This window comes from Protopterus annectens, chromosome 3.part1, assembly GCF_019279795.1.
Source record: "Protopterus annectens isolate FY-2018-M chromosome 3.part1, PAN1.0, whole genome shotgun sequence".
Lineage (NCBI taxonomy): Eukaryota > Metazoa > Chordata > Ceratodontiformes > Protopteridae > Protopterus > Protopterus annectens.
The window spans coordinates 1,545,628,189-1,545,772,367 of record NC_056732.1 but is presented as its reverse complement, the minus strand read 5'-3'; positions in this window follow the sequence as shown (position 1 = coordinate 1,545,772,367).

The window sequence follows — 144,179 nt, the reverse complement described above, 5'->3', positions numbered from 1 at the left end:
TATTTGTGTGCGTTTGTGTGTGTGTGTAGAGAAATGTTTTATATATATATATATATATATATATATATATATATATATATATATATGTGTGTGTGTGTGTGTGTGTGTGTGTGTGTGTGTGTGTGTGTCTTCAGTCATATATTTATATGTGTATCTGTATTTTAGGTATGTAGGTTTCTATATATATATATATATATATATATATATATATATATATATATATATATATATATCTGTATGCAACACATGATTGATTCTACAGAGCTTTCACATAGTGGTGGTATACCTGTATTGCATGATAACTTTGGAAGAGCAACAATGACTTGTATAGCTCAAATGGTGTATTGGTATGGGGCTCTGACTGTGGTATACAAGGTCCTGGTTTAAATACTTGGGAGTGACAGTTTTATTTCCATTAATGTTAAATGACCAGGCTGTATGATATGGAAGGTAAAACATCATGATGGTCTATGTCTCAAATGGCTAAGTGATTGAGTACTTTGACTATGGTGTATGGGGTCCTGAATTTAAGATTGGCATTTTTTTCCATTAATTTAAATAACCAGACTGCATGATATGTTAGATAAACATCATGAAATTTAATGTCTCAAATGGCTTAGTGGTTAGGTGCTTTGACTATGGTGTATGGGGTCCCGGACTTGAGACTAACATTTTTTTTCCATTAATTTAAATGACCAGACTGCATGATATGGTAGGTAAAATATCATGCTATTCTATGTCTCACATGGTTTAGTGGTTAAGTGTTTGAGTATTGTTTTTGGGATCCTGGGTTCAAGACCTGCAAGAGCTGTTTATTTTTTTTTTTGCTACACTTTAAACTTTATTGCAGAGGGGGGTTAAACTATATGTTTTAATTATTGTATTAGTGGTATGGACATTGATTGCTGCTCCTTTATCTGTGGGGGGGGGCTGTGTGTATGTTGTGACATGACAGGGGTTTTGCATTAGCTTACACTTGCACACAATCTGGGTGGGTAGTTAATGATGGGGGAACAAATAGGGACGGACTTTAAATATTTCTGCATGGGGAATGTGTGCTATGTGCTTACTTTGCTTACATTTTGTGTTTTTTCTGTCCACGGACACTAACAGTTGTGTCCGCAGACACACACTGTTCGTTGATGAACATTTCCATGCAGGGGGCGTGTGTATTGTGAGAGCTTTGCTCTCAGACACACCCCCTGCACTTGTACACATACCCATGTACATAGTATAGCACGGCAGTGCACCATCATACATATGCATGGCATGCTGCCATGTTGAATGTACACAGTCATTTCTGTGCAGGGATAGCTATTCCTGCATGGAAACATTACTGAATCCGGGGGAGAAAGTTGCTAGAATAACAGGATTCATGTTAAAATGCATTTTCTAATGGATATGAAGTCTGAAACTCAAATCTATGTCATTATTTAGGGATTTCATTCCTCAGATCATGCCAGTGATTTGCAAGAAAACAACAAAATTTTATGAGGAACAGACCAACATTTTGAGGTAAAAATCTGGACAGTTGAGAGGTATGATTGGTAGTGGGATCTGGTTGTATAATTTAACTACACTATTTGAACATAGAGAGTGACCCACACAAATGAAATTATAATTATTATTCCAAACTAATCTTAGCTGAAACTCTGGGCAGTTCTGCATAATTGTATGTGTTTGTAATGACTGATTTTCTAGTCTAGACATTTTATTCCTGATGATGTCACCAGCAGATGGGCTTACTACTACTGGTAGTGGTGATGGTCCTTCCAGAAAGGGGTGGAATAAAGTGTCTGATGGACAGCTGTCATCCTTGAGAAAAGGAGTGCAATTTTTTCTCTTTGGTAGGGGTTGGGAGGCTATGCAGAATGCTGTTTAATTCCTGTCACTCAAGCAACCATCCTTCTGATCTTATTTTAGGGTGAGTACAACGAGAAGTAAGCATGTGCATGTGCTGTTTGGGAGAGTTAAATACAGAAGATAGTCCACTATTAAAGGTAAAATATAAAAAGCCACTAGAATATGCAAAGTCAATGTGGTGTCCATGTCCCATGCAACATACCAATACATATGTCAATCTGGCAGTCAGGGATTGGAAATAGTGTCTACACTACAGATGTATTCATTACTGACTAGGGTACTGGTAAGAAAAATATAAGAATGAAATGCTGCATGCAGCTATGTAAATTTAACTTTCAGGTTATTTTACCATATTTTACCTAAAATTTTAATGTTGGAACTGATACAGATACTCAGTTACCAAATGAAAGCTAACAATGAAAAATATTCCACTTGAGCAACCCGTACATGCAACCTCAACCTGTTTTGTGATTTAAATAGGACTTGTTGGCAGGATAGATTTGTGTCCCTGAGACTCCCCCATCTGTGGAATAGACTCCCTCTCCACATCAAGCAGCATACCTCATTATCCCTTTTTAATTGCAACCTGGATAACTGGATGGGAAACAGAAAATATACCCCTGGGATTCCACCCGTGTCCCTGCTGAACAAGAGTTTTGGGTGCTGTCTTGTCTAAACATGGACTAAAGTCTTGGCTAGGCTTATAAGGGCCTCGGGAAATAGCCTAGTAACCCCCTATGATCCTATGTATTAAATCCATAAATAAATAAATGAGAGCCTACAACTACTTCTGCCTCATTATTGCTGTTTGGACAGCATAAGGAAAATCAAGAAAGGCTGCTAGCATGGTGCATACATTAGTGAATACTCAAAGGAGCAGCAAGGCATAGTCACAAAAACCCATATTAAAACCTTTTATAGAACCAGGATATGATGCTATATTTAGGAGCTGTGATAACTTGAAACAGTACTCTAATATGTACATATAATGATGTAAATGCATAGACAGACATTTCTTCTCACTATTATAGGTAAAAAGGGTATCGATTTGCTTAGATATTTATTTATATTTTTCATATTAAGCAAACAAATGGAGTAAAGTACATACATTTTTTTTGTGTTATGACAAAGATACAAGCATAAAACTGCATAAACTACAGACTTATTAAATCTCGACTTCATATCACTGTCATTGTGGAGTCTGCATTTTCACAAATGGCACAATTGTTTCTCTAGGTATTCCAGTGTCTTCAACCTCCCAAGTATATGCTGGTTGACAGACTGCTCCAAGCTGCACATATACTACGGGATTCACAACGCTGTTATTTCTGTGCAGGAACAGTGTAACTGCTCCTGCATGGAAAAGGGCCGCTTTGCAATCCACGTACGTGCCGTTTTCATGTGCATGAGCGGTCCTACACTGTTCCTGCATGGAAAGCCATGTGGGATGCTAATGAGCTCATTTGGTGGTGAAAACCATGCAAATGAGCCCAATTAGTGCTCCAGCCAAGTGGCATGTTCTGTGCAGGAACAGTGTAGCTTGCAGAAATCTATTCGGTTACTAACCGAATATAATTCCACAATCTACACAACGGAGTCATGTCAGCACTCCAGAATGCATGTATTAAATAGGTTTTGCATGCCAAGAGCCAAATATATGGCCATTGGCATGCAAAACTACTCGAAAATGATAAAGTAAGAAATTTATTTTATGTTGGCCAAACTCGGCCATTGAGGGCAGGGGATATGGTATGCTAGTGAGGGGGGGGGGTCAAAGTAGAAATGGGGGGGGGACTGCAGTAGAACTACTTTCTGCTTTTTGCCATTAGCCAATGGCATGCAGAAAGTAAACATAGGCAGAGAATAGTGGTTGCTAAGGGGGAAGGCTTGGGAATAGTGCAGTAACTAGGGCTTAAGGCAGTGGGGTATACCAATGAGGGGACTTATACTGAAACACAATTTGAACAGGAAAATTTCTAAGTGTCAGACTGCGCCTAACTGTGTAGGTGCTCTAACACCATCGTGTAGGCAGGAGGAGGAAGGAACATGAAAAGGGGGCGTATCATACTTGCTGGAAATACATTGCAGCCCTGTTGGCTGGTGTCTGCTTAGCTAAGCACAGCTAGGAGAGGGGTTGTATCTGAGGCTGTGTATTCATATTCCATGAACTGAAGAGAATGTGCACATGCAGAGGAGGGACATATCTTGCTGTTTACACTACCAACAGGCTGGAAGAGGAAGGGTAGAAGGAAAAGGCAAAGGAAGTATCAGAACGAGGGATATGCTGTACAAAAGAACAATATGGGAGTGTGCAATCACAATTGGCCAGTAAAAGTACTCAAATAATACAGCTGACAGGTGGCTGCAGAGCTGAAGATGGGAGGACATGTAAAATAGAATTAAAGGGCAACAGCACAAAATAAAGGTGAACTGATATAGAAATCACTACTATGAAAGTCTTGCAACTCAGAATGGGTCCTGCAAATATAATACAGCTGGCAGTTAGTGTTAAAGTGTGCTCAACAACATACTAAGGTTAAAAGTAACTTTGCTACAAATATGCAACATAAGGTATAAGATAAAGTTTGCTTAAATGTAGAAATAGAGTTTCACAATATGTGATTAGCATCCATACTAAATGACTGTGACTTGGAAAATAAGAAATCTGCTGAATGGACATATTTCCTTACAGACTTAAAAACAGGATGTATGCATTTCATTGTCAGTTAGAGCAAAAATGTAAAATCTGCTTTTTTAAAGACACTGTTACAATGTGTTTCAATAAAAAAACATGCTTTTCTGCACTTATCAGCATTTGTCAAAGAACAGATGTTCCTATACAAAGATCAAAATAGAATACTAAAGACAAAAACAGGATGTTCACACTATCAGAAAAGCTGGCCTCTTATAAATTCAGCAAAAATGTGACAGGACATTGTTAAACAAGGAAGCTTAAAAATAATATCATTAAGTCAGCATTTGTGTCAGCATCTGCAACAATCAGTATTGTTTCTACAGGATGAGCAATTCCCTAAAATAGAATACCAAGAGGAAATGTATATGTGTGTGCATGACTAAAATTGCATATAAAGATCTGTATTAATCCGGTTATGTTAGGCGTATTGGTAGGGACACATTTATCCTGAGGAAAGTGTATAACATCCATGCTGATTGAGCAGTAAAGTAGAATAATAACTAAAAGCTGTAACATTAGTGCGTGTGGTTTGCTATAAAAAGCTATTTGTTTCTGCTCTGAGTTGGGTGCTGCAAAGTATATTATTTTATCTGTGTACATTCTGCAAGCTTCTGTGTGCAACATGAATGTAAATGCAACTATAACCAGACTTTGATTTCAGCAGAATCCAGCCAACAAGACTGAGTGTCTTAAGAAGACTTCAAATCCATCACAGTAAGCAGCACCATATAATTTTTTAGTGACGAGCCAGGACAGAGAACCACTACAGATTTATATACACAGTCTAGATTATTACAAAGTTTACCACAGTGGAATGATAAAAAAGGCATATTTTATAACATGCTTGCATTTGAAGAATGGGTGGCATATACAGCAGGATCTGATATATGGACAGATGCATTACTTAGATGTTTCTGGATTTTCATTCCCAAATGTTTTAAAACTTTCATTCAATTAAAACAAGATGATTAAACACTAAAGTAGGACATATGACAGATGTTTTAATGGCATTTACACATGGGCAGCCTCTCACAGCCAAATTATTAGATAATTTTAAAATTACTATCACAGATAAATTAATGGAACAAAGTGAACATTTTAGGCTTGCGTTTCAAATCATATATCAAAAAACAGACAGAGATATGGGAAAAAGAGAAATACAAAAACAGCTAATACATTGCTTCTTAGAACAAGTCAAAGGGGTTCCAGGGGATAGTAAATGTATCTATGACGAAAATTCTGATACCCTCACTGATTTTGTACAAAAACTAATGAGGAGACGGACTATGGCTGATGATGGGACATTATACTCACACTATATCTTTGCATTTGAAGATAATAGTGAGCAATTTGAAGTAATTGGTGAGGTAAAAAACAGGGAAAGGCAAAGGTGGTGTGACCAACCACCAGCAGAAAGAGCTGTGTCAGCACCACCAGCTCCTGCCACTATGTCTGCTGTACCAGGATCAAGCACAGGTAATGAGCAAAAGGCACCAACATGCTTCTTTTGTAAAAAAATAGGACATGTTAAGCAAAACTGTTATCATTACAAAGCCTGGCACAAAAAGAAGGAAGAACAGGGGTTGTTGCCAAAATGAGAGCAAAACAATTTACAAGAAAAGTTAGAAAAGCAGGACTATGTACAAAAACCTTACAATATTGGTAAAGACAGTTATAAGAGCCATCAATATACAGGAAAAGGGGAAGTATGCCCTGTAGATTTTCAAACAGTTTTGCCTGTAAATCCGAAACATTTGATAGAACAGGCAGAAGGAATAGCTAGGCAACAGTTAAAAAAAGAGATTGAAAAACCTAAATATGCAGATCATTCAGACACAGAGGAAGATGACAAGCAAAAACATGAGGTGTGTCATATTGCATTTGATAACAAAGGAGAAGATGAGTGGATTTCCTTACAATAGGGATTTGCCCCCCACTAATCTGGTATCTTTCCTGACTACCTTTAAAAAGGGTTGAGATGGACGACCACTGATTGATATTTGGGTAGAGGGGTAACTGTGGAAAAATGTCTTCATAGATACATGAGCAGCAGTATCTGTCACAAACAGATAGTTAACAGCAAATCCTATAAAAAATGTTTGCATTTCAGCATTTAATGGCACAGGATGCTATGCAGTGAGTAGCCAAAATGTGGACATAAAGTTTAGTCAAGAGGGACAGACATGAAAGGGTGCATTTTTAATGCATCCATCTTGTTCAAATACCATTATTGGTATGGACATTCTAGGACCTTTGGGTATAGTAATTGATTTACCTAATGAGATTCTGTGGCTGGGAGACAAACAACAAAGAGAGGAAGAGCAAAGTACAGGTTGCTATGCAATCTCTCTACCTGACAAACCTTTAAAACCTACAAGCTATGTAAATACAGACAGTGAGGATGTATGGAAGCATTTACAACAGCAATTCCCAAATCTGTGGTCCAAGGGTCCCAGTGATTGTGGGAAACTAGAAAGCCCAGTAGGGTTAGGAAGTGATCAGGACTGTATACCACCTTTTCAAAAAACAATATCCTATTCCTAGGGAAGCAGAAGAACATATGTAAAAATGTATTGCATAATGGGAAAAAGAAGGGATTATACAAAAGGGCAACAGTCCTACAAATTCACCAATCAGGCCACTTAAGAAAAAATATGGTAGTTATCGTCTTGTTATTGATTTACAGAAGGTTAATCAATATACTACTCCTAGAGCACATTTGATTCCAGGAGCCCCAGAGTTGACTGCACATATTAAGCGACAAAGTAAATGGTTTACAGTAATAGATTTAACAAATGGCTTTTTTGCAGTACCACTCAGGAAAAAAGATTGGCCAAGATTTGCCTTTACATTTAAAAACCAGCAATATGTCATGACAAGGTTACAACAAGGGTTTCAAAACAGTCCAGTTATTTTTCATCAGACAGTAGGAACCATTCTACAACATTTGGAAAAGGATTATTCAGTAATACATTACACTGATGATATTTTAATTCAGTCAGAAACAGTAGAGGAGCATGTATGACTTCTTAAGAGAGTTTTTCAAACTCTACAGCAAGCAGGGTTTAAGGTTAAAAGTGAAAAAAATCAGTTTATGTCACAAGAAGTTAAGTTTCTAGGTACTATTATAAAACCAACAGGAAGGTCTCCTTGCCCTATACATGCACAAGGCATTTTACAAATGGAAAACCACTGACTATAGCAGACTTACATAAATTCATGGGAATCATGAATACAAAAGGGAATTTATAGAGGATTATGCAGCCGTGGCTGCTCCCCTATACAAAATGTTACAAGAACAAAAGAACTCCACCTTTTTAGAGTGGGGATCTCATGAAGAAGAGGTATTTCACAAATAAAAGTAAAACTATCACAAGCTACAGAATTAATAGCACCCACACCAAGGTTACCATTTGTGCTACAAGCAGCAGCAGGGAAAAAACACTGTCTGTGGTACTACTACAGGAATGGCCACATGGTAGCTACAACAGAATGGAAAAAACATTACGCCCAGTCACTTTCTTTAGCAAGAAGATGACTCCAGTGGAACTGGGCTACCATCCATGTATACAGCAATTATTAGTCATTTACTGGAGTATTAAACAAACTGAATATTTGACGGTATTTTCCAGCATTATAGTACAAACACCATATCAAGCAGTAAAAGCTCTGATAGACAATTTTGAAATGAATAAAACTACAGATGGTATTAGTCAGGCAGTCTTTGCAAAATGGATGGCACTTTTTGGAATGAAAACTGTTACTATACAGACAGGGGACAAATACTATTTGTCAAACCACATGGGATATGAAGGAAAACAGCATAACTGTTTAGAAAAGATAATGTCACCTGATGTGCAATTTTTAGCATCTGATTTTGATCACTTTAAGCCATCCATCTTTGTGGATGGAGCACGATATTGGGACCAAGGCAGATACTGGACAGGATTTGCCATAGTTCCAGAGAATCCACAGCTGGGTTCTCCTGAACTACTCAAGTTAGCAGGGCATATGTCAGCTCAAAGAGCTGAACTGGAGGCAGTACTGTATGTGCTAAAGTATTACAATCCTGTTAACATTTTTTCAGATAGTGCTTACGTAGTAAATTCTTTAAGACTGCATATGGAAACCTAGGTAAGGCGAGGACTTATGGATAGTGTAGGTAAACCATTATGGCATGCTAAAGTATTAAAAGACATATATAAAGTTATAACAATGTTGAAACAACAAGGACAGTATAGCATCTTAAAAGTAAAAGCACATCAAAAGCCAACCAGTGAAACTTACAGGTTAAATGTGTTAGCTGATACTTTGGCAAAACAAGCAGCACAAAATGGAAAAGAACTTCCAGAATATGAGTATGCCAGTGTAGACGTTAGTGTCTTAAAAAATTAGATGAAGAGTCAATAGAAAAAGACCTTGTAAATATGCAAAAACAACAGGGCTTAAAAGAAGAAAATGATTAATGCAGATTAGCAGGTATACCACCAAAGGAGTACTATGCATACACCACTTCCAAAGGGTTACAGTTGCCATATGTACCATTTCAGTTGGCATGCCAGTTGGTCAAGTTAAATCACCAAATACTAGGCCATATAGGAACGGGTAAGTTATGGGCAGTTGTAAAAGAAAGGTATTAGAACCCAAATTTAAAAAAGGTCTGCAAACTGATTGTAGAAGAATGTTTAATCTGTCTGCAGGTGAATGCTAAAAGCAAAAGGCCTCAGTTACATCAAGTACAGCCAGTGGATGGGCCATGGTATGCAGTTCAAACAGATTATGCAGGTCCATTACCAACAACAAAGGGAGGTTGCAGGTATCTACTAGTAGTAGTGGACATCTTTTCAAAATGGGTAGAAGCAATTCCTACCAAAACCATGACAGCAAAGGCAACAGCAGAAGCTTTATGGAAAAATATTTTCTGTCATTGGGGATGGCCACGGGACATAGAGTCAGACAATGGCCCACAGTTTATTAATGATCTCATTAAATGAATGTGTAATTTGTTAGGCATACAGCAAAGGTTTCATATACCGTACCATCCACAATCTAATGGCATTGTAGAATGTATGAATTGGATGTTAAAAGAATGACTAAAAAAGGCATGCGCGGAAAAGGGCAATACATGGGTACATCATCTGCCTGGTATTTTAATGGGTATTCGGGCAACACCAAACAGCAAAACAGGTATTTCCCCATATGAAATAATGACAGGCCACAAAATGCCCATACAATTACCATTTGACCCAGATTTACCTAATGGTAGGCCCATGCTAGAAATCAGCAAACATCAGGAATGGCTAAAACAACTTACTAGTATATGTGACTATAATGCAAGGGAGCAACCATTCCATCTATGGAAAAAGGTGCCAATATTACCAGCTGAAGAAAACCTTCCCTGTGGAACCAAAGTATTGGTAAAAACATTCCAAATGGAAGAACCATGGGCTAGCAATTGGCAAGGCCCTTTAGAAGTAGTGGAACAAATTGGACCATTAGTGTACAAAATCAAAGGAAAAAAGAAAAAACAGAACAATGCTGGTACATAAAGATTAACTAAGAATGATCAAAAATAGTGAGTAATGTAAATCTGATTAAATGTATTATTTTGTAGGTTTCCATCAGAGAAAACCATAATGAAATTGACATGGTTTAAAGTGCATCCTTTTGAAAATTCAGTTTAGGATGACCAAAGTCAAAATGATTCAACAATGGAATTTCCATTTAAAGGATTTTTTTTTAAATTGATAATAGCTATCATACTAACTATTATTGTATTGCTTAGTATTAAATTATACTTACAACCTGTTAATCAAACTGTAAAGTTACATAAGAGAGAGAGTAAAGAAATGTGGAAAAATTAACAAGATTGGTCACCATCTTTTAACACTTTTTTGGCAAGGCAATGTTGGTACGAAAAAGCATGAATGTTTCTAATTGTTGGGTATGTAGTTTAATACCAAAAATAACAGGGGTAATGCCTCTAATACCTATTCCACTAAATTCTCTTAGTAGTTGGAGGGTATTAATAAATGAAACAGGAGATCAAGTCATAAATGGACAATTATGTAAAGAAAGAGTACAGTTATCTGCAATAGTGCAGGGGATCACATGTTTTCAACAAAATGGAACTGTTCCAGTGGGTAATAGCAATTGTATTCAAACAATTGAAATGATAAATTTTCACAAGCACATACCAGTACATGGAGTATTTTCTCATGGTTTTCCTATTTTAATACCAATTAAGGGTCAGTTAATATTAAGTGACACAGCAGTATTTCATTTTTCACAAAATGATAAAAATGAGTGTAAAACCAATATTACATGTTAGCGAAGTAAAACAGATAAAAACATTACAGTTGTACATGATAAAACTCCTACTATGGGGCAAGTAAATGGCAGTCTGGTAAATAGCAGTGTTGCTCTATCAGATGGGTTAGATTATATCTGTGGTAAATGTGCTTATAAATGGTTACAAAAGGGATGGGACGGCACCTGTTATATAGGATTAGTGATACCAGCAATGCATCATGTAAAAGAGTTACCAAAAGGAAGCATTAGAAATGCTAAAAAGAAAAGGGATATATTACCTGTTATTGAAAGTCCAGAAAATCCAGTAGACACCTTAGATACATCAAGTATATATCATCAAAATCTTGATTATATTAAATTAAAATATATGGATTTAGGAGATGATGTAATCTCTGGAGCAGGTATTTTCCCTTGGTACGGGGCTGCAAAAGCCATCTGGGAGCTGAGAAAACTATCTAAACTAGTTGAGGTATTAGCAAATGCCACTTTCAATGCAGTCCTTGACATTACTGTCGAAATGACAGCTATACGAACTATGGTTTTGCAAAATCAAATGGCATTAGATTACATATTAGCATCCTAAGGGGGTACATGTGCTTTAATAGGAGAACAATGTTGTACATTTATTCCAGACAAAACAGAATCTGTAAACGCACATTTAGAAGTGATTGCGTAAGTATCTCAACATACTAGAAAAAACTGGAATTATGAATGGAGTGAATGGTTTAGTAATCTATTTACAGGATGGACAGGAAAAATCACTGTATTTTTAATTTCTTTTACTGTTATTGCAATGCTTGGTTGCATATTATTTACATGTATTAAAGTCTACTTAGCAAAAGCTAGTCAAGTTACTGTTGTTAATTGTCATAATGAAAAAGTATTATCAAATAATGCTGAATTTATTTCCATGGTTTAAAATAAAAAAGAGGGAATTGTTACAGTGTGCTCAATAATATACTAAGGTTGAAAGTAACTTTGCTACAAATATGCAGCATAAATAAGGTATAAGATAAAGCTTGTTTAAATGTAGAAATATAGTTTAGCAATATGTGATTAGCATCCATACTAAATGACTGTGACTTGGAAAATAAGAAATCTGCTGAATGGACATATTTCCTTACAGACTTAAAACAGGATGTTTGCATTTCATTGTCAGTTAGAGCAAAAATGTAAAATCTGCTTTTTTAAAGACACTGTTACAATGTGTTTCAATAAAAAAAACATGCTTTTCTGCACTTATCAGCATTTGCCAAAGAACAGATGTTCCTATACAAAGATCAAAATAGAATACTAAAGACAAAAACAGGATGTCCACACTGTCAGAAAAGCTGGCCTTTTATAAATTCAGCAAAAATGTGACAGGACATTGTTAAACAAGGAAGCTTAAAAATAATTTCATTAAGTCAGCATTTGCGTCAGCATCTGCAAAAATCAGTATTGTTTCTACAGGATGAGCAAGTCTCTAAAATAGAATACCAAGAGGAAATTTATATGTGTGTGCATGACTAAAATTGTATATAAAGATCTGTATTAATCCAGTTATGTTAGGGGTATTGGTAGGGATACATTTGTCCTGAGGTATATGTTATAACATCCATGCTGATTGAGCAGTAAAGTAGAATAAAAACTAAAGGCTGTAACATTAGTACGTGTGGTTTATTATAAAAAGCTATTTGTTACTGCTCTGAGTTGGGTGCTGCAAAGTATATTCTTTTATCTGTGTACATTCTGCAAGCTTCTGTGTGCAACAAGACTGTAAATGCAACTATAACCAGACTTTGATTTCAGCAGAATCCAGCAAACAAGACTGAGTGTCTTAAGAAGACTTCAAATCCATCACAGTAAGCAGCACCATATAATTTTTCAGTTAGCTGCAGAGCTGTAAATGGGAGAAGATGCAAGTAAAAATTAATTACAAAAAGGGCAACAGCAGAATAAAGGCAATCAGCCAATCTGACAGGCAGCAGTAGCATCACACCACTATATAGTATGGAAATACCCCTCAGTCTGTGTTTCCCCACAAACTCTGCACCTTTGGAGTAAACCTGGGAATTTAAACCGGCAAAATGCTAGGGGCTGCCATTGCTCGGATACATCACTATGTGGCTGACGGTGATGATGAGGATAATGCTGCCAACCACCTCAGACCCAGGAGGAGGAGGAGAGCATTCAGACCCAGGGTGGCCTATCAGGGGTTACATGACCTGGAGATTGTAAAGAGTTACAGGATGGACAGGGACATACTTAAGCAAATTATGGAGCTGTGCCGACCTCACCTCACATTCAGAACAAACAGAGGGGAACCCATCCCAGTGGATACTAAGGTATGTGTAGCCTTAAGAATACTAGCTACAGGTACTGTCCAAACACCTACTGGGGATATCATGGGGGTGTCACAGGCAACTGCATCCAGAGTACTCCATCACTTCCTGAATGCCATGCTACCACATGTCTGTGAACACATTTACTTCCCTAAAACCTGTGAGGAATTGACCAGCAATATTCCACTGTGTAGCTGAATACCCATATATACACGGTGCCATAGCCTGCATGCACATCCACATCAAAGCACCACCTGGTGAGCGGGGTAGGGTCTACATCAACCACAAGAGCTTCCCCTTCATTAACTGCCAGGTTGTGTGTGATGCCCAGGGCATTATCATGCATGTGTGTGCTGGCAGCCCTGGAAGCTATCATGACTCCCACATCTGGCATTGCTCACAGGTGTGTCAAGGGTTTGCTAGGGGGGACATCCCAATTGGCCATCTAGTGGGGGATGCTGGCTGCACACTGGAGCTGTGGCTGATGACACCCATCAGAAACACACACACCTCTGAACAAGAATGCCATAATGAGGCACATGCACAAACCAGGATCATTTTGTGTGTGTTTGGGATGCTCAAGTCATGGTTCTGCTGCCTTGACATATCAGGTGGAGCCTTGCAGTACTCCCCAGCTACATGTGGACAAATGTTCATAGTATGTGACATGCTACACAGTATGATCTTGCAGAAACAGCTGCAGCAGGAACAACACTGGGAGGGGCCACATAGCCCCCACCATTGCCAAGATCACCACAGGCACAGAGGGACTTGGAGGAGGAACGTCCTGAGCCTGCCCATAGAGGCAGACAGAGGTGTGCCCAGTATGCCTATGCCTTTGAAAGAGGCAACGCATAGCACACACATTGACACTGTAGGGACCCAGGGATTGATACCTCTCTGCAACTCACAGATACAGTAAAAGTGATGCCAAACATGACACTACCTGTACTTTACCATGTATAGGGAGTGTACTGTGTGAATCCCACATAATCAGCCCTCCAGCACCATCCTCAATACCGCCCCAGGCACAAGGTAAGTCACCCTTACTATCAATTACTGAATGGAGTAGTACATTCTGATAGTTATAGCTATGCTATTGATGCAAGCATGCAAGGGAATTGGTTAGCCAAATGGGATAGCAGCAGATAGCTGACAGCTATATGGGACAGCATGAAATCCATAACAAATCCTGTTGTCCCCATACTAGGTAGTAGTACTGAAGGTGACAACTCCTGCTGGAGTACATGTGGTGGCTCAACTAACTGTGGGTGTTCACAGGTCACACACATGGATGTCAATGAGCGTTCCCATACCCAACCCCCAGCCTCATCCAGCAGGACAGGTGTAGATGACCAGAAATAAAGGTCGGGCAAAGCTCCACAAATGCTGGCAATGGTAAACAGACCCCTACAGACCTACACAGACTTACTACAACAGGTCTTGCAGTAGCTTTATAGTTCTGAAGAGTAAGAAGTCTGAAACTGAAATGTATGCAATTACAATATAACTTGTGTAACCCAGCCACTGGGGATGCACAAGCCAGTGCAATTCTTTGTGCCAGTCCCAAGCCCGAATAAATGGGGAGGGTTGCATCAGGAAGGGCATCCGGCGTAAGGTTTTGCCAAATCATACATGCGGACAAGAGTACAGATATACATACCGGATTGGTCAAGGCCCAGGTTAACAATGACCACCACCAGTACTGTTGGCCAACAGGGTGCTGGCAGAAATTGGGCTACTGTTGGCCAAAGGAGAAAAAGAGGGGGAAGGCATGCCTGAAGGCAGGTAAAGGCTAAGACTGTGATAGTGAGGGTTGGAACTTTAAATGTTGGCAGTATGACTGGTATAGGGAGAGAGCTAGCTGATATGATGGACCGAAGGAAGGTTGATATATTGTGTGTGCAAGAGTCCAGATGGAAGGGGAGCAAGGCTAGGTGTATCGGAGGCAGGTTCAAATTGTTTTATCATGGTGTGGATGGGAGGAGAAATGGCGTAGGGGTTATCCTGAAGGAACAGTATGCTAAGAGTGTTTTGGAGGTGAAAAGAGTGTCGGATAGAGTGATGTTTATGAAACTGGAAATTGATGGTGTAATGATGAATGTTGTTAGTGCATTTGCTCCACAAATTGGGTGTGCAATGGATGAGAAAGAAAAATTTTGGAGTAAGTTGGATGATGTGGTGATGACTGTACCCAAGGGTATGATACTGGTGATTGGAACAGATTTCAATGGGCATGTTGGTGAAGGGAACAGAGGGGATGAGGAAGTGATGGGTAGGTATGATGTTAAGCAAAGGAATGCAGAAGGTCAGATGGTAGTGGATTTTGCAAAAAGGGTGGACATGGCTGTGACAAATACGTATTTTAACAAGAGGGAGGAGCATAGGGTGACATACAAGAGTGGAGGAAGATGCACACAGGTGGATTATATCTTATGTAGAAGGGTCAGTCTGAAGGAGATTGGAGACTGTAAAGTGGTGGCAGGGGAAAGTGTAGTTAGGCAGCATAGGATGGTGGTTTGTAGGATGACATTGGTGATCAAGAAGAAGAGGATGAGTGTGAGGGCAGCACCAAAAATCAAATGGTGGAAATTGAAAAAGGGTAATTGTGAGGTGGAGTTCAGGGAAGAGTTAAGACAAGCACTGGGTGGCAGTGAAGAGTTACCGAATAGCTGGGTAACTACAGTAGAGCTAGTAAGAGAGATGGCTAGAAAGGTGCTTGGTGTGACATCTGGAAAGAGGAAGGAGAACAAGGAGACCTGGTGGTGGAATGAAGAAGTACAGGAGAGTATACAGAGAAAGAGATTGGCGAAGAAGAAGTGGGATTGTCAGAGAGATGAAGAAAGTAGACAAGAGTATAAGGAGATGAGGTGCATGGCAAAGAGAGAGGTGGCGAAGGCTAAGGATAAGGCGTATGAAGAGTTGTATCAAAGGTTGGACACTAAGGAGGGAGAAAAGGAACTGTACCAACTGGCTAGACAGAGGGACTGAGCTAGTAAAGATGTACAGCAGGTAAGGGTGATAGAGGATAATGAGGGAAACGTACTCACAAGCGAGGAGAGTGTGTTGAGCTGATGGAAAGAGTACTTTGAGGGGCTGATGAATGAAGAGAATGAGAGAGAGAGAAGGTTGAATGATGTGCAGATAGTGAATCATGAAGTGCAGTGGATTAGCAAGGAGGAAGTAAGGATAGCTATGAAGAGGATGAAGAATGGAAAGGCTGTTGGTCCAGATGACATACCTGTGGAAATGGTGTTTAAGTGAAATGGCAGTGGAGTTTTTAACTAGCTTGTTTAATGAAATATTGGAAAGTGAGAGAATGCCTGAGGAATGGAGAAAAAAAATGTTTTGGTACTGATTTTTAAGAATAAGGGTGATGTGCAGAGCTGTAGTAACTACAGAGGGATTAAATTGATCAGTCACAGCATGAAGTTATGGGAAAGAGTAGTGGAAGCTAGGTTAAGAAGGGAGGTGATGATTAGTGATCAGCAGTATGGTTTCATGCCAAGAAAGAGCATTAAAGATGCAGTGTTTGCTCTGAGAGTGTTGATGGAGAAGTACAGAGAAGGTCAGAAGGAGTTGCATTGTGTCTTTGTGGACTTTGAGAAAGCATATGACAAGGTGCCTAGAGAGGAGTCATGGTATTAAATGAGGAGGTCGGGAGTGTCAGAGAAGTATGTTAGATTGGTACAGGATATGTACAAGGGTAGTGTGACAGCGGTGAGGTCTGCGGTGGGAGTGATGGATGCATTTAAGGTGGAGGTGGGATTACATCAAGGATCAGCTCTGAGCCCTTTCTTATTTGCAATGGTGATGGACAGGTTGACAGACGAGATCAGACAGGAGTCCCCGTGGACTATGATGTTTGCAGATGACATTGTGATCTGCAGTGAGAGTATGGAACAAGTGGAGGAGACCCTGGAGAGGTGGAGATATTCTCTAGAGAGAAGAGGAATGAAGGTCAGCAGGACTAAGACAGACTATATGTGTGTAAATGAGAGGGAGGCTAGAGGAATGGTGAGGATGCAGGGAGTACAGGTGGCAAAGGTGGATGAGTTTAAATACTTGGGATCAACAGTTCAGAGTAATGGTGAGTGTGGAAGATAGGTGAAGAAGAGAGTACAGGCAGGATGGAGTGGGTGGAGAAGACTGTCAGGAGTGATTTGTGACAGACAAGTACCAGTAAGAGTGAAAGGGAAGGTCTACAAGAGGGTAGTGAGACCAGCTATGTCATATGGGTTGGAGACAGTGGCATTGACAAAAAGGCAGGAGTCAGAGCTTGACATGGCAGAGTTGAAGATGTTAAGATTTGCACTGGGTGTGATGAGGATGGACAGGATTAGGAATAAGTATATTAGAGGGTCAGCCCAGGTTGGAAGGTTTGGAGACAAAGCCAGAGAGGCAAGATTACATTGGTTTGGACATGGGCTGAGGAGGGATGCAGAGTATATTGGGAAAAAGATGCTAAGTATGAAGCTGCCAGTAAAAGGAAAAGAGGAAGGCTTAAGATAAGGTTTATGGATGTGGTAAGAGAGGACATACAGGTGGTTGGTGTGACAGAGCAAGATGCAGAGGACAGGAAGAAATGGAAACAGCTGATCTGCTGTGGTGACCCCTAATGGGAGCAGCCAAAAGAAGAAGAAGACAATCTAACTTGTGTACTTTACTGATATGCCTCCATTCTGCAAGATAGAGTACAATACAATACTAAATGGAAGCAAACAGAGTTATAACTGAAATACTAGTGCAGTCAATGCAAATATGTAAAGTTGTCAGGTGTGCACCCCAATGCCATGTATAAATGGCAGTAACATGTAAGTTTGTAGAGTAATATCAGTGGAGCACAGATTGCCTGAGCTGTCCCAATCAATATGATAATTGGTGTATGTCCACTATATGCAGGGGTCAGTGTGCCAATCTTTTGTGAGTGTTTAATATTGTCTGGAAGCGGACAGCATGTAGGCCTGGATGTTGTGTCTCGGTGGCCTAGGTACAGTGCTGTGGTTGACAGGGCCATGTTCCAACAACTACAGTGCCAACTAATCTGCTTCTCAGCTACACCTATGTTACTAGTTGTACACACTCACTGTCCAGATGTCAATATGTATCACTGTCAGAATGCTGGACAGGCTATGAACAGGGGTCCATACATAGAAACAGTACACAGGTGGAAGTACTCTACACAGTGCCTAGAAAGTAACTATGAACTGCACACACCTTTGGAATTAAATGTAGAGGTTGGCATCACATTAGTTGTCTGTCTAATATGGAATGCTGGTTGTGTGCCCAATCACTGGCAGCCCACATAAACCACAGTTATAAAATAATGACACACTGCTGATGTCCACATACAAGGCAGGAGAAGGAAAAGGTCCCAGTCATACCTGTGAGTCCGGTGCCATAAGCTTCCATATCACAATGCACTCAGTCCACCCCCACTCCACAACAGCCACAGGTATTTCATCAGTCATATCCTTGCTGTTGGGAATGATTACAGAATCATCACACTTCTTTTATGGAATGCACACAGGTTGCAGCATGCTGACATGGTCTCCCATGCAGGTATGTCCCTAGCCGTAAGCAGCATCCTGCACATATCCAGACTGATACATCACTATGAACTAGAAGTATTGCCAGGAACACCTCACCCACTTGCCCATGTCACCCCAGGGGAATCCACTGGCTTGCAGCCTGGTAATGTATGAGTGACAAAATGCAGTGACCTGCATCACTTTCATGTGGCCTACAGTCCTCTGGCAAATGCCCATGGCTCACCCATAGTGCCATCATATGCTTCACCCATACTGCCATCATATGGAATGGCATGGGGTACTAACAACATAACACATTAAGCAGAAAACAAATGCAAGGCCATGCTGACAAATGCCAGTAGCATGCCTCTCCATGTCGTAGTGCAAGAATTGTGGACCAAGACATAAATACTGCTGTGATAAAGGTAAAACTATATAAATACTTCTGAGATATTGCTACCATACTGTTGGGAAGAGGATAAAATTACAGAGGGGGGGGGCATACAAGCATGGATATCATGGAGTGTGTGAAGTCAGAAACTCAAATGTCTGCTAATACTTCCCCCCGACTGCAAACTCATCAATGCATAACCACAAACCTGGTGTAAACCACAATGTGAAGGGAATTTGACCAGATATATGAGTCCTGCCTTTGGATAACCTGGCCAAATCTGTACAGCTGAGAGGTATGCCCACAGCAGGATATGGCCAATTAGTTAAATTGAGAAATGCACAAGAAGGGGATCCCCTGCCAGCATAGCACCAAGGTGCTGGACCATTTACACAGATCCACCGCGCAATTCTCTGTAGCCACCCCTCCACAATGGCAGGATTGTGCCACAACATCTAGTTTTGCCTCACAATATTAGTCTCTGTTGCATTGCTCTTGTATTTCCCTAGTAAACAAATGTGAGCAAACACTGATATCTGTCAGTAGTTGAATACACAATACATTACACTGTAAAACAGTAGTTATGTCCAAAAATATATGCTAAAACAGAACATGTTACACAAGCAGCACAGGCAGTAATTGGAAACTTAGTTACACACAGTATCCCACCATATTTGGACCAATTGTGTCTTTATATTGGTAGCCTATCTACAGATATCCTGCAAAAATAGTATGCTAGGTTTAGCTGTAGCACACAAAACCCTGGACTGGAGTACAACTATCCCTGGAATGGATTCCCACAAGCAAGCACAAAGATTCCCACAATCTTAATTAACAGAACCATAACAGAAAGTTCCATCCCATCACTCTGGAAAATCTCATAAATCATCCCACTGTATAAGGGGGGTAATTCTTATAAACTCTCTAACTATCGCCCCATTGCCTTACTCTCCCCATTAGCTACAATTATGGAAAGATGTATTCACTGTCAGCTATTAGATCGCCTCCTCCAAAATCACCTTCTAGTGGACTGCGAGCATGGATTTTGACCTTTCCACAGTACTACAACTGCTCTTCTATCCTTTTCTGGCTGTATTAATAAAAATCAGAACAACAGCTTACGGTCCTCAACCCCTCTTTATTGAACTCTCCAAAGCATTTGACATGGTTAATCATCAACTACTGGTAGACACTCTCAAATCCCTTTTTCTAGATACCCACACAGTTAACTGGTTTAAGTCCTATCTAGGCAATAGAAAACAAGCTGTCCTCTGGGATAACAAACTATCTACACTGCTCCCTATCACTCTTGGAGTCCCACAAGGCTCTATTTTGGGACCTCTCCTTTTCACCATTTTCATTAATGATCTGAGTTCCTCTCTTCCAACAACCACCTGCATACAATATGCCAATGATTTGACATTTGTTTGTTCAGCCTCCACTCCGGCCAAACTTCAATCTAGTACCCAAAAAGTACTTACCTTAGTTGAAAACTGGTTCCATCAATGTCATATCCTCCTCAACCCCAAAAAACTAAATTGCTACTGTTCTCTCCCACTCAGAAGTCTCCTGTTATCTCCATCACAGTTACATCCAATAATGGCACTGGAATAACTCCTGACACAACCACCAAACTCTTAGGGGGTAACAATTGATCATTATCTAAACTTTGACACACATATTAACCTAACCATTAAATCAGTTAATAAAAAAACTAGGCTTCCTTTATAGACTTAAACCCTTTCTCACACCTTCCGCTATGACTACCATTACCCGAACTCACTTAATCTCCACCCTCCTATATGCATCCCCAATTTATACAAACCTATCAAAAACAATCTTAAACAGCAACATCCTATAATAACATAGCCAGATTTGCCACTGGTGCCCCTTTCCAAACCCATCACTGTCAAAATCTTAGCTCACTAGGCTGGCTGGAATTGCAAAACCAAATTCATTTCCAGCAACATACTATTATTCACAAGATCTTGTATCATCCCATGGACACTCCTATTCTCTCCTACATCATCAGCCCTTATAAAAATCTAACATCCCTTTGATCAGCTAATAAGATACTAGTAGCTGCCTTTAAGTCCAACAATAAATCTGGGGATAGCTTGTTCTCAAACTCTGCTGGTAACTCCTGGAATGCACTTCCTACTGAACAAACAGCCCTTGCCTCAACCCCACTCTTCAAGAAGCAACTAAGAATCTTCCTCAAAGCACATTGGCTATGCCCATGTGCAAAGCCAGACTGACTCTTTCTCCCCTCACTATTCCTTTGTGACTTTCTAGCTACAACATTGAACTTCAGATGCTCAGATATTCACTAAGATTAGCTGCTGAACTTGCACACACACCAAGTTTCCATAAACCTTTAGCCTTTAGCTTAGAAATTGTATACGTTTAATTACTTTCTCCAATTATTTATACTATATTACTGTAATAGTACTCTATATATGTACTGATTATAAAAATGTCTTGTCATATGTCTAAATGAACTGTACTTGTCTTGTTTGTACTCTTTGTAATTTGTTTCATTGTTGGAGCTTTTCTCCCCGGGCCTCCGCTGAAAATGGACATATATCCAGTCAGACTATCCCGGTCAACAAATGTAAAATAAATAAATAAAATAAATATAGAAAGTCATGCTGGGCATGCTTCTACACTTAGGGAAATAAAGCCCATGTCTGACACCACAGTGGACCATAGATATCTGTTATCTGCAGATGTCTGTGCACACACACCAAAATGTAAACTGTTTGGTCTTCACACACACACACACACACACACACACACACACACACACACACACACACACACACACACACATTGAACAAGAAAACCCACAAACAGCTGTAGGTCGCAGATATATGGTAAATCTCCATCTGTTTTGTGTGATACGCACACATATCTAAGGCCAACATACTACAATAATTCAAACATACACACTCACATACACATGGGGAATAGAGACACAGACAGTGAGAGAGACAGTACCATTATGAAGCCTTTCCCACACAGTACACATCCCATAGTTCCACTCTACACTATCTCCTGATGTTGTCACCTTAGTTGTACCTTTGGACAAGCCTCAAATCTGTAAGCTCAATAGTGTGTGTGTGATAAATGCATAACGTACTAAAGCAAATAAGTAGATAGGTAGGGTTTTGAATCTTGGTCATGGCAACTGTGTGTGTGAGGGAATTCCTGTTTTACTTCATCCCCAGCCAGTACACATCCCATTACCCAATTTCAGAACATGTGCTGCAGTCAGTCACTGTACAAATTCATGTTGTTATCCCTCAACCCTATAGGCTCTATTGTGCTTCTAATAACTGTGTAACAGTAGAGTACCAATAACTATTTATGTAGCAATCCTAATCACAGTCCTGTCAAATGGAAAGGTGTGTCTGTGTGTATGTTTGTAGGCAAATGATTTTGAGGCCATTCTCACTCACTCCATTTCACATTGCCCTCCTTTATCACTGCTGCTGATGTTACTCACCTTTAAAGATACCTTTGGACAGCTCTTAAATATGTAAGCTTCGTGGTGCATCTGATAAATGTGTAAAACTATAGTGCCATAAACTAGTTAGGTAGGAGTTCTAATTGCGGTCCTGGCAATTGTAAAACTGTGTTCATTTGAGAGTGTCTGTAGTTGTAGAGACATGATTTTGAGGCCATTGGCACTTACTACACTTCCTTTTCCCCTCCTTTATCGCTGCTGCTGATGTCACTCACCATTAAAGATACCTTTGGGCAGCTCTTAAATATGTAAGCTTCGTGGTGCATCTGATAAGTGTGTAATACTATAGTTCTGTAAACTAGTTAGGTAGGAGTTCTAATTGCAGACCTGGCAAATGTAAAATTGTTTGTTTGTGCGAGAGTGTCTGTAGTTGTAGAGACAGGATTTTGAAGCCATTGGCACTTGCTACACTTCCTTTTCCCCTCCTTTATCGCTGCTGCTGATGTCACTCACCTTTAAAGATACCTTTGGACAGCTCTCAAATATGTAAACTTTGTGGCATGTCTGATGAATATGTAATACTATAATGCAGTAAACGAATTAAGTAGGCATTCTAATCTCGGTCATGGCAAATGTAAAAGTGTGTTTGTTTGTGTGAGAGTGTCTGTACTTGTAAAAATTGATTTTGAGGCCATTGGCACTTACTACACTTCCCTTTCCCCTCCTTTGTCACTGCTGCTGATGTCACTCACCTTTAAAGATACCTTTGGACAGCTCTTAAATATGTAAATGTCGTGGTGTGTCTGATAGTGCAGTAAACTAGTTAGGTAGGGCTTTGAATCTCATTCCTGTCAAGTGTGTGTGTCTATGTGGTTGTGTCTTTAACAATGTGAGCCATATCCATTGTGGTGGATCTTGCTACATTTTTGTGTGGTCCACCCAGCAAACAAATGTCCACTGTACAGGGCTAACTTTTGTGGTATCTGTGGACACTCTTCAGTCCTATAATCTGTTTGTCATGTGATATTACTATAGAACAATATGGATTCCAAAACAAGATATGTGGCCCTTGTAGTCCTGTGATACAATTCCACACTCAGGAATCATAGGCAAACACACTCATCTATTCATTAATCCCTATGTCACTAAGTGGTCTGCAAACTGGCTCACAGATGAATCTCACAATGTGAAAGGAGTGGCCTCCATGTTGGACTTCAAAACAGTCCTGAGTGGTGTCAGACTGCCAAACAGTCATGTGTAGAGTACCACAGTTTCTTGTCCTGTGTACAGTCTTATGTGTTGTGTGTGGCTCTGATATCTAGCCCAACAGGAATGAACTGCGGTTAACAATGTTTTCAGACAGTTGCTAATTGGGGGGGGTCTGTTTACACCCCCAGATTATGTTGACATCCTACATAAAGTTGCCACTGACACCTCCAACTGTTGTCAGAACACTGGCCTTAGTCTCATTGTCAAGAAATGCATCACAATCCCCTGTTGAATCAATGTGTTGTCCACAAATGACCACAACTGTGGTGGTCCAATGGAGACAGATGTCCTTATAGGAGGTCTGTGAACACAGCTTGACAGCAACCTCTCTTCTGACCACCACACTGCCACTGTGGACAGAAAGTCCTTCCATGTGGCACATTGCATAACTAAGGTTGTGTCATCCAGGAATGAAGAGGTCAATGTCTCCCTCTACTCCCCACTCATTAGGCCAATCAGCAGGTCCAATGGCCTATTTGCCATGTAACTCAGTAGACACCTTCAACAACTGGGTGGGCTGCAAGTGTACCTAACATGTATGACCCTAGGCATGAAACAACTGTCTGATATGGATAGAGCCCAAAACCTCCAAGTGTTCCCAGTCACATCTTGGCTACTTACAAGCAATCCCTGCTTGACTGACAATGCCATGTCTGCTCAGCTGTGTTACAAATGCCACAGCTAGGAAATCATAATATGTATGCAGTGCATGCCATGGATACCTCAACTTCATTACCACATTCAACAGGATATGCTTGGGGACAGGTCCATAACCCAGACACTGGCCACGTTATGTGATATATATTGCATACATGTCAATCAAAGCACTTCACTGGCTCTCTTCAAGAGACATTCAGGTAAGTGGATGGTGGCTATAACTGTCACCCTGGGGATCACTCAAGTGGCAGTAGTCAATAGATGGCATGCTGACAAATGGCAGGTGCCATGATACCAGCGTACTGACATGTCCTACTCTTCTCATATCTCCATGGACATTAGCCTGGTACACACCCAGGGACACCTGCACCAATGGACCTCATTACTGACAAATGTGTATGTGTGCATTACTGAGTATAACAGTGTTTGTAAGTTTGTGAACTTGTAGTTGAAAATACTTTGAGGACCTTCTCACCCACTATACCCCCCATTGCTATACTTAGAAAGGGCTTCTGCTGTACTGCACTGTAAAGGCACCTTGTAACACCCTTCACCCTATGGGCTACCTTGAGCTTGCAGTATCAGCATAACACTGTTCTACCAATGAGTAGACAGGTGTGGTTTACCCTCTGAGTCCAGGCACATGTGAGTGTGTGTGTGTGTGTGTGTGTGTGTGTGTGTGTGTGTGTGTGTGTGTGTGTGTGTGTGTGTGTGTGTGTGTGTGTGTGTGCGTGTGTGTGTGTGTGTGTGTGTGTGTGTGTGTGTGTGTGTGTGTGTGTTTCCAAGTATGTGAGAGTGTGCATATTTGTAGGAGACAGCATTCTGAGGCCCCTTTCTTTAAATACACTGCGCTTTGCCATAAATTACAAGGGATGGTGATGTTGCTCACCTTAGGAGAGCCATGAAACAATATTCACCCTACTAGCTCTGTGGCATGTGTGATAAATGCATATAAGTGTAATAGCAATAATTAAATAGGCAGGCAAAGGTTTGAATCTCATTCCTGGTAAATGTGTGATGGTGGGTTTGTCATAGCATTACCATGGGTGTGAGGGAGTACTATATCTTATGTGGTTGAGGTGCTCAGTGTAATATTCTTACACCATGGTATCCATAGTACATGTCCCAAGGTCCACTGCATGAAGACCGCTATCACCATCGACCATACAGGTAACTGATGACACTCTTCAGCCCAATAAGACATGTGCTGTGTGCCAAAATTCTGTGACAGTATGGATTGAATGATGAAATAAGCAGGGCTGCTAACCGCAGGTGTGGCAAATGTGTGTATGGCTGTATCTGTGTTGGGCATTGTGTATATTTCTGTAGCTGATAGTATGTCCTGGCCATTCTTACCCAGGACATCTCCCATTACCATACTGTGCAAGGCCAGTGGATGTTGTTCACCTTAGAGGAACTGTGGAGCACACTTCACCCTATTTTCTCTGTGGCATGTGCAATAAATGCAGAGTACTTGAATAGCAAGACCTAGGTAGGTAGTGGTTCTAATCTCAGTCATGCCAAGTGTGTATATTTGTGTGTGTGAGATCAGTATTCTGACTGTGTGTGTTTGAGTGACAAATGTGGCCATGGTTTACAGTTTTTCACCATTGTACTCACAGCACATGTGCTGTTCTACATCCATGTGGCTGATGCCTAACTCCCGCCACATGCTGTGGCACAGACATTCCACCATCAATGATTACCACAATCTTACCCAACCATCTCTCTATGACCTCAGCATAATAACGGTGGGCATCTCCAAGATCAAGGTTGTTGTCACACATAGCATAAAGACTTGCATTTGTGACCCTGAGAATATGTCCATTGTTAGATTTGACATGTGCCTGTGCCTTCATGACAGTACAAAACATGCATCTGGTAGCACCTGCTGTGGCACTTGTGGCAGGGCCATGATGAGCAGCAGTCCACCTATGAGCACCCCTGTTCATCCACATGTGTGGAATCTGCCTGTTCTCTGGCTATGGAAGGTGTATACACACTATATAGTTTTCTTAGAATTATACAACAAACATGTATCATTCACAGGTAGCATATGGATATGTACAATATCCCTGTAGCTGGCCTAGCAGTGGCCCAGTCAGTAGTGTTTGACACACAGTCCAGTGTTTGTCATATGTGAGCTGTCCTTTCCTGGGGTGAGTTAGGGTTCTGAGCTGTGTTCTGCATCACAGCAGAGAGAGGCAGATGCTATGGCCATAGGTGCTGTTTAGAAGGACATCACTACAGCAAGTCTTGCTCAGACATAAATCTTTCAAAATCCTATTTCCCATTATTAGAAAACACATACTATATTCACTTATATGCTGACTTGTTTCACATACCTTTTTATTATTTCACACTGTACTGGGTTGTATCACAAGGTCATGTCTTTTTGTTTCTCAACATGGAGTACTGGTAGACAGATGTTTGGAATAGGTGTCTGCATGCCCTTTGTAGGTAATGCTCTTGACCAGGTGATAGCCTGTGCACCAATTGGTGTTCCCCACTTGTTAATTGCATGCAGAGCAGCTGAGTAGTTCTTCCAATAGCCAATGTCATGGCAACACACTCCTATAATTGAGTACTTAATGTGGGTGTTGTCCCTTTGCTTTGGCTGTGAGGAACACATCCTGGAGGTGTATGGCTAATAAGTGTTACACACAGCAGGTGAGAATAACTCTTAGAACAAGAATTGTGGAGACAGGCCAACTAAATGGTGGAGAAGGTTAGAGACTTAGGGACCAAATGTGAGTATTGTTGTTATATGGTGTGAATACTGCTAGTTTTATGGGCTTTGTGTGTACATGCTCCTTCTGCATGTATGTCAGTCTGACAAAGTTATGTGTCTGCATAGCTCTGAACAGTAGGCCTATCCCACATAATGGCCAGAGGTTTGCCTGTTATGTTTGGTGTGTTACCCAGACAGGTGTTGTCCTTGGCAAATCAGTGGCATACTCCGGTCATTGCTGCCAGTAAATGACAACATCCATTTCTGTTTATGACTTCATATCCCTCAAAAATAGAGATGTTGCAACCAACCCTGTAACGCCAACAACTTTCTCAGTGTATAACAGCAATATTTCAAATATGGCTCTGTGTTTGGACCTCTGTCCTTCACTTATTTGACAGGCTTTGTCCAGTTGTCATGCAGTAGAAGGTTGATAGGTATGATCTATCAGTATTTAGTGCTGACATTCCTGCTATAATCCCAGTGATGTTGTGGAATAAGACACATTAAATGAGGTAGGTGCTAGGTGCCATGCATATGAGTGCAAAGGCTGGACAGCATGTAGAACCCTGTACAGTCAAGGGGTGGGTCTGTGGAATCAGTCTGTTAGAACATGTAAGACATATTAGTTATTACATGGACAAATGTTCTATAGCTGCTACTTTTCACACATTTCACCATGGGGACTGTAATGGGTTACAATGTACTTTTCTAGAAAAGGTCTGTTTCCCAGTTTGATTGAACACTTATAACAGAAGCATTGTTATGTGAAGAATAAATTTACATTATATCATTTGATACTGTATCCCCTAGGGGGTTAACTGAGGAGTGAAATTGGAGGCTGTTTAAGAACGTGTGTAATTAAGTGCCAATTGCTTCCTGTATTTAAGGCAAATATGTTTTATAATGTTGTAATACTTGATATTAAAACACATTAAAACATTTGTGTGTATTGATGGCTGGTTGTCTGTTGTTTGACTGTCTTTAGTCATTTTAGTTATATTGCTAAGTGGTCAGTGTATGTCTGGCCATTGTGTATGGCTGATCCTGAATTTGTAGCACTGTCCTATGTACTTATTAGTTGTACTGTGTAGGGGGGCAGCATATGACAGTGGCATTGGTCCCTTTGTATCATTACCAATGTGTTTGTATGTCCATAGACTGGTCTCCCAACTTCATCTGGCATGTTCCAGAATTGTACGAAGGTGCTTTTGGCTCTGACAGTGCTGCAAGTTATTGACAACTAAATCATTACTGATTCCACAGTCTTCCTTCCCTATGATAAACCGACTGCACTGCATGCTATGGTTGAAAACATTATAAAATAGTACAGCTCAGATGGCTTAGTAGTTATATGCTTTGACTATTGTGTACAGATTCCTGAGTTCAAGGGCTGTATATTTTGTTGCAGGCCAGGTGTATATTATTTCCTTTACGTAACATGCCTATGTGTGCTGTCATTACAGTAGCAAAGGGTGTGAGTCTACTGTATGGGACACGTGTATGCATGGGTCATTGCACATGTGATATACACTCACACATCCATTGTACACGAGTTACACTACCATGGAGACAAATATAATATATCAGACATTTGACTATTAAACTAGTACTAATTTGTTACCTTTCCTGTAACTAGTGTAGTCCAGATACAGATTTGCTGTATCCAGGACTGTTTGTTAGCTTCTGTGTCTTTCCCAGGTCTGCTCCTCAATTTGTCACTTAGATATGCTAGTTCTCTCCTCTCCTGCACTTTCAACAGCTTATTACATTAGCACTTTACCACACATCTTGTTGCAAGTATTTTAGCACACAATAGTGCTAACAGCACTAAGTGTTCTATGAGGAAACAACTACAGCAATTATTATTAATGGCTACCCCTCCAGGCATGTCTACAGGTCAGTTCCCTGTGCTTTCACCTCTTAACCTGCTAAAACTGGCTATCTTGAGGCAATGTAGTAACTACCTCATGTACACTGACAATCCTCTCCTCTTACTTCTCTGCATTTAGACTTGCAAGAGATGCAGTTATATATCAAAACTGGAAGCCACACACTCTCCAGCCAAGACTAGAATAGTTGATCAAGAGGAGATGGTCAGCACTTGCACCACACTACATGGAACACATAGCCCTCTAGAACACACACAAGCACTGCTTTCATATAGAAACACAAACCACACACCCACCCTTGCAGAGGCTCCCCAAACAAACTGCACAAACAGCAGAGACCTCCAAGGCAGACATGCACTCCATCACCACCACACAACACTAATCACAAGACACATATGTCTCCTAAACAGTGTGTCAGTCAACCCAAGTGCTTAAGGCAAAACAGCATGGCCAAAACACTAGGCATAGTTGACTTGATAGTGAGGAATAGTGATGTCCCACTCACTAGTTTGAAAAAGGAGAAAGTCTCAGTCAGCTGCCTGTCAGGCAGCAGGATCTGCCACATAACGCACACACACTGAGGTCCCCCAACAACAGGTACACATATGACTCTGTCATTGTACATGTGGGTGTGAATGACCTGAGACGTTCCTCCCTGGACTATATGGAAATAGACATGGAGGAGCTCTCTGACTATGTAGCCCAGATGGGTATCACCCTAGCCCTGAGCAGCATCATACCATCACCCATCATGATACCACAGTACAAGCTGAAAACAATTGATTTCAACAATTAGCTACAGTTCTGATATCATTTTAAGGGGATCCACTATCTGTGTGTCTGGGATGTCATGACTGTGATCCTTTGCCAGAGATGGCCTGCATCTGTCACCCCTGGGCTTCCAGATACTGGCCAAGGCTCTTGCTACCCCTATAGTGGCTATTTTAGGCAGTGTTCCAAAGACTACATTACCACTGTAACAGCTACAAACAAATGTAATCTGAGGATTATGCCGCTTAACACTAGAGGTCTTCATTTCAAAATGCACTCGCTCAAAGAACTCCTTAAACTGGAGAACATCAACATTTGTGCTGTAACAAGGAACTGGGTCAAGGTGGCAGGAAGCACACCTGCACTACCAGACTATCAGTCATTCCACTCCTGCTTGGCCCAGAACTTGGACCGAAGCTGCAAAGGTGGGGGTGTTTCAATATTCATAATGGATGCACACACCTAGAGACTGTTAGCATAACATAATGCATCTGAGATACTTCAGGTGCAGCTAACATTGAGTAAGACAGCAATACAGGTCATAGCCTGCTGTAGGTCCACAACATGGCCCAAGACTCACAGTCCCCATTCCTAAGTACCCTGGGGAATATTAGGATCCAATCCAACACTCTCATACTGTCCGACATCAACTATCCCACCATTAACTGGAAAAACTACTCATGTACCAATACACTTGGCCAATGCTTTCTGGAATTCATTAATTCCAATGCCCTGGAAATGCTAATTCTTACTCCCACTAGAGGTAGCAACATCCTCGACCTGGTCATTACTAACATGGATGAAAATTTCTCTAACCAATAGTCAACTCCTCCCTGGTCAGATTATAACAGAAACTAATCATCTTGGAAGTCCACATCCCTCCCATCACCCCACAAAGGTAATTATCATGAAATCTTCTCCAAAGCTAACTATGGACACCTACAAACAGAGGTAGCTAACTGCATGGCACCCATGTAGATGGGAACTAGTTGCATGACCACAGAATCTTGCACCAATGCACTGTACAAAAACATAAACAAATGCATAGATTTCGCCATACGCAATACAACCAAGATGCTCTCCTTAGAAAAAAGGAAGCCAGTCTGGTGTTCCCCTTCCATAAATAAACTCTACAACAGAAGGAGGAAATTGATGCAGAATAAGGTGAAGTCTCAAGACTGGAAATACTCCCTTATCAGCCTCAACCAAAGGTTGAGATCTCTACTCAAATCCTGTAAAGGTAGCTATGAAAACATGATTGCAGCAGATAGTGAAGACAACCACAAGGCCTTCAATAGTCATGTAAAGAATCTCCACAGCACAAGTAGCACAACCCTCAGATTATGTATGCTTTTATCTGTTAAGGTGGGTCTTTCTTTTGGCTTCTGGACATTAACTATAAAATGCACTAATGTGATATTTCTGTCAATACATGTTACCAGGAACAGTGTACTACAACAACCTTTTCAGCTGATCGACTCACATCATTTGGATATGTCTCTATTGTCATGCATTTGTCCCCCCACTTTGTCTGACTTGTTCCAGATTCATTGTACTAAAGGATTGTGAGCATACCTCTCCACTGCCAGGCTGTTTGAAGACTGTCCAGGTGTTGGGTCCATACTGTTCCACAGTTTATTTGCATTTCTCTGGGTAACACTGCTACGATACAAGGATTTATGTCAGTGAAGACTGACATACATATCAATTCCCATCCTCATATCATTCAGACAGTTCTGCTGATACAGTCCCTGTTGCTGTACAACTGTTCAGTTATGACAGCAATATTCTGATTATGTCCATATATGTGGCCCATTTCCCACCCTTTGTACAGCCTTTGTTCATTAGTCTTGCACTAAGAGGTTGATATGTATGATTCTGAGGTATGTCTGCACTGCATGTTATATGACTACATATATATATAAATATATATATATATATATATATATATATATATATATATATATATATATATATGTGTGTGTCTATATATATTTATATATATATATATATATATATATATATATATATATATATATATATATATATATGTGTGTGTGTGTGTGTGTGTGTGTGTGTTTATATACAGTTACAGCACAATGGCACTAAATATACAGACCCAACTGATATTGCCAACATCCTGGCAGATAGGTTCAGTGCTAACTTTACCCCCCTCTCACCCCCTAAAGAGCCCATCTCTATACCGGAAGAATGCAAAGTTCCTGTAATCATGGCTGCACAGGTAAAAACCACACTGTCCAAAGCCAAGAACACAGCATCCATGGGACCAGACAACATCTCAGGCTGCGTCCTACGTGAACTACAGAATGAACTGGCACCTCACCTAAGTACCATGTTCAATCATAGCCTCACCTCAGGCTTTGTTCCTGCTGAATGGCACACAGTGATGGTTATCCCACTCCACAAGGGGGGAGACACCACGGACCCCAGGAACTACTGCCCCATTAGCCTGATGAGCCTGGTCTGCAAGGCCATGGAATGTATCATCATGGAACTTATAAACAAAGACACTGGTAATCTCCAAACTCTAGACCCCACCTAGGTAGGGTTTGTAAAAGGCAGATCATGTCTCCTAAACCTGATAGACTTCTTTGAAGCAGTCACCAAAGCCGTAGACAAGGGTAAGGTGGCTCACACAGCCTATCTAGATCTTGCCAAGGCTTTCGGCACCATGCCCACTCTGGAATAATAGATAAACTCACTAAACTAGGTATAAATCCCTATGTCATAAGATGGGTTGCCAACTGGCTCACTGACAGAACCCACACTGTGAAAGTAGCAGACTCCAAATCCAACTTCAGACCAGTGACAAGTGGAGTACCACAGGGTTCAGTCCTGCATCCTCTCCTGTTTGGTATCTACTTCTTTGAAGTACAGGTTAACACAGAAGGTCTTTGGCTAATGAAGTTTGCAGATGACTGCAAACTAGGAGCCATAATCGAAACTCCTAACGATGTGGACATACTACAAAAGGGCCTCACTGAGACAGATGCCTGGTGTCAAAGCCATGGCATCAAGCTCAATGCCAAAAAGTGCATTGTCATCCCCTTTGGTAAAAACTCTGTACCCATGAACTACAACATAGGCGGTAGTATACTTAACACCGAAAGTGTGATAAGAGACTTTGGGACACAGGTGGACAGTAGTCTCTCCTTTGATAATCACATCGCCACAGTAGTCAGGAAATCCTTTTATGTGGCGCACCTCATCCCAAAAGGTTTCTCATCCAGAAAAAAAGAGGTCATTGTTCCCCTCTACTCATCACTCATTAGACCCATTATAGAGTACAATGCCCTTTTTGGTATGTACCTCACAAGACATCTACAACAACTGGAAAGACTGCAGAAATACCTCACAAAGAGGATTGCTGGCCTCAAACAGATGCTCTACGCAGACCGTCTCAAAAAACTCCAGCTTTACTCCGTCGCATATCGCCTACTCAAAGGTGATCTCTGCCTAACATACAAAGCTATGTCAAACCCAGAGCTGTTGGACATGCTCCACTTAAAGAAATCCCAATCCCTCCGAGCTACATGCTTTAGGGACCTAAACCTCATCACCACAATAAATAGAACATGCCGGAGGGATAGATTCCTGTCCCAGAGACTTCCCATACTCTGGAATAAACTACCTATCTATATCAAACAAAGCTCTTCATTAGCACTCTTCAAGAAAAATCTTGATGATTAGATGAGAAATAGGAAATTCACCCCAGGGATCACCTCTGCAGCTCTGCTCGACAGTGGCACAGGAAAATAATTTTCTTGGGTGGCAAAAGCCAGGGTACCTTTTTGGCTGGCTTGTATAGGCCCCAGGGCCGATAGGCTAGTACCTACCTATGAACCTATATATATATATATATATATATATATATATATGGTTTCACTTCATAATCTCGAAATGCTGAAATACCGAATTTCAGCATTCCGAGACCATGAAGCCGAACCATTCACAATACTGAAACCCAAAATCATGAATTACACAATCACGAACATACACACACCATACACCACATAATACACACACACCATTCTACCCACAGCACACAAACCACACAACCCTACACTACATATAAGCAAGGGGGCAAGCCCCCCTGCACCCCCCATGTGTGGGGCTATGCCCCCCCCACAACCCCCTACTTATATATACCAACTCCGAGATTACATATAACATAAAAAAAAAAAACACACTACAGCATTCTCCACTCGCTCACACACAAATACACATCACACATACACAAACACCAACAAATCCAACACTCACACTTATATTTACACCTCCCTACCTTTACCCACGCATACAACATACAAAAGCACACACAAACACTCACTCACCTGCACTTTCAGGCACCATAACACTACACGCAACGTACTGGAAATTCATAAGCACAGATTTGAGATATTCAAATTCGCTCTTATGCACTTTCAGCATTCTAAATTTTCAGCTTCATGGTCTCAGAATGCTGAAATTAGGTATTTCAGCATTTTGAGATTATGAAGTGAAACTATATATATATATATATATATATATATATATATATATATACACATACATATACATGTATATATATATATATATATATATATATATATATATATATATATGTATATGGGTTACATACACTAGATCGAATTTTCACTAATTCGAAATAGTGCATGGAATGCTCACTGCAGCGAAAGTGCACTTAATCGAAAGTGCACTTACACGAAGTTCAGTACAACGAACGGGTGTTGTACTGAACTTCCGTGCAGTACTCACGAACCTTAGGGTTAGGGCATGGGTTAGGGTAAGGGAATAGCTTTACTAACTATCCCCTTACCCTAACCCGTGCCCTAACCCTAAGGTCCGTGTCTATCGCACCATAGTGGAGGACATAGCTTGTTTTTTATGTCCTCCACTGTGCTGCAATGTTTTTGGTGAAATGCACTTACGCAAAAGTTCACTTTCATTAAAGTGAACTTTCACAGAAGTGAGGCTTCCTATTACAAGTTCGAAGTAGTGAACTTTCGTTCTTGTAATAGGAATCCATATACATACATATATATATATATATATATATATATATATATATATATATATATATATATATATATATATATATATATATATATATATATATATATATATATATATATAGGTATATATAGGTGCATAGGTTCATAGGTAGATACTAGGCTATTGGCCCTAGGGCCTATGTAAGTCTAGCCAACAAGATTCCCAGGCTTTTGCCACACAAGACAAATAATTTCCTGTGCCCCTCTCGAGCAGACACACACAAATGAATTACAGGATGGATTTCCTGTTTACCATCCAAATGTCAATATTTATCTTAAAGAGGGCTAATGAGGAGCTCTGTTTCACATACATGGGTAGTTTGTTCCAGAGTTCGGGAAGTGTTATGGACAGTAATCAATCCCTCTAAAATGTTCTGTCTATTGTGGTGACAAGGTTTAGCTCCCTGGAACATGTGTTTTGGAGGGACTGCGATTTCTTTACATGTAGCATGTCCAGCAGCTCTGGGTTTGACATGGCTGTGTATGTTAGGCAGAGATCATCTCTGAGTAGGCAATATGCAATGTATTAAAGCTGGTGTATTTTGAGACAGTTTGCATAGGGCATCTGTTTGAGGCCAGTGATCCTCTTTCTGAGGTAATTCATTGGACTTTCCAGTTGTTGTAGATGTCTTGTGAAGTACATACCAAACAGGCCATTGTACTGTATAATAGCTCTAATGAGGGATGAGTAGAGAGGAACAATGATCTCTTTTTTTCTGGATGAGACACCTGTTGTGATATGATGTGCCGCATAGGATTTCCTGAGTACTGTGGCAATGTGGTTATGAAAAGAGAGACTACTATCCACCTGTGTACCTAGGTCTCTTATCACACTTTCAGTGTTAAGTGTACTAGCAGCTATGTGATAGTCCATGAGTTTTACCCAAAGGGGATGAAAATGCAATATTTGGCATTGAGTATGAGGCCATGGCTTTGACACCAGGCGTATGTCTCAGTGAGGCCCTTTTGTAGACTGTCCTTATCTTTATGGGATTCAATAATGGCTCTCAGTTTGCAGTTGTCTGAAAACTTTATTAGCCATAGACCTTCTGTGTTAGCCTGAACTTCAGAGAAGTAGACGCTAAACAGGAGAGGACCAAGGACTGAACCCTGTTGTACTACACTTGTCACTGGTCTGGGGTCAGAGTTGGAGTCTGCTACTTTCACAGTGTGGGTTCTGTCTGTAAGCCAGTTGGCAACTTGTCTCGTGACATAGGTATTTATGCCTACTTTAGTGATGTTATCTGTAATTCCAGAGAATGGAATGCTGTCAAAAGTCTAGGTAGACTGTGGGAACCACCTTGGCCTTGTCCTTGGCCCTGGTGACTGATTCAAAGAAGTCCGTCAGGTTTAGGTGACATGGTGTACCTTTCATAAACCCAAACTGGGTGGGGTCCACAGTTTGGAGGTTCCCTATGTCATTGTTTATAAGTTACATGATGATATGCTCCATGGCCTTGCAGATCATGCTTGTCAGACTGATGGGGTAGTGGTATTCAGCATCTGTGGTAGCTCCCCCTTCTGGAGTGGGATAACTGTCGCTGTGTGCCATTCAGTAGGCACAAAGCCTAAAGTGAGGCTATGACTGAACATGGTACTTAGATGGGGTGCCAGTTCATTCTGTAGTTTGTGCTGAACACAGCCTTGGATGTTGTCTGGTCCCATGGATGCTGTATTCTTGGCTTTGAGAGTGTGTTTTTTACCTGTGCAGCAGTGATTACAGGGGCTTTACATTCATCCAGCATTGATATGGGCCCTTTAGTGAGTGAGAGGGGATAAAGTTAGCACTGAACCTATCTGCCAGGATGTTGGCAATATCAGTTGGTTCTATATATTTACTGTCATTGTTCTGTAACTCAGAGCAGATCTGAGTGTTGCCATTGAGATTCTTGACATAGCTATAGAATGCTTTGTGATTGTCTTTAGAATCAGTTGCAATTTTGTTTTTGTAACTAGCTTTAGTGGATTTTATGAGGGATCTCAGCTTCTTACTGAGACTGATAAGGGACTTCTTACAATCATGGGAGTTTACTCCTTTTTTGCAACAGTTTTTTTCTTCTGTTGTACAGTTTCTTTATGGGAGGGTACCACCAGATCAACTTCCTTTATTAGGAGGAGAGCATCTTGGTTCTGTTTGGAATGGCACGATCCATGTACTTGTGTATGTGTTCATACAGTGCATCGGTGTAATATTCAGCAGTTGTACTTCTATTTTCTGTCTGCATGAGTATCGTGAAGTTAGCCACTTCTGTCTTAAGAAGCATGAAATTGGCTTTGGAGAAGTTCTTTATGATGGTTTACTTAATGGGGGTGTGTGGGCGGTGTGGGTATATATATATATATATATATATATATATATATATATATATATATATATATATATATATATATATATATATATAAATATATATATATGTATATATTTATATAACTCCCATCATTCATATATATATAGGATCATAGGCGTGTACTAGGCTAATGGCCCTGGAGCCTTTACAAGCCTAACTCATAGGATTACCCTGGCATTATGCCACCCTACTGTAGTTGCTAGTGCCTCTCTGGAGTGGAGCCACTGGAGTGGTCCCAGTGATGAATTTTCTGTTTCCCATCCACTCATCAAGATTTCCCTTGAAGAGGGCCAGTGAGGTGCTCTGCTTGACATGTATGGGAATTATATTCCATAGCATGGGCAGTCTCTGGGTTATGAACCTGTCCCTCCAGCATGTTCTGTTGATTGTGGCAATGAGGTTGAGGTCTCTGGAGCATGTGGTGTGGAGGGATTGGGATTTCTTTAGATGTAGCATTTCTAACAGAGCAGGGTCACACATGGCTTTGTAAGTCAAGCAGAGATCACCACTTAGTAGGCAATATGAGACAGAGAATTGTTGGAGTTTTTTTGAGTCTGTCCATATAGGACAAGTGTTCCAGGCCTAGGATACTCTTTGCAGGGTACTTTTGTGGCCTTTCCAGTTGGTGCAGGTGTCTACTAAGGTACATGTCAAATGGGGCATTGTACTCGATTATTGGCCTAATGATGGAAGAGTAGAGGGAGACAATTACCTCTTTCTTCCTGGATGCAAAACCCTTAGTAATGAGATGTGCCAGAAAGAAGGACTTTCTGACCACAGTGGCAATGTGGTGGTCAAAAGAGAAGTTGCTGTCAACCTGTGTTCCAAGATCTCTTATAACGCCTTCTGTGTTCAGTGGGCTACAATCAATGTGGTAATTCAAGGGAACTGGGTTTTTCCTGAGAGGGATGATGACACATTTTTTGGCACTGAGTTTAAGGCCATGGTTCTGACACCAATCGTTGTTCTCATTGAGGCCTTCCTGTACGATATAAACATCACTTGGGGAGTTAATGATAGCTCCAAACTGCCAATTGTCTGTAAAGTTGGTCAGCCACAGTCCCATCGTGTTGGCCTGGACTTCAGAGAAGTAGATACCAAACAGGAGAGGACCCAGGACCAAACCCTGTGGGACTCTACTTGTGAGTGGTCAGCAGTCTGATGTGGAGTCACTGTGGGTTCTATCTGTGAGCCAGTTTGCAACCAACCTAGTGATATAGGGATTGATGCCTAGCTTAGTGAGTTTTTCTATGATTCCTGAGTGGGGAATGGTATCAAAGACCTTGACCAAATCAAGGTAGGCTGTATGAACCACCTTGCCTTCATCCACAGCTCTGGTAACTGACTCAAAGAAGTCGACCAAGTTGAACAGACATGATCTACCCTACACAAAACCAAACTGTGTAGGATCCAGACTTTGGAGATTCTCTATATCCTTGTTTATGAGGTCCATGATGATGCGTTCCATAGCTTTGCATATCAGACTCTTCAGTCTAATGGGCCGATAGTTCCCGGGATCTGTAGTCACTCCTCCTTTATGGAGAGGGATGACTGTAACAGTGCATCATTCTGTTGGGACAAAGCCTGAGGTGAGGCTGTAATTGGACAGGGCACACAGGTGATGTGCCAGTTCATTCTGTAGTTCATGTAGAACACAGCCAGGGACGTTGTCAGGTCCCATAGATGCTGTATTCTTGGCCTTGGACAGTGCTGTTTTAACCTGTGCAGCAGTAATACTGGATGCCTGGCAATATACTGGCATTGTGATTGGTCCTTTGGTGGGGGAGAGGGGTAAAGTTGGCACTGAATCTGTAGGCCAGTATATTGGCAATATCTGTTGGCTCAGTATAGGATGTACCATTGTGCAGTAGCTCAGAGAAAATCCGGGTATTGCAGTGGAGATTCTTTACATAACTATAGAAGGCCGTGTGGTTGTCTTTACTATCTGCTGCAATTGTGTTTTTATTGCTGGCTTTAGAGGATTTGATGAGGTATTTCAACCTTTTGTTGAGGTTTATAAGGGTGTTTTTCCAGTCTTGGGACTTCACCGTTTTCTGCATCAGTTTATTTGTTCCGTTGTTGAATTTGTGTATGGCTAATGACCCTGAAGCCTTTAAAAGCCTAGCTAGAGGATTATAGGTTCATATGTTGGTACTAGGCTATTGGCCCTAGGGCCTATACAACCCTAGCTATAACAATTTCATGTCTATTTCTTCCCACAATATTTACTTCCCTGGACCCCTGTCTAGCTGGGTGACTGACGTGATCCCTGGGGTGAATTTCCTATCTCCCATCCAATCATCAAGGTTCCTTTTGAAGAGGGCCACAGAGGCGGTCTGCTTGACATGTATGGGCAGTCTATTCCAAAGTCTGGGGAGTTTCTGGGTCAGGAACCTATCCCTCCAGCATGTTTTGTTCATTGTGATGACAAGGTTTAGATCCTGGAGCATGTGGCTCTGAGGGATTGGGATTTCTTTAAGTGCAACATGTCCAACAGTACTGGGTTTGACATGGCCTTGTATGTTAAGCAGAGATCGCCTCTGAGTAGACGATATGCGACAGAGTACAGCTGGAGTTTTTTAGATGGTCAGTATAGGGTATCTGCTTTAGGCCTGTGATTTTTTAATGAGGTATTACTGTGGCCTTTCCAGTTTTTGCAGATGTCTTGAGAGGTACATAGCAAACATGGCATTGTATTCTATAATGGCTCTAATGAGGGATGAGTACAGTGGGACAATGATCACCTTTTTTTCTGGATGAAAAGCCCTTCGTGATGAGGTGTGCCACATAGAAGAATTTCCTGACTGTTGTGGCGATGTGGTTATTGAAGGTGAGACCAAAGTCCACCTGTGTCCCTAAACCTCTTTTCACACTTTCGGTGTTTAGTGTACTGCCACCTATGTGGTAATTCAAGGGTACATGTTTTTCCAAAGGGGATAGCTATACATTTCTTGGCATTGAACTTGAGCCCATGGCTCTGACACCAAGCATCTGTTTCTGTAAGGCCCTTTTGTAGAATATCCACATCATTTGGGGATTCAATAATGGTTCCCAGTTTGTAGTTATCTGTGAATTTTGTTAGCCAGAGTACCTTAGTGTTGGCCTGTACTTCAGAGAAGTGGATGCCAAACAAGAGTGGTCCCAGGACTAAACCCTGAGGTACTCCACTTGTCATTTGTCTGGAGATGGATTTGGAGTCAGTTACTTTTACAGTGTGGGTTCTGTCAAAAAGCCAATTGGCAACCCATCGAGTCACATAGGGATTAATGCCCAGCTTAGTAAGTTTATCTATGATTTCAGAGTGGGGGGTGGTGTTGAAGGCCATGGCGAGGTCCAGATAGTCTGTCTGGACCACCTTACCCTCGTCCACAGCTCTGGAGACTGATTCGAAGAAGTCAGTCAGGTTCACGAGACAAGATCGGCCCTTCACAAACCCAAACTGGGTGGGGTCCAGTGTTTGAAGGTTGCCAATGTCTTTGTTTATAAGTTCCATGATAATATGTTCCATGGCCTTGCAGATCAGATGATGGGGTGGTAGTTCCAATGAGCCAAGGTGGATCCCCCCTTGTGGAGTGGGATAACTGTAGCTGTGCGCCACTCAGTGGGCATGAAGCCTGAGGTGAGGCTATGATTAAACATGACACTTAGGTGAGGTGCCAGCTCATTTTGTAGTTCATGTAGTACACAGCCCAGGATGTCGTCTGGTCCCATGGATGCTGTATTCTTAGCTTTGGAGAGTGTTCTTTTTACCTGTGTGACCATTATTACCAGAATTTGGCAATCTTTCGGTATTGAGATGAGCCTTTTAGGGGGTGAGAGGGGAGTGAATTTGGCACTGAATTGATCTGCCAGGATATTGGCAATATCCTTGGAATCAGTATATTTAATCCCATTTTGTTGCAGCTCAGAGCAGATCTGAGCATCGCCATTTAGATTCTTGACATAGCTATAGAGTGCCTTGTGGTAGTCTCTGGAATATTTTTCAATTTTATTTTCATAACTAGCTTTGGAGGATTTTATGAGGGATCTCAGCTTCTTACCGAGGCTGGTAAGGGAGTTTTTTGCATCCTGGGATTTTCCTCTCTTCTGCAACTGTTTCTTCCTTTTGTTGTAAAGTTTGTTTATGGCAGGGGATCACCAGATTGGCTTCCTTTTTTTGGAGGAGAGCGTCTTGGTTCTAACTGGGATGGCATGATTCATGCACAAGTGGATGTGCTCGTACAGTGCCTTAATGTAGGATTCAGCAGTCGAACTTTCAGTTCCCGTCTCCATGGGTGTCATGAAGTCTATTACATCTGACTTGAGTAGCATGAAGTTGGCTTTGGAGATGTTTTTTACAGAGGTTTTCTTACCTGGGGGTGGGGGAGGGATATGGATGTCAAGGGTGATTAGCTTATGGTCAGACCTGACCAACGAGGGGGTGACCATAGGTGTGGAGCATCGATTTCCCATGTTGGTAATGACCAGGTCTAGGATATTGGAGCCCCTGGTGGGACTATGGATTAGTTTATCCAGGGCATTGAAATTTATGAATTCCAAGAACCGTTGGGCAAAGGTGTTGGTACATGAGCAGTTTTCCCAGTTAATGCCAGGGTAGTTGAAATCACCCAGTATTAGGGTGTTTGATTGTATCTTAATATTTTCCAGTATGTTTAGAAAGGTGTAGTGAGAATCTTGGGGCGTGGTCGGGGATCTGTAGCAAGCTACAATTTGGATTGCAGTCTTACCTAGTGTTAGTTGCACCTGGAGAATTTCAGATGCATTGTGTTGGGCAACTAGCCTGGTGGTGTGAATACCCTTGGTGAATATGGACACTCCTCCACATTTAGTGTTCTGGTCCTGGTTTGGTGGCCAGAAAATGTGGTAAGAGTTGTAGCCTGGTATTGCAGGGGTGCTCTCTGGAACCTTGAACCAGGTCTCAGTTACTGCACATATATCGATGTTCTCCATTTTTTGGAGTGCCTTGATAGAGTGCATTTTGAGGTTTAGACTTCTAGCATTGAGTAGAATTACCTTCATATTTTGCATGCTTGTACCTGTTATGGTGGTGGTGTTATCCTTTGAACGAGCCTTAGCCAGTAACCTGAATCCCAGGTCCAGGACCATTACCCTGTCATTGTGCCACCTAGCATTATTTCCCAGTGCCTCTGTGGAGTAGAGCCACTAAAGTGATCCCTGGGGTGAATTCTCTATTTACCATCCATTCATCAAGAATTCTCTTGAAGAGGGCCAGTCAGGTGTTCTGTTTGACATGTATGGGACATATGGTCCATAGCATGGGTATTCTCTGGGTTATGCACCCATCCCTCTGACATGTTCTGTTGATTGTGGTAATGAGATTGAGGTCTGTGAAGCATGTGGTGTGAAGGGATTGTGATATCCTTGGATGTAGCATTTCTAACAGCTCTGGGTCAGACATGGCTTTGTAGGGCAAGTAGAGATCACCTCTAAGTAGGTGATATGAGACAGAGAATAGTTGGAGTGTTTTGAGTCTGTCCATATAGGACAACTTTTTCAGGCCTAGGATCATCTTTGTGATGTTCGTTTGCGGCCTTTGCAGTTGTTGCATTTATCCATTGAGGTACATGCCAAATGAGGCATTGTACCGATGATTGGCCTAATGAGGGAAGGGTAGGGGGAGACAATGACCCCTAACTTCCTGGATGCAAAACCATTAGTAATCAGATGTTCCACATAGAAGGACTGTCTGCCCACAGTGGCAATGTGGTGGTCAAAAGAGAGGTTGCTGTCAACCTATGTTCACAGATCTCTTATAATGCCATCTGTGTTCAGTGGACTACCATCAATGTGGTGATTTATGGAAAATGAGTTGTGCACAAAGAGGATGCTGACACATATGTGGCCCCTGAGCTTCAGGTTGTGCTTCTGACATCGTACGTTGGTCTCAGTGTGGCCTTTCTGCTGGATGTTAACATCACTTGGGAAATTAATAATAGCTGCCAACATGCAACTGTCTCCAAACTTTGTCAACCAGAGTACCCTTGTGATGGCCTGCACTTCAGAGAAGTAGATACCAAACACGGGAGGACCTGAGACTGAACACTGTGGGACCTCACTCGTGACTGGTTGCCAGTCTGACTTAGAGTCAGCTACTTTCACACCGTAGGTCTATCTGTGAGTCAGTTTGCAACCCACCTACTGATATAGGGGTTGATGCATATCTTAGTGGGTTTTCTATGATTCCAGAGTGGGGAATGGTATCAAAGGCCTTGCCCAGATCAAGGTAGGCTGTATGACCACCTTGACATTATCCACAGCTCTGGTGACTGACTCAAAGAAGTTGACCAGGTTGAGCAGGCATGCTGTACCCTCCACAAAACCAAACTGTGTGGGTACCAGACTTTGGAGATCCCCTACATCCTTGTTTTATAGTTCCATGATGATGTGTTCCATAGCTTTGCATATCAGACTTGTTAGGCTAATGGAGTAATAGTTCCCAGGGTCTGGAGTCATTCATACTTTGTGGAGAGGGATGATTGTAGCAGTGCACCATTTGGTAGGGACAAAGCCTGAGGTGAGGCTATGATTGAACAGGGCACACAGGTGTGGTGCCGGGTCATGCTGTAGTTCATGTAGAACACAGCCAAGGATATTCTCAGGTCCCATAGAAGATGTATTCCTGGCCTTGGACAGTGTTATTTTAACCTGTGCAGCAGTAATACTGGGTGTCTGGCAATCTATTGGTATTGTGATTGGTCCTTTGGGGGTGGTGAGAGGGGTCAGGTTGGCACTGAATCTGTCACCCAGTATATTGGCAATATCTGTTGGCTCAGTATAGGAGGTACCATTGTGCAGTAGCTCAGAGCACATCTGGGTAATGGCATGGAGATTATTCACATAACTATTGAAGGCCTTATGTTTGTCTTTCCTATTTTCTGCAATTCTGTTTTCATAGTTAGCTTTAGAGGATTTGATGAGTGATCTCAACCTTTTGTTGCGGCTGATAAGGGAGTTGTTCCAGTGACATGACATGTCAGTTCCCATCATCATATCATTTAGCGATTGTCTGCTGAAACATACACTGTTGCTGTAACACATCTTCATTTGTAACACCTATTTTCTAACTATGTCCATATATGTGCCCCCCCCCCCCTTTACAGTCTTTGTACAGATTCCTTGCACTAACATGTTGGAGGGGTGATTCAGAGAAATAACTGCACTGCATGTTTTATACATACATATATATATATTTTATTTTCCTTCCGTTAGATTTACATATATATGTTTCATCTGACATATATATTTATCTATCTAGCTATATATATATATATATATATATATATATATATATATATATATATATATATATATATATATATATATATATATATATGGGTCTCCCTGAGAACACCGATGCACTACAACACCAACAACGAAATCACCGACACCACATAACCGAAAGTTCACAAACACGAAACCTCACATGCCCGACACACCATAATACCGACAATCAACAAACAAAACAAATCCCCTGTCCAAAAAGTACACACACAACACAAGCACACCAAAATCCTTACAAACCCACACTAAACCTTACATACACAACTATCTATAACCTTAACCCAAACCCTAACCCTAAGGTCCGTCACTATCGCACACTCACCTAACCCGTGCCCTAACCCTAACTCACTTAACCCGCCCCTAACCCTAAAGACTGTCACTATCACACACTCACCTAACCTGCACCCTAACCCTAACTCACTTAACCCGCCCCTAACCCTAAAGACTGTCACTATCGCACACTCACCTAACCCGCGCCCTAACCCTAACTCACTTAACCCACCCCATCCCTAGAGTCCGTCAATATCGTACACTTACCTTACTCGCACCCTAACGTCCATCACTACCGCATACTTACATAGCCTTTTCACATGTCGGTGTTCTCATCCGTCGGTCATCTCAGTTTTCGACCTTCTGGTGTTGGTGTTCTCATCGTCAGCATTGTCAGCTTTCGGCGTTGTCAGGCAGACCCATATATATATATATATATATATATATATATATATATATATATATATATATATATATATATATATATATATATATATATATATATATATATATATATATATATATATATATATATATATATATATATATATATATATATATATATATATATATATATATATATATATATATATATATGTGTGTGTGTGTGTGTGTGTATGTCTATATACAACTCACAAAGGGTTCCATAACACTTTCCCCCTAATGTTGTATGCCTCTATTGCATGCCATGTTGAAAAAGCAACAATAATTCTTACAGCTCAGCTAGTGTACTGGTACATTTCTCTGATTATAAATGTTCATGGTCATATATTCAACCCTTGGGACTGCAGTTTTTTTTATTAGTGTTAAATGACCTGACTGCAGGATATGTTCGTTAATGCACTGCAACATTTCACAGGTCAGATGGTATAGTGGTATGTCAGTGTGATTGGTGAGGACAGTGTCCTGGGTTTGGAACTTGGCAGGGCTGGCTATTTTGTACCTGGGCAGAACAAGGTCTGAGGGATACACACTGATTAAGGCACATTTATGCATATCATTCTTATAATATTATATTTAAGCAATACCCACAGCTAGGTGTGGGTAATGCTGGATTTACCCACAGTTGTTGTGGTTTGGCCATGACGGCAATGCCCTCATGACCATACAATGCCAATCATGGGTAAGTCCAGCACTGCCCACACCCAGTCATGGGTTATTGTTATTATACTATGACATTATTTAAGAAGACAATATGTACCCTTTTTAAATAATGTCATTGTATCATGCCTCCATGCTGCCATTCCACAGTTTTCCAGTATCCTGGGCCATTTCTGATGTACTGAACATGCGTAAGGGACATGTTCCCACACTTACACAGTACATCAATGCTGTGCAGAGGCAGCGACAGAGCTAGGGGGATCTCAACTGTTTTTTTAACATATCTCGGTATGTTATACGAGGTGATGAACTCGTATAACATAGTGAGATGTATTAAAAAGGCAACAGAGATCTTCCTTTCTCTGTTCACAGGAAGATCTCCATTGCATTTTTTTATGATATCTTGCTATATTATACGAGTTCTTCAACTCATCACACATAGCGGGATATGTCCAAAATACAGCAGAGATCTTCATTTCCCCATTGCTATCTCTGCAGACTGCAAATACACACATGTGATATACAAATGGAAATAGTCCAGGCATCTGGACCTTTTTCCATTTGCATACTCTTGGAGTTACAACGGGCACTCTGTTTGGGCTGGCTAATTAGCGTACTCATTTCTGTATGTTAATGGCCAATCATTGTATGATATAAAATTAAATATTTACATGCACATTTATTCTTTTACTTTTACCTTCCATGACATCTCCCTATGTGCTTTCATAACATTATATTTTTGTGTGACTATATTGTAGGGGGCACGTGTGTTTATATGGGGGTTTCACAGCTTTTCTACACTAACAACCCACTTTTAGAACTGCTACTCTACCCTGGTTGCCAAAAAATAATTGCTACATAATTTACGTTTACTAGAATAATTTTAACAGTAGTTTAACACGATAAAATAAGCTGTTGCTGGTGGGGTTGGAACTCTGCATGTAAGGTTGAAATTCTAACCACTACACTATAATTGCTTGAATATTTGCATGTAAAGCTGTAACTCTAACCACTACACTATAATGGATTGGATATTTTCCTTATCTATTTTCATTTAACTCCTATGGGATGTTTAAGCTGTAATGTATACACCCACTTAGCTACACTTAAACATCCCTTAGGGCATTATATACAAGGATATGTTATTATTATTATTTTCTGTAGGGTATGGGGTGTGTATTGTGGTGTTATGACAACTACATGGGACTGTGCTTGTGACATACTGCAATGATTGGACTTTCAAGATTCTGTGCATGTTTCATGCTGATGCATGACATGTAAAGTATGGACTTTATGTATTTTGTGGGGCTGAGGTTGTGCTTGTGTACACTTGGGGGATTTATCCCCTGTTATGTGTGTATTTGCACACTTTTCCTGCTTCTGCAGACTGCAGAAGTGCCGTATGGTGCTTTAGCAATACAGGGGGTGTGTCAGAGAGGCTGTGGCACACCCCTGTATTGCTTTCCTACTATCGTCTTTTTTTTTTTTCAGTGTCTGTCGACACTGAAATGCTTCTATTTTGCATTTCGGTGTCCTCAGACACTGAAATACTGGCATAATATTAGAGCTAAGCTCTAATATTATGCCAGTACAGCTTCAGAAGTGCCATATGGCACCTTCTGAGCACAAGGGGGTGTATTTAGAGCACGGACATGCCCCCTGCGCTCGCACACAGAACCGTGTTTGTTGTAGAGCATGGCAGCGTGCTTTCATAAATATGCATGGTCCCTTCCATACAGGAATAAGTTATTCCTGCACAGATGTTTGCTGAATCCTCGGGATAATGTATTATAATTATGTGTGTCTGTGTATATATGTCTCTCCATCTATGATTGTTTATATATATATATATATATATATATATATATATATATATATATATATATATATATATATATATATATAAATACATACATACAGATATAAAATATCTATCTATATATGTGTACACACAGATATAGATATAGATATTTATTTATTTGCAGTTTGTTAACCTGAAAAGTCCATTGGGCTATGTTGAGCCCATTTTCAAAGGAGGCCTCAATATTTACAAAAACAAAAGAAACAAAAACAAAGAAACAAAAATTACAAGTAATAATATTTATAAGATAATTAATCATCACAAGTAATGCATGAACAAATGTAACAATGAACTGAGAATGTAAATTCAACAGATTTAGTGGGGGTTCTTTGGTTGAGATTGGGATAGGAATGATGAAGGGGGAGGAAAGCATCAGGTGGGGTGAGAGCAGGCGCATTCTCAGAGGGTGGAGAGATGAGAGTGAAGTAAGCTCTTGAAGGTGGAGGGATTATGGGTAGTTCTAATGGGAGGGGGAAGCGAATTCCAGGATCTGGCAAGCGAGAAAGATAGAAAGAGTTGTCCTGGAGTACGTATAGGTTTGTAAACTCCGAGTAGATATTGATTGTTGGAGCTAAGTAATCTATGTGGCTGGTGCAGGTTTAGGGTGGTGGAGAGGGAAGGACAGTTAGAGGGTTTGAAAATAAGCTTATGTGCAGTTGTGAGTTGAAAGTATGTCAGGTAGTTGGGAAGTTCCAACCAATTTAGGGAATGGAAGGATTCACAGTGAAGTTCCAACCAATTTAGGGAATGGAGGGATTCACAGTGAAGTTCCAACCAATTTAGGGAATGGAGGGATTCACAGTGAAGTTCCAACCAATTTAGGGAATGGAGGGAGCCACAGTGATGAGTGGAGGATTTGGATCCGGTAGCAAACTTAGAAATTTTATTGTAGCAGGAAGATAGTTTAGATTTAAGGGTAGATTGAAGATTTGTAAGGAAAGGGGCTCCATATAGGAGTGAGGGAATGAGACATGTAGTGGCTAGTAGTTGTTTGGTTGAGGGAGTAAGGTAGGGGTTGTGCTGATATAGCATTCCAAGCTTCTGATGAGTTTTTTTAATATTAGTTTGTAGGTGTGTGTCGAATTTTAATTGATCATCAATGGGGACTCTTAGTAACTTAGCATAGGGAACAATTTCTATAGAGGTCTTGTTTTGGCTGACAATAGAGAAGGATGCTTTGTTAATTTTGGTGAGCCTGGAGGTGGTATATACCATCATTTTGGATTTTGATGCATTGAGAGCTAAATGGTTATCTAGCATCCAATATTTGGTGTGGGAAAAGGCATCTTGGGTTAGATTCATAAGTTTAGGGAGAGAATTAGCGGAGCAGATGATGGTAGAGCCATCTGCATATTGGGCAAGTTTCGCATTTGGGATGTTCTGATAGAAGTCATTGATAAAAATGTTGAATAGTAAGGGGCCCAGTATTGAGTCTTGTGGGACACCAGTTGGAGTGTGGATGAAGGAAGAAGTAGAATTATTCCACTTTACGGCTTGTTCTCTATCTGAGAGGTAGCTGGTGAACCAGTTGATGGAGGAAGAAGATAGGTTGAGATGAGAGAGCTTGGTCAATAGGAGTTTGTGGGATACAGTATTGAAGGCCTTAGATAAGTCGAGAAGGAGGGTAGATACTATGTTGCCGGAATCACGAACAGAGTTAATGATTTTAAGAAAGGTGAGCAAGGCAGTAGTGGTGCTGTGACCAGGTCTGAAACCATATTTCGTAGGGGTCATTTGTTGATTGTCTAACAGGTAAGGTAGGAGTTGTAGATGGATACATTTTTCGAGAGTTTTTGAGATAGGAGATAGAATAGCTATTGGGTGGAAATTGGAAACTGTAGAATTGCTTCCCCCTTTATGGAGGGGAATGATGAAGGCTTTTTTCCAAAGGAGGGGTACATAGGATTCTTGGATAGAATAATTTATCAGGCTGCAGATAGGTAGTGCTATGCCATCAGCAGCTAGTTTGAGGAAGTTAGATGGCATGTTGTCTGGGGCATTAGAGCAGGGTTTTAGTTTTAGTAGGAGTTTTTTAATGATATGTGTAAAAATAGGCTTAAGAAAAAAAGGAGGGAGATGAGTATAATTGGATAGGATTAGATGTATTGGTGAGGTGTGAGTAGATGTATTATTAGGGAATGATGAGGCGAGTTTGGCTATTGAGTCAGTAAAAAAGGAATTGAATTGAGTAGCTAGGACATGGTCAGATGGGGGGGGGGTCAGGGCAGGGGTTATCTTTTTTGCAAGGATGGTGGACTAAGGAGATACTGTTCCAGAATTTTTTGGGGTTGGTTTTATGGTTATTTTGAAGTTTGGAATAGTAGGATTTTCGGTTGATAGCTATTTGTTTTTTTTACCTGATTTCAAAGTTGCATGTATTCGGACAGGGAGATGGGTGTTTTGAATTTTTGATAGTGTTTCCAAGATTTGTCTCAGAGATGCATAAGGGTTTTAGTCTCTCTGGTTAACCAAGGGGCAGTTTTAGGTTTGACTCTTTCGGTTCTGAGGGGTGCAAAGCAGTTTAGCAGATTAGTAAATACTGAGTTGAAGTGAGAGACAGCGGTATCCAAAGGAAGGGTTTTTAGGGGGTTCCAATTTGTATGTTTTAAAGTGTCAGAGAAGGTTTGGGGGGGTTGAAGCTCTTTATGGTACCGATAGATAGATAGATAGATAGATAGATAGATAGATAGATAGATAGATAGATAGATAGATAGATAGATAGATAGATAGATAGATAGATATGGGTCCCTATCAGATGATCAAGTTTTCAGAAACTCAAAGTTCATATGGTTGAGACCTTATGATTTAGATTTTGAAAACTCAAAGCTTTTGAATGGAGATTGTGGTGCAGTGCAGATCAGGAAATGTACCCTTTTCCTCACTGTAGTGTTATCCTAGAGTTGGTATATATAATTTGCATGAGGGGAGTAGGGAAAAAGATAACATAAAAAAGTAGATTTTTGTATTTTTTTATGTTTTTTTTTCATGTTCAAGTTTTCGGAAATCCGATCGTATGGTCTCAACCGAATGAATTTTGAGTACATACATATATATATATATATATATATATATATATATATATATGTGTGTGTGTGTGTGTGTGTGTGTGTGTGTGTGTGTGTGTGTGTGTGTGTGCATGTGTAAAATGTCTGTGTATATCATAGGATCATAGCAGGTTACTAGGCTAACAGCCCCAGGACCCTTACAAGACTAGCCAAGTGCGTCCCATGTTCACATGGGTGTCTGGTTCAAACAGACACTAAAATAAGCACCTATTGCCCCTGTCCAAGAGGAACACAGGTGGAACTCCCGGGAAAGATTTCCAGTTACCCATCCAATTGTCCAAATTCCGCTTAAATAGAGCCAACAAGGGGCTTTGTTTAACATGAATAGGAACCTTGTTCCAAAGATTGGGCAACCTCTGTGAGACAAATCTGTCTCTCCAGCAAGTTCTGTTGATGTCACATACCAAGTTAATATCTTTTGAGCGAGTGACCCTTGTGTCATTTGACTTTCGAATGTGCAGCATTTTCATCAAAGCTGGGGTCAGAGATTGCCCTATATGCAATGCACATGTTCCCTCTGAGTAGTGTGCATGACATGATTTCAGACATTCCACATAGCACAAAGCTTGAAGACCCTGAATTTTCTTTGAAAGAAACCCTTGTGGTCTCTCCAGTTGCTGCTGGTGTTTGGAAAGGAACATACCAAAGGAAGCATTGTACTCTATTATTGGTCTGTGTGCATATATATATATATATATATATATATATATATATATATATATATATCTATATATACACACACATACACATACACACACACACACACACACACACACACACACACACATATATATATATATATATATATATATACATATATATATATATATATATATATATATATATATGAGAAAGAGATATAGATATGTCTGTGTTTGGTGACATCATCATAGTGTATAGTTAACATTCATTTATGCCTCATTTGGCATATTGACATCTATAATAACTGAATATAATACAGAAATTTACATGCCATTTAATAGTATACAAGGAGGTGTGTATTCTCCCTGACTTTCACTTCTGCCTAGGTTTTGTACTAACATGTTTTTGAGTTCCGTAATTAGAATTATCAATTGACATAATTATCATTGGCAAATACTGTAATTATTTATATTAACATTAGCTATAAGAACAACCGCACACACTTGATATTCCTTAGCTCAATTTCCTAGCTGGATTTTAAGATATATTTCAACATTATGGACCTCTAAGACTGATTCCTAGGTGGTCTCAATCTTAATTTTTTTTCTGTTAGAAACTAGAAGTTTATCATGGATTTCCATAGTGCAGTAAGAGGGAAGAACTGTACACAATAAGTTCATAGGTAATTGCTAGGCTAGCTGCCTCTGTGGGTCATTTTAAGCCTAGCCAATTTCATTTCCAAAGGTGAGAATCAAATAGGTTCATAGGTTCATAGGTAGGTACTAGGCTATCTGCTTGAGGGCATTTATAAGCCTAGCCAGAGTGTGTCAGCTTCCGCCGCCCCATTGATTAATTAACTGATCCTCTGTCAAGCAGAGCCAATGAAGTGATCCCAGGGGTGTATTTTCTGTTACACATCCAATCGTCAAGGTTTCTTTTGAAGAGTGTTAGGGAGGGGCTCTGCCTGATGTAGTTTGGAATTTTGTTGCAAAGCATGGGGAGTCTCTGCGACAGGAATCTATCCCTCCAGCATGTTCTATTTATTGTTGTGGTGAGGTTTAGCTCACTAGAGTGCGTGGCTCGCAGTGACTTGGATTTCTTTAGGTGAAGCATGTCCATCAATTCTGAGTTGGACATGGCTTTGTAAGGCAGGCAGTGATCACCTCTGAGTAAGCAATATGCCACTGAGTACAGCCGGAGTTTTTTCAGTCGGGCTGCATAGGACATATGTTGAGGCCAGTAATCCTTTTGATGAGGTACTTTTGTGGTCTCTCCAGCTGTTGGAAGTATCTTGTGAGGTACATCCCAAATGGGGCATTGTACACTATGGTGGGTCTGATGAGTGACGAGTAGAGGGGCACTGTAACCTCTTTATTTCTAGATGCAAACCCTTTAGTAATTAGATGAGCCACATAGAAGGATTTCCTAACTATTTTGGCAATATGACTGTCAAAGGAAAGATTACTATCTACCTGGGTCCACAGATCTCTTATTACCTCTTCTGTATTAAGGGGGCTGCCACCTATGTGGTAATTCATGGGTGTTTTGTTTTTCCAAACGTGATGACTATGCATTTTTTGGCATTTAGCTTGAGGCCATGACTTTGACACCAGGTGACCGTCTCAGTAAGGCCCTTTTGGAAGATGTTCGTGTCAGCCAGAGAGTCAATTATGGCTCCCAGTTTGCAGTCATTGGGGAACTTGGTTAGCCTTAGTCCTCCTGTGTTTGCCTGTACTTCTGAGAAGCATATGCTGAACAGTAGGGGTCCCAGGACTGAGCCTTGCAAGATACCACTTGTGACTGGTTTAGAGTCGGACCTGGAAACCACTATTCTTACCATGTGAGTTCTGTTAGTAAGTCAGTTGGCAACCTATCTCATGACGTAGGGGTTTATGTTCAGGCTGGTGAGTTTTTCTGTAATACCCGAGTGGGGAATGGTGTTGAAAGCCTTGGCGAGGTCAAGGTAGGCTGTGTGAACAACCTTTCCCTCGTCTATGGCCTTGGTGACTGTCTTGAAGAAGTCAACCCGGTTGAGTAGGCATGATCTACCCTTAACAAAGCCGAACTGGGTTGGTTCAAGGGTTTGGAGGTTCCCAATGTCTTTGTTAATGAGTTCCATGATGATGCGCTCCATAGCCTTGCAGACCAGGCTAGTCAGGCTTAGTTACCAGGGTCAGTTGTGTCCCCTCCTTTGTGGAGTGGAATAACCATTTCTGTGCACCATTCTATGGGCACGTAGCCTGTGGAGAGGCTGAGGTTGAACAGCGTGTTTAGGTGGTGGGTTAGTTCATTTGGTATTTCATGCAAGACGCAGCCTGGGACACCATCTTGCCCCATTGACGCTGTGTTTTTGGCTTTTGAAAGGGCTATTTTCACCTGTGCATCTGTGATTTCCAGGACACTACACTTTTCTGGTATTGTTGTGGTATTGTTGTGGGCCCTTTTGAGGGTGAGAGGGGGTTGAAGTTTGCACTGAATCTATCTGCCAGGATGTTGGCAATATCAGTAGGTTCAGTATATTTTGTGCTATTTTGCACTAGCTCAGAGCATATCTGCAAGTTGCCACTTAGATTCTTAACATAGCTAAAGAAGGCTTTGTGGTTATCTCTTGAATCCTTGGCTATTTTTCTTTTGAAGTTAGCCTTGGATGATTTTATGAGGGACCTTAGATTCTTACTGATACTGATCAGGGATGTCTTTCCTTCTTGGGATTTGCTTTTTTTCTGAACTAGTTTCCTCCTTCTATTGTATAGTCTGTTTATGGCGGGGTCCACCAGACTGGTTTCCTTCTCTTAGAAAAGTGAGTCTTGGTTTTGCTAGGGATGGCACGATCCATGCATCCTTCTAGGTGACTGCATTTGTAAAGGTTTCTGCATCTTGGGCAGTGTTATCCTTTAGCGTGGGGGATGTAAAACTTACCACCTCTGTCTTAAGTAAGGTGAAGTTTGCTTTAGAAAAGTTTCTTACTGTGGTTTCCTTAGTTGGGGTGGTGGTGGGGTGTGGACATCCAGACTGATTAGTTTATGGTCTGATCTAACCAGTGACGGGCTGACCTCTGGTGCAGAACACCTGTTACCCATGTTTGTGATGACCAGGTCCAATATGTTTTCACCTCTGGTAGGGGAGTTTACCAGCTGATCCAAGGCGTTTGAGTTGATTAATTCTAGGAAGCGATGTGCCTGGGATTTTATACTCAAGTAGTTTTCCCAGTTAATGGTAGGGTAATTGAAATCGCCCAGTATCAGGGTGTTCGGTAGGACCTTCATGTTTTCCAGTGTCTCTAAAAAGGTGGAGTGATGGTCCTGAGTCATGGAGGGTGATCTGCAGCAGGCCAAAATTTGCATTGCAGATTTGCCCAATGTTAGTTGCACATGGATGATCTCAGAGGTATCATGCTGCGCCACTAACCTGGAGGTGTAGGCATCCTTGATGAATATGGATACACCCCCCCCTTTTGTGTTTCGGTCCATGTTCTGTGGCCGAAACATGTGGTATGAGTTGTAGCCCGGTAGTGCTGGGGTGCTCTCTGGAGCCTTGAACCAGGTTTCAGTTACTGCACAGATGTTGACGTTCTCCATACTGAGGAGTGCTTCGAGCGCGTGCATTTTGAGATTTTAACTCCTGGCATTGAGTCACATAACCCTCAGTTTTTTGTTAATTGTGCTGTTTACGGAGGTGGGTTTGACTTTTGAGCCTTGCCTAAAAAAGGCACTCTGGGGGCAGCAAGAGCCTTGGCCAGTATTCGAAAGCCTAGGGTGACAGGTGCTAGCCACCACTTGTGAAGCAACGCGGCTTGTCGAGCATGTCGTCCCAGGCTGACAGACACTGGATCACCTTTGAATGACACCAGAAGCTTAGCCAATTGTTGAAATTGATCATTTTTTTCTTTATACTGAGGTATCATTCTTGTTGAGGGCAGGATGCTACTCAGGGTCAAGGTCATACCAGCCTGGGCTACATAATCAGGGAGCTCTTCCATGTATCTTTTCATGTAGTCTAGGGAGGCACGTCTCAGGTCATTCACACCAATATGAACAATGACAGAGTCATATTTGTACTTGTTCTGGAGTGACCTGAGTGCTGTGTTATGTGGTGGATTCTGGCTCCCGACAGGCAGCTAACAGCAACCTTCTGCTTGTCCAGCTTAGTGAGTGGGACGTCAGTATGCCTGACTATAGAGTCACTTATTACTTGTGTGTTAGGTATTTTATTTCGCCTTAAGGGCTGTGATTGTGCGGCACACTGATTTTGTGTTTTATGTGTTGTCTGGTTTGTGACGGCAGGTGCAGGTTGTTTGGGTGTCTGCTTTGGAGGTCTCTGATGCTTTTGCAGGTTTTTATTTAGAGCCTCCGAGTATGATTTTGTGGATTTATGTGTATTTTTTGCCAGTGCTGGTTTAGTAGGTCTATGTGTTGCTGGAGGTGTGGTGCAAGTGTTAACCTTCTCCTCTTGACTGTCTGTTCCAGTCTTGGGTGGAGACAGCTTAGCCTCCAGTTTGGCTGTATAATTGCATCTCTTGCGTATGTTAGTGTTTTGTGGTAGGAGGAGAGGGTTGTCTGTGTACATGAGGCAGTTGTAACATTGCCTCAGGATACCCAGATTCACCAGCTGGACTGGAGAGTACACCTGAAATTGCCCTTTGGTCATGCCTGAATAGTAGGGTGAGCTTCTTAGTCGCTTGGTTGGTGAGGGGGTGAATAAAGAGCCTTCCCCTGCTGGACAATCAAGTGTCAGGGTATATTAGTGCTTGCTATTAGGTCTGAGCAAGTGCTGGGCTGTAGGATGCTTTTTGAGTACTTAGGTTGACAGACTGGTTTCAAGGGAAAAACTGAAGGAGACTTAGTAGAGCTGGGAATAATTTAACCTTAGCTAACCCGTGCTGCCCAGTGAGCAAAACCATGCAAAAGCATTTTTTATAGCAGGGAAATGAAAGAGATAGAAATTAGCCCAAAATGGCCAATAAACTACTAACTTCTGGGCTGGAATCACTCCTCCAGGGACAGATAGGCTGCTCAAAGCTCCCCTCTCTCACAGGTGAACAGAGAAATGTCCTTCTATCCATGTAAGGTATGGGCAACTCAGAAACTTGTAACACAGCCCTGAATTCAGCACTAGCCTGAAAACTGGACTATACTAGCTTAGAAAGGTGGGAAACAATAATTTTTTTTTTTTTTTTCAAAAGATAAGGCAAAAACAGTAAAAAATACACTTAAAACAGCTTTAAATGACTACAAATGATCAGTAAAGGCTACCACACTTTAGTGTGTAGCCTACAACTGTTAAAAAAATTATTTAAACAAAAAAATCGACTTTTTAAAAGTGCAGGCAGTCAAATGAGTACAATATGTGAAAAAAAACAAGCTTTTAAATCACAATAAACACTGTAAAATTGGCATTTAGGCAGAAAACAGTTAAATATAGCAGGAAAGTACAGAAAACTGATACTTAATCACTCCAAAGTCTCTCTTCTAAGGGCTTCCCAGTAGGTTAGTTACAGGAACGATGGAAAACAAGCGCAGATGTGGTCTTTTAAACCAGAAAGTTGAAAGAGATGGATAAACTGTCCAAATGGTCAATAAACTACAATTTCTGGGCAAGGAACCACTGCTCTTGTGGTAGATAGGCTACCTAATGCTTACCACACCCACTGATAAACTAGAAGGCTTCTCTCCAACACAGAAAGGCTTGGGGGACTCAGACGCTTACGAACAGTCCTGGATACAGCAAGTCTGTAACCGGACTAGGCTAATTATAGGAATGGCGGGAAACAGGCACAAGTGCGGCTTTCAAACCAGAAAGTTGAAAGAGATGGAAAAAAAACTGCTCAAAAAGCCAATAGCTATAATTTCTGGGCCAGGGACCACTCCTTTTGTGGTAGATAGGCTACCTAATGGTTACCACTCCCACTGATAAGCTAGAAGGCTTTCCTTCAACACGGAAAGGCTTGGGGGCTCAGAAGATTACAAAGAGTCCTGGATACAGCAAATCTGTACCTGGACTAGACTAGTAACAGGAAAGGCAGGAAACAAGCGCAAACACAGACTTTTAAATCAGAAGGTTGAAAGAGATGGAAAAGCTTCCCAAACAGCCAATAAACTATAATTTCTGGGTCAGAAACCACTCCTCCTGTGGTAGATAGGTTACCTAGTGCTTACCACTCCAACTGATAAGCTAGAAGGTTTCTCTCCAACACAGAAGGGCTTGGGGGGTTCAGAAGCTTACCAACAGTCCTGGATACAGCAAATCTGTACCTGGACTACACTGTTACAGGAAAGGTGGGGACCAAATGCAAACATGGGCTTTTAAACCAGAAAGTAGAAAGAAATGGAAAAACTGCCCAAACGGCCAATGAACTACAATTTCTGGACCAAAACCCACTCTTCTCATGGTAGATAGGCTACCTAGTGCTTACCACGCCCACTGATAAGCTAGAAGGCTTCCCTCCAACACAGAAAGACTTGGGGGCTCAGAAGCTTACCAATAGTCCTGGATACAGCAAGTCTGTATCTGGACTAGACTAGTTACAGGAAAGGCAGGAATGAAGCTTAGAATTTTTTTTTTTGTGTTTTGTGTTTATGAAGTAAATGCCTTAACCATTACACCAACCTTGAAACCCCTATAAGTAAGTACCAGGCTAGCTTCTCTTGTGGGCCACTTTAAGCTCAGTCAATTTCCCTCACAGTTGAGAATCAAACTCTTATTACATGTCTGTGAGGTAAACATCTTAACCACTATGCCAACTCCTGGATGTTTTACTGCTCTTGACTGAGGTAGCAGTCTGTCTTCTTGGCAAAATACAGTAGTACAAGTACCTAAAGATGTGATCTGTTACCTTCTTTTCTGACATTAAGGTCAAGGATTTCCAGCATGAGGTTATAGGTAGGTGACCTGTGATGGACACTCGCAGACGCCATGTCTTTCTGGTCTGCCTGAGTAACTCCATTGAGAACTGCAATGATGTTTTCAGTGTGCTCATTGTGACACATAGCTTTGTGCGTAACACAGCCTGTGCTTTGGAGAGGACTAGTTGCTAAACACATGTGACTGCTGGGCAGGACCAAATTTTGAGATGAATACCTGTGGCTGGTATTTTTACAAGTCTCATATGTGCACCTTGTCTCAAAGCCATGTTCCATAGAACTGACAGAAGTCTGATAGGCATTAGAAGTGACTATATAACTTAGCTGTCCTTCAGCTCTGAGGGGGTGTTTCCTAACTGGTGCAGTAGATGCAGCTGATGAGACATTAAAACATCAGTGTGTTGCTGCCCTTACTTTTTTCAGTACCCCTCATGCTGTGTAACCTCTGCATTGACATTTTTACTAATGCTTCATATATATTTAGGAAGTTTTCCATTTTCAACTAGTTGTGAAGTGAATTCAGGAGGGTGGTGTTCTGTCATCATATCCTGTATGAAGACTGTCTTATGCTTGAAATGACACTTCTTTATGGTATCCTACAACAGCATGTCTCGGATTAAGTTATTTCCACTCTCCCTCTTTATTCAGTGCATGGTTTAAGTACAGGCCATGAAAGGGCACTAGCACTCTACTTCCCCTCTACATCTTCTACTAAGTATGCTGAGATATTAATCCCTTTCATAGAGCAAGACACCTACTTGCAGGCTTCATGGTGGTGTCAGTTTTTCCCAAGTCTCTGATAGATTTATTGGGTTCCTTCATGAATAAAAAGTCAAGTTTGTGCAGGTCAGGCTGTGCTATTACTTCAGTGGGGATGAATGGAATGCAATAGCCAGATGAGAGGTGGATGCCAGTACCATAGTTTCCATCATTGCCCCAATGGGGTGGTGCTAACGTAAATTGTATGATATAATGTGAAGGACAGTCACTTGATACTGGCATCTCTCATGCCCACTCCCTTGATCCTTGCTGAGAGTAAAGCAGAATAATATGCATTCTTCTGATTTCCCCTCCCCAGATATACTGATATGCTGCGTGACAGTTCAGGGTATTATTATTTATTCATTTTTGGAAGGCTAGAGTAGGCAAGTTTTTGCAACACAGAAGATTTTTCACAGAGATATTATCTCTGTTACCAACATTTTGGCTGAAAATTGCTGATGCAGACTTTTCAGTGAGTGGTATGACTATACAGGTCTTTTCAGATCAGGCCATACTTGTGCTCCATCGCCACAGTTACATGCACCATTTGAATGTGGAGCATTTATTCCCCTGCCCTGATATTCTCTGCTTGATGAATCTGGAAAGTTCCCTTTGTCTGAATTAATTTTAAAACAAGGTAGGACACCAAGGTTTCATAGTATAAGACTAAGTCTTGCTGTGGCTGCTGTATAAGTACTTATATACCAGTAAGAGCATGTTTGCCTCTTTTCTATGTTATTTTTATCCATCTGCTTATTGCCTGATTCTGCTTTATTAGATGCGCCAGAGGTTTGCTGACCAACGACAGCAGGGAGAAGACAGTGAGCACCCTCTTTAGTGCCCTTTTGTATTGGAAAAGGTGGAGAAGTTAAAGAGTTCACTAATACTGTACCCATCAGGATGACATATAGTGGTTGAACTACGTACATGACATCTAAGGATAAGCTCTAAGCCATCACACACAGATCCCCAAGTTATTGAGATGAACATGTTCTGGAAGTCCACCAATATAGCTGCACTATAAGAATTGTCCAGTTCTGATGTTCATGGGATATTTAATAATGGTCTGATGTAGCCTTACTCTCCTTCACTTTTACAAATCCTGCATGGTTTTGTTATACTTGGATCAGTCTCATTGCAATAACAGAGCTAAAATATTGGAGTAAATCTTTCGTTACTGTTGATTAATGAGCTCAGCTTGTTATTGGCATGTAATGTCTGGTTCTAGTATGATTCCTTGAGGGAAGCAGAGGTTGACCTGATAAGTATACATTTGTCTAAATAATGACTGAACAGTGATTCATATCAGGTGGATTTGGGCATTGCATATCTCTGTTACCAGTTCATCTAGGTATTTTGCCTGTCAGGAGTGGATTTGCTTTATAGCATGGGAGATCTCTACATGAACTGGATGTAGCAAAGCTTGGACATCTGCTTCCTCCTGCTTTGGGAGAATTATCTACTTCAATAATTTTCTAATTCTCTATGTCCTTCTAGGGGCGTGGTTTTGAACATGGCAACAATACAGCTGTTTAGAGCAATTTGCAATTTATGTAGTAATATTTGTTTGCCTTGTGACTATCTTGTCTTGATAGCAGAATGCACAGGTTAGACCTAGATAAATGTTAGGTAGAGACAGTGGTTAAAACTCAGCTTCTGGTTAATTGGTGTCCAAAGTCCAAGTCACTTATTTCTATCTACTGTTTTAATGGATGGCCAAGAACTGCTTAGGCTTACACTTCAATGCCTATGCTTTCATCTCTGACCTTTGGTAGTTTATACTCTCTTTAGCTCAAGTGCCCCTTGAACATTTCTCTTCACAACATCAAAAAGCAAACTCTACCCCCACTGCTATGGCCTTTTGCTTATTATCCCTATCCTAACTATACCAACCTAACTTTGGCCGTTATGCTTGCAGTAACTATCTCTGTTTTGCAACTAAGCCACCATAGAAGTGGGGGCATACATCCCATTAGGTTAATGGCTATATATTGTTACATTGCTTAACACCTAAAGGCCAGAGTCTCTGAGTCTTTTAATGAAAGTCACTTGGCACAGAGGTTAATTTTGCAAGCTTTACTTTCTGTGGTACAGCGTCATTTGCCTCCTGTGTAACCTTGATCAAATTGCTTTACTAACATTGGTCCCAGGTTGCCACTGAAAAGGGAGTGTGTGTCCAGTGGGCCAACCCTGTTAACAAATAGGGTTATTGTTATCAGGTGGGAGGTTGGCATAATGGTTAAGCTGTTTAACTTACAGACACAAGGTGCAGGGTTTGATTCTCACATGGGGTAATTATCTAGGCTTAAAATGACCCACAGGGGCAGTTAGCCTATTATTAATCTATGAACCTATAATACTAATGGGTAACATTACCAAGAGTTTGGGGATGCACAGATCTAGCTCCAGCAAGATCCCATCATAGTCTGATAAGGGACCAGTTGTGGTGCCTATCTTTATTGCAATCCACACAGTTATCTGAAATTAACAAAAAATTGAGCCTGCTTTGTGCTAAGAATGTGAGGGTTGTAAATATGTAGCTAGGGTCTTTGGACAAAGGAGTTTACATACTTCACACATTACCAAGGCTGACGCTCTATCCTGAAGAGCTGGGTCTAGTCTAATGTTGCAGCCACTAATCAGGTTGAATCTGTTTAGAAGATAATCTACTGCTGTAGTAAACTCCCTACCAATAAGCAGCAGCTCTTATTTGGGGATGAAGTTAGTGATCTTAGCCTCATGTTTACTGGAAAAAATTTGGATCATCTGCACTGTGGGCATACACTGTTGACAATACTATGGGTTCTAGTAGAGTCTTAAATCTTACTAGGATATATATGACTACTGTGTCATCTAGAGCTGTTGCAATGTTGGTTATAACCCTGGGCAATGACTCCATAACCCCCAATCCAGTTTGAAGTTGAGGACCCATAAAAAAAGTCTTCAGGCTAAGCAAAGTGCTATTATGAATCTGCTTAATAGCTTTTTATTTATTTAGTCTTTGTTGACCAGGTTAGTCACCTCTTTCCAGAGGAGACCCAAAGTGATATACTACAGGGGGGAATTTGGCCATGGCATCAGGGAACTTCTCCTACATGTTTTTGATAGGTGCCTTGGGATATTTTACTTCCACCTGAGCTACACTAACTCAAGTAGGGAAGCTTGGCTTAATGTCTTAGCCAAAGGACTATACACTCAGGATTGCAGCACCTCCCTTATGCTGTACTGTAGTGTCATCAGTCTATCTACCTGCTGTGGGAATAGAATACACAGCTTTCTGCACTAAAGGCAAATGTGCTACCTGTTGCACCACCGATATAACAACACTGTTAACTTGTATCTCTTAATCCACTAACACTGATTGATTGTAATCTAAGCAGCTGTGACTGCACATGCGGCTGCTTAAATGGTTACTGATACTGCTTGCATGTATGGCTCAGTGCCTTTCCAACAGTATCAACCGCACCCACTCAAAGCATGCACCCAGGGCATCTGCTCTTTGGTGACATGACATTGTTTTTGCAGCTCCCATCCTAGTATTCTGTTCATAGGTTCATAGGTTCATACTAGGCTATCTGCCCTAGGGCATTTATAAGCCTAGCCAGAATGTGTTTGGCTTTCGCCACCCATTTTAAATTTATTTTGCTATGCCCTTTTTCGAGGTTAGTATACTGTGCCTCTGTCTAACAGTGACACAGAAGTGATACCCGGGGTAAACCTACGATCTCCCATCCACTCATCAAGATTCCTCTTGAAGAGAGTCAATGAGGGACTCTGCCTAACCTGGACTGGGATTTTATTCCAGAGTGAAGGGAGCCTCTGGGTTATGAATCTGTCCCTCCAGCATGTCCTATTTATTTCAGTGCTGAGGTTCGAGTCTCTCGAGCGCGTAGCTTGATGGGATTTGGATTTTCTGAGGTGCAGCATGTCCATTAATTCTGGGTTGGACATGGCTTTATACGTCAGGCACAGATCACCTCTGAACAGGCGGTATGCCACTGAGTAGAGCTGGAGTTTCTTTAACCGGGCAGCATATGGCATCTGTTTGAGCCCTTTGATCCTCTTGGTGAGGTACTTTTGGGGTCTTTCCAGTTGCTGCAGGTGTCTGGTAAGGTACATCCCAAAAGGGCATTGTACTCAATTATGGGCCTGATGAGGGATGAGTAAAGAGGCACGATGACCTCCCCTGATCTAGATGTGAATCCCTTCATGATTAGGTGGGCTATATAAAATGTTTTTCTAACCACTTTGGCCATGTGGTTGTCAAATGAGAGATTGCTATCAACTTGGGTCCCCAGGTCCCTAATTACTTCTTCTGTACTTAATGGATTACCATCTATGTGGTCATTTGTGGGCACTTTGTTTTTGCCAAAGGGGATGACTATACACTTTTTGGCATTTAGCTTGAGGCCATGGCTCTGGCACCAGTTGTCTGTTTCTATGAGGCCCTTTTGGAGGATGCTTGTGTCGGCTGGAGAGTCGATTATGGCGCCCAGTTTGCAGTCATCTGCGAACTTGGTCAGCCACAGTCCTTCCATGTTGGCCTGTACCTCGGAGAAATATATACCGAACAAGAGAGGTCCCAGGACTGAGCCTTGTGGGACACCACTTGTAACTGGTTTGGAGTCTGACATGGCTCCAGCAATTCTAACCATGTGGGTTCTGTCCTTGAGCCAGTTTGCAATCCATCTAGTGACATAGGGGTTTATATTTAAGCTGGTGAGCTTATCTATAATGCCCGAGTGGGGTATTGTATCAAAGGCTTTGCGAGGTCCAGGTAGGCTGTGTGGGCCACCTTCCCTCGTCAATGGCCTTGGTGACTGTTTCAAAGAAATCAACCAGGTTTAAGAGGCAGGATCTGCCCTTAACAAAGCTGAACTGGGTAGGATCCAGTGTTTGTAGGTCCCCAATATCTTTATTTATGAGGTCCATGATGATCCTTTCCATAGCTTTGCAGACCAAGCTAGTCAGGCTTATGGGGCGATAGTTTCCAGGATCCGTTGAGGCACCACCTTTATGGAGAGGGACCACTGTTGCTGTACGCCACTCTTTGGGCACATATCCTGTAGTAAGGCTGAGATTGAACAGTAGTTTTATGTTTGGGTTTAGCTCTTCTTGGAGTTTATGTAGGGCAGCCCAGGACACCATCTGGTCCCATTGATGTTGTGTTTTTGCTTTGGAGAGGCGGCTCTTACCTGAGCATCTGAGATGTCAGGGGCAGCTCTCTGCTGGGATAGATATTTGCCCTTTTTGTGGGGAGGGGGGGGCGAGAAGTTTGCGCTGAACCTGTCAGCTAGGATGTTGGCAATGTCTGTGGGTTCAGTGTATTTTTGTCATTTTGGACTAATTCTGAGCATATCTGGGAATTACCACCCAGGTTCCTAACATAACTAAAGAAAGCCTTGTGATTATCCTTAGTGTCCTGTGCAATTTTTCTCTCGAAGCTGGCCTCAGACAATTTTATGTGTGCCCGTAGTTTTTTGCTAATACTGATCAGTGATGCCTTCCCTTTTTGGGATTTTGCTCTATCATTTAGTAGCTTCCTCCTTCTATTGTATAGTTTGTTTATGGCTGGGGTCCACCAGACAGGACGTCTGCCTTTGGGGGATTGGGTCTTGGTTTTATTTGGGATCGCATGATCCATGCATTCCTGAAGGTGTTCATAGAATGCGTTTATAAAGGATTCTGCGGTCTGGGCCATATTTTCCACAGGCCCGGGGGCTTTGAAGGATTCCACCTCAGTTTTGAGGAGTGTGAAATTTGCTTTAGAGAAGTTTTTCACTGTGGTTTTCTGGGCAGGGGGTGGGGTCGGGATGTGAATATCCAGTGAGATTAGTTTATGGTCTGATCTTACCAGTGAGGGATGCACTTCTGGTCTGGAGTATAGAGTCCCCATGTTGGTGATGATCAGGTCCAGTATGTTTTCCCCTCTTGTGGGAGTGGTAACAAGTTGTTCCATAGCATTTGAGTTTATAAATTCTAGGAACCTTTGGGCTAGGGTGTTGGAGCTAGAGTAATGCTCCCAGTCTATGTTTGGGTAGTTGAAGTCGCCCAATATAATGGTGTTTGGAGAGACCTTCATATTTTCCAGTGTTCTCAGGAAGGCCGAGTGTGGTTCCTGGGTTTGGGAGGGTGGTCTGTAGCAGGCTATAAACTGGAAGGCAGTTTTACCCACTGTTAGTTGCACATGGATAGTCTCTGATGCTTCGTGCTTTGCCACCAACCTGGAGGTGTGGGTATCTTTGATGAATATCGATACTCCCCCTCCTTTTGTGGTTCGGTCCAAGTTTTGGGGCCGAAAAGCATGGTATGAGGTATAACCTGGTAGTGCTGGGGTGCTCTCGGGAGCCCTGAACCAGGTTTCTGTTACTGCACAGATATCGATGTTCTCCATGCTAAGGAGAGTTTCGAGTGCGTGCATCTTGAGGTTTAGACTTCTGTTTACTCAAATAACTAGCCCCTTAGATGATGTGTGAAGCAAATCTGTTGTGTTTGTGGGAGACTTTTACTACCACTACATTTATTTCCATCTGACAGAAAATCTCATGACAGCAGTATATTATGGACAAAGCTTACCCTCTAATATTTATTGTAAGACATTGACAGGCCTGTTTATTAGACTTTTACTATTCCTGTTTTCATGCTAGATGACAAACATTAACAAGCCAATATTCCAATGTTCTATTAAGAACACACCAATAACAACAATCCACGCATCATCATTTCTCATTGTTCCTTGAAACTTTCGTATCATTTTTCTGATGTGAAGGACAGAAAAGGTAACTACAAAAGTAACTTATGTGCCTGAGCTTAGTCTATATTAATGCTAACTAGAGACAATGGTAAAACTCATTAGGCTAACTGGCATCCAAAGCCAAATCACTGTTTAATTTCATGCATTATTGAGCTCCTCCAGGATGCACATTGTCATAGTTTCACTGGGCAAGTAGCTGTATACCACTATGCAGCTAAGAGTATACTCTTTCCTGATGGAGCTAGGCTCTCACTGTTTCCGTTTCCCTTTCCTGGTGGAGCTGGGATCTCACTGTTTTTGTGTCCCTTTCCTGGAACAGCTAGGCTCACACTGTTTCTCTGTCCCATTCCTGGTGGAGGTGGGCTCTGACTGTTCCTTTGCCCTTTTCCTGGTGCCACTGGACTCTCACTGTTTCTGTGTCCCTTTCCTGGTGAAGCTGAAGTCTCACTGTTTCTGTGACTCTTTCTTGGTGGAGCTGGAATCTCACTGTTTCTGTGTCCCTTTCCTGGAAAACTGGGCTTTCAATGTTTCTGTGTCCCTTTCCTGGTGGAGCTGGGATCTCATTGTTTCTATGTCCCTTTCCTGGTGAAGCTGAAGTCTCACTGTTTCTGGCTTTTTCTTGGTGGAGCTGGGATCTCACTGTTTCTGTGTCCCTTTCCTGATGAAGCTGAGGTCTCATTATTTCTATGTCCCTTTCCTGGTGAAGTTGAGGTCTCACTGTTGCTGTGTCTCTTTTGTGGTGGAGCTGGGCTCTCACTGTTTCTGTGTCCATTTCTTGGTGGAGCTGGGATCTCACTGTTTCTGTGTCCCTTTTCTGATGAAGCTGAGATCTCACTGTTTCTGTGTCCATTTCCTGGTGCAGCTGGACTCTCACTGTTTCTATGTCCCTTTCCTGGTGAAGCTGGGCTCTCACTGTTTCTGCGTCTATTTCCTGGTGGAGCTGGGATCTCACTGTTTCTGTTTCCCTTTCCTGCTTGAGGTGGGCTCTCACTGTTTCTGTGTCTATTTCCTGGTGGAGCTGGAATCTCACTGTTTCTGTCTAATTTTCCTAATGAAGCTGAAGGTCTCACTGTTCCTGTGTCCATTTCCTGGCACAGCTGGACTCTCATAGGTTCATAGGTAGGTACTAGGCTATCGGCCCAAGGGCCTAAGTAAGCCTAGCCAACAAGGTTCCCTGGCTTACACCACCCAAGAAAGTTAATTTCCTGTGCCCCTGACGAGCAGAGCCACAGAAGTGATCCTGGGGTGTATTTCCTCTTTCTCATCCACTCATCAAGATTTCTCTTGAAGAGTGCTAATGAGGAACTTTTCTTGACATAGATGGGTAGCTTGTTCCAGAGTATAGGAAGGCTCTGGGACAGGAATCTATCCCTCCAGCATGACCTGTTTATTGTGGTGACAAGGATTATGTCCCTATAGCGTGTAACTTGGAGAAATTGGATTTCTTTAGGTGTAGCATGTTCAACAGCTCTGGGTTTAACATAGCTTTATATGTTAGGCGATATCTCCTCAGAGTAGGCGATATGCTACAGGGTAAAGCTGAAGTTTTTTGAGATGGCCAGTGTAGGACATCTGTTTGAGGCCAGTAATCCTCTTTGTGAGGTTTTTCTGTGGCCTTTCCAGCTGCTGCAGATGTCTTGTGAGGTACATTCCAAAAGGGGTGTTGTACTCCATAATGGGTCTAATGAGTGCCGAGTAGAGGGAAACCAGACCTCTTTTTTCCTGGATGACAACCCTTTTGTGACGAGGTGTGCCACATAGAAGGATTTCCTGACTACTGTGGTGATGTGATTAGCAAAGGAGAGACTACTGTCCACCTGGGTCCCAGAGTCTCTTATCACACATTCGGTGTTAAGTAGACTGCTGTTTATATGGGAATTTATGGGTACAGAGTTTTTCCCAAAGAGGATGACAATGCACTTTTTGGCACTGAGCTTGAGGCCATGCCTCTGACACCAGGCATCTGTCTCAGTGAGGCCCTTCTGTAGGATGTCCATAACATTTGGGGACTCGACTATGGCTTCTAGTTTGCAGTCATCTGTGAACTTCATTAGCCAGAGGCCTTCTGTGTTAGCCTGTACTTCAGAAAAGTAGATACCAAACAAAAGAGGTTCCAGGACTGAACCCTGTGGTACTCCACTTGTCACTGGCTTGAAGTCAGATTTGGAGTCTGCAACTTTTACAGTGTGGGTTCTGTCAGTGAGCCAGTTGGCAACCCATCTTGTGACGTAGGGATTTATACCAAGTTTAGTGAGTTTAGTTATAATTCCAGAATGGAGGATGGTGTCGAAAGCCTTGGTGAGGTCAAGATAGGCTGTGTGAACCACCTTACCCTTGTCTACGGCTTTGGTGACTGCCTCAAAGAAGTCAATCAGGTTCAGAAGGCATGATCTGCCTTTCATAAACCCAAACTGGGTGGGATCCAGAGTTTGGAGGTTACCAATGTCTTTGTTTATGAGTTCCATGATGATACATTCCATGGCCTTGCAGACCAGGCTCATCAGGCTAATAGGGCGATAGTTCCCAGGATCAGTGGTGGCTCCCCCTTTGTGGAGTGGGATAACTGTTGCTGTGCGCCATTCAGTGGGCACAAAGCCTGATGCAAGACTATGATTGAACATGGTGCTTAGTTGAGGAGCTAGTTCATTCTGAAGTTCATGTAAAATGCACCCTGGAATGTTGTCCTGTCCCATGGATGCTGTGTTTTTGGTTTTAGAGAGTGCAGCTTTTACCTGCAGAGATGTGTTAACAGGGTCTCTGCATCCTTCCTGTATAGATATGGGCCCTTTAGGGGGTGAGAGGGGGGGTAAAGTTAGCACTGAACCTGTCTGCCAGGATGTTGGCAATATCAGTTGGTTCTGTAATTGTTGTGCCATTGTACTGTAACTCAGAGCAGGTCTGGGTGTTGTCATTGAGATTCTTGACATAGCTATAGAATGCTTTGTGGTTGCCCTTAGAATCCGTGGCGATTTTGTTTTCGTAGCTAGCTTTGGAGGATCTTATAAAGGATCTCAGCTTTTTACTGAGGCTGAGCAGGGAGCTCCTCCACTCGTGGAATTTTACTCTCTTTTTCAACAGTTTCTTCCTTTTGTTGTAGAGTTTGTTTATGGCAAAGGACCACCAGATTGGCTTCCTTTTTTTTGAGGATAGTGTTTTGGTTCAGTTTGGGATAGCACGATTCATGCACTTGTGTAAGTGCTTATAGAGTGCATTTGTGTAGGATTCAACAGTCATAACTGTATTGTCCATCTGCATGGGTGTCATGAAGTTCACCACTTCTGTCTTAAGAAGCATGAAGTTGGCTTTGGATAAATTTGTTACCATGGTTTCCTTAATGGTGGGTGGGGATGGGATGTGGATATCTAGGGTGATTAGCTTATGGTTGGATCTGACCAACGAGGAGTTGACTTCAAGTGTGGAACACTGGTCACTCATGTTGGTAATGAGTAGGTCTAGGATATTGTTGCCCCTGGTGGGGGTGTGGATAAGTTGATCCAAGGCATTGGAATTTATGAGTTCCAGAAAGCACTGAACGAAGCAGTTGGTACATGAAAGTTTTCCCAGTTAATGGTTTCTATGTCCCTTTCCTGGTGAAGCTGGGGTCTCACTGTTTTTGTGTCTCTTTCCTGGTGGAGCTGGGATCTCACTGTTTCTGTTTCCCTTTCCTGCTTGAGGTGGGCTCACACTGTATCTGTGCCCCTTTCCTGGAATAGCTGATCTCTCACTGTTTCTGTGTCCTTTCCTTGGTGGCACTGAGATCTCAATAATATGTTTGTCTCTTTTCTGATGGAACTGGGATCTCATTGTTTCTGTGTCCCTTTCCTGATGAAGCTGGGGTCTCACTGTTTCTGTGACTTTTTCTTGGTGAAGCTGGGATCTCACTGTTTGTTTCCCTTTCCTTGTAGAGCTGAGCTCTCACTGTTTATGTGTCCCTATCCAAGTGGAACTGGGTTCTCACTGTTTCCATGTCCCTTTCTTGGTGGAGCTGGGCTTTCATTGTTTCTGCATCTCTTTCTTGGTGGAACTGGAATGTCACTATATCTGTGCCCCTTTTTTGGAATAGCTGGGCTCTCACTGTTTCTGTGTCCTTTCCTCGGTGGCACTGAGATCTCACTGCTTGTCTCTTTCCTGGTGGAGCTGGGATGTCATTGTTTTTGTGTCCCTTTCCTGGAGGAGCATGGCTGTCACTGTTTGTGTCCTTTTCCTGGTGGAGCTGGGTTCTCAATGTTCCTTTGTCCATTTCTTGATGGACCTGGTCTCTTACTGTTTCTGTGCTCCTTTCATGGTGGGCTGGGATCTCATTGTTTCTGTGTCCCTTTCCTAGTGGGCTTGGATCTCACTCTTTCTCTGTCCTTTTCATGGTGGAGCTGGGATCTCACTGTTTCTTTGTCTCTTTCCTGGCTGGGATCTCACTGTTTTTGTGTCTGTTTTCTGTTGGAGCTGGGATCTCACTGTTTTTATGTCCCTTTGCTGGAGGAGATTGGCTCTCACTGTTTGTGTCCTTTTCCTGGTGGAGCTGGGTTCTCAATGTTCCTTCGTCCATTTCTTGATGGACCTGGTCTCTTACTGTTTCTGTGCTCCTTTCATGGTGGGCTGGGATCTCACTGTTTCTGCGTCCCTTTGCTGGTGGAGATGAGCTCTCACTGTTTTTATGTCCCTTTCCTGGAGGAGATTGCTCCTCACTGTTTGTGTCCCTTTCCTGGTAGAGCTGGGTTCTCACTGTTCCTTTGTCCATTTCCTGGAGGACCTGGTATCTCGCTGTTTCTGTGTTCATTGTGTGGTGGTTTGGGATCTCACTGTTTCAGTGTCCCTTTCCTAGTGGAGCTGGGATCTCACTGTTTCTGTATCCCTTTTCTAGTGGAGCTGGGATCTCAGTGTTTCTGTGTCCCTTTCATGGTGGGCTGGAATCTCACTGTTTCTGTGTCCCTTTGCTGGTGGAGATGAGCTCTCACTGTTTCTGTGTCCCTTTCCTAGTGGAGCTGGGATCTCACTGTTTCTGTGTCCCTTTCCTAGTGGAGCTGGGATCTCACTGTTTCTGTGTCCCTTTCCTGGTGGAGCTGGGATCTCACTGTTTCTGTGTCCCTTTCCTAGTGGAGCTGGGATCTCACTGTTTCTGTGTCCCTTTCCTGGTGGAGCTGGGATCTCACTGTTTCTGTGTCCCTTTCCTAATGGAGCTGGGATCTCACTGTTTCTGTGTCCCTTTCCTACTGGAGCTGGGATCTCACTGTTTCTATGTCCCTTTCCTAGTGGAGCTGGGATCTCACTGTTTCTGTGTCCCTTTCCTGGTGGAGCTGGGATCTCACTGTTTCTGTGTCCCTTTCCTAGTGGAGCTGGGATCTCACTGTTTCTGTGTCCCTTTCCTAGTGGAGCTGGGATCTCACTGTTTCTGTGTCCCTTTCCTAGTGCAACTGGGATCTCACTGTTTCTGTGTCCCTTTCCTGGTGGAGCTGGGATCTCACTGTTTCTGTGTCCCTTTCCTGGTGGAGCTGGGATCTCACTGTTTCTGTGTCCCTTTCCTAGTGGAACTGTGATCTCACCTATTTCTGAGTGCCTTTCCTAGTCCTCCTTTGTTTTTATCTTTCTACATCAGTTCAACAAAGAGGAGGAAGAGGAGTTTGCTGTCCCATATAGCTGAAATTAAAGGGAAAGTAGAACAAGGCTGTTCAGTGGTAGGAACATCAGCTAACTTACTAGGTGCAGTGGAAACTTTTCTCCTCTTTTCCTCAGTACTTGTCATCATCCATTTCTTTTACGATTTCCCCTTAAACATTTTATCAGTAGTGTGGGATGTGAGGACAGTGAGATGATGCCATCATTATTTCTGATATGTCAAAGGTCATAATTAATGTCCTTCTATATTAAATGCAGTATCACAGGAAATTTGAAAACTGTTGATTTGCCACTTCTGTAAAATAGTCAGTTCGTCTCTGCAAATGGTTTGATTTTCTTTCTTTCTCTCAGCGCATGATTGATATGCTATAATCTTGATGCACTACTATGTGAGTGTTGCTTTTGGTAAACTTTGTTGTCTTATTGTGGAGTTTTTCTCCTTGGGCCTCCATTGAAAAAAGACCTATGTCCAGTCGGAGTTTCCCAGTAAACAAACTTTAAATAAATAAATGCTTATTGTATTTATTATTGCTATTTGTTAACCGGCTAAGTGAGCTGGTATGTGGATCCTTTTTAGTCACAACCTGGACTCAAAGTACAATAAAATACACCATTTTAACAATAATACGCATCATTTTTGCAGCACACAACTTGTTTGGAAAAATTCTGCTAAACATCAGTCCTGTGTTTACCCAGCTTGCACCTTACCCTTTAGCTATGGTGTCCCAAAATAAAAACCTGATCTGAAACCTACCTGCTGCAGTAACATTACCTATTGAAAACAAGTTACTGTCATAGATCACAGTCTAGCAAACTAGGCTGCTGCCACACACACACACACACACACACACACACACACACACACACACACACACTTTAGGAGTTCTCTTGCAAGTGGCTTCTTCTAGACATGTCTTACATTTAGTGCAGGAATTGTTCAAATTGTGAATACATCTGTAAAAGTAGAAAGATGAATCTTTTTAGTTTTGAACTTGTGTCTCCAAAATTACCACAAGTTCAGCCCAGAAGGGTACATACAGCAAACAGAAATCATTAGTATGTGCCATATTCACATAAGTATGCATAATATTTAGAGAATATAGTAGTAATCATCAGTTTTGCCTATATTCAAGGTATACAATATGTTCATTAACAGTAAGGAAGAGGCTGGGGGTAAAGAAGGGGGAAGAGGGGAACATCATGGGTTAGACAAAAGTTATAGATTACTAAGAGGGGGAGTGGAGAAGAAGCAGGGGAGAGGAAAGGATGAGAGGGTTAGAACTGTCAACTAGTACTGAGTACTTCTGAAGTTGGGATTAAATGAGGAGTGATACAAGGGGGAAGAACAGAACAGAACAGATTACAAAGCAGGAAAGATGTGGAGTAAAGGCTTACAAATGGAAAAGATGGAGTGACGCTGAAGGGGGGGAGTGATCAACAATATGAAAGTGAAGTACAGGCATTGCCAGTTGCCAGTATTTTCTAGTGCTACTGCTACACATTCCAATCAAAAGCTGTAGCTGTTTAAGCAAATAAAAATAGGTACATTGCAAAGTTTGAAACATAATAGTACCTCTATTTAATCTTCTACTGAGGCTTGAGGTAGATGCAAGTGCAGTGGACTGCCCTGGGTGAAAATTTCCTGAACTGCTTTTTTGATGTGTAGTTTTAATATATAGGATGATCATGGTACTACATCTTGACCAAAATCTGTGTTATTGCAAAGATAGGATGCTGTACTATTTGATATAATCAGTTATTTAGAGAAAAAATGTTTTAAAAAAATCTTCCATGGTATATGTATTGCTATAGGGCTAAAGTCTGTGGTTTGTAAAGTTTGGGAATTCATTTCACTATGGTTTGTTTACATTTGTCAATCGTGTTCTTGGGGAGGCATCAATTATAAAGGTATGGGAGTGGAAAGATGATATACTCTTAGCATAAAAACAGAAACAAGGGTAGAAGGCCAACTGCTTCTGCACAAGCATCAGAGGAGGTATTTCTATAATGCTAATGATGTTGGTGGAAGAGTTTTTGTTTTTTGAAGTACAATGGGGTGAATAAAGAGATAGCTATGGTGGTGAAATGAGAGTTTAAAAGTGATATGGAAAGAGGAAGAAAGAAGCAGAATTCTTAAGGAAGTAATATGACATGAGTGGGTCTGTGACTTTGGAAACAGAGGCAGTTTGAAGAAGGTCTTGAGGATGTAAGTGACCAGAGATGCAGTTACCAAGGTTCCAGAATTGATTTTGGCTGTTTTTTGCAAGAGGTTTGGAGAGTATTTTTTACTTTTTTTTTTTTTTTTTTGAGAAGGTTGGCTGTATACCTTATTGTTGCTTTTTTAGCTTGACTGCTTAGCTGCACAAATCTGCCTTTGTTTCCTAGGGTAGGTAAACATGTCCACTGATGCTATATTAGTTCTATATTAGTTTGTATAGTGATTTGAGTACTTTGGTGAGCTATAGCTTTTTGTTGCTTTTAAATAGCCTTGCAACTTTGGATAAGTATTTATTTTGCATTTATATAATGTGCTTGTTTAGAGTTAGTGTTATTTTGTTTCAGTCATTGTATGATAGAATGGTGGGCCAGCTAGTTTTGGATAATTCATCTTTAGTGCTAACATATTTTCCTGAGTTTTGGGCCAAAAGGTGGTCAGTGTAGGGGTAACCTTTGGAGTGAGAGTATAATGGCGCACTAGTTTCCAAAGAAGTGAGAAAACACTTTTACATCTGAGATTGCACTAGGTATGTTTGTTAACAGAAGATCAAAAAGAGAGTGGTTGCCGGATTTATAGCTGGATTTAGTAATTTCTGTAACTGTATGTGCTAGCACCAGGTCGGATAGGGTATCTGGGATGTCTGAATTAGAGAGGTGCAACAAAATTTGGGTTAAAAATTACCAAGGAAAAATCTCTTAAAGGGGTTTACTGATTTATAGCATTTGATCAATTACCTGTATGAATTTTGTCATATTGACTGGTTGTTGCAAGGTAAGCAAATGTTCAAACCCATATTACAGAACGTACATGATCTGTATGAGAAGGAAGTTAAAACAGCTCAGGATGATATCCTTAAACACATGCTCACATGCTAATTTTTTTCAACATTAAGGAGGATAAATTCAACAGCTTTCATTTAAACATGGGACAAAATTATTCTGGATTTTCAATTTAGATATATAATGTTTACTTAAAAGAGTTTTAAGATAAAAAAATACAATCCATAACTATTTCAGCAAAAATTAAGTGCAGTAATCTACTAACAGAATATTCAGTCTCAACTAATAAATATTTAAGCTAATCTGGCACAGAAACTGGGATCAGTTATGCTGTTAATAATCCTGAAGTCTCACTTTCCACCTTGCCACATGGTAACACAACATGGCACGTCATATCACTATTTCTCCTTAACACTGACATCTGTTTTCAGAAACAACTAGCGTCACAACTTTTTTAATTTTATCTCACTTTTTATCTTGGACTCTAGACAGTGCAAACCTGGTATATGTGAATGTTTTCTTTCACCAGTAGGGCTTACTTTTGATTAATTACTGGCACTCTTCAAGAGAAATATTGATGAGTGGATGGGAAATAGAAAGTTCACCCCAGGGATCACTCTAGTGGCTCTACTTGATAGAGGCACTGGGAACAAACATCGGGCGGCACAATGCCAGGGCACTTTTATGGGCTAGGCTTGTAAAGGCTCCAAGGCCATTAGCCTAGTACACACCTATGAACCTATGAATTATATTTTTCAGTTATACAGGTCAGGTTTGCCGAAAATACATCTTGTTTATTTATCAATCTATCTGTTTAAATTTGTTTATAGGGGTAGAACACTGATCAAGCAAACCACTAGAAATTATCAGAGATAACTCTCACTTCAAAACATCGTCATTTATTCCAACTGAATGAAATACATGTATGTGTGTGTGTGTGTGTGTGTGTGTGTGTGTGTGTGTGTGTGTGTGTGTGTGTGTGTGTGTGTGTATGTGTGTGTGTGTGTGTGTGTGTGTGTGTGTGTGTGTGTGTGTGTGTGTGTGTGTGTGTGTGTGTGTGTGTGTGCGCGTGTGTGCGCGTGTGTGTGTGTGTGTGTGTGTGTGTGTGTGTGTGTGTGTGTGTGTGTGTGTGTGTGTGTGTGTGTGTGTGTGTGTGTGTGTGGGTGTGTGGGTGTTTGTATGTGTGAGTGCGTGAATGGGTATTTCTGTGCCCATGCATATGTGTGTGTTTCAGAGCCTAGTATTCCACCAGACATTAATTAAATGCATCTAATCTGCAAAGCAAGAATGTTATTCTTCTCAGTGACAGACATTTTCATTGATTTAACTATTTGTGAGATGCAGTGACATATGAGCATGTAATACAGACTTCAGGAAATTACTGGGAGGGCAGTTATTCTGTAAACCACATATATTCCCTTCTTTCCTGTAATGGAATACATCATTTATTTCTTTTTAATAAAATACATCTGCCAGTATTCTGGATGGCATAGTTACACACTGTGACTTTTGAAGGAATAATGATGAATAAATCACAAACTGTGTCATTGATACAGATGATATATGTGAAATAGGACAGCTAATGGCACTTAAATGCCAAGTGCAAAATCTATTAGCACACATATTACGATCTTAACTTTATTCCAACTTATGAAGTTAATGTACTCAAGTCTACAGCTAGGGTAGATACATCTTATCAGGTTCATAGATTAGTACTAGGCTAACTGGCTTTGTGGGTCATTTTAAGCCTAGCTAATTATCACATTTGGGAATCAAAGCCTGAACCTTATGTCTATAACGTAAACATCATAACCATTATGTCAACCCCAGACCAGTAGTTAACAAAGGCACATCCTTGAGAAAAGTGACTAAACTGTGTGTTCATAGTAGAGCAGAGCAGAAACAAGGGCATGCATATCCTTTCATCTTACATCACACAGACTGGAAGCAGTAATTACTAAAAGCCCTCAAACTATAGAAGACTTAAACTGGGAATAAGACAGGGAATGTCAGAGAGGGGATAGTACAGCAGTTTTGCCAGTTTGCTTGCATTAAGACTGCTTCTCTTCAATTACTAGAGGAGCTGAATCTGGCAAACAGAAAGAACCCTCTGATTATCATCCTTGCCATAAACATTTATTTATTTTTTACTTTCTACTGTCTTTGAAATACTTATATATGTATTAATGCAAGTGAAAGTGATAGCAGTGATTTTTTTATTTAATCAGCGTTTGCAGAAACTAATTAGAATGATGTTACATTTCTGAGCACTAAAAGCTTAACCCGTGACTCAGAAAAAAAATTCCCTCTTCACTATTGCATGTCTTCCTGGGGTCATTCCTTGTGACGGGGTTAGTCAAGGAATCACAGCTTCACAGCTGGTCAGGAAACCTACTGCAATAGCTGCATCCTATATTTCATCATCTCATGGGCAGACAGTGGTTGCTAATTACAATAAAATTCCTGTATTTTGCAAACAGTGACATTTTCAGGTAGACATCTAACAGTTTAAAATGTAAGTCTAGCTGCAAATTCAATTTACTTCAAAGTAATCACCAACTCCCTGAAGAGGAAACCTAGCTTGTCATGCTGTGGGGGATTGGGTACATCTATGAAGCTGGAAGCTATGCTATCAGCAGTTTGACTACTGGAATGGTCTCTTAAGGTGGACAGGTTTCAGTGTAGGTGCCAAACTAAGAGGTTTCCACCTGTCTGGGCAGTGTTGGAGGCAAATGATCACACTCGACCTGACAACAGCGACAACATCGAATCTACACTGCACAGAAGAAAGGCCTGGCAATCTACTTCTGTATTTTGCCAAGAAACCGTGATGGACATTGAACAAAAAGAAATTTGATATAGTGCTGGAAGATGGTCCCCTAGGTTGGAAGGCACTCACGATACTACTAGGGAAGAGCGACTGGTCGATTAAAGTACATCTGGTGTTGGTGATGCTGATGGATTAAAGCCACAAGGTTGTCCCAATGCTGACATTGCTAGACTGAAAGAAAAGACATGATCCAACTTGGAACTTGGAATGTGAGAAGAATGAATCAAGGAAAACAAGACATTGTTAAATCTGAAATGGACAAAACCAACATGGATATACTTGGTATATGTGAATTAAAGTGGACTGGAGAAGGTCATTTCCAGTCAGATGAGCAGTGGGTTTGCTATAGTGGCCATGAAACATAGAAAAACACTGGAGTTGTGATCATTGTAAATAAGAGGCTTGTAAAGACAGTGTTGCAATATAATGCCATTACCGACAGACTGATCTCAATTCGCTTTCAAGGAGAACCAATTAACATGACTGTCATGCAGGCCTATTTCCCGACGAATGATGCTGAAGATGATGAAATCAAACCTTTCTATGATCAGCTGCAAAATAAGATAGAACAGACATCCAAAGAAGATTTACTAATAATCATGGGAGACCTTAATGCGAAGGTTGGAAAAGGAAATGAAGGTTCGGTGGTTGGAAAGTATTGTGTTGGAGACAGAAATGAGGCGAGCAGCAGATTCACTGAATTCTGCATGGCCATCATTCTGGCAATCATGAATACATGGTTCCAAGATCATAAGCATTGACTTTACACATAGACATCACTGAATGAGTTTTACCAAAATCAGATAGATTATGTATGTGTCAACCAAAGATGGAAGTCAGCAGTCATGACAACTAGAACATGACCAGGATCAGACTGTGGCACTGATCATGAACTACTGGTTTGTAAAACCAAAGTGAGTTAGAAAAGAGTTAATCAGACAGCCAGGGCAGATTATGATTTTAATAATATACCTGAGGAATACTGGAGAAGACTTAACAACTGATTTCAAGCACTAAACGTGGAAGATAAAGTCCCTGAAGAACTTTGGTTTTACATAAAAACAACAATAACAGGGGAAGCCAGGAGAACACTTTCAAAGTGTGTCAAAAAGAATAAGCAACCCTGGATAGCTAAAGAAGCTAAAAAACTAGCAGAAGAAAGAAAAAAAAAAAGCCAAAATATCTGGCAACAGAAAAAAAGATGACATGTTTGAATCGGCTATTTTAAAAAGAAATCAGAAGGACCAAAGAACAATATTTCAGCAGAATCTGCCAGCATATTGAATCTGAACATGTATGTGGGAAGGCCAGACTAGCTTTCCAGTGCATCAAAAGGATAAGGCAGAAATTTCAACCAAGAATGGGAATGCTCAAAGATGCTGGTGGAAAGATACTGAACGAGACAGGGAGAATTAAAAAACGATGGAGGAGTTATACTGAGAATCTCTATTCAAATGAAGCAGTTAAGGAGCCATAAAGATGAAGATCTAACAGATGAAGAGCCAGAGATTTTGAAAACAGAGATTATTGCTTCATTTGATGCCCTATCAAACAACAAAGCTTCTGGAGTAGATGAAATACTGATAGAACTCATAAAGGGATCTGATGGAGTCATTGCTGAGTTGACCAAATTGTGTCGAGTTTGGAAATAAAGAAAGTGGCCAACAGACTGGAAAAGATCCATTTTTGTACCAGTTTATAAGAAAGGAGATACTAAGGAATGCGGCAACTACCAGACAATCACTTTACTTTCTCATGCAAGTAAAATCTTGCTAAAGATAATCCAGTGGTGCTTGCAGTCAGACAGAGAATTGCCAATATCTCAAGCAGGATTCAAAAAAAGAAGCAGGTCAAGAGATATCACTGCTGACACTCAATTGATACTAGAGAAGACTAGGCAATATCAGAAACCTATATATTTTGCTTTATTGATTACAGCAAGGCCTTTGACTGTGTCGGTCATGAAAAAACGTAAATGGGAATACTGAAATGCGTGGTAAAGTTAATAAAAAAATTTTATGACAGCCAAGAAGCTATGGTTTGAATGGAATATGGAAACACAAGGTAGTTTTTGGTTTGAAAAGGTGTATGAGAAGGCTACATCTTGTCACAATATTTGTTCAATCTGTATGCCAAAGTCATATTGCGAAAAGCTGTTCTAGAGGAGGATAATATTGGAATATGTGTACATGAAAGACTGATAAACAATCTGAGGTCTGCCGACGACATAACACAGCTGACTGAAACAAAGGAAGATATGGAACATCTGCTGAGGAAAGTCAGAGAAGAAAGTCGAAGGATGAGACTAGAAGTGAACATGAGGAAGACCAAGATTATGTTAACTGATAACATCAATAAAGTCGAGCTTGATGGAGAAGAAATCAAGATGGTTTTGAGTATGAACCTTCTGGGTGCCAACTAAACAAGTGTCTTAGAAGTAAATGGCAGGAGGAGAGCAGACAGTTCTACATTATGTTCATAAATCAACTAGAACTAGATACTTTCACCACTTTGGTTTCCAAAGTTTTGAATTATACTGTCTAACTAAAGGCAACCACTAGAAAGCACTTGAATAATGAATCAAGAAGTTAAGCATGCTGGACCAAGTGGTAGCACAGGCATCATGCAAGGGATCAGAGCATAACCACATAATAATATGCTGAAAGTAGAGGCATCATGGTTATGGAGGAAGATCAAAGATCTCTAGAATGGGCAGAGAAGATGCAACCTCTTCCTATCCAGCACAGCACACTGAAGGAAGACTTCAGCACAGCAGTGGTGGAACCAGTTTCATAAAGTATGCTAAAACAAGTCTATGTAATTATCTGTTCAGTGAAGGATTATTATGGATTCTGTGCACGCCTGTTGACTTCCATACAACATAAATGTCACAAAGTGGTTCACGGGCAACTTTATAAAAGCACTCTGTAAAAGCCATAGTTGTATGCCATGAGAGCAGTCTGATTACTGCTGAATCCTGCAGAATCTGTAGCACTACTCAGAAAAAAATGCAACTGGCATTTAATGAATTACAGAAGGCTAGGGGACAGCAAAACACACAGGAAGATATGGAAAGGTGTTATGGAAGGCAGCCAGCTAGATGCTGAGATAGGCTACATCTAAGCCAGATCTCTGACCAGGAAATAGGTGACAGGTACTGATTAGACCGACAGCTGGTAAAAGGTGTGTGTAACATGTGCATGCCGCACATGTGTACACGTACCTTGAGAGATAACCCCATACCTGTAGAAATCAAAGTTTGTACGAACCTAGGTGTACTGGCTTCTGGGAAATTTCAATGGTATATGGGAGATGCTATGTTGTGTCCCAGACAGCTTTCAGTCCTGTCATATCCTCTTGCAATTCCTGGAAGCAAAGAGGTTGAGTACATCCACTTCCCATCTATAGTCATAAAGCAACAAACTGTTATTCACTATTTCTATGAAGTTCCCAACTTTCCCCAAGTCCTTGATGCAATAGACTGCACCCACATTCTTATTTAAACCCCTGCTGCACCTGAAGCAGAACTGTACATCAAAAGAAAGTGGTGACCATTGCTGAATTGCCAAGTGGTGTGCTCAGCAGAAGGAATCACAGCAAATATCATGACAACACATTCTGGTAATGTGCATGATGCAGCTATATGGAGGAATGGTGGTCTGAAGGCTGCTTTCCAAAAACCATGAAATACCTGCGGGACTAATACATGATAAGTACAGGACTACAGCTATGATGTAATCAGAATCCATACCTGTTAATAGGGCACATGATAACAACCTATGTGTTAGCTCCTTCCCTCCAATAGATGACTGGAGTTATCCACTTGAGCCGTGGAAGCCATACAGAGCCCCATCTAACCCTGCTTAGGATGCATATGATAGATCACACACTGTGACACAAGATATCATTGAGTGTGTTTGTTTGGCATACTGAAATCCAGGTTCAGATGACTGGATATATCTGGAGATGCACTACAAAACACACCTGAAAGGGCAGCACAGATGATCACAGTGTGTGTCATGCTTTTCAACATGTTTACAGCAAAACATAGGTTCATAGGTTCATAGGTAGGAACTAAGCTATTGGCCCAAGAGCCTAAGTAAGCCTAGCCAACAAGGTTCATTGGCTTACGCCACCCAAGAAAGTTAATTTCCTGTGCCCCTGTCGAGCAGAGCCACAGAAGTCATCCCCGGGATGTATTTCCTATTTCCTATCCACTTATCAAGATTTTTCTTGAAGAGTGCTAATGAGGAACTTTGCTTGACATAGATGGGTAGCTTGTTCCAGAGAATAGGAAGTCTCTGGGACAGGATTCTATCCCTCCAGCATGTCCTGTTTATTGTGGTGAAAAGGTTTAGGTCCCTAGAGCGTGTAGTTCAGAGGGATTGGTATTTCTTTAGGTGTAGCATGTCCAACAGATCTGGGTTTAACATAGCTTTATATGTTAGGCAGAGATCTATTCGGAGTAGGTGATATGCTACAGAGTAAAGCTGGAGTATTTTGAGACGGTCAGTGTAGGGCATCTGTTTGAGGCCATAATGGGTCTAATGAGTACTGAGTAGAGGGGAACAATGACCTCTTTTCCTGGATGAGAACCCTTTTGTGATGAGGTGTGCCACATAGAAGGATTTCCTGACTACTCTGGAGATGTGATTATCAAAGGAGAGACTACTGTCCACCTGGGTTCCAAGGTCTCTTATCACACATTCGGTGTTAAGTAGACTGCCGTTTATGTGGTAGTTCATGGGTACAGAGTTTTTACCAAAGGGATGACAATGCCCTTTTTAGCATTGAGCTTGAGGCCATGCCTCTGACACCAGACATCTGTCTCAGTGAGGCCCTTCTGTAGGATGTTCACATCATTTGGGGACTCGACTATGGCTCCTAGATTGCAGTCATCTGCGAACTTCATTAACCAGAGGCCTTCTGTGTTAGCCTGAACTTCAGACAAGTAGATACCAAACAGGAGAGGTCCCAGGACTGAACCCTGTGGTACTCCACTTGCCACTGGTTTGAAGTCAGATTTGGAGTCTGCAACTTTTACAGTGTGGATTCTGTCAGTGAGCCAGTTGGCAACCCATCTTGTGATGTAGGGATTTATACCTAGTTTAATGAGTTTAGCTATAATTCCAGAATGGGGAATGGTGTCAAAAGCCTTGGCAAGGTCAAGATAGGCTGTGTGAACCACCTTACCCTCTTCTATGGCTTTGGTGACTGCCTCAAAGAAGTCGATCAGGTTCAGAAGGCATGATCTGCCTTTCACAAACCTGAACTGGGTGGGGTCCAGAGTTTGGAGGTTACAAATGTCTTTGTTTATGAGTTCTATGATGGTATGTTCCATGGCCTTGCAGACCAGGCTCATCAGGCTAATAGGGAGATAGTTCCCAGGATCAGTGGTGGCTCCCCCTTTGTGGAGTGGGATAACTGTTGCTGTGTGCCATTTAGTGGGCACAAAGCCTGACTTGAGACTATGATTGAACATGGTGCTTAACTGGGGAGCTAGTTTGTTCTGAAGTTTGTGTAAAATGCAGCCTGGGATGTTGTCCGGTCCCATGGATGCTGTGTTTTGCTTTTAGAGAGTGCAGCTTTTACCTGCATAGATGTGATTACAGGGACTCCGCATTCTTCCTGTATAGATATGGGACCTTTAGGGGGTGAGAGGGGGGTAAAGTTAGCACTGAACCTATCTGCCAGGATGTTGGCAATATCAGTTGGTTCTGTAATTTTTGTGCCATTGTGCTGTAACTCAGAGCAGATCTGGGTGTTGCCATTGAGATTCTTGACATAGCTATAGAATGCTTTGTGGTTGCCCTTAGAATCAGTGGCAATTTTGTTTTCGTAGCTAGCTTAGGAGGATCTTATAAAGGATCTCAGCTTCTTACTGTGGCTGAGCATGGAGCTCCTCCACGCATGGGATTTTACTCTCTTTTGCAACAATTTCTTCCTTCTGTTGTAGAGTTTGTTTATGGCAGGGGACCACCAGATTGGCTTCCTTTTTTTGAGGATAGCGTCTTGGTTCTGTTTGGGATAGCATGATCCATGCACTCGTGTAAGTGCTTATAGAGTGTATTTGTGTAGGATTCAGCAGTCGGAACTGTATTGTCCATCTGCTTGGGTGTCATGAAGTTTACCACTTCTGTCTTAACAAGCATGAGGTTGACTTTGCAGAAATGTTTTACCATGGTTTCCTTAATGGTGGGTGGGGGCGGGATGTGGATATCTAGGGGTGATTAGCTTATGGTCAGATCTGACCAACGAAGAGTTGAGTTCAGGTGTGGAATACCGGTCACTCATGTTGGTAATGACTAGTTCTAGAATATTGTTGCCCCTGGTGGGGGTGTGAATAAGTTGATCTGGGGCATTGGAATTTATGAATTCCAAAAAGCGCTGAGCTAAGGAGTTGGTGCATGAGCAGTTTTGCCAGTTAATGGTGGGGTAGTTGAAATCACCCATTATTAGGGTGTTTGGTTGAACCCTAATATTTTCCAGTATATCAAGAAAAGAGGAGTGGGAATCCTGGGGCATAGTGGGGGATCTGTAGCAAGCTACAATTTGGATTGCAGTTTTGCCCAGAGTTAGTTGCACTTGGATAACCTCGGATGCATTATGCTGCACAACTAGCCTGTAGGTGAGAATATCCTTAATGAATATGGACACACCTCCACCTTTGGTGTTGTGGTCCAGGTTAGATGGCCGAAAAGTGTGGTATGAGTTATAGCCTGGTAATGGTGGCTTTCCAGCTGCACATGAAAGTGACCTATCCCAAGAGCTCCCAAGAGCCCCAGATGTATCAAGATGACATATCATAGCTGTCAGAAGAGGATCAGGAAGACACAGGGGGGAAAAGAAATAGATGTGGGAGATGGAGGATATAGCCACATGTCATAGCTCAGGCAACATGGAAGTGTCTGACACACACTTTTGAGTCATGACAAGCCACAGATACACAAGTGCACAGAGTAAACATTGAAGTTCACATGTTGCTGCACAACAGCAGCACAGATCACAACTAATGGAAATGATCCATTAGGTGTACACCTTGAATGTCATACATAACGTAATCTTAAGGTATACCAGTATGAACATTTACAAAATACTGAGAGGAAGCATTAGTGCAGGAAGATTGCAAGGTACATCACCAAGGAGGTTCACACAAGCGCATGTTTGGGATGCATGAGGTTTGCACAAGAGAATTTGTCATGGACAGGCTGAATATCATCATACAGATTAATGGAATGGAACATTATCCATCAAGCAGCCAATACAACAAGAAATCTATTGTGCATGATGTGTATGGAAATGTATCAGCAAATACATAACCCAAAACAGTGGCTGTACAATTATGTGCTGTATCACTTGCACATGTTACCTCTGCAACATGGGTCATCTCCAGGTAATAAAGGTGTAAACATGCACAGCATCAATGACCATGACCACGCAACAACAGGCATGCAACATAGGTATATATAAAAGTATGTGTGCAGATTCCGTCTGATATGGGAAGGCAGACATGGGAAACACTAGTAAGGATGGTGATTGAAAATGAAAACATACACAAAAAAATGCAGTGAGTGCTGGGGTTGGACATGTGCAGTACCATATTAAAAATGCCCAAAATGACACATGTATGAAAGCAGAGGCATATGTGTGCATGGGTAAATGGCAGAGAACAATAAATTGTAATATAAAGATCACTCCTGTCTACTATCAAACGATGCAAACATGAAAAGATGGCATCACATATTCCATTACTGTCATCAATATCATTACTAAGATACATCAGTGTCATACAGGTTATACATATCAACAACTGAATGTACTCACCTAGGTCAGAAAAATGATCAGAAAATCCTGTGGCATCAGACACTTCAACAACCACCTACACATTACTTTGTCAGTGGGCAGCACAGCAGTCATTATTGCCACAGGATTAGAATGATACAAAAGGACCCACATTGGATCAACTGACAGTGTTATTGTAATGCAGTCTAGGATACCCACACTGCCAGCCCACACTGTGGTCCTTGTTGTTCCTGCCACATCCAGAAACACTCAGTCCATGTTACTCTATCAAGGAGCTGGATGTGGTAACACTATAATTTGAGGACACAATGTGGGAAGGAACGTGACTACATTGTGGCCATCTGGACATGACTGCTGGGCCCACAGAGGAGTAGCCAATAGCAGATGTGCATGCATGTTGTAGCATATACACTAATATCCAATTGCCAAGTGCGGGACTTATGAGAGGGGTTCTGTCTGTCCCCATTGGAGGTAATCTGCTTAGTACAATTAGGGCATATAACACCCATTTAGTACTATGGTACTGCTCTAACACCACTGTAACAAGGCTTTCAACACAGCATGCAACAGATACCACACTATTATGCTGTGCAGCCAGTGCTGCCATGAACTCTCCATGTCTGTGCTCTTGACTTTCATGTAACACACACGGCTAGTGTGCTACATGACCAGTGGCACAGGAAAGTGCATGAAAGTCAGATCCACTAGGTCACTGTGAATTTTCATTTACCTATAAGAATACACAGACACCTTCTGACACACACATCCACATACACCAGCTACACTCCCATGTGTATTGTGACAGGCAGTAGTGCTCCATCATGGGGAAGAGTCAACATTATTACCAGAATATACATGGGACAGTGGGTCACTGACATCATCCTGTCCAGCATCTGATGTCCCCACACCAGACACATTTTCCTCCTTATCTGAGGCTGCAGCATTATCCACTTGGCTGCCCAGTTCTGGGCCAGACAATATAACCAAATCAGTGACCTGTGAGCTATGGGCTATGCTATAACATTGAGGTACATCACATTCCACCTCAGGATTAGTGAATGGACTACTGGAGGAGGCAGGCAGTGGACATGCTGCAAGAAGCGACAGATGACACAGGTCACATTCATTCACACTAATCACATGATGCAGCTTAGTGATGACATATGGGCCAACTATATGACTACAATGTTAATGGGGATATTGACTTACCAAGGTATCATGCCTGTGTGGATCATGGATCCTGTATAGCAGAGAGATGGCATGTATGCTACATATTGAACACATATGACAAATGGGACTAATAAAACTATTAAAACCTACATGACATGTCCTCCTGTGACTCCACCACTGGAGCTGAGGGTTTAAATGCAAATGATATGGGGGAACATCAAAACATCATTACTAAGCACATAAAGGCTATCATGTAGCATTCCAATAGAGGTATAACACACAGGTGATAATATAGATACATACCAGTTGGCCAAAGCTGATGTACAGATTGGTGGTGTCCTAGGAAGGTGAAGAAGAACAGAGTAGCTTGAAGGGCACAGATGGTATTATCAGTAGTAACATGTATTAAACAGGTAGAATGTCTTACCAGTTAAATCCTCCGTGTTTTGGGACTGTATCATCTGTTGTAATGTGGATTCTGTACTATGACAAGACACACAAATGCCACCATGTGGGTATGCTCTACATTCATGAATGTAGGCAGAGGCACAGGATGACTATGGAACATACTAACAGGAAATGGAGGCACTTATGTGACAAATGGTGCACGTGTTGTGCAGATGTACGTGTATGGAACACACTGACATGAATATCATACATCACAGTTGTGCTATGAAATCTGCAGCCTACAAACAAGGTTGCCAACCTTACCTGGTCTGTCTGTATGTAACTCTGCATGGCATATGTTTTTCAATGATGTATCTTCAATTTACAATGCCAGGAACAAATCAACACATGAGTATACTCCACTGTTATGAGAAATAGCAGAGACACAAAAAGATATGGAACACAGTTACGTTGGATGTGTTGCTGCTGTAGAGATTTTGATGGACCTGTGCAATTGAAAAAGAAACATCATACATGTTGCTCCAAGTGTTATGTATGTATTGCATTAGTAAGATAATATACCATAACACTTACGTTGGGCATCCACATCATATGTGTTTTTGCATTCGTGATGTAATTGTTGCTAGAGCACTAATATAACAATACATTAATATTTGTGAAATAAAGATACATAATGTGGTAGTGTGTATGCTACCCAAATACAGGTCTGGAGAACATGGACATGCATGTACAAACTGAAACACCTGCTTCAATATATCCCCACTAATCTGATGATCATGACTCATGTTATGATGTAATGCCAGGAGCACCATTATATCATTTGGGGGAGTCAACGGTGGTGAATCTCCAGTGGCATTCATCACCCTCTCATAATGGTGTATTCTGTTAGCTGTACAGGGGATCATGTCAGAGCAAAGTTGCTGACAGGCTTCCATGTATCTATTGTGACCACCCACAGCAATGAACACATTTGCCAGGCCAGTCCACACTTTATTCCTCCACACAGTATTTCTTGTCCATCCAAGGAGGCTACAACCATGCTGGCAAAGAGCCTTGATTATAATTTCATTATCTCTGTGTGAAAAATTGTCTCTTCTATTTCTGTTTGCCATCTAAAAGACAATTTGATATGTACATTATACGTTATATACGTCAAACTTTATATGGGCACTCACATATTGATATGATGATGTTACAAGCATATGTCAATTCACTTGCTGTCCTCTCATTTACAGTGTAAAGCTATGCAAAATAATCCTTTTCATGTAAATTATGTATAGAAGAACATAATGGATATGAAAGCAATGAATATGTAACACATGCAACAACGTCATCACATGTAGCAATCCATTAAAACAGATGTATAGGTCATTTGTGGTCTTTTGTGCAAAGCTCTGAGGGTGTGAGATACAAATTTTTCATCAAAAGGAAAGAAAATGAGCTTTTTATTTCTATTCTGCTTAAGTATTTTAAGATGCATATATAGTGACCTGTGTGGTGGTGCTTTTTAAATTTCTCTTTTTCTGTTTGCATTTTTTAGTTTTCTCTGGGATCTTCGTCTTGTAGTTTCAGTAGCAGCTGTGTGAATATTGTGTATTATTGCAATATGTTAACATTGTTGATACATTGTACTGCAGTTCCATTTCCATAACTAGAATGACATGTAAAAGGTAGCTTTTTTGAACCCAGTCTGGGGCTGCAGTCTTGTATCTTCTTTCACAGTTGTGGCAGGACTGTGATCTATTTCCAGATTTGAGACTCATTTAGTTAGTTATTACAGCATTACTGGTACATTTCTGCATAGTCTGATACCTTAGTCTGTAGGATTACAGTAGTGTTAGTATTGTGATTTTTGCTCCAGGATTTGTGCTTCATTACTTTTTATAGCTGTATATAACTGCTTAAAGTTACATTCCTGTAATAAGGTGGGTTAATCTGGGGTGGGATTGCAGTAGTGGCAGTATTGTGAATTCTGTCCCAGGATTTGTGCTTCAGTACTTTCTATAGGTAGCTATAAATAAGCACCTATATTTGCATTCCAGTGCCTTTCTGTTTACCTTGCTACTGTTTTCCCCTATTCTTTGAACCTGCTCCACCCCCCTACACACACACACACACACACACACACACACACACACACACACACACACACACACACACACACACACACTGAGGAATTAAGCTAAATATTTCTGAAATTCTAACCACGGGACTTGATTTCCAGTTTGAATTTTTCCCCAACCCTCCTACCCTTTTCTTATTGTGGTTTTAAAAGGATGTATCTCTGACTTATACCCCTTATACTAATCTGACTTCCAAAACACTTCCCTCCTCTCTTTCATTACTATTTTCTGTTGTGTAACCAATTTCCCACCCACTGTTTCCATATATCCATAATACTAGGTGTGCCCACCCAGCAAACCAGTATTGCACTCGAGTTAACCTCCCTTACTACAAATTGCCTCCTGCTTATTTTCCCAGACCTTCCATCTACTTGGCACTCTTGCTACACTCTAATGGAGTCCTGACTTAATCCTGCTCCATATTTGGCAGATAAGTGATTTATTTTATTGTTTTGCATTTTGGCTAACTCTTTAGTGTGCTACTGCTTTACTTTTGCTTTATTTTTTGATTTTCCCTTCAAATCATTATAAGGTCCCTAATACTTGAATGCCTTTACAACATAGTTAAAGTTTTGTTGTAGCATTACACTCACAAACAATCTTTTTTGGTGTTATAACAAGAAGAGGTTAGCAGTGCCTTACACAGACACAAATACCAAGAAAGTACATTTTAGCTATAAAACTTCCCTTAGAACTGAAACGTTTAACTTTGTGTGGCTAAAACAAAGCCATTGAGTGGATACAAGCTTAGACCAGCTAGTTCATAGGTTCATGGGTTCATAGGTAGGTACTAGGCTTTCGGCCCAAGGGCCTACGTAAGCCTAGCCAACAAGGTTCCCTAGCTGACGCCACCCAAGAAAGTTATTTTCCTGTGCCACTGTCGAGCAGAGACACAGAAGTGATCCCCGAGGTGTATTTCCTATTTCCCATCCACTCATCAAGATTTTTCTTGAAAAGTGCTAATGAAGAACTTTGCTTGACATAGATGGGTAGCCTGTTCCAGAGTATGGGAAGTCTCAGGGACAGGAATCTATCTCTCCAGCATGTCCTGTTTATTGTGATGACAAGGCTTAGGTCCCTAGAGTGTGTAAGTCAGAGGGATTGGGATTTCTTTAGGTGTAGCATGTCCAACAGCATTGGGTTTGACATAGCTTTATATGTTAGGCAGAAATCACCTCCGAGTAGGCGATATGCTATGGAGTAAAGCTGGAGTTTTTGAGAAGGTCAGTGTAGGGCATCTGTTTAAGGCCAGTAATACTCTTTGTGAGGTACTTCTGTGGCCTTTCAAGCTGCTGCAGATGCCTTGTGAGGGCCATTCCAAAAGAGGTGTTGTACTCTATAATGGGTCTAATGAGTGCCGAGTAGAGGGGAACAATGACCTCTTTTCCTGGATGAGAACCCTTTTGTGATGAGGTGTTCCACACAGAAGGATTTCCTGACTACTGTGGAGATGTGATTATCAAAGGAGAGACTACTGTCCACCTGGGTTCCAAAGTCTCTTATCACACATTCGGCGTTAAGTAGACTGCCGTTTATGTGGTAGTTCATGGGTACAGAGTTTTTACCAAAGGGATGACAATGCCCTTTTTAGCATTGAGCTTGAGGCCATGCCTCTGACACCAGACATCTGTCTCAGTGAGGCCCTTCTGTAGGATGTTCACATCATTTGGGGACTCGACTATGGCTCCTAGTTTGCAGTCATCTGCAAACTTCATTAACCAGAGGCCTTCTGTGTTAGCCTGAACTTCAGACAAGTAGATACCAAACAGGAGAGGTCCCATGACTGAAACCTGTGGTACTCCACTTGCCACTGGTTTGAAGATAGATTTGGAGTCTGCAACTTTTACAGTGTGGATTCTGTCAGTGAGCCAGTTGGCAACCCATCTTGTGATGTAGGGATTTATACCTAGTTTAGTGAGTTTACCTATAATTCCAGAATGGGGAATGGTATCGAAAGCCTTGGCAAAGTCAAGATAGGCTGTGTGAACCACCTTACCCTCTTCTACGGCTGTGGTGACTGCCTCAAAGAAGTTGATCAGGTTCAGAAGGCATGATCTGCCTTTCACAAACCTGAACTGGGTGGGGTCCAGAGTTTGGAGGTTACAAATGTCTTTGTTTATGAGTTCTATGATGGTATGTTTCATGGCCTTGCAGACCAGGCTCATCAGGCTAATAGGGTGATAGTTCCCAGGATCAGTGGTGGCTTCCCCTTTGTGGAGTGGGATAACTGTTGCTGAGCACCATTTAGTGGGCACAATGCCTGACTTGAGACTATGATTGAACATGGTGCTTAACTGGGGAGCCAGTTTGTTCTGAAGTTTGTGTAAAATGCAGCCTGGGATGTTGTCCGGTCCCATGGATGCTGTGTTTTTGGTTTTAGAGAGTGCAGCTTTTACCTGCGTAGTTGTGATTACAGGGACTCTGCATTCTTCCTGTATAGATATGGGCCCTTTAGGGGGTGAGGGGGGGTAAAGTTAGCACTGAACCTATCTGCCAGGATGTTGGCAATATCAGTTGGTTCTGTAATTTTCATGCCGTTGTGCTGTAACTCAGAGCAGATCTGGGTGTTGCCATTGAGATTCTTGACATAGCTATAGAATGCTTTGTGGCTGTCCTTAGAATCAGTGGCAATTTTGTTTTCGTAGCTAGCTTTGGAGGATCTTATAAGGGATCTCAACTTCTTACTGAGGCTGAGCAGGGAGCTCCTCCACTCATGGGATTTTACTCTCTTTTGCAACTTCTTCTTCTGTTGTACAGTTTGTTTATGCCAGGGGACCACCAGATTGGCTTCCTTTTTTTGGAGGATAGCGTCTTGGTTCTGTTTGGGATAGCACGATCCATGCACTTGTGTAAGTGCTTATAGAGTGCATTTGTGTAGGATTCAGCAGTCGGAACTGTATTGTCCATCTGCATGGGTGTCATGAAGTTCACCACTTCTGTCTTAAGAAGCATGAAGTTGGCTTTGGAGAAAATTTTTACTGTGGTTTCCTTAATGGGGGTGGGGGCAGGATGTGGATATCAAGGATGATTAGCTTATGGTCAGATCGGACCAACGAGGAGTTGACTTCAGGTGTGGAACACTGGTCACTCGTGTTGGTAATGACTAGTTCTAGGATATTGTTGCCCCTGGAGGGGGTGTGGATAAGTTGATTCAGGGCATTGGAGTTTATGAATTCCAGAAAGCGTAGTGTGAAGGAGTTGGTGCACGATTAGTTTTCCCAGTTAATGGTGGGGTAGTTGAAATCGCCCATTATTATGGTGTTTGGTTGAACCCTAATATTTTCCAGTACATCAAGAAAAGAGGAGTAGGAATCCTGGGGCATGGTGGGGGGTCTGTAGCAAGCTACAATTTGGATTTTAGTTTTGCCCAGAGTTAGTTGCACTTGGATAACCTCGGATGCATTATGCTGAATAACTAGCCTGGAGGTATGGATATCCTTAATGAATTTGGACACACCTCTGCCTTTGGTGTTCCGGTCCAGGTTACATGGCCGAAAAGTATGGTATGAGTTATAGCCTGGTAGTGCAGGGGTGCTCTCTGGAGCCTTGAACCAGGTCTCAGTCAATGCACAGATATCGATGTTCTCCATTTTAAGGAGTGCCTCGAGTAAGTGCATTTTGAGATTTAGACTTCTAGCATTGAGTAGCATTACCCTTAGTTTTTGCTTGCCTGTTCCTTTTATGGTGGTGAATTTGTCATTTGAACCTTGCCTAATAAAGGCACTATAGGGGCGGCAAGAGCCTTAGCTAGTATCCGGAATCCCAGTGGCAACAGGTGCAGGCCATCTCTGGCAAAGCATCGTGGTCTGTCGACCATGTCATCCCAAGCAGAGATATACTGGATCCCCTTAGAATGACACCAGAAGCTTAGCCAATTGTTGAAGATTTGTACAATAAACAGCACTACTATCAAATCTTAGCACACTCTCACCTAGTGTAGTGCCAAATCCAAGAGACCACTCAAGAAGACCTCTACATAACTCAGTCCATAAGCTATAGTAGCCCACCCAAATATAGGTCCAAACGACAGCTAGGTAGATATGTCCATCTTGATACAAATGTAGCAACTGTATCATGTTCATAGGCAACCATTTAATCTTTAAAGAAATAAACACAGTATGTAAGAGATGCACATACACAATTTCAATGGAGGCAAAAATGCTGCATACAAACAAGGTTGTCAAGAACAGGCACATAGACTAAACTATGCTGAGAAACAAAAAAGGAATTTTCCCAAACCTCAAAGACTTCCTTAGCTTATAACTAGTAACACCTATACTCAGCAATCTGTAAAGCACTCACTAAAAGCAGCACCAAACACCGCAAGGCAAGCAAACATATTACCCAGGACTATTGTCTTATGGGACCACCATTGTATAACACACAGGTGCCCCACTCACCAGACTGAACAAGGAGAAAATAATGGTTAGTTGCTTATCTGGAGCCAGTATCCACCAAATCATGGACACACTCAAGTCATTACACCACAGGTACCAGTATGATTCCATCATAGTCCATTTTGGGTTTAACGATCTTTAATGTCTTTCCCTGAATGATATGAAATGAGACATCATTGACCTTTCTTTATGTGTTTCAGGCATGTTTGTGCCCTGCACTGAACAGCATTCTACCTTCAGCAAGGATGATGTCACAGTGCGAATAAAAAAATTATTGACTTCAATAATTGGCTTAGTTTCTGGTGTCTTTTGTGGGGTGTTCAATATTTGTTAGTATGGATGGACATGGTTAGCAGCCTATGTTGCTTTGCAAAGGATGTTCTTCACCTGTCTATCCTAGGCTTCCGAATCTTAGCTAAAACTTATCCATCCCCTTAAAGCTATTTTTAGGCAATTCTATACTGACAAACCTACTGACTTAGCAAATAAAATACAAAGAAACTTAAAGGTGTTAAAGGTCAATGCTAGGAGCCTAAACAAGAAACTTCACACCCTACAAGCTCTTCTCACTCTGGAGAATATAGACATCTGTGCCATTACTGAGACATGATTTAAATCTACAGAAAATACTCTGGAAGTGCAAAGATTTAGTGCCTTCCACACATTTGCAGCATCAGCAGCACTGACAGGGACAATAGGTGGAGAAGTCTTAGTCTGTATTATCAACATGCATAACTGTATGTTGGTTAAAAAGGATGAGGTCCTGACATGGTCTATATTATCAACATGCATAACTGTATGTTGGTTAAAAAGGATGATGCCCTGACATGTTTTCATATGCAAATCACCACAGACAAAGTTTCATGCCATAGCCTAGCAAGCTATAAATCATTAGCATAGCTAGGGTGGGGGTGAGAGGGGCAACAGCCTAGGGTGTAAAGTGCTGAGGGAGCTATCAGCCAATCTCAATAGCTCTTTAATGTAATACTGGCTCTTAAAAGTGAGTATTGCATTTACAGTCAAACCTGAGAGTTGTAGCACTCTTTGTGTTATCTGAACTGTAGCAACAGCTTGCTACAGTTTAAAATTAAAAAGTATGTATATATCTTTTTTTTAACTAAAACCTGCGTGCTGCAGTGATCTGAGTAGCCAGGGTATAAACTTTAACAACTGTATGCTATATTTGTAGCAAGCAGTTTGCTACCGTTTAAAAAATATATGTTTTTAACCAAAACATGAGCGATGTAGCTCTCCATGGAGGCAGTGTATAAACTGTAGCAACTCTTTACTTCATTTGTAGCAAGCAGTTTGATACAGTTTAAAAATAAGTATCTTTTAAACTAAAATATGAATGATGAAGTGCTCAATGCGGGCAGGTATAAACTGTAACAACTGTTTGCTGCATTTGTAGTAAACAGTTTGCTATGGTTTAAAAGAAGAAATGCATTTTTTAATAAAATATGTTAAAGGAGGAATGGGGGCAGGGCACAGAAATGGGACCTGAACAGTTGGGGCTGGAGGGGGGCATGTCATGCATCTGGCCACTTGACTGGTGTGCTAGTAGAAGGAACATCCTTTTCTTTATTTATTTTTTCTTTTTTTTGATGGGGAGAGCATAGAGATAACTGCACTAAGCTGATCACTTATGGCTTATTACAGTTTCATGCTTTTTTTTGTTTTGCTCTTCACTTGAAGAGCTGAGGAGTGGGGCACTGGTTCATAGCACCAGTCCTGGGCACTGATTAAACCAGCCAGTCTTCTGCTATAGGTCACCCTCTATGTCCCTAGAATCTCATAGTTGATACCTACACCTTCTGGAGACATTCACCATTAAACCAAATACCCCTTTCATGGGAGACCTTAACTACCTCTGTATAGAGTGGGAAATATACACTACCTCATACTTGCAGGCACAATGATTTTGGACTTTATTAACTTAAATACTCTTGACAAGATAGTGATCACACCCACCAGAGTTTCAAACATACTGGAACTGGCACTCATCAATATGAAAGACCTCTACAACCCCCAATGTCACTTCCTCATTAGTGAGGTTGGATCATAAAGCTGTCTCATTCAAATAAAAATCAACACCCCAAGCAAACCCTGTAACAGTTAAGAACTATCCCAAGGCAAACTACACCCTATTAAGTAATAGTTTATCAAAATTCAATGCCCATCCCAACCCCAAGGTCATAGCAACCTATATGAAATTGTTCCCAGAGACCCTGTACAACCATGTAAAGGGCTATATAGTGGCTATATAGTGGCTTCTGCACCTACTAGAAGTAAACCCAAAACATACTGTAAAAATAAAACACACTGGTGGGATCCTAACCTTAGTAGGATACACAACAAAAGGAAAAAAACGTCATTGCTAAAATCAGGAAGAACATCTCCCATAATGATATGAGCACTCTAATTAAACTAAACAGGAAATTAAGAGGACTATGTAAGTCCAACAAGGCCATTTACAAGGTCAACATAGCCTCACAGGCTAAAAATAATCATAAGGCCTTCTACAGTTATGTCCAAAACCTTAAAGGCAGCCCACATTAGTGTGCCAAAGTGGTGGTCAATGACACCACCTTCACTGACCACAGCAACACAGCAAATTTGTGGCTGACAAATTCAGCTGAAACTTCACCTCTCCAACTCTATCCTACCCCCCATGAAATACTTTACTGGCATATTAACAGAGGGCAGGTTCTGGCCACATTCACTAAGGCCAAAATCACAGCCTCAGTGGGCCCTGACAATATCCTGGGATACCTCCTAAATAACTGGAAACATGACCTATTAGGACCACTTGTGTCACTATTCAACTATAGCCTCAAAACAGGCTTTGTACCATGAAAATGGTGGACTGTAATGGTTATCCCACTTCACAAGAGTGGACCATCAACTGACTCCAGACAATACAGAGCTATATGTCCCTATATGTAGTTTTATTGGCCATTTTGGGTCAATTCCAAAACTCCTTCATCTTCCTCTCTTAAAACCTGGTTGCCTCATGGTTTTGGTGTCTTTTCAGGCTTGTTGGCTGTTGGTGAAGCACCCACCAAGAGGAGAAAACGCTGAGAGAAGAAAGGAGCCACTTTTGAGACTTTAAGTATTTTTCCTCTGTTTATTTGCTAAGTTTTTCTGCATAGCCGCCTATTTTGAGCGTTTTCTGGCTTGTTAAATTTGATTTCTGCATTAGTAACTGTATTTAGAGCACAACCTAGAGCTGTTTACTGAATTTCCTGTTTGCACTTATTTTTAAAATTGTTTTTTCTCAAAACTTGCATTTTATCTGTCTTTGGCCTAGCACTCTTGTGTGGGGTCATTTACTGCACTGTTATAACTTGTTGATACTTGTTAACCTCTGCTATCTCTGAAAAAACAAAAACAAAAAAATCTTGCTTTTTTCCAACTTTTCTGAGATTTAAAAAAGTTCAGTTACAGGCTTGCTGTTCTTGAACTGTTTGTAAGTTTCTGTGAGGCCATTTTTTGCTTGGGCTAAAGGAAAGTCTCTCTGTTGATCAGTGGCAGTGAAAAACATTGAGCAGCCTGCCTGCCCCTGTGGGAGTGGTTACTGACTTGAAACTGTAGTTTTATTGGCCATTTTGGGTCAATTTCAAAACTCCTTCATCTTCCTCTCTTAAAACCCTCTGTTGTGCGTTTTTGCGCATAGCGCAACATCGGGCAGCGCCACCTAATTGGGTTTAAACTATTCCTGGCTCCACAAAGTCTGCTCTTCACTTTTTCCCTTAGAACTGCTCTATCTCTCAATTTAAACACCATATTCTCATTCTAAGGCCCTTCACTGGTCCAATTAAGTAATCCTACAAGTTAGCACTATTAAACCATAAGCACTACTTACTCTTATACTCTCTACGATTACCCTGTCTTCTATTGGTCCGTCTTAAATTCAGTTTCCCTGTTACTCTAGCATGTCCAAAGGTCAGTCAATGGTTTCCTCTCCAGTCCAGCTGGTGAATCTGGGAATTTTGAGGCAATGTTACAACTGTCTCATGTACACGGACAACCCTCTCCTCCTCCAAACAGGTTCAAATATATGTGAAAGATGCAACTATTTAGCCAAACTGGAGGCTGAGCTCTCTCATCTCAAAACTGGTGTAACCAGTCAGGAGGAGAAGGTAACCTCACACAACACAATTCCAGTATCACATAGTCCCACCACATCAGCGAACCAAACACATAAATACACAAAAACATACTCGGAGGCTCTAAATAAAAATCTACCTAAGCAACAGAGACCTCCAAAGCAGACATCCAAGCAAACGCTACCTCAAAACAAAACACACACAACACATAACCCACAAAGTCAGTGTGCCAAGCAGCCACAGCCCTTAAGGCTGAATAACACACCTGATACTCTTGTTATAAGTTACTCTATTGTCAGACACACTGACGTCCCACTCACCAGGCTGAATAAAGAGAAGGTCACGGTGAGCTGCCTGTCGGGTGCTAGGATCCGACACATAATGCAAGCACTCAGGTCACTCCAAAGCAAATACAAATATGACTCAGTCATTGTACATGCTGGTGTGAATGACCTGAGACGTACCTCCCTAGACTACATGAAAAGAGACATAGAGGAGCTCTCTGATCATGTAGCCCAGGCTGGTATGACCCTGACCTTGAGCAGCATCTTACCCTCACCTAGAATGATGCCACAGTACAAAGACAAAATGATCGATTTTAACAATTGGCTAAAATTTTGGTGTCATTCAAAGGGGATCCAGTGTCTGTCAGCCTGGGATGACATGCTCGACAAGCCATGTTGCTTCGCTAGGGACAGCTTGCATCTGTCACCACTGGGCTTTTGGATATTGGCAAAGGCTCTTGCCACCCCCATAGTGCCTTCTTTAGGCAAGGCTCAAAAGTCAAACCCACCCCCATAGACAGCACAAGGAACAAGAAACTAAGGGTAATGCTGCTAAACGCCAGAAGTCTTAACCTCAAGATGCATGCACTGGAAGCTCTCCTCAGTATGGAGAACATCGATATCTGTGCAGTGACAGAAACCTGGTTCAAGGCTCCAGAGAGTACCCCAGCACTACCAGGCTATACCTCGTATCATGCTTTTCGGCCCCAAAACCCGGACCGAACCACAAAAGGAGGGGGAGTTTCCATATTTATCAAGGATATCCACACCTCCAGGTTAGTGGCATTGCACAAAGTATCGGAGACCATCCATGTGCAACTAACAGTGGGCAAGACTGCTTTTCAGTTTATAGCATCCTACAGACCACCCTCTCAAAGTCAGGAATCCCATTCGGCTTTCCTGAAAACATTGGAAAACATGAAGATCTCTCCGAACACCATTATATTGGGCGACTTTAACTACCCAAACTTTGACTGGGAGCACTACTCAAGCCCCAGCACCTTAGCCCAAAGATTCCTGGAAATTATAAACTCAAATGCTATGGAACAACTAGTCACCACTCCCACAAGAGGGGACAACATACTAGACCTGATCATTACCAACATGGGGACTCTATGCTCCACACCAGAAGTATATCCCTCATTGGTAAGATCAGACCATAAATTAATTTCACTGGATGTCCACATCCCGACCCCACCCCCAGCCCAGAAAACCACAGTGAAAAACTTCTCAAAAGCGAACTTCTCACTTCTCAAAACTGAAGTGGAATCCTTCAAGGCCCCAGGGCCAGTGGAAACTACAGCCCAAACTGCAGAATCCTATATAAATGCATTCTACGGACATCTCCAGGAATGCATGGATCATGCTATCCCAAACAAAACCAAGACCCAATCATCCAAAGGCAGGCGTCCAGTCTGGTGGACCCCTGCCATAAATAAACTGTACAACAGAAGGAGGAAGCTACTACATGATAGAGCAAAATCCCTAATAGGGAAGGCATCTCTGATACTAGCAAAAAATTACAATCCCTCATAAAATCCTCCAAGCCCAGCTTTGAGAGAAAAATTGCACAGGACACCAAAGACAATCATAAGGCTTTTTTCAGTTATGTTAGAAACCTGGGATGCAACTCCCAGACTTGTTCTGAGTTGATTCTAAATGACAAAAAATACACTGAACCCACAGACATCGCCAATATCCAGGCAGACAGGTTCAGTGCAAACTTCTCCACCCCCTCCCCCCAAAAAGAGCAAGTATCTATCCCAGAAGAGGGCTGCCTCCCAAACATCTCAGATGCTCAGGTGAAGGCTGCCCTCTCCAAAGCAAAAAACACTGCTTCCATGGGACCAGATGGCGTCCCAGGTTGCGTCCTACATGAACTACAAGAGGAACTAATCCCTCAAATAAAACAGCTATACAATCTAAGCCTCACTACAGGATATGTGCCCACAGAATGGCGTACAGCAACAGTGGTCCCACTCCACAAAGGTGGAGCCTCTACGGACCCTGGAAACTATCGCCCCATAAGCCTGACTAGCTTAGTCTGCAAGGCTATGGATAGGATCATCATGGAGCTCATAAACAAAGACATTGGGGACCTACAGACACTAGATCCTACCCAGTTCGGCTTTGTCAAGGGCAGATCCTGCCTTTTGAACCTGGTTGATTTCTTCGAAACAGTCACCAAAGCCATAGATGAAGGGAAGGTAGTCTACACAGCCCATCTGGACCTTGCAAAGGCATTTGACACAATACCCCACTCGGGCATCATAGATAAGCTATCCAGCTTAAATATAAACCCCTATGTCACAAGATGAGTCGCAAACTGGCTCAAAGACAGACCCCACAGAGTGAGAGTTGCTGGAGCCATGTCAGACTCGAAACCGGTCACAAGTGGCATCCCACAGGGTTCTGTCCTGGGACCACTCTTGTTCGGTATATACTTTTCTGAGGTACAGGCAAACATGGGAGGACTATGGCTCACCAAGTTCGCAGACGACTGCAAACTGGGTGCCATAATCAACTCTCCAGCTGGCACAAACATCCTTCAAAAAGGTCTCACAGAGACAGATAACTTGTGCCAGTGCCATGGTTTAAAGCTAAATGCCAAAAAATGTATAGTCATACCCTTTGGCAAAAACAATGTGCCCACAAATTACCACATAGGCGGAAACCCATTAAGTACAGAGAAAGTTATTAGGGACCTGGGGACCCAAGTTGATAGCAATCTCTCCTTTGAAAACCACATTGCCAAAGTGGTTAGAAAGACCTTCTACATAGCCCACCTCATCACGAAGGGTTTCACATCTAGATCAAGAGAGGTAATCGTGCCCCTTTATTCATCCCTCATCAGGCCCATCATAGAATACAATGCCCTTTTGGGATATACCTTACCCGACACCTGCAGCAATTAGAAAGACCCCAAAAGTATCTCACCAAGAGGATCAAGGGTCTCAAACAGATGCCATATGCTGCTTGGTTAAAAAAACTCCAGCTCTACTCAGTTGCATACCGCCTACTTCGAGGCAATCTATGCCTGACATACAAAGCTATGTCAAATCCAGAATTAATGGACATGCTCCACCTCAGTAAATCTAAATCCCTTAGAGCCACACGCTCGAGGGACTTGAACCTCAGCACAGAAATAAATAGAACTTGCTGGAGGGACAGGTTCATAACCCAGAGGCTCCCTTCGCTCTGGAATAGAATTCCAGTTCGTGTGATTCAGAGCACCTCACTGAATCTCTTCAAGAAGAATCTCGATAAGTGGATGGGGGATCATAGGTTTGTCCCAGGGATTACTCTCGTGTCACTATTAGACAGAGGCACAGTAAACTAAACCTTAAAAAGGGCACAGTATACTCAAATCAAGGGGTGGCGTAAGCCATACAGAATCGGGCTAGGCTTATAATTGCCCCAGGGCAGATAGCCTAGTATGAACCTATGAACCTATTAGTCTGATTAGTCTAATATGCAAAGCCATACAACACATTATAATAGAAATGATCAAAAAAGACATACATAAACTTCAGACACTGGACCTAACCCAGTTTGGCTTGTTAGGGGAAGGTCATGCCTACTAAACCTGAAAGGACTTATTTGAGAAGGTCACCAAGGCAATTGATAAGGGGAAATGGTGCATACCACCTACCTGGATCTGGTTAAGGCATTCAGTACAATACTCAACTCAGGCATAGATGAGAAACTCACGGAAATGCACATAAACCTGTACATAATTCACTGGCTTGCCAGCTGGCTCACACACATGATCTAGGAAGTCAGGATTGGTGATACCACCTCCACTAAGAGACCAGTCACCAGTGGGATACCTCAGGGCTCAGTGTTTTGACCACTCCTATTTGGCATCTACTTCTCAGAGGTAAAGGCTAATGACAAGGACTCTTGGCTGACCAAATTCGCAGATGACTGCAACGTGGGAGCTATCACAGATTCCCTCCATGACACAAACATCTTACAAGAGGGTCTAACACAGACAAATGATTGGTGCCAAAGTCATGGACTAAAACTGAATGCCAAGAAATCCATTATAGTGCCATTTTGGAAAACTGACACCCAGACTAATTACTCCATTGGTAAGACACAACTTAAGTCATGGATCTGGGAACATATGTAAATAGTAATATAGCCATTGACCAACATGTGGGTAAAGAAGTAAGAAAATCGTTCTATGTCTCCTAACATATAAATAAGGGCATGGCATCCAAATCCAAGCAAGTCATAGCGACACTTATTCAGCCATTATCAGAACCATCACTGAGTACAATGCCCCCTGGTCATAAGTAAAAATTAAAAAGTCAGTGGTATCATTAATATAATCAATAAATTCACTTAGATAATCCTTAGAATCCTTCCACACTATAAAGATATTGTCCAGGTATCAGCAGCATGTGGGGAAACAGTGGTTTATTGAGGTTCTGGAAGCTAAGAACATCCCTCAGGATAAGATTAATGTTTATGAGGAAATGTTGGATATTATTTTAAAAAATAACTTTATTTTCTTTGAGGGCAACCAACAGCACAAGGGTGCAGAGACTGGTCCTGACTAGACATGTGTAGCAGTTGGAATGCACACAATGGTTCCTGGCCAGAAGAATCCAGAGTATAAACACATTGCCCTAAATGAGTCACCTTAAATCCCTGTCTTTATACTCTCTTCTACAGTTGCCAAGAGGTGATCTATGCCTGGCATACAAGAAATCCTTGGATCCGTCCCTGATGGACCTTTTACACATCCACAAAATAAGCAGCATCAAAACCACTAGATTCAAAGATTTAAATTTTGCTTATGACATAAATAAGGCATGTTGGTGAGACAGATATGTGTTTTAGAGGATCCCTGTGCTCTAGAACATGCTCCCCTTCCATGTGATTTAGAGTCCATCCTTAATCTTATTTAAGTGTAACCTTGATGAATGAATGGAGGTCTGGCCCCATGTTTATAATAGACAAAGACAGGCAGCAATGCAGAAACGCACATACCCCCACATAACTTCTAGAAACTTCCTAAGTAATATACCCCTCCAAATAAATGCCTATGATACATAATGATACAACTGGGTTGGATTGCAGAGCAAGGCATATAAAGGCCCTGGTAGTCATTAGCCTAGTATATAACCATGAACTTATGAACTCATGCCAGTGGAAAAGGACAACACACAACCATTGTGTCACATGCCCTTTACTATAGTAATGGTGATTCCACAGTTACATGTACATCCAAACATAATGTGTACCCTGAGAATGACAGGTGCCTGTCATATGCAACAGCAGTCAGTGACACACATCATAACTAATGTTACTGTCATTACATGGTATGCATCACACATAATGGAAGTTATACGGAAATATTGAAGAAAATAGTAATTTGTATTAAAATGAAAAAATTGTTATGCACTCGTGGCTACATATCAACACAATACACAGAGAAGAGTCACAGCCACCCTCATGTTGTTTCTATCAGATTAAAAGTATTAACAACTACTATTATATTAAGAAGCATCAGAACGTTGTTGTTATTTGTCTTTTGGCTTTTTCCCGGTAAGGGGTCGCCACAGCGGAACTCCGGTCCACTAATGATTGGCAGTAGATTTTTACAAAACGCCAAAGTGCCAGCTCGACGCCCAACCTTCAACAAAGGCATGCCCATTTACAGATGCATGTCTTTCGAACGCTACTCAACTGTGGGGAGGACATGCAGACTCCACACAGAAGGCACTCCCAAGCCAAAATTAGTCAGTGAAAATACACCTTTCAGAAATCCTCGGAACTCGTTGCTTTCCATAAACATTCCACAGACAGTGCAAGTTGAACAGAAATGAATAAAGATATATTTTTATTTCAGCCATATGTATAGTACATAGATTACTAAGCATGATAGAATATATATGAAGGAGTCAATGAATGCATAACTTGCAGAAACCTTCAGAACTTATTGGTTTCTGTAAACATACCATAGACATTGCAGGGTAATCAGACATTGCGACAGATATATTTTCATTCCACAGGGCTGTTTCCTTTTGTCAATGCAACTGCATATGTGGAAAACCTGCTTGTCACTGACAATGCTCATTTATCCATCTGCATGCATCTGTATGCATATTGCACAATTCTACACCCTTCCTTTATGTCACAGACAGGTTGTATTGCAGACAGCTTAGCCAAGAAAAGACTGTCAACAGGTATAATTTGATTTTTACAGATTAATGATAACATAGATATGCAATAAGAGCAGTATATTCCACTAGAGCAATGTCAGCAGATAAAAGTTTACCTTTGAAGCTAGATATAATTCAGTTATACCTTAAAGTGGGTTCAGCTATGTGTGCACAGCTTTTAAGTACCATGAGTTCCATGCAGAATTAATGAGGACAATTAATATTCAATGTTTTGGAATCCCATTTGTGCCTGTCTGTGTAACTTCTCAAAATTCAGCACATTAACTAATAGCATAATAATAATTGGCATAACAGGAAGGTAAACACGAATATCTGTATATGTGCCTGATGCCCTCTAATGCCTGATACCATCCCATATACGGCAACTTTAAAAATGTGACCTTTCTTATTTACTGCTCATACCATCACTACTTACAAATTCAGTGGGACCTCAATTAGCATTTTTCTCAAAATGTGTTTTTGAACAAGTTTCTCCTTCAAGACTGAGGATGTCTACTGAGAGGAGGCCTCACCATGTCCATGCACTGAAATGGACCAAGGGCAAGACCACCCAGATGCTCACTGTCCATGCTGGAGATGAGCAGAGGATGTGAGCATGCCCCAAGAACTTTGCTGTAATTGAGATATGGAATGGGATTGCAAGAGAGCACCATAGATGGATTGGAATATACCAGACTGGCATGCAAATCCATCCCTGTTATGATAACCTGCATCAGAGGGACACTGGGCCTTTGCAGGAAAGTTGCAGAGGTTCAACTCCAGCCAGTGGATGCCTACAGTAAGTTCCATATTCCACACATTAACAGCTACATCATAATACATTTATTTGTTAGATATGTCTGTTTATGAGACTGTTTCAATTGTATTTAATTCATAGGTTCATACTAAGCTAACTGCCCTTGCGAGCCATTTTAAGCCTAGCCAATTATCCCTTGTGAGACTCAAACCCTGCACCTTGTGTTTGTAAGGCAAACACCTTAACCATTAGGCCACCCTCCCAACCCTTGGGTGTTTATACTGATAATAGTAATGCAAATGAAGTTAACATTACCTTGTCGACACCTTCTGAGGTTGTCTGTAACTTTACCAGGTCAGTGATTATAGTCTGAATAAAATTTGATTATGACTGCGTAGTCATATGTACATCACATGTATAGCTACAAATGATATGCCATAAATATTTCTTTTAGAAACATTAATAAACTGTTTTGTCAGTTAGCTCAAATTGTTAAGTAGTGAGTTAAAATGACTGCTTATCTGCTGCATATGGGTTCAAATCTCATGGTAGTTTATTTTGTAAATAGTGGTGTTTATGTAGATAATATTGAACATAACATATGGAAGACCTATGTTTGTTTGGCAACTAATACAGTACAGTTTTTTTACACATTTAGCATGGTTGTGGCTCACTAAGGTCTATAGTGCTTCAGTGGATGACTAAGCATTTCTCCATTACCTGTAACTTTTTGAGAGGCATCTCACAGTATGTATATGTGTGAATGCTGACTAATACATGCATATGTTATTATGCATTACATTATAGAAAGAACATCATAATATCCATGTTTGTTGTACTAATTTTCATGATTGTACAAGCAATGCAGGACAGCGGGTTTTGGAAAACATAATGCCACTATAAGACAGTTAAACACTGACACATACTACTACTATCAGATGGATTCCATCGATATGCCATAGAAACATTCCACGGTAATTCTGTCTGATGAAAGGAGTTGTGCTATTTCACAGCTCAACCTGTTAAGCAATAGGCCAGTATCGATGTCTCATGGATACATGTGGGTTTAAATCCTTGTTTAGAGTATTTTGGATGTTATTTTGATATTTTCATATTTACTATTTTTTTAAACAGATGTGGGAGAAAAGTTCTTTGTCAATCATAATGACTTTGTTCGGTTTAAGTTAGAGTATAATAGGATCCTTGTAAGTATTGAAAACCAGATTGCTACTCTCAAGGACAGAAAGGTTAAAAAATATAAAAGGAATGTTCATGAATATAAGAATGGGACTGCTTATCTGGATCCCCCCTAGTTTCAGGTTTGGGGTAACAAAAAATTTAGACGCGATATTGACCAGCAACAGCACAAGGGTGCAGAGACTGGTTTGCCTCAATCTAGTGATAAGCATGTACATAATAATGAATCAAGACCTTTGACCTTAGTTAACAACAACACCAACATTAATTTTTCCTACAAACAACAGAACTTTCCACCTTTACGGACATCAGATAGACTAAAAGGGAAAATTAACAACAACCAATGGCAGGAACAGAATCAGCCACCTCCCAGTGGGAGGAACCAATGGTTCAACAGGAACCAAACACACCCCCAACAATAGAACAACCTCAGATGGAGGTAATGGAAGAAATCCCTGAAGAAATTGTGGATGATAAATGCAAACGTAGTGGAAATACTGCTAACATTCTAACTAATTTAAATGGGGGCTTTAAGGTTTATAATTACACTGATGTAGAAATTGACTGTGAAACTATTGATTTTGTTATCTAAAGGAATGAATTATGTACCTCATTCTGGAACCAATATTGCCTACCTTTCAATGGACATTAAAAAATATTTAAGGAAGCTTAATTTCAGGTTGATTTTTAATGATAGTTTATATTTGGATGCTCCTTTTAGAGTTGCTAGCACTTTTAACCCCCAGCTCCACCCTATGTTACAGATTTGGGCTTAATAAGCATAATCAGACCATAAATGATTTGTATTTAATTCAGAAGTTAAAATATCAAGGTTTAAGGGTTATGAAACCAGATAAAGGTGGAGGGGTCTTATTAATGAAATAGAAAGATTATGTAGAAAAGATTTTTAATGTTTTAAGTAATGATACATACAGCTTGGTAAGCTTTAATAAGCTGAATTCAGCTTATAGGAGAATTAATGAGCAAATCAATGACATGTTCATTGAGGGTAGGATTTCTATTAATGAATTTAATTTTTTGAGTATGCCTTCACCTATTACACCCCAATATTTGGAATTTCCAAGATACATAAATGTATTAATAATCCACCAATGAGACCAACCGTCAACGAGGGTAGGAGCTCTACAACTAGTTCTCTTGCAACATTTTTGACATCAACTTGAAAGAGTTAAGAAATGACGGGCAGGTCTGTAAAGACTCACGGAGCTTTTTAGAAAAAAATAATAAGATAGATTTTCATGAGGAAGACCTGTTTGCAACTATTTATCTCAAAGACCTCTATACCGTAATACCACACAATGTGGGGAAACAGTGGTTTATTGAGGTTCTGGAAGCTAAGAACATCCCTCAGGATAAGATTAATGTTTATGAGGAAATGTTGGATATTATTTTAAAAAATAACTTTATTTTCTTTGAGGGCAACCATTACCTCCAATTGACTGGGGTTGCTATGGGGCCTAATTGTGGCTCACTTTTTGCCAACCTAACTATGGTCCATTGGTAGAAACAATTTGTATTGCATAGATCTTACAATAAGGCACTTAGAATGTACATGAGATACCTGGACAATATCTTTATAGTGTGGAAGGATTCTAATGATTATCTAAGTGAATTTATTGATTATATTAATGATACCACTGACTTTTTAATTTTTACTTATGACCATAGTGAAGTCGCCATACCATTTCTTGATATGTACTTGGAAAAAGATGTTGACAACAAGACATATAAAGTGACTATAGAAAAACAACTTATTCTAACACCATGCTTCACTTCTCTATTACACATCCTTTCCATCAAAAAAGAGCTATAGTTAAAGGGTAGTTTGTAAGTGCTGCCTGTAGAATTATTAACGAGTTGGACTTTGTGAAAGAAGGTCAGTTTATGGAGGGTATGTTTTTACAGAGAGGTTATCCTAGGAATTTGATTAAAAAATTAAAAAAGAAGTAATTTCAAAAAGTGTTATTGCTGTGAGCAATGTGCTGACATTCAGTCAAGATCGCATGCTTTTATATTTCAAATGCAGAACACGTGGTGGAAGTTGGACTGTTTTTTTACCTATCCTGTAATCTAGAAGCACAAATCCACGTATTTAATTCTTCCCTACATAGTCACATAGTTGTTTAACGTACATCAATCCATGCAATCATAACTAAGATGGATTACCTAGGTAGGTATGTGTCTGGATTATAGTGTAAACATTGATGTAAATTGTAGGTTTAAATCTTGGTTTCTCTACTTTGTATACAGTACTCTTTGTGTCTGCAGTGTTGAAAGTGAAGCAGTACTAACTGAATGTGCCAAATGTGAAGTTGCATTTCATGTTAAGGCTAGAGGACATGTGATGCATACTATTTTTCACTGTTGTTTTGTACATAATGAGCATCATATATTCACCTTGCTCGATCTTTCCTTGACAGTAATGGATCCTTTTTTTGCTTTTACAGGTAATGAAAACTGGGACCAGAAGCAGGCTCTTTGCATCAAGCATATGCACAGGCTGGAGGAGTAGCAGAGGAAGACAGGTATGTGTTATGTCAACATTAATTTCCCCAGAAATACTGATAACAAAGTTAAAAAAAAATCAGTTTTGCCTGCAGAATCAGACATGCTAATATCAATGCCAGAGTATCCACATTGCATCTGCAAGGTAAGTACAATACTCACTGATTTTTTGGTAATAACATTACAGATTTAATTTAAATGTTCTTTGAATTATCAGCAGGGCATGTATGATAACTGCATTCTTAAGTCACAACCTTAATGATAGCTCTGTGTAACTGTCATAGTGTTTCACCTGGAATGGATCCCATATGAGTTGATTGTGCTATTGTTGTTGTCTATTTTATTAGTGAATGTGTGTCTGCTGTCTCAACATTCTGAATGCTGTTGACAGGGGAATTTCTGCCATTTATTTCAGCTCAATGTGTCTTGCAATTCTATAAGCTAGACCTGTGAGTGTTTGTGCAACACAAAATTACGTTCTGTTTTCTTTAATTGTTGTGTACAAAGCCAGTCATGTTCTTCTGTTATGTCTGCTTTTTGCATAATTAATAATCATCACTGAAGTGTTTGAATTGTGCAAGTACATAGATGAAATACAGTAGTTGTGTGTGACATACCCCATATTTATAAATGTCACATGCTGTCACAGTAATTATAATTGTCCGGTTGTTCTAAGGTGTTGTATTGCATTCAAATTCCATGATTTTGTGCTGTCAGCCATTAACCGTGTTGCATTGCATTGGTCATCTCCTTTGCATATATATTATAAGTTTACTGCTGCTGTTTTTTTTTTACTATGTATTGATAATACATCTATTATTTGGGTCATGTCAACATGACATTACTTGCACATAAACCTCCACTATAGTTGACAGTAAATATTATTTTGACATCTCAACATAATTGTGTGAGGCACACATTCGAATAGTGGACCATGGAAACAAATGCTTTCTGTCAGACTGTCTGCTTGACATTATTGTAAGGCATATTACAAACCATTACAAATGTTATGCTGCCAGTGTCACTGTGAGCTTACAGTGTTGTGGAATGTATAAACATATCAGTGCTGCATGTCACAGAGTTGAGGCATCCTTGTCTTCATATGACATGATATATATGTGTGCTGATTGTGCATGTGGGTTTGCATGCATAATGATGGCTGGTTCATACTTTAACAAGTAATAACTGAGTTTCTCAGCTTAATTGTGCATTACATGCTATTTAATAGACTGAAGTAAACTAATGACACTGTCTGATGGGCATAGTAGACCATACATAGCCTTCTATTGATATCGTCAATACATATTGATAGTATGACATTGAGAATGTTCCATGATCATGACCATACACCTACTACCCTCAATTTTTTTTTACTACACAAAGTAGAAATGTACCTAATGGGCCATATCCTCTGACAATTATGTTTTAATGACAGCTGTAATGTATTGCTATATTCCTTGAGCAAACCTATCACTGTTACAGTCTCATATGTTTTGATCATGTTAAGGCTATGTTGTCTTTAACATTATATAGGTGCCAATGTGATTGTGTTGTACTACAAAAATGTTTTGCATGTGACTGTAATGTATGTTATACAACTTTTTGACATTGTTATGAATTGAAATTTTGCCTTTCATCACATATGGTCTTACAGTTTCATAAGGTTATACAGTACCATAACATGTCATACAGAAAAGTTTCCAACTGTAGATTGCATTAGTCTGTATATGTTATATGCTATATGCTGTCCAAGCTGCAAAATCCTTTATTAATGCATTCTACGGGCACCTACAAGAATGCATGGATCGTGCTATCCCAAGCAAAATCAAGACTCACTCCTCCAAGAAAAGGAAACCAGTCTGGTGGACTCCTGCCATAAACAAGCTATACAATAGAAGGAGGAAACTAGTACAGAAATGAGTAAAATCCCAAGAAGGGAAGACATCCCTGATCAGTATCAGCAAGAAACTACGATCCCTCATTCAAGGCGTGCTTCAAAAGAAAAATTGCCAAGGATTCCAAAGATAACCACAAGGCATGCTTTAGTTATGTCAAGAATATAAGTGGCAGTGCTCAGATCTGCTCGGAGTTAGTGCAGAATAGCACAAAATACACTAAACTGACTGATATCACCAACATCCTGGCAGACAGGTTCAGCAAAAATGTCACCCCCTCTCACCCCCAAAAGGACCCATAACCATACCGGAAGAATGTAGAGCCCCTGAAATCACAGGCACTCAGGTTAAAACAGCCCTCTCCAAAGCCAAAAACACAGCATCAATGGGACCAGACAGTGTCCCAGGCTGTGTCCTACATGAGCTCAAAGACGAACTAACCCCTCAACTAAACACACTGTTCAAACTCAGCCTCTCCACAGGCTACGTACCCATAGAGTGGCGCACAGCAATGGTTATTCCGCTCCACAAAGGTGGAGCCACAACAGACCCCGGGAACTATTGCCCTATAAGCCTAACTAGCTTGGTCTGCAAGGCTATGGAGTGCGTCATCATGGAACTCATTAACAGAGACATTGGGAACCTCCAAACACTGGACCTTACCAAGTTTGGTTTTGCTAAGGGCGGATCATGCCTTCTAAACCCGGTGGACTTCTTTGAGACAGTTACCAAGGCTATAGATGAGGGAAAGGTGGTACACACAGCCTACCTAGACCTTGCAAAGGCTTTCGACACCATTCCCCATTCTGGTATTATAGACAAGCTCACCAGCCTGAACATAAACCCGTATGTCACAAGATGGGTTGCCAACTGGCTCATGGACAGAACCCACATGGTGAGAGTTGTGGGAGCTTGGTCTGACTCTAAACCGGTTACAAGTGGTGTTCCCCAGGGCTCAGTCCTAGGACCCCTCCTGTTTGGCATATACTTCTCAGAGGTACAGGCAAGCACAGGAGGACTATGGCTGACCAAGTTCGCAAACAACTGCAAACTAGGGGCTATAATTGACTCTCCGGCTGACACAGACATCCTCCAAAAGGGTCTCACTGAGATGGATACCTGGTGTCAAAATCATGGCCTCAAGCTAAATGCCAAAAAGTGCATAGTCATCCCCTTTGGAAAAAACAAAGTACCCACAAACTACCACATAGGAGGTAGTCCCCTAAATACGGAAAACATAATAAGGGATCTGGGGACCCAAGTAGATAGTAATCTCTCCTTTGATAATCACATTGCCAAAGTGGTTAGAAAATCCTTCTACGTGGCCCACCTAATCACAAAAGGGTTCGCATCCAGATCAAAAGAGGTCATTGCATCCCTCTACTCATCACTCATCAGACTCATCATAGAGTGCAATGCCCCATTTGGGATGTACCTTACAAGACACCTGTATCAGCTGGAAAGACCACAGAAGTACCTCACCAAGAGGATCACTGGCCTAAAACAGATGCCCTATGCAGCTCAACTGAAGAAACTCCAGCTGTACTCGGTTGCATACCACCTACTCAGAGGTGATCTCTGCTGACATACAAGGCCATGTCCAAACCAGAATTGATGGACATGCTCCACCTAAAGAAAACCTTATCCCCTCAAGCCACATTCTCTAGGGATCTAAACCTCACCACAACAATAAATAGAACATGCTGGAGGGATAGATTCCTGTCCCAGAGACTTCCCGTGCTTTGGAAGAAGATTCCAATCTACATTAGGCAGAGCTCCTCGCTAACACTCTTCAAGAGAAACCTTGACGAGTGGATGGAAAACAGAAAGTTTACCCCGGGGATCACTTCAGTGGCTGTGCTGGACAGAGGCACAGGGAACTAATTTAAGGGGGCGGCAAAAGCCAACACATTCTGGCTAGGCTTATAAATGCCTTTGGGCAGATAGCCTAGTCCATACCTGTGAACCTACAAACCTATGTACTCATAGTTTTTGGGGAACATGTGTTTGATATGCATTTTTTACAGTAGTGTTGGACCCATGGTAGTGCTCTTATCAGATGCCAGAGATGACAATGTGCCAGACCACTGCCAAGCAACTTAGAGTCTGAGGACCATGATGATGACTGGGTCAATGATGATGATGATGATGAAAGTCTGGGACCTGCATGAGGCATCATTCCTACTGCTCACCAGAGATCATGTCCACCACAACATGGAAATGATTTACATGACCAGATCCAGGAGGTAATGACAGATGTCTGCCAGATACAGATGAGGGACATGATGGGGATTTTATTCCAGGACATGGTGCTGGCCATGTTTGGCTCTTTCCTGGATATCAAAATTGAGATGATTTGTGCTGCTCAGTTCCATCAGGGTGGCCCCTCAGGACCATAAGAATTATCTGCATGATCCAATTATGTAATGCTGCCATCTTGGTGCTTGCAATATCACAAAATGAACTGTATAGGGATAATTGAGCAAACATAGCATATTACTGTCTGATAAACATCCTACTATACACTGCAGATAGCATGTGACAGGTGGCATTATACTGCAGCTGCAGTATGAGAAACATTACCACAGCATACATATAGTAATCAATTACATGTACATAATATGCTGTTGTTAATGTGTACATTGTTCCATATGGAGAGGGGTGCTACTACTTATGTGTGTGTGTGTGTGTGTGTGTGTGTGTGTGTGTGTGTGTGTGTGTGTGTGTGTGTGTGTGTGTGTGTGTGTGTGTGTGTATGTGTGTGTGTGCGTGTGTGTGTGTGAAGTCTTAACCATGCACTGCAGCATAGTATTGATATGTCCAACACACTGTAGCCTTGTATGCGACAGATATGACTGTAGTAGTTACCCTTATGCAAGTGAGACACAATTGTTCTGCTTGTGCTGTTCAACTGCATGCGTGGATGGAATGACAGCAATTTGCAAACTGCATTATTTCCATAGTTCACACATAACACAGTGAGATGGGTCCTTTTCATTTATTTGCACATGTCATCTGTATGTATGCATTGCAGACATTTCACTATGGTTTGTTGCTGTCATATGTCTTTTCACCAACATGACAGGTCCTTATCCATGTGCTTTCTATAACATTGTTGTATCATGCTGTCACAGTGGCACAATGGGTTTGTGTGTGGCATTTAGTGGCAAAAGTTATGCCATGTAATATCAAATTACTGTGACTGCTATATAATAGGGAGGTATCTTTTACATACTGTGTAGACAGTAACTGTTCTATTAGTATATATACAGTGGAGTTGATGCTTTATTTAGCAACATATACATACACGTATTATGACTGACATACATATGCCCTTGTAATTTGTGAGTGTGTGCATACAGTTATTCCATTTCACTGTACTGTATTATTATTCACAGGGCTGTCCGATCACTCATAAAGAGTCATGGTGCTACATATGTATGTATATATATATATATATATATATATATATATATATATATATATATATATATATATTTATATATTATTTTGTACCTATGCATCTTTCTGATTAACAGTTTCACATTAATGTGTTTGAGTCATTTGGACACAGACATGTTTACAGCTGTCAGCAATGCAGTCTGCTGATGTGACATATGTTTGCATTTGCTACAATGTAGCTTTGATGGACTTCCACAGCATCTTTGTTTGTGAACACATGCATGTGTAATGCATGTGTTCACAAACATATGCATGTGCAATGCGTCCCCTTAGATAAGGTTGTCGGACATTACTGTGTGCCTTTCTGCTGCTGGCATTTCTTCACTCATGAGGACCTGTGTTGTCCGTCTCTCTTCCCCATTTTAGCTGTGGCATATATGTTGAACACACACACACACACACACACACACACACACACACACACACACACACACACACACACACACACACACACACACACAGCATACGTTGACCTTCCTCTACATTATTATCATTGTCATGTAGTTGCACTGTTGGAATCCTACCTTGTGCCAACTTGCTGTGCATTAAACACGTGCAAGGCATATCCCTACTATCTGGTGAACCCCGCCAGGATATTATATTTTAAAAAAAGAAGGTAATCAACAGCCCCCAAGATACATAGATCACTATCATCTGGTTGACCATGTTAGTGTATTACATAAAAAAAAGAAAATCATCAACAGTCCCAAAACACATTGCCTCCATATTATCTGGGTAACCCTGCCAGGATATTATATTGAAAAAAGAAAACACAGAAAATCATCAACAGCCCCCAAGACACACAGACACTACAATCTGGTTAACCCTGCTAGTATATTATATTAAAAAAGAAGGCATCAACAGCCCCAAAACACATAGACCACTAGCATCAGGTTAACCCTGCCAGTGTATTATCATCAACAGTCCCCAAAACAGATTGCTTCCCTACTATCTGGTTAACCCTGCCAGGTTATTATATTAAAAAAAGTCATCAACAGCCTCCAAAACACACAAACCACTAGCATCTGGTTGACCCTGCCAGTGTATTATGTTAAAAAAAGAAAATCATCAACAGTCCCCAAAACATATTGCCTCCTTACTATCAGGTTAACCCTGCCAGGATATTACATGAAAAAAAAAACATAAAACACAGAAAGTCATCAACAGCCCCCAAAATACATACACCACCTAATAGTATCTGTTTGACCCTGCCAGGAAAAAAATGCAGAAAGTATCTGGGTGGGTCTGCAAAGAAACAACTCAGAACATAATTAATGATTTTTTTTTTAGAGGGAGTTAATTAAAAAAAAAAATTCCTTGCCAAGGAATCCTTGGCTTCTCTTACTTACCTAACAGGTAATCTGAACAATAGACACATTTCAATAATCCACTAAGTTTTTTTTTCTCCTGCTCTGTAGGTAGTCCATCTCTCTTGTGCCCTCCCTCGCAAATTAACTGTGTTAAATAATGGGAAGAGAACACGAGAGCAACAGGACTAATCAGCAATAACATCACGTACTCAGATTATGTGAAGTGGCTGCTGATTTAACAGTCCAACTGGGTTCTACTTTACTATCTATCTATCTATCTATCTATCTATCTATCTATCTATCTATCTATCTATCTATCTATCTATGTCTTTTGTTGACCTGGTTAGTACCACTAGGCTAGTGGTCACTTTTCATGGGATCCAAGTTGGTAGTTATACTTCTACGAGAAATATGGCCAGAGCCTTGAAGAACTTCCCATGCAATAGATGTTGTAGGATCTTTTACACCTACCTGTGTTACCACAATGTTGAACAGATGTGACCTCAGTTTAACATTTCTTGGTGGTTCTAGGCTAAGTCTAAGAAGGTTCATTATGGATCAGTGTCAGTTCTCTACCCTAGTTAACAAGTACCAATACTTATGTAAATAAAATAAGTTAATATAACTTCATCCAGTGACTGATGCTAGTGTGGTACTCTGTTTCAGAATAACTATAAACATTACCCAGTACTGTGACCACCTTGACCAATACCTGTTCCCTTGTGCATATGTCTCAGTGCTGAGCACTTGTGGAGTAGGATGTCTGGCATATGCTGCAGAGGTTTAAGGCAATGACCTGTGGATAAGTCACTATCTATATTCCAGGCACTGATTCTCTCAGCCTGTACTTCCAGCAGTGTATATTTGACTGTCTGAAACCATAATGTACAGGAAAGACTTGTTGTGGGTGTCCCTGGATTTCCCATGGTGTAGTTTAATGTAAAGGGTGGTGTTCACACTTGTAGCATGTTAAGCTGTAGGTACTCAGAGGGGAGCCTATTCAGCAATGAAATTTCCTATTATTTGCACTTGCTTCAGGAATAACAGATAAACCAAAAGCTGGCAAGCCTGGCACTTGCTAATGACTGACACTTGACCTAATTTTGAATGACACTTGGAAACTTCTGATTTTCAGCTCACAGTTTATGAGATTTTAATGGTGGAGCCCTTGAAATATATCTATGCACCATGACAAGCAAAGGGAAAAGCTGCCTGTGTCAGCAAGTGAGCAATCTCCATTGCCTAACAACTAGATTACTTGGGAGTGGCTAATAAACCTGATTTAATTTCTTCAACCTGCCGATGCTAAGAAACTGCTCTAAGCCCATCACTTTAGTAACTGGGATCTAGAAAAACATTATGATTTGTTTGCTTTATATCTGCCTTATGATTTAATTTAAGAATGCATGCTCTGAGGCCAAGCTGCACAGAAACTGAATATACAGTTTTAGTAGCTGTTAATACAGACACATTTTCATCTAGAAGCAAGAATAAAAAGTAAAACTTTTAATCTTATTTTTCACTGCAAATAATCGGTTCCTGTTTGTTGCAGCTAGTAATTTGCCAAGAGAATTACTGATTTTGCTGGTGTGAGGGGTGATCAGAAAAAGAAGGGGACCTGCTTGAAGGTGTTAACTGAGCTTTGCTTTATTCTTTTCTTTAGGTTTTAATAGAGGCTGAATACATTTCTAAGAGGTCTGTCTCAGTTGTTAATCTGCAGCTGTGGTTTGTGTAACTACCTGATAATTGTCAGCTCTACTATGAAAGCATACGTTGGATATCAAAATGTTTGAGGGAAGCATTGAAACAATTGTGTAGCATTTTGTGCGATGAAAGTGTGGTGCTTCACACAATATTCAATACTATTTCACAACTAAGCACAGAGCCACGTTTTCTTGAGATGATGACACGGAGAATCAATGGTGCATCAAATAAGCTGTCACTTCATAGGATAAACTGACAACTTTGCTAAGTATATCATTAAAATGGGTCTTTCCACATGGGCAACTTACATTTCAGCTCTAGCCTGAGCAGGAAAAGGCAAGTGCTTTTCTGATAGACAGTAAGTAAAACAGACATTGTTGCTCTTATTGAAGAAATGCTGTTGTCAGCTATTACTGTTCATAGGCAAATAGATGAAATGATAGCTCATACCAGACAAGGGACTATTAACCTTCATGTGTGATATGCAGAATTGTTGCATACAAAGAAGTAAAAAAAAACATATTATTAAAAAATTAGAAAACATTTCAGTTATCATATTTCAGAATTTAGAAATGATAACCAATAAAGACACCCACAACTACAAATGAACCACTCAAAAACTGAAAAAATGGTTCAAGTGTAGTTATGTGTCTGGCAAGGAAAGTTGTATCTCTACTCCAGGTCATTATTTCAGAATAGCTTGATAGATGCAAATACAAAAATAACCTCAATTTATAACCAATAAAGACACCAACAACTACAAATGAACCACTCAAAAACTGAAAAAATGGTTCAAGTGTAGTTATATGTCTGGCAAGGGAAGTTGTATCTCTGCTCCAGGTCATTTATATTTAAAAATAGCTTGATAGATGCAAATACAAAAATAACCTCATTTTTATTTAATACCCACACTAGGTCTATCTACGTGGTTAACAAAAGTTCCAAAACAGAAAGTTAATGTGCTGAATAATAAATGGATAGCACTGCACCAAGAAGTTATTATTCCTGCATTTATTTTTGAATTGCAATATTGATTCAGATTTAGCTCCTTGAAGCTCCTTGGAAAGCATTTATCACATTTTTTTCTTTCACACATAATTTTATTTCTGCACAAAACCAATAAAAGTTTTTTTTTTCCTGTGCTACCTGAAATGTTCTCATATCTAGATTGTTTTCTGTTGCTGTTCTAGATTTGATATTTAAACAGTATAATCAAAGTTAAAGTGAGCTCCTGGGATTACCAACCCATAGTTCATCCAAAACATAATGACAAAGCCACATAATTGAAGACTTTATAGTTGATTTCCAAATTAGTCCAAGATCAAATAAATACTGAAATCACAGTTCCTTATTTTGATCGCTATCCCTTACTGTGGTCTTCATATGTTATTGTCATTAAACATTGGAGCCTCAAGACTGTATGTTCAGATATGACTGCATTAGGTAAAGTGACCATAAACTGAACTTTTGCTTAACTGTATGTTTCTGCACAGGAAAAATACTGAGAGCTGTAGTTTTTGATGTTTAAAATGCGCTAGTATGAAAATGTGTGATATTGGTGTATAATTAAGTAACAGTTACAGTGTAAAACACACACACACACACACACACACACACACACACACACACACACACACACACACAGACATATGCACATACATTTGCATGTATATATATATATATATATATATATATATATATATATATATATATTAGGAAAAGGCACACCCAGTCCACAGAATGTATGTAAAAACACCCAACAACTGGAAGGAACCACAGCAAAGTAAATAATCTTTTCTTGGTTGGTATGAAAAATTAATCCATAGAATGTAAGACAAACGACTTTAATATATAAAATGTAAGCGCTTTCGCGGAGCAAACATCCGCTTCTTCAGACATAGTAAAATAAAACAACTCTTCCATTTTATAACAAGTTAAACCAATCAACACTAAAAAAGTAATTAATCAATCATCCAATTAATGCTTCATAAATAAATATAATACAGGATACTAAGTACAATACTTATAATATACAATTATGTGATACAAAAGCATTTGTAAAAAACAAAATAAAAACTCTTAAGATAATAATAAAATATGTAAAATTATCTATCTCAAGGTTCTAGCCTTGAGAAATGGTTTAAGGGATACACTATCGTTGAGGCCCCTCCCCCTATGTGCAGCTAGCCTAAGTATCCATTGGACTTCAGCTAATTCAGTTAAATTCACAATATCCCCAAGTCGCATATTCTCTTTTTGGATACGCAGTACTTGAAAATGAAAAATGTGTTCATCACCTTCAGTTAGGGTGTGTTTAGCGATTGCACTATATTCTTGTTTTCTAGCTAAACAATATAGATGATCCCTAATACGTTCTCTGAGGCTTCTATTAGTTTTACCTACATAAAAATGGAAGCACACTAAACAGTGTGCGACATAGACAACATTTCTAGAATTACAATTGCTGTCATTACGTAGTTCCCATAAGAAACCAGTATCTGGATGTTTAAAATATCTAGATTCATCAATATATTGGCACTGTAAACACCCACCACACTTCTTAGTACCAAGGAATTTCCTAGAAACTATACTGGATTCTACGACTTTGGAATCATTATAGCAAAGCTGCTGCTTGAGTGTTTTCATATTTTTATAAGTATAAGACGGAGCATTGCCCACAATATCCTTAACTCTATCATCTACCATCAAAATGTTCCAATTAGAGGCAATAGCATTTTTAATAAGATCCAAATTATTACAAAAGTCTCAATGTTTGCTGGTAAATGTGGTGCAAATAAACTCTTGCGCTTAAAGGACATAGTGCTTATACTTTTGTCATTACCAAACATCAATTTCAATGCAATGTTACGTGAAAAAGACCTAACAGACAAAATTGCCTCACTAATGTCCATATTGGATGTTGGTATAAAGTTCATACCTTTATCAAGAAGTTCCAGTTCATATGCACATGTGGTTAAGATGAGGGAAACTAGGGCGAAGCCTTATTTTTCTAATAGGAGTATCAAATACGATATAACAACAACTCCTCCACTACAACAAAGGGAAGCTGTAATTCTTCCCTTTAGTAATAATTTGGATCTTATTAAAAATGCTATTGCCTCTAATTGGAACATTTTGATGGTAGATGATAGAGTTAGGGATATTGTGGGCAATGCTCCGTCTTATACTTATAAAAATATGAAAACACTCAAGCAGCAGCTTTGCTATAATGATTCCAAAGTCGTAGAATCCAGTATAGTTTCTAGGAAATTCCTTGGTACTAAGAAGTGTGGTGGGTGTTTACAGTGCCAATATACTGATGAATCTAGATATTTTAAACATCCAGATACTGGTTTCTTATGGGAACTACGTAATGACAGCAATTGTAATTCTAGAAATGTTGTCTATGTCGCACACTGTTTAGTGTGCTTCCATTTTTATGTAGGTAAAACTAATAGAAGCCTCAGAGAACGTATTAGGGATCATCTATATTGTTTAGCTAGAAAACAAGAATATAGTGCAATCGCTAAACACACCCTAACTGAAGGTGATGAACACATTTTTCATTTTCAAGTACTGCATATCCAAAAAGAGAATATGCGACTTGGGGATATTGTGAATTTAACTGAATTAGCTGAAGTCCAATGGAAACTTAGGCTAGCTGCACATAGGGGGAGAGGCCTCAACGATAGTGTATCCCTTAAACCATTTCTCAAGGCTAGAACCTTGAGATAGTTAGATAATTTTACATATTTTATTATTATCTTTGAGTTTTTAATTTTGTTTTTTACAAATGTTTTTGTAAATGCTTTTGCATCACTTAATTGTATATTATAAGTATTGTACTTAGTATGCTGTATTATATTTATTCATGAAGCATTAATTGGATGATTGATTAATTACTTTTTTAATGTTGATTGGTTTAACTTGTTATAAAATGGAAGAGTTGTTTTATTTTACTATGTCTGAAGAAGCGGATGTTTGCTCCGCGAAAGCGCTTACATTTTATATATTAAAGTCGTTTGTCTTACATTCTATGGATTAATTTTTCATACCAACCAAAAAAAGATTATTTACTTTGCTGTGGTTCCTTCCAGTTGTTGGGTGTTTTTACATATATATATATATATATATATATATATATATATATATATATATATAAGTATGTGGGGGTATGGGTCTATATATATATATATATATATATATATATATATATATATATAGATTAGATATACCCCCGGATTCAGCAAGCAGCCATGCAGAAATAATTTATTCCTGCATGGCAGGGACCATTCCTGTTCAGCACGGCAGCGCGCCATGCATCTGTATGAAGGTGCGCTGCCTTGCTGTAAAAAGGACATGGTTCCATGTACAAGCACAGGGGGTGTGTCTGAGACAGAACTCTCACAATATACCTGCCCCCTGCACTCCAGAATTGCTTTTTGGCAATTTAAAATGAGTGAGAACGCTCGTAACACCCCAACCTGATAACATATCTGGTCAAAGCCATAAGGGACAATCGTCCCTACCAAGACAAATGTTATTAGAATAACACATGTAGCATAACCACATAGTGCACACCTCTCAACCCATCAGAATAAGGATTTTTTTTTTCTCTGCTATTAATGTATGCTTTTGGAGCTTTTCTCCCTGGGTCTCTGCTGAAAAGGAACATATATCCAGTTGGACCAGCCCGGTCAACAAATGTAAAATAAAATAAAAAAATAAAATATGGACAAAACCAAAAGGGACAATCGTCCCACAAAGCAGAAAATTGATAGAATAACAGGTTTAACATTAGTATGGATATTCTGAAGAGTACAAATAAAATAACACAACAAATCATTTTTTTTAAACATACAATAAAGTTTAAGCGTAGCTGCATGGGTATGCCCATTGCTTAACTATGCTTAGTCTAGCTTAAACAGCACAAGAAGTTAAATAGCAAGAGACATCCAACTTAAGCAGTATAACAATAGTGTAGTAATTAAAGCATATGCTTTGCAAGCAGCCATTCCTGGTTCAAGCCCCACAGTAACCAGTTTGCATTTTACATATGAAAGCAGTACATAAACATTTGTTTTTTATAATTAGCTACTAAATAACATATGTTTGTTAACCAGAGTACTGTAGTAGATCCAGATGTGAGGTGTCAGTTTAATAAAGTTGTGAAACCCCCATATAAACACAAGTGCCCCATACAGTATAGTCATACATGAATAAATGTAATGAAAGCACATTGGGGGATGTCAGGGACAGTAAACAAATTTATAATATGTAGTGAATGATGAATCAAAAGGGTGGTCTCAGTGGTGCAATGGTTAGAGTTGTTGCCTCACAGCAAGAGGTTCTCTGGTTCAATCCTTGGCTGGGGTGACTTCTGTGTGGAGTCTGCATGTCCTCCCTGTGGTCACGTGGGTTTCCTCCGAGTTCTCCGGTTTCCTCCCACATCCCAAAGACATGCTGTAGGTGGATTGGACACTCTAAATTGGTCCTAGGTGTGAGTGTGTGCATGTGTGTGCCTTCTGTGGAAAGTTGGGCGCTGGGCTGGCAACTCGACACCGTAAAACTCCACTGCCAGTCATGAGCAGACAGGTGATCCGCTGTGGTGACCCCTAATTAGGAAAAGCCGAAAGAAGAAGACAAATGAATACTGTATCAACGCCATACAGCACATAGTCTATAAAATAAAAAGTAAGCAATGCTAAGCATTGCATAGCTCTGCTTACCAGGTGTAAGGATTGTGTAAATATGACTGCTAAGCAATGAGTAGCCCAGCTAAGTGGATTTGCCCATTGGTAAGCAGTGCTGAACCTGCCCCTTTAAGCACTGCCAACCTTAGCTAAGCAGGTTTACCCATAGCTTAGTTTAGCTCAGCATATTCAAAACCGTCCAATCACTGCAAAGGGTGGGAAATCAGCCATATTTAAATCTCAGAGGCAGGAATGCAGCTCACAACTGGTTGCAGCTTCCCACTGTAGGCAGTATGGCAGGAGTTGGTGAGAGTATGCCCTTCCAGGTGCAGCACTGGGGCATACAGAAGTCCAAGGTCATGGTAGGACTCCTGGTACAAAACCATGATGGGAGACTGCTGAAGGGCCAGTACCAGGGCTCCCAATATAAAGCAGAAGCCTGGGACCATCGTGCCCATGATCTCACCAGTGCCACTGGTATCCCTTGGACTGGTGAGCAGGTCCGGCACCACTATGCTGACTTGAAGCTGAGAAAGAGGGAGCTATTGGATGAGTTGTTCCAAGAAGCAAGGCAGAGGGTGATGTCCCAGCAGTGTGTAAGTAGTCATACCAATAATTGTTTACTAATGTCCAGCCTGTGTATGTGATGGATAGGTATGCCTAAGTATTTCTATATTTCCCATACAACTGCAGCTGAGCGGGCTGTGAATCAGTAAGCCCATGCTAGTAGGTTACAAAGGCTGCTTTGCGAGGCTGGTGAGTAACAATCCTGCTTGTAGTAATCATACCAAATAAATATAAAGTAGTAGAATGTCACCTGGCAGTATTTAAACTGTGTATGGGTTGTACTGAATAACGAAAAGACAACGTGATGGTGCACGTATGGCAACTGCTCGGCTGGAACCTCAATAGAACAAAAAGATGCATAGCCAGCAGAAATGGTGATAAATGAAATAGTTTAATGAGAAACAAAGATAGAGGGTAACATACCCTACTATCTACAATGTCCAAACTGGTTTCGGCTATATTAACCTTCTTCAGTGAAAACATCAAATAATCACTGACATCAGTAAATATATCTCACAGCATACAGGCAGTAGATTGGTTAATTAAAATTGGTCATTAAGACCAGGTGGAAATAGAGCCCCTAATTTGATGATCCATTTACGTTCCTTAAAATTCAATAGATTATGCCAACCCAGCTTGTCCCTGCATTTACCAACAATACAATCAATGACCATGAATTTAAAAGAAGCAGAATTGTGTTTAACAACATGTTGATATAAAGCATTATTATAGCATTTATTCCTAATGTCGCTGAGATGTTCCCCTGTCCTAATACAGAAGGATCTGGACGTCTGCCCAACATAAAACGATGAACATGTCAAGTGGTTAAGTAGATGACCCACTCCGTGTTCCAACTGGCCGAAAAATTAATATTAAAAATCTCCGAAGTATTACTAGTGAACTCCCTAGTGTGTTGGACCCTCTGGCAATAGGAGCAATGGACACATGGTATACAACCCAAAACTGGGCCACCCCTCAATGTATGTTGAATGGAAACAGAGGGATTAACACCCACCCTCTTATAATGGCTGAACAATGAACCTAATGTCTGACCCCTCCTGAAAGAAAAAGAACACTTGTCCCTCAGGTAAGAGTGTAATTTCTCTTCTGCCCTCAAAATATTCCAATGTTTATTAATGATGTTCATAAATCCTCATGTGTTATGTCCATATGTAGTAATAAGACAAAGTATATCATCAGAAACATCCTTATGTTTATCTTTGTAATGTAACAAATTAACCCTGTTCTGATTAGAAGCCCAATGGCAAGCAGAACTCACCGTACCTTGGGGGTAACCTCTCTCCCAAAGCCTACATATTAAATCATTAAGAGCAAGCTCAAGGGTTTGTTGATTTGAACAGATCCTTCTAGCTCTTAAGAATTGTGACTTAGGGATATTCTGGATGATATGTTGTGGGTGGAAGCTGGTGGCATGTAAAAGTGAATTGTATTCAGGAAACTTCCAATACATCCGTGTCAAAAGAGTATCATCAGGATTCCTGCTAACCTCAACATCAAGGAAAACAATCCTCGTTTTATGATAGGTTACTTTGAATTCAATCCCCCACACATTATCATTGAGGTAGCAAACAAATTCCTGAAGATAGGTTTCATCCAACTTCCACACCATCCAACAATCATCCAGATAATGCCTCCAAATGTCCAATTCATCCATGTATATATTGTGATTTGGATCATAAATCATAACCTCCTCAATACAGGCCATAAAGAGGTCAGCATAAATGGGTGCAAAAGAAGCACCCATTGCTGTACCCTTAACCTGCCAAAAGCATTGGTCCTGGAAATAGAATACGTTACTAGTCAAAACATATTCAGCCAGGCATACCAAAAAAGTATTGAATCCTGGCTGGTACAAACCAGATCTCCCCAACCAATAATCCAAGGCCTGCAAACCTGCCAATGTGGAATATTAGTATATAGAGAGGTTACGTCCAAGGTACATAACAACCAATGAGGCTCCAATTGTGTGTCGCAAATGATGTCCAAAAACTGAGTAGTGTCCTGAATTCTAGCTCTTATCAGAGGTAATAGAGGTTTTAGAAAATGAGTTAAATATTCAGACAAGGGTTCAGTAATAGAGCCATGTCCTGATACAATTGGTCTCCGAGGGGGGGGCATTTAGCATCCATATGTATTTTAGGTAGGAGATAAAAATATTGTTTACACGGAGATGAAACCTTCAATTGGTTTCTATCTGACTCAGTTATAATGCCCTCTTCCTGGGCTTGTATCAGGAATGAGTCAATTTTGGTTTGGAAGTGATTAGTTGAGTCCAATGGCATAGCCATATAATATTTTTTGTCCCCCAATTGTCTCATAGCTTCTTTATTATATTCAGCCATATCTTGAATTACTACCGCCCCCACCCTTGTCTGCTTGTACAATCACAATTTCTGTATTGTAAGTATTGTAACACTGGTTGTGTTTACTCTGGTATTGTATGGCATTTAGTGATGCATTCTCTGAAAAGTAATGTTGTGTTAACCACTGTTACCCATACTGTGCTACATAAAAAAAATGTCTAGGAATGTCTGTATAAGACTGTTGTAAGTACAAGGTCAGATTGTACAGCCAAGAGAGACTTAGACAGAAAAGACCAAAGGAATAGACAGCAATATCCAAATAGCACACTCTGATGAAACTTAAATTGCTGTATTTTTAGCAGACACAGCCATGGTTTGAATCCTGGCAGTGGTAGTAAGCTGCATGCATAATTATATCTCTCAAATGTACAGATTTTCACAGAATGTTCAGATAATTGGCTCACATTTTTGGCCTGCACTTCTGTCTCCCTGGCAAATCACTGGGATGATCTCAGAATTGTAGTCACTAAATAATGACATACATTTCATTTTCAGACCTCAGATCCTTCAGAAAATGTATATTAAAACAAATCCTGTCACTCTAGCAACTCTCCAAGTTTATGAGAGCAATATTCAAAATATCTCCCTATTTGTACCGCCATTTTGTCAAGCTTTGTCCAGAGTGTGTGCATTAAGAGATTGAGAGGTATGTGCATAATATTAACTGGGAACCTGGGAATATGTGTAGCAACAGTCAGGTAGTGTTAACAAACATTCCCTCCACAGGTCTACCTGGTAAGAGATATAGAATTTAGCCATAAGACAGTTGAAGTATACACTGTATACAAACATACCACTGTCCAAACCAAAGCCATAGGGTATTGTAATAATACCTGTAGAGTAATGATTAGAGCAATGACCATTAAAGTTGTGAGTACTGCAAGGATATATAAGTTGTTAATTGACATCACCCCCCCCCACCACCATATCTGCAACAATAATCTAAACACACAAATCAATGGGTATGTTTACCTTTGGGCACCCACACGCCAGCCAAGCCAGCAACCTGAAGATAACATTGTGGAGGTGGGTGCCAGCCACACAATGAACGAGGATCATGCAAGTAAGGCCCCAGGGCACATTAGTAGACCACTGTTGCTTATCCATCTTCATCTGTAAAGTATCTACATGCATATGTCAGATAAGATTGTCTGTTGCTGCAGTATAGTAATGAACAGATGTGCATAATCTCTAGTATTGTGGGTTTGTACTGTTGATGTACTGAAATGCTGCTCCCACCCTGTACCAATGCCACAGGTATGGCTACTGACATTACATCTCTCACACAACTATGTAGGTCCCTCTGGTATACAACTGTAGCTGGTGAGTATGGAGTTGTTTTGTTCAGGTTTACCAATACAACAGCCATGTTATGGCCATGGTATGTGCCATGCACACATTTAACACATCTACCCATAATGCATGCTGTACATTTTCACTTTTAGTTGCTGTTAACTGCACTGCATCACAATGGTCATCATGGTGGCATATCTGAAGGCTATGTAAGAGTCCTGTCAGTGCAAGATGTGTGGACAGAGATGAACATAATGGTGGGACAAATGGCCTACAGTAGGGACATGTCTAAAACATTACCCTTATACAGTGGCTACAACAGTGTATACACCTCTATTACAATGGCAACTGTTCCTGATCTTAACAATGGCAAATCATAATACCACATTCCACACCTTTTACAACCTGTAATGTGATCCAAACATGAGCGATGAATGTGTAATATGGAATCATATGTTAGGACAACATATATGGGGAATACATACCTTAACAAACACTGGAAGCATATGTGTGCACACAGTCCAAATAACATATGGTGGAAGCAGCTTTTGAGATACTGACAGCATTCACTCTTCTTGAGTACACACCTTCCATGAAGTACAGGGCTTCAATGTCACACCAAGTAATGCTCTGCTGTCCAAGAAGTATGTCCATGACCTTTGCCCACTCACCTGCAACAGAGGCAGCTGTGGCTTGCACACATCTTACAAACCATGGAATGGATCCAGTATCCGAAAGGTAGCACTCAGGAGTGAGAGAAGTAGCCTTACCTCACCATTGCATATACCATGGCAAACAGTGCAGACAGTCATGTATGTGACAAGGAAGTATGGGACAACATTAATGTAGAAAATAAACAGATGCCCATCCAAGACAGATGACAACACATGTTGCAAACTGGTCATGGAGGCTGCCCAGAAACATGCAGCAACACTGAGGGACTTCTAGGAATGTCTAGCAAGTACTGCCTGTGCAGTACCTGTGTCAGCAATCACCTGGAATCTGCATAAGTGTGGCCTATGGGTTTGGGTAATCAGATGGAAGAGTTGTTCCACAGGAAACATCATCCAAGGCTCTACAGGTAGAATATGCATAACATCAAGTCTCCCAAAGGCATATGTTGCAGTGTGTAATGGTGTACTGAGACCAAGGCTAAAACCTACAGACAGTATTAATAAAGATACATGTGGTGCACAAGCAACACCTCAGTCCACTTCAGGCCCACTGTCCCCATTTTTACCTTGCTAGTGCCAGTGTACACCTTTAGGTTTGCTGCTCATTAGCAGGAACTAGGCCGGTAGACATGGCATTCTGAATTTGGAAAACTGCAAAATAACATTCGTGTGGCCCATAGTTGTAAAGCATCTGCAATAAGGCTGAGGATAGGGAGGGGTGTCACCCTGAAACACAACAGTGAACTGAAGCACACATCCAAAGCTCGCTAAGAATGGCTGTATCTGAACACAATCAAGGTCATGAATTGTGCCAGACATAACCCTGACTCCACAGCAATAGTGAAGGCACTGTGTTACCTCCAAAGGCTGTGCACACGAGCTGACCTTGCAATCCGGCAGAGTTGGGGGACATTTGTAGGGTGGAGCGGCCAAATAATGGCAATTGAAGATGTGCCATGCTAGTATACCCCTTCCAGGAATAGTGGCTGCTGTAGTTCACTTAACAGGTGCTGCAACAAAACATTGTGTTAAGGGTGTGCACACTTATGCAACCCACATATTGTATGCATCTCAATCAGCATCTGCATGACTTACACATTTGTTTGATACTGCATTTGATTGCACAGGTCATAAGTAAGGTGTGTATAATGTTATATGCAGTATTGTGGTCCCATTGCATATCATGGAAGAGGCTGGAATGTCAAGAAGGGTGTGTACACTCCTCATATCCACATTAAGCTTTGAAGGTTGTCAGTGTAATCAGATTTTATTGCTCATACATGCACTGCTGATGATAAGATCTGCAAATCAGAGGTCAGGCATTAACTATTGACATCAGTCCTCATATCATCCCAGGTATGTGTCAAACAAACACACAGGAGCTGTGAGCAACAGAGCAAACATAACTGCCACACATATACACATTCAGCAATGGTGTGTACACGCGTGAGGTATGGTGCACAGTACATGCCAGGGTGCTGTACAGGTGCACAGCAATACTGTGTACATGGGTGCAGTGTGTTCCAGGGGATGGGGCATCACCTACTAACACAACTCATGCATCACAGAGATGCATAATGTTGGTAACAAGGATTGAGTATAGCTGCAGTGCATGCTGTTGAGTGGCATATGTCATGCATGTTGACTGTTGGGTAATGAGAGGTCTGTGTAATAGCTTTGTGCCACCTCACCTGTAAGTGTGTGTGTGTGTGTGTGTGTGTGTGTGTGTGTGTGTGTGTGTGTGTGTGTGTGTGTGTGTGTGTGTGTGTGTGTGAGTCAGTGTGTGTGGAGGTAAGCTATAATGCACAGGTCTTAAATTACATTTTTTGGTTTCCCCTCACAATGCCCATACATATCCCATCACCAGTGGCCATAGATGAGAGACAGTTGGTGGGTGGAGGGATAGGACAGGATAGAGTGGGGACTATGGCAAGTGTGTCTGTACACAGCAGCCATAACCGGATGACTGGTGAGGTACCACACAGGCAGATGTACAGGGGTGCTTGTAGGAGGGCTGCTGGCCATCATGCCCCTGGCAGAAGGGCCACAGCAGGTGTCAGCAGACCCATGTTTCAGGCCATCATGGAGGCACAGACACATATGAAACACTACACCAGACAGAGTCTGAGGCTCCAGAGGGCTACTCATTCTGCTGTACTTGAAAACATCTGTGATCTTGCAGGTGTCCTCCATTATTTTCCAGAGGTCCTGGATAGATGTTTGAGTGAGATGGTGGGAATCCTTGACCATTTGGTGTCTGTGTTAGAGCATGTGGTGAGAGTAGGGCATCAGCCACATGGACTTAGGTCAGCAACACCAACAGGTGGAGGTCTACGTGCACATGCAACAAGTCACAGCCGCTCCTGTAGTGGCAGTACCAGCACCAACACTGCAGGAGGGTTGCTGTCCACACCACAATGCAGCAGGCCATGTGCACATTGTCCTGGCTGGTGCCAACAGGGACGTTGATCCACCGGACAATTGTCATTATCAGGGGAGAGTAACATATCTGGGCTTCTACCTGGTAGTGCCCGTGAAACCCCTGGCAGGCACAGTTCCTGTGTCTGTGGTCAGACACGATGAACTGTACGCCCTGCCATGTACGGTCTGCAGCTGTCCAACAAACTCCTGTATAGGGCAGCCACATGGCAGAACTGTGTGCATACATACACACACACACATCACCAACATAGCTAGGGCACCTCCATATCTACACACACCACATCTGCAGAGCCCAATTGATAAAGAACCCCCTAACACACACAGACATGATGTCAACCAAATGGCTCAGCCTAGGTCTCTGGCATCCCACAACACACCCTGTTTATATGATGATACCTATGCCACATCCCTGTCATCCATACCATTAATGCAGGGACATGCTAATATGGTTCTGATGCACAGGGTGAATGTACTAAGGTTTAGCAATGTAATAATGTTTAATATGTTTTCAGCTGGAATGTTTAATGCTTACATGTCAGGGTGTGTAGCTGTCCAGCCATGATGCATTATAGCTGTTATTAACACTGACTGATCATGGTCTCCATAATTTATTCAGTTTGTGTTGTAGGTGTCCATGTGCCAGGAGGATGTTGGTCTGCTGTCCTTTCCTACAAGGGGTATGGCAGTGTGGTGACAAATTGACTGTGTCATATCCTGGGTACAGCTGAACACAAGTAACAGGTCTGTATAACAGTTACTGCATGTGCCACATGGCTGATAGATCTGAGGGGTGTATACAGGTGAGTGCATGGTGGCTGATATCAGCAGCTCTTTTACAGTGGACAATGGTAAGTGTACTGGGTGGCACACACCAAATGTTTGTGAATAACACACGCACACAGGCTTTGGTGTTGATGCAATATGTAGAGAATACTGTACACATGGATGTACTTAATTTTGCAGTGAACTCATTTTGGCCTATGTAATTCCACCAAGACCAAATAGCCAAAACATCATATCAGTAAATAATCAGTCTGCCAGTTTAATGTCATTGACAATGGTACTGGCAGGGTATATGTCCTCTTCCCCAATGTAGTGCAATTCTGGAGTTGATAAACATAGGTGTGCTGTTGTAGGTGGCACAGCCCCCCACTTTGGAGGGTGTGGGGTGGCGTAGAACCACACATAGTGTGATTAACAACTACTTAACCTGTTAACATAAACTGTACAGTATAACAGCACAACAATAACCCCAATGTGTGTGGCTGTGTCCACAACAACCTCACCCAACTATATATGCCAACTCCAGTATTGTTGTATGACTGTACAGTGGGAAAGAGGGCATTTACACATCTGTTACTAGTTTTGATGGAATTAATTTCCACAAGATGATTCCTTTGAAATGTTACCTTTTGCCAGTTAGTTCTTGGACAAATGATCTCCTGGGACATGTACTTTCTGCAAACTTGAAGTATATCCCTTCACATACACTTACACACTTACTTGGCAACACTGAGAGTAGAACCCCTACCTAGGTGCTCATTGCTACTAATGTGTTTGGCCTAAATTGCACACACCAAAAAGTTTTTAGGATGAGGTGTGTCCCGAGTTTCTTGTTAAGTGAAGGACATTACCAGGCCTTGTACAGTATGGTAATGGGGGATGTACTGGGTGTTAATGAACAATACACAGTATGACATACTGTCATATACACATTGACAAACACATAACAGTCATAGACACATTTGACAGACCTGAGTTTAGCAGTGCTAACTACCTTGTCAGTGAGTCCATTCTGTTACAGAGAATTTGCACACAGCACATGCATCATTGGGCTGGATAGTGTAATCAGTTACCTGTATTATGGTTGATGGTGACAGCAGTCCTCATACATTGGGCCTTGGGACATGTACTGGGGGTACCATGATGTAAATATAGTATACCCAACAACCACACCCCACATTGGATATTGTACTCACAGAAACCCATAATAATGCTCTGACATACCCACAATCACACATTGACCAGGACTGCAATACATCCCTTTGTCTATCTAATCAGTGCTACTACAGGGATATGGATTTATTGCACATGCCACAGGGATAGTATGGTGAGGGTTTGTCATGGCTCTCCTAATGTCAGCAACATCACTATTGCTTATAATGTATGGCAAGGTTTATAGCATTTGGAGAATGTGGCCTCAGAATGCTGTCTCCTACAAATTTACAAACTCATACATATGCACACACTTGCCAGGACTCACTGGGTAACCCATGCCTATCTACCTATTTGTAGAACAGTGTTATGTTGGTACTGCAAGCTCCAGGTAGCCCATAGGGTGAAGAGTGTAACAAGGTACACTTAACATCAATTACAGCAGTAGCCATTTCTATGTATGGCAATGGGGGGTGTAGTGAGTGAGAAGGCCCACAGGGTATTGTCAACTACAAGTTTACAACACACAGACACTATTATTCTCAGTAATGCACACTGACACATTTGTCAATACTGGGGTCCATAGGTGCATGTGTTCCTAGGTGTGTACCAGGATAATGTCCATGGAGAGATGAGAAGAGTAGGACATGTGGGTACAGTGGTATCATGCCACCTTACATTTGTCAGCAGGCCATCTATTGACCAACGCCACTGCTACAATTGACATGTATGCAACATATATTACATAACATGTGTCTGGGTTAGAGACCTGTGCCCAAGCATGTTCTGTTGACTGTGGTAGTCTGGTTGAGATATCCATGGCATGTGGTGCATAGAGGGTGGGGATTCCTAGCTGTGGCATTCATAACACAGCTGGGCAGACATGTCTGTGTCAGTCAATCATAGATTGCCTGTAAGCAGCCAAGATGGATACCTGACATCTGCACATCTGTACAGAGGACAGACAGAAATTAGCTAGCCAACAAGTTATGCATTAGGATGAATGTTTTGACAGATAGATGTCTGACACTGATAGGTATGCCATTACTACATGGCAGCAGCCTTCAATGGCATGTCCTAAACACATTGTAGTCTAAAGTTTATATCCACATATCAGATCAATATCCAGAGCAGATACTTAATAACATACAGCTCACACACCAAGAACACGACAGTCAGTACTCAGAGTCCAGCTTTGCATGCAGGGGTGTATAGTTCCAGTACTATAATCTGCAATCTACTCTGACTTGGAAAAACACTGTTAAAAGTAGCAACGTAATGATACAATACATGCAACTGTGACTGCATATACCCTGGGATACTACCCATGTATGAAACACATACACAGAGAAAAGATTGTTGTACTAGCCATGTATACTCAGGTGGCCCGCACAGTATACTGACACCCCTTGCTACTGTAATGACAGCACATAGAAGCATGTTATGTACATGGAATTAAATACACTTATTAAAGATGTCATTACCCTGCTATTTTATCAGACTGGAATGTGATCACTGGTTAACAGGGATGAGCTATACTTAGCAGGTGTAAGCATTGCTTAAATGTAAATGCTAAACACATTTGCACACTGGTAAGTGAAGCCTGCATCGTATAAGTGCTTATTCATTTAACCATATGTTAGCACTGCTTTACTGTCATGTAAACCCACTTAAAGTTGCTCAAAACTGCCTTAACCACTCTGTATCCAACAGTCCCTGTTCTGTCTAGCAACAAAATAAACAGCCCTTGCAGGTCTTGAACCCAGGACCCTGTACCCTATAGTCACAGCAGTTAACCATTAAGTCATCAGAGATGTGAAGATGTTTGTTGTTTTTTTGAATATATCATTCACTACACATGCTGAATAGTAATGAACAACTGCTTTGACTATAACATTTGTTTAGTACTTGTAAGTGAAAATAGTGTTGAATCAGTCATATTTGTATATCTAAATATACACATAGATAAATATGGTGGGATACATCTGGGAAGGTATTTACAACACTCATGTTTACACATAAGGATATGGATATACATATATATATATATATATATATATATATATATATATATATATATACATATACATATGTTGATATATTTATAGATGTGCATACACACACACACACACATATATATATATATATATATATATATATATATATATATATATATATATATATATATATATATATATATATATATATATATATATATGTATATATAAAACATATGCCATAACATGTAGTGGAGTCATACCTCAGCACCATAAGTCACACTCTCTTAGTGCAAGGGAATGTAATATAAGTATTTCAGGTTTAAATGTAGAATGTTGCTACAGTAACGGGTTGTGTCAACAGACATGTTATGTAGGAAGTCACTTCTGATACTGACATGTATGCCATCAGTTACTGACAGACATCATACAATCATCATATTGAAGTACCACACAAATCACAGTAATGATCCCGTGGAATACAGCAGAAATATGACCAATAAACATAGCCAGTCTGACACAATCTGGTCAGTCCAGAGGTATACACAGAACACTTTAGTGCAAGACGTGTGAACCAAGCCAGACAAAGGGGATGTTTACAACCATATAAATAGGGATATCACACAAATACTGGAACAGATAACCTCACATAGTTGATGCATTCAAACCCTCCTGTCTGTCCTAACACATATTAACTGGAGGAGCAGAGGTCCCAAGCCCACATAATTCCCACTAGTTAGCAGCATACATCTTCACAGCATCCCACTGCTTTTTCAGAAATACACAACACATATGGTGGCCAGGCAACAGTACATCTGACAAACATCTGTACATAACATCACACTAGGTAAATATACTGAGCTGCTAGGCATGTCACAAAGCACTGTGTAAACTACAGGCAGACTGCCACAACACTGACCCAAATTTCCTTTGGGGGAAATACACATGTACTTGCAAATATAGCAGGCACTACAGTGTGAAAGTGCATACCCACAACCAATTTCAACACAGTTACAGTCAAATTATGGTAAGCATAATTAATAGTACAGCATATGGACTGTGTGAACAAAACCATCCTCATATTTGCCACTCACACACTAACCCTACATATACTGGCCCAATACACAGTGTAATTTGATGCCTGACTGTGGTATGGGACATGTCTCAGTCTGGCCCTACAAACATATACACTGATAGGGTACCAGAAACTGGAGCAACATGCAACATCGGCTAGAACAAGACCAAGAACACTCACATATGCCACAGCCTGTACACAGGCCAAGTAATATATTCACAATACACTGCTACACAATACTGAAACTCTGTCAACAATCACTATAAGTATGCAGACCTCAGTACTGTACAGACTACAACAGAATGTCCAGGCTTTGTCCTCAAATATAAGGCCTACAATACATAACATGTCTATCAGTCTGATATCTCACTGGCTTGTTATCAGGTATGATGTCAGTAAATAATGATAATACGGTACATATGCACCTCTTACTGCATGACATATGGAGAAAGGGTGACAGACTTGGGGGACAGAGGCACAAACACATGGCCAATATTGACATATTGCTGTGATAAACTGAGAAAATTCCTGGTGTAACAGGGTTGGTTGTGACATATCTCTTCCGAGGGATATTTTATTTATGTATTTATTTATTTATTTATGTATTTGAATATATGATATGAAGTCAGTAATTCACATGGATGTCACCATGTACTGACTGCAATCATCAGAGTATGCTACTGCATTTCTAAAGATAGGAAATGCATGAGTAACCCACCAAATCTAAGACTCCAAACTTTGGCCAGTCTGCAGATAACCCTACAGGTGAGAGTTTCCTCAACCACATAACACTGTCATACCAGACTTTAAATCATGTAGAACAGCCATATCCACACAAACCCTGTTAAACCAACATAACTTCAAATGTAGAACAGCAATACTTACATTCTTTCCCCATGTCTGGAACATCCTCTTCCTGTTTGTTACCTGTCTCCACAGTGTATGTTGTAAGAGGCATTTCCAACTACCCTCTGTGATGCTGTTTGTCAGACACCCACATGAAGTCCTGCGCACAGTGAAGGAAAAGGGCCAACACCCACATGAAGCATTTAGTTATAGGAATGTGTTTCCATGCAACTGGCTATAGGAATGATACCACAGCTGTTCAGCAGTGCAGTGGTGCAGCGGTTAATGCTGTCGCCTCACAGCAAGAGGTTCTCTGGTTCGATTCTCGGCTGGGGTGCCTTCTGTGTGGAGTTTGCATGTTCTCCCTGCATTCGTGTGGGTTTCCTCCGGGTACTCCGGTTTCCTCCCACATTCTAAAGACATGCTTCTGGAGCATTTCTCCCTGGGCCTCCACTGAAAACAGGATCTGTGGAACCTAGTCGGACTTTCCCGGTCAACAAATGTTAAATAAATAAAATAAATAAAACTGTTCCACATGCAATTAGCAAGTGGGGGACTGCAATTCATGCATCGGCCATCATGAGCATTACTTACAAAACTCAAGCTGCTGCCTATGCAAAACAGAGAGAGAGAGAGAGAGAGAGAGAGAGAGAATTGTCTACAATAACCTCTACAGTGTTTGAAAACTGTTGGCCTTGTAATGTGGACATTGAGAGAGAGAGAATTGTCTACAACAACCTCTACAGTGTTTGAAAACTGTTGGCCTTGTAATGTGGACATTGGGACATATAGGTCCTCAATATAATGATGTAGCAAAACCCACTCTCCAGTGGATTTTGTCATTACACAATCACCACAACACCCACACAGGATACTGATGACACACACACAAATGCACACCTACCAGTATTGAGTTTCAAACCTCTACCTGATTATGTATTGCTATTAGAGTGTAACGTAGTTATTGCACGCACCACGGAGCTTACATGTTGTAGAGCTGTCCAAATGTACCTTTGAAGGTGAGTGACATCAGTAACAGTGCGAAAGGAGGGATAATGGAAGTGTAGTAAGTGTGAATGTCCAGAAAATCAGGTGTCAATGAAGACACACACACACTCTCTCAGAGAAACACACACATTGTCACAGTTGGCAGGATCAGGATTAAAACTCCTACCTAACTAGTTTGCTACACTACAGTATTATGCAGTTATCGCAAGTGCCACGGAGCTTATAGAGCTGAAACATGGCCAAAAGGTTATTTAAAGGTGAATGACATCAGTAGGCATGCTAAAGTAGGGCAATGGGAGGACACACACACACACACACACACACACACACACACACACACACACACACACACACACACACACACACACACACACACACACACACACACAAACACACTTGCCCATACTGAGATGTATAGGTACATTGCTTCACAGGTGTGTAGTAGGTGAATGGGCCTGAAGGCTGTACAAGGCTAGGCAAAGGGAATAGCTTGGCATTGGGCCACATGACAATAGTCTCCAGTGTGGCTCAGGGGTGTAGTCCCTGGAGTGGTCCTCAGGGGTGGGTATTGTATTCACCATCCACCCATCTGGGTTACAATTGTGGGTGGCCAGTGATGTTCACTGCTTCCTATGTATGTGATCTATATTCCCTAACATGGACAGTGTCTGGGTTGTGCACATGTCCTACACACATGTTCTTTGATGTGTGGAAATGTACTTGATGTCTCTGAGGCATGTTGTGTGGACAGATTGTTATCTTCTAATGTAGCATTCCTGACCTCATTTGGTGAGACCTGGCTATGTAACTGAGGTTGTGCTTGCACCTACAGTGACAGCATGATACAGGTATTCAGTGTAGTTAGTGGTGTCTTTCCATACAGGGCATGCGTATAAGGCATGGTATTCCCTTTGTGGGTTACATTTGCAGACTCTACAGTTGTTTCAGGCATCCAGTGGGGAACATAGAAAAAGGGCCACTGTAAGCATTTATTTGTCTACTGCCGGGATGGAACAGGGTGCCATGTCCTTTTACATGCTGCATAACACACACTCATTCAGGAGATATAACACATCAAAGTACTTTCTGATGTCAGTGGCACTGTTGTGGTCAACAGTCATGTAGTCCACTGCAGTCACACCATGGTTATTATCTGTGAGGCAATATGCAGGGAACTAGCAATATAGTGGTTGTTGCCTAGCCAAGTGTGTTTGTGTATGTGATGTGGATGGAGAGTGTTCTCTGAGTAATGGAAGGGTTGCCTATATTGTTCACCAATCCATAATATCACATGTAGTCCTATGGATTGTCTACACCAACCTCGCCAGTGTTTGACATCTATTGTCCTTCTAAGTTGGACATTGTGACATATACTAGGTCCTCAACATAATAATTTAGCAAAATCCACTCCACAATGGATCCTGTTATTACACAATCACAGCAACCTCCACAAAGGATACTGATGACAGACACACAAACATTTGCCATTACTGAGATTCAAACCCCTACCTAGCTATGGTATTGGTACTATAGTGTGCCACATTTATCGCACGCACCACTGAGCTTAAAGGATGGATGTTGTCCCAAGGTACTTCTAAGGTGAGGAACATCACCAGCCCTTGTAAATACTGACATTGGGTGATGTAGTGGGTGAGAGATCCCAAAAATAATTTTACCCTACACACACACACACACACATTTGCATTTGCCAGGGGTGTGGTTCAGACCTCTATCTAACAATCTTTATGGACCATTGTGTTATGCAATTACAACATGCATCACTGATCTGACATGTTTTAAAGTTGGCAACAGGTACTTCTAAGGTGGATGATATCTGCAGGTCTGCTAAAGTCAGGCTCTGAGATGTGCACTGGGTGTAAATGGGGCCAAAATATTTGAGGTACAGACATACATATGTACACACACAAACACTTGCCACAGATGAAATTCAACCCCATACCTATGTAGTTAACTGCTACTACATTGTTCCGCATTTATGGCACACACCATGGAGCTTGCATGTCGGAGAGCTCTCCACAGGTATCTTCGAAGGTGACTAACATCAGCAGCAGTGCTAAAGGAGGGGTAAGGGGAGAGTAGTAAGTGTGAATGTCCATAAAAGCAGGTTTCTTTGAAAACACACACACTGTCTCACACAAACACACACATTTTCACAGTTGCCAGGTCTGAGATTAGAACTCCTACCTAACTAATATGCTAAATTATAATATTATGCAGTTATCACAAGCACCATGGAGCTTATGGGGCTGGCACTTGTTGAAAGGGTTATTTTAAGGTGACTGACATCAGCAGACTTCCTAAAGTCAGCCAATGGGAGGTGTAGTGACTGTGAATGTCTTCAGAATCATTCATCTCCACACACACATGTACACACACACACACACACACACACACACACACACACACACACACACACACACACACACACACACACATACACAAACACACACACACTTTCACAGTTGCCATTTTGAGGATTAGAACTTCTACCTACCTAGTATGCTACACTATAGTATTACGCAGTTATCGCAAGCGCCACAGAGCTTATGGGGCTGGCACATGTCCAAAGGGTTATTTCAAGGTGACTGACATCAGCAGGCTTACTAAAGTAGGGCAGTGGGAGGTGTAGTGATTGTAAATGGCCTCAAAATAATTCATCTCCGCACACACACAGACACGCACACACACACACACACACACACACACACACACACACACACACACACACACACACACAGTTTCACAGTTTCTATGTCTGAGATAAGAACTCCTACTTAACTAGTATGCTACATTATAGCATTACATAGTTATCACAAGTGGCACAGAGTTTATGGGGCTGGCACTTGTCCAAAGGGTTATTTTAAGGTGACTGACACCAGTAGGCTTGCTAAAGTAGGGCAATAGGAGGTGTAGTGACTGTGAATGGCCTCAAAACCATTCATCCACACACACACACACACACACAGACACACACACACACACACACACACACACACACACACACACACACACACACACACACACACACACAGTTTCCATGTTTGGAATTAGAATTCTTACCTAACTATTTTTCTGCACTACAGTATTGTATTGCAAGCGCCACATAGCTTATAGAGTTGAGACTTAGCCAGAGGGTTATTTCAAGGTGACTGACAGCAGGAGTGCTAACATGGACAATGGGAAGTGCAGTGTTTGTGAATGGGCCTTAAACCATTCCTCTGGACACACACACACACACACACACACACACAAAACTTTACATTTGACAGGACTGGGTATACAAATGCTATATGAATACTGATTTGTACTATCATGTTACACAGTTATCACAAGCACCACAGACACTATAGGGCTGAGGGCTACCAAAAGCAATGTCTACAGTGATTGACATCAGCGCATCATGTGATATTGGCCAACTGGATGTGTGGTGGGTGGGACAGGCCTCATGATGGAAACCTCTCTGTCACTGTCTGTTTCTCTATTCCCCACATCTCTGTGTGTATATGTTTGACATATTATAGTGTGTTGGCTTTGGATACGTGTGAGTATTCCTATCTAATGTCTGTGCAAAGCTGGAATGGTGTACAATGTGGTGTGTGTGCACTCTGACAGATATGTATAGTCCACTATGTTGTCAGACATGGGCTTCATTTGGAGCGTGCCCAATATGACCTTCTGTACTGAGTGTGTGAATCCATTCCAGGTAGGCTGTACTCCAGTTCAGGATTTGGTGTACACCTACAGCTAGCAACCTGTTTCTGCTGGATATATGTAGATAGGTTGACAATATGGTGTCACAATGGGTGACAGATAGTGAGATACTGTAACTATTGCGTCTGTGCTGCTTTAGTTACATGGTTGGTGTTAGCAGAGATATTTAGACATGTGTACTGTTTTGCACTGGAATGTATTATGTCATCAACTACTAACAGCTATACTTATTTGCTCACAGTTAGTTCCTGGGAAATACAAGATGAGTGAAACTGTGTCCAGTATTGTGGTCTGCAGCCTACATATTCTTGAACACTCATGCCATTCTGTAGGGGTAGCTGCAGACACTTCCTGATGGGCCTATGTAAATGGTCCAGCACCTTGTTACTGTGGTGGCTGAGGATCCCCTGGTTGTACATATATCGACGTAACAGAATGGCCATATCCTGCTGTGGCCATACCTCTCAGCTGTACAGATTCAAACAGGTTACCCAGAGGCAGGGCTCATATATCTGGCCATTTCCCCTTCACATTGTGGTTTACAAGCAGGTTTGTAGCCACCCATTACTGGGTTTGCAGGCAGGGTTAGTATTGGCACACTTCAGAGTTTCAGACTTCACACACTCCATGACGTCCATGCTTCTACACCGCCCACTCTGTTATTCTATCCTCTTCCTAACATTATGCGAGCAATATCTGAGAAGCATCCCTATAGTTGTCCCTTCATCCCAGCAGTATTTAGGTGTTGGTCCACAGTTCATGCAGTAGGACATGGTGGGCATGCTACTGGGATTTGTCACCATGGCCTTGCATTTGTGTTCTGTTAACTGTGTTATGTTAGTTGGGACCCCATGAGGTAACATACATTGGCAGTATAGGTGAGGCACAGGCCTTTGACAGAGGACTGTAGGGCATTTAGAAGTGATGCATGCCATCTGTAGCAGGCCAGTACATTTTGTTACTCCTACATTCCAGGCTGTGAGTCACTGGATTCCCCTAGGGTGACACAGTAAGCGTTCGAGGTGTTAATGGCAATAGTTCCTGTCCATATTAATCCATTGGTCTGGATGCTGGCAGGGTGCTGCTCACAGCTAGGGACACACCTGCATGGGACACCTCTTCAGCATGCTGCATTCAGTGGGTATTCCCATACAGAAGTGGGGATCATACTGTACTCATTTTCAACAGCAGGGATATAACCTATGATAAACCTGTGGCTGATGATGGGGTGAGCTACGTGCATGTGTGATATGGAAGATTCTTGCAGCTGACTCACAGATATACCTGGGGCATTCCCCTTATGAAGCCTTGTGCAGGGACATAGGCAGTCTCTCATTACTTCATAACTGTGCCTTTTGTGGTCTGTCAGTGATTGGCCAGACTACATCAGTATTCCATACTACACAAACAGCTAATGTGCTGCTAACCTGTATTTACAATTCCAAATGTGTGTGCAGCTGACAGTTACATTTTATGTACTCTGTCTAGGGTACTTCCACCTGTGTACTGTGTGTATGTCTGGGCCCACATTCATGGCATGTTCATCTGTTAGATGGTGACAAATATTGACATCTGGACAGTGAGTATGGATGACTGCTGACGTGGCTATTGCAGAGATGCATTGTGGTTGGCACTGTATTGTCGGACATGGCCCTCTCATCAACAGTACTCGCCATAGGCCACTGAGACACAATCCTCCATGCCTACATGCTGACCACTTCCAGACAATATTGAACACACAACAACCTAACACATGGACCCTGCATATTGTACACATGCAACAATCTATGCTGTAAATTGGGCCAGCTCAGGTAATCTGTGCTCCACTGTTATTAAATCCACACGTACATGTTACTGCATTTCTACATAGGATTCTAGGGAGAGGGCACACCTGACAACTGTAAACATTTGCTATCACTGTACTGGTGTTTCAGGTACTCTGTTGGATTCCATTTCATTTTGTATTCTGACCTATCATGCAGACTAGAGGCATATCAATAGAGTACAGATCTTAGGTTTTATTGACCTATACTTCCGTTTCAGACTTCTTACCCTTCAGACCTAACATACAACTGCCAGACCTGTTGTAGTCTATCTGTGTAGGTCTGGAGGGGACTGTTCACCACTGCCAGCAATTGGAGGCCTTAGCACACCCTTTCTTTATGGTCATCTACACCTGTCCTGCTGGCTGAGGCTGGTGTTGGGTATGTGAACCTCACTGACATGCATGTGTGTGTCCTGTGGACACACATTTGGGCCACCACATGTACTGCAGTTGGAATTGTCACCTTGTCTAGTACTGCCTACTTTGTTATCACCAGTATTTGTTATGGAATTCATCCTGCCCATATAGGTGTCCACTATCTGCTGCCATTCCATTCAGCCACCTGATTCCCTTGCATGCTCACATCCATACCATAGATACAACTAGCAGAAGATACTACTCCATTCAGCAACTGATAGAAAGAGTGACTTACCTTGTGGCTGTGCCAGTACTGAGGATGGTGCTGGAGGGCTGACGATGTTGGTTGCACATAGTACACTCCCTATACATGGTAAAGCACAGGTAGTGTCATGTTTGGCATCCCTTTTACTGTATGTGCAAATCAGAGAGATGTGTCATTCCCTGGGCCCCTATCGTGTCAGTGTATGTGCTATGCGTTGCCTCCTTGCCAAAGCCTGGGCATACTGGGCATGCCTCCTTCTGCCTACAGGGGCAGGCTCAGGATGTTCCTCCTCTGAGTCCCTCTGTACCTGTGCCTGCCTTGGTAATGGTGGGGGCTGTGTGGCCTTGTCCCATGCTGTTCATGCTGCAGCTGCTTCCACAGGATCATATTGTGTAACATGGCACATACAATGAACATTTGTGTACATGTAGCTGGAGAGTATTGCAAGGCTCCACTGGATATGTCCAGGCAGTGGAACCGTGACTTGAGTATCCCAAACACATGCTCTATTGTGATTTTGGTTTGTGTATGTGTCTCATTATGGAGATCTTGTTCGGGTGTGTGTGCATTTCTGATGGGTGTGATCAGCCACGACTCCAGTGCGTAACCAGCATCCCCCACAAGGTGGCCATATGGGATGTGCCCACTAGCAAATGTCTGGTACAGCTGTGTCATATGCCAGATGTGGGAATCGTGCTAGCATCCAGGGCTTCCAGCACACACATTCAAGATAATGCCCTGGGCATCACACACAACCTGGCAGTTGATGGAGGGGAAGCCCTTGTGTTTATGTAGACTCTACCCTGCTCACTGGGTGGTACTTTGATGTGTATGTGTGTGTGCAGTCTATAGCACCTACTACCTCAGGGTATTCTGCTATTTGGTGGAAAAGACGTATATTGCTGGTCAATGCCTCACGGGTGTTGAGGAAATATATGTGCTCACCAGCATGTGCTGATATGGCATCCAGGAACTGGTAGAGTACCCTGGATGCTGATGCCTGTGAGATTGCCAGGATATCCCCAGTTGGCCTTTGGAAGGTACCTATGGCTCATATTCTTAAGCCTACACATACCTTGGTATCCACTGGGATGGTTCACCTCTGATGGTTCTGTGTGAGAGGCATGGTCAGCACAGCTCAACAATTTGCTGTAGAATGTCCCTGCCCACCCTATAGCACTCCACTATCTCCAGCTCATGTAGCCCCTGGTAGGTTACCCTGGGTCAGTACACTTTTCTCCTCCTCCTCACTGTGTGTTGGTCATCAGCATTCATATCCTCACCACCCTCAGTCTCTTCCACATATTGATGTATGAGAGCAACAGCAGCCCTAACATTTTGTTAGTTTTGTCAGGTAAAATATCTCCATCTGTGTACACCAGT